At 42.5% G+C, this 144,179-nt stretch overlaps 2 protein-coding genes across 7 annotated transcripts in view; one reads left to right on the top strand and one right to left on the bottom strand.

Annotated features, from left to right (window-relative positions):
* FAM3C (FAM3 metabolism regulating signaling molecule C) overlaps window positions 1–7,812 on the top strand; it is a 66,461-nt gene extending 58,649 nt beyond the window's left edge. For all 3 annotated transcript variants that reach the window (XM_073573377.1, XM_073573378.1, XM_073573379.1), the window contains 2 exons: window positions 5,950–6,076; window positions 6,875–7,812. In XM_073573377.1, the coding sequence (XP_073429478.1) occupies window positions 5,950–6,076; window positions 6,875–6,967 (220 nt within the window). In that variant the 3' untranslated portion in view covers window positions 6,968–7,812. The remainder of the gene's footprint in view (window positions 1–5,949; window positions 6,077–6,874) is intronic.
* A 49,440-nt stretch (window positions 7,813–57,252) lies between these two features.
* WNT16 (Wnt family member 16) lies at window positions 57,253–132,836 on the bottom strand. 4 transcript variants are annotated; one of them, XM_073573374.1, is made up of 6 exons: window positions 132,708–132,836; window positions 132,496–132,554; window positions 132,161–132,239; window positions 100,753–101,039; window positions 86,867–87,153; window positions 57,253–58,338 (listed from the first exon to the last, which is right to left on the bottom strand). In XM_073573374.1, the coding sequence occupies exons 4-6, from the start codon at window positions 100,958–100,960 to the stop codon at window positions 57,874–57,876; spliced, it is 960 nt and encodes a 319-aa protein (XP_073429475.1). In that variant the 5' UTR covers window positions 100,961–101,039; window positions 132,161–132,239; window positions 132,496–132,554; window positions 132,708–132,836; the 3' UTR covers window positions 57,253–57,873. The 4 variants fall into 4 exon arrangements, with proteins under 4 accessions (XP_073429475.1, XP_073429473.1, XP_073429474.1 ...); XM_073573372.1 differs by having other exon boundaries at window positions 132,496–132,836; XM_073573373.1 differs by lacking the exons at window positions 132,161–132,239; window positions 132,496–132,554.
* Window positions 132,837–144,179: the final 11,343 nt, after the last annotated feature.

The raw sequence follows: 144,179 nt of genomic DNA, 5'->3' as shown, positions 1-144,179 counted from the left end.
GCAGTCCATGCTAGCATGTTTAGGCCACACCACTTCTCACAAACAGCTCCTGGGACACTTTGTAGAAATGGATGTACCACTGGTTCCTCCTTCAGATCAGTGTAATGCCGAGCTGTTAGTGTACCTAGAATGAAGAGTATAGGGTCCGGCTACTATAAAGTGTTACCCTGTACCATTGTCCCAGGAGGAGGACCGATGAAACACTCTCTCATGAAGCCTCTTCATGGCATTGTCCAGGTGGTCTCCTAAAACTCAAAGAATGATGCGTGGCAAACCATTCTGTAGTGCAAGTGACATTGGCATCACATAAACCAGCTTAAATTGTCTTGGGAGCCTAAAGCCTAACGGCAGTTTTAGTTCTTAAGTCAATAGTACGCATAAAAATAAGAAACCTTTGTAATATTTCTTATGGGAGGAATCTGCTTCTTTCTCCTGCTGGACTGATTGATTAATAATTTTCAGATTTCATCTCCTGTCTCCGTAATGGGAAAGTCGGTCTTCACTGAATACACATTTTATCCATGAATTAAGGATTTGCAAAATGACTGGTCAGTCCTGGCAGAGAAAGAAGCAGATTTCTCTGATAAGTTATATTACAAAGTTGCTTATTTTCATGTGTACAATGAATTTATGAAAAAAAATAAATAAATAAAATAGTTACACTTTAACATTGGGACAACTTAAAACAAAACCTATGCTGAGCTGCTTGTTCCTTCCCCATATCTTTGATATGATATTTTTAAACACTATTGTCAATAAAGATGATTATTTTTTAAAGAAAATGAGGGAGTATTTGTCTCTTCTCACTGTTTTGCTTGGATTGGTAATGAAATCATACCCCTTCATCGTTCATAGACTGGTACTAATCTGCAGCTTTTTGGTAGCACCGCTTCTCTATGTGGGCACATAGGGAAAGATAATAGCAAAGAAACTTGGGCCCTGATTTCCACATTTACAGGTTTTTTGTGTTTGCTTGTTTTCGCTTTGCTTTTTTGTCTTGTCATTAGCTAAAGTTTTTGCCCAAATTCTTCAAAATGGTTCATATAATTATTGAATTCGTAACCAAGTAAAAAAATATATATATATTTTTTCTGTCTTGAACTTTTTATTTTGACTTTTTAGTGCAAAAAGTCACACCTTGCAGAATGTAACAAAAATTGCTCAAAAATACTCCGTGGTAAACGGGTCTATAGTCGCACCAAATTTTGCAACTTACTGGATTTGATGGTGCTTTGGGGGATCATCGGATAGTATAACCCAACCCTGACTTGTACTTCTCAACAACTTTGTCTCTGACTTGTTTGGAGCTCACCTTGGTCTTCATGGTGTTTGGTTAGTGGTGCCTCTTGCTTAATGATGTTGCAGCCTCTGTGGCATTTCAGAAAAGGTGTGTATATACTGTCAGCCCATGTGACACTTGGATTGCACGCAGGTGGACTTCCTCTCACTAAGCATGTGACTTATGGAGGTAATTAACCAGAAATTTTTAGGGGCTTCATAGCAAAAGGGGTGAATACATATGCACAGGCCAAATTTTAGGTATTACATCCCATAAATTTAATTTGTCACTATATTTTTCTCACTTCACTTCACTAACTTAGACTACCTTATATACTCGTGTATAAGCCGGGGGCACCTAATTTTGCCACAAAAAACTGGGAAAACTTATTGACTCGAGTATAAGCCGGGTATGCATTGTCTCCTCATCCCCATCCTGGTATGCATTGTCCCCTCATCCCCATCCTGGTATGCATTGTCCCCTCATCCCCATCCTGGTATGCATTGTCCCCTCATCCCCATCCTGGTATGCATTGTCCCCTCATCCCTATCCTGGTATGCATTGTCCCCTCATCCCTATCCTGGTATGCATTGTCCCCTCATCCCTCTCCTGGTATGTATGGCTCCTTATCCCCATCCTTGTATGCATGGCTCCTTATCCCCATCCTTGTCTGCATGGCTCCCCATCCCCATCCTTGTCTGCATGGCTCCTTATTCCAATCCTTGTATGTATGGCTCACCATCCTCATCCTTGTATGCATGGCTCCTTATCCCCATCCTTTTCTGCATGGCTCCTTATTCCCATCCTTGTCTGTATGACTCCCCATCCTTGTATGCATGGCTCCTTATTCCCATGCTTGTATCCATGGCTCCCCATCCCATCCTTGTCTGCATGGCTCCTTATTCCCATCCTTGTATGCATGGCTCCTTATTCCCATCCTTGTCTGCATGGCTCCTTATTCCCATCCTGGTATGCATAGCTCCTCGTCCCTATCCTTGTCTGCATGGCTCCTTATTCCCATCTTTGTCCGCTTGGCTCCTTATTCCCATCCTTGCATGCATGGTTCCTCATCCCTATCCTTGTCTGTATAGCTCCTTATTCCTTTCCTTGTCTGCATGGCTCTTTATCCCTATCCCTGCATGCATGATTTCTCATCCCTATCGTTGCATGCATGGCACCCATGAGAAAAGCATAAAAAAGGCAAACATCCTACTTACCTTCCCTGCACGCCCTCGCAGTATCTTGTTCCGGTGCCAGCAGTTCCTGCAGCCGTCCGATCACATGTCCCTTCTCATTAACCCCTTTCTGCCATTGGGTGCAATAGTATGTCCAATGGCAGATCCCCCGCTTTGATGAGGACTCCGGCGTTGAATCCGCATCAAAGCCGGGACACGTTAGCTGTTTTCAACAGCTGACGTGCCCGCAGTAGGCGCTGGTGGAATCGCGATCCACCCGCGCCTTTTAACTAGTTAAATCCCACTGTCAAACGCTGACAGCAGGATTTAACTGGTGCTTTCGACCGCTGGACCGGAAATGAGCGCATCACTTACCCCTGTCATGTGATCGGGGGTCAGCGATGCGTTGCCATAACAATCTGAGGTCTCATAGAGACCTCTATGGTTGTTGATGAGTCATTGCTATGAGCGCCACCTGGTGGTCGGCGCTCATAGCAATGCTGTAATGCTGCTACATATAGGCGATCTGCTCATCGTCTATATGTAGCAGAGTCGATCGAGTTGTGGATGCTTCTAGCCTCCCATGGAGGCTATTGAATCATGCCAAAATTAAAAAAAAAAAAAAAATATATATATAAAAGTTTAATTCACTCCATTCAAAATAAAACAATAAAAAAAAAAAAAATCACGCATACACATATTAGGTATCGCCCGATCTATTAATAAAAAAAAGGATTAACCCGATCGCTAAACGGCGTAGCAGGAAATAAAATCGAAACACCAGAATTGGGGTTTTTTTTGGTCACTGCAACATTGCATTAAAATGCAATAACGGGAGATCAAAAGCTCGTATTTGCACATAAATGGTATCCTTAAAAACGTCAGCTCGGCGCTTAAAAAATAAGCCTTCACCCAACCCCAGATCATGAAAAATGGAGACGCTACGAGTATTGGAAAATGTTGCAAATTTTTATTTATTTTTTTTCACCACTTAGATAAAAAGCGAACCTAGACATGTTTGGTGTCTATGAACTCGTAATGACCTGGAGAATCACAATGGCAGGTCAGTTTTAGCATTTGGTGAACCTAGCAAAAAAGCTAAACAAAAAACAAGTGTGGGATTGCACTTTTTTTGCAATTTCGCCGCACTTGGAATTTTTTTCCTGTTTTTGAGTACACGACATGCTAAAACCAAATTATGTCATTCAAAAGTACAACTCGTTTCGTAAAAAATAAGCCCTCACATGGCCATATTGACAGAAAAATAAAAAAGTTATGGCTCTGGGAGGAAGGGGAGCGAAAAACGAAAATGCAAAACTGAAAAAAGCTCCGGGGGTTAAGGGAATGAATATTCACTCCTTACCTATGGGAGAGTTGAATATTCATTACCCTAATAAGTGGGGACATGTGATCAGATGGATGGCCACAGGAGCTGCTGGAAGCCGGTGGCTGTGCACGCTAGAAGAGAAATGAATATTCATTGCCAGTGCAGTGAATATTCATTTCTCTTTAGTAAAGGGCAGTTACAGCCGCCGGCTCCTGCCTCCTGTGACCCGTTGCTCGGCTAATCCCCCTCCGGCTTCTGTCACAATGACTCGTGTGTAAGCAGAGGGGGTGTTTTCAGCACAAAAAAAGTGCTGCAAAACTCGGCTTATACACGAATATATGGTATTTAGTGCTGATGCATCACACACAAATCGTATTACAAAAATATTACAACCTGTGTGTTTAAATATACCAAAATGGATAAAAAGCTACGGGGATGAATACTTTCACAAGCCACTGTATGTAACCGTATGGGGGAGAACTTAGTTACACATGGGCGGTAGATAGTTTTGTTCCGGAACTGAATGTCACGCAACTTTCTTTTGGGACTTGTGTACTCTCAGAATTTGTGTATAAATATGAATAATATATTCCATTACTGCTTCATATGGTACAGGATCACATCAAACTATCTTATAGCTACATCAGTAACATCGCTCCTAGCTGGAGAGTAAATCTTTTTTTTTTTTTTTTTTTTCCCGGCCGTCTGAAGAGGGTGACCTTGTGATCGTCTTACATGATAAACCTTCCTTAGATGCGCACTAATGGCCTGGAGATGTATCATAGGCCCGGAAGCCCTTGGCACCTCGGCTCTAAATTATTCTTTCATCTCTGTCCAAATCTGCTTGGTACTTGTAGACCGATTGAAGTTTTTCTCATCACCTCTCAGAACAGTCTAATTTCGAGACCTTTTTCTGGCACAGATGCACATTACTTGGGTACTTACGGCTTCTGAGCAGTTTCCATAATCATTTTTCATTACCCCTTCACCGGGGCATGTGACTGTTACTGTAGGTAATGTGGAGGCTCTGGAAAAGTGTCAGATTCCTTCCCTTCACCTCTACTCACCTTAATTTTATGTAGTAGTTTGTTTGTTTTTTTTGTTACAGGGACATTTTAAAAAATATACATTTAAAGGAAATCTGTTTTTTTTTTTTGTTTGTTTTTTTTTGTTTTTTTTTGTTTTTTTTTATAAAGTCATTGTATAAAAAGTGATATTGTGAACAGTGCCATAATCATAGCTCCCTAATATACTTTAGTTTCTTTGGAACAATCCCATTATAACAGAACAGAGAAGCTGCTGAAGGTTTGTTTTATTCTTGTATACTTCTCCCCCCCAGAATATAGTATAGTCAATGAAAGAACATTACCACATTTAATTTATAGATTAAAAAGAGGAAAAAAACTTTAATTAAATTTTATCACTGTTGACCTCCTGAAAAGTCCAATACTTAGCTCATTTTATAGTGGCTGGACCTGGCACCACTGCAGTTCTTTGTTTTATTTTATTTTTTTAATTTTTTTTCTTTCAGGGCTGAGGTGGTGGTTAGATCCCTGCACCTAACATTTATTTTATTTTACTCATTTATATAGGGCGATTAATTCCACAGCGCTTTACAGACATCGGCACTGTCCCAGATGGGGTTCACAATCTAAATTCCCTATCAGTATGTCTTTGGAATGTGGAAGGAAACCCACGCAAACACGGGGAGAACATACAAACTCCTTGCAGATGTTATCCTTGGTGGGATTTGAACCTACAACCCCTCCCCCATCGCTGCAAGGCTGCAGTGCTAACCACTGAGCCACCATGCCACCCATTATACTCTCATTCTGCCATCTACATCTCTTCCCTTTACCGCTCTGGTCCTACGCCACCATCTTGTGATCGCACCGTCTGGCTGACCGGTGTAACGGTCACAAGCTCTCAATGCCAGTCTGTGACAGTCTCCTTCTGGCTCTCATAGATTAACATTACTGGAGCGATCCAGAAGTCACTTTTCAAATAATGCAGCGAGACGGCAGCTGGTAAGTATAAAACTAGGAGCAGCGACCTTACATTAGTAGCATCACTCCAGTGCTGCAAGAAAAAAGAAAAGCGCTGGAGTGGTGCTTTAATATCATATACTTTAACTTTACTTATTCAGTCTTCTGTGTAACAAATTACAGATTGAATGACGAAGCACGGAAACTGATCTCGGAACTTGGCAGTACAGTTATCAACATTCTGAGCTTCAGGGACAACTGGGTCTTTGTTGGTGGAAAAGGCATAAAAACAAAAAGTCCATTTGAGCAGGTAAGAAGGCATTCAGACTGCCAAAAATCAGAAACCAAAACTTGCGTAAAGCATCATGATAAAGGGTAAAACAAAGCAAATTTGTAAGAAATCTTATTTTTTATTTTAATGATCATTTTACACAAAAAATGTACAAATTTGCGTTAAATATTTTTTGTTCAGTGCCCTTAGGGAACTTTTGATTATGAGGGATAATTCATTGCAATACTTCTGTATTGTCTGTGATCTTATTTTTACCACCTATTTGTACAATATGTTTTTGCAGTGGCAAACTCATCTCAACTCACAAGGATAACGCACATTCCACTTCCATGTTGATTACTTGGTTCAAAATCACGCGCGAACCCTTTGTATTCCTTAGGCTTAAGCTTAACAGAATTTTCCAGTTTTAAAAAACATAGTTCCAAAACTTTTCAGTACATGTAAAGTTAGAAACGCAGCAGGTAATCCTCTTCCCCAGTATCCTGCACCGGATGCTTCTCTGCACCATTGACGTCACCTCTGCAGCCAATCACTGAGCTCAGCAGCTCTGCCGAGGCAGACCGCATGAGCCACTGATCCTTAGTGATCGGCTGCAGCCATGATGGTCTCTGTAGATGTGATGTCACCGCTGTAGCCTGTACAGATAAAAGTGAACGCAGAAACAGTGCTGTACCTGCTGTTTATTTTACATGTATAAAAACATTTGGGGCCATTTTTCTTTTTTAGAAATGGTGCCCTCGTTTTAAATATTATAATTTAATTTATTTATTTATTTTGTCATTTTATATAAGTGATGTTTTTTATTCTTGTCTTCAGCACATAAAGAACAATAAGGATACAAACAAATATGAAGGTTGGCCCGAAGTGGTGGAAATGGAAGGATGCATTCCTCAGAAGCAGAATGACTGAATAGATTAGGCCACAACTTTACTATGGACTTGGATAGGAATGCCTTTTTTAACAGCCAACAAAGTAAAAAAAAAATACTGAACAGTTCCATTCATCATTGTTGACGTGAGCATGATCCTACATGAAATTTATTTATTGCTTATACAAATGGGTATTTTTTGTAAAAACAGCAGATTAACAGAAGATATAATGAATATTTTGGAACCCATGTTGGGACTGCGATGTGGTTGTGTCTCTGACGGCACCTACTGGAGTAAGATGCGAAGATCTGTCCTGTTTCTGGTCTTTTTCTTCAACGAAATAGCTTTTTTTTTCCATTGGACTTTCTTTATTCCACCAAAGATTTTTCAGAAAGATTATTTTGGCTGTACATCTATAGACTGCGTTTTATAAAATCTGGGATAATATTTTGCACCGTTGTTGTCGAATACAGTGTAGTCTACATTGTTATTTTTCTATTAGAATTTTAAGAAATGTTTGTATGTTTGTTTCCATTTTTTTGTTGTCTATAGAGGACCTATTTACTAATGACATTTCTATTAAAAAAAAACAAACAAAAGCTTTTTGGCTTTTCAGGACCATTTTCCAGCAAATAAGCAGCAATCTTTTCCTACTGTGCAATGTCAAAGCATTGATGTTGGCGCTTTATTTTTAGTCTCGTGTGAGAATGATTTTGTATGTGCAGTGTTTTACGGTCATTAATTTTCCATCGTATTGATTGTCATCAGCTATTCTGGAACTTTAGCAAATGTCATACGTGTTTGTCAGTGGTAAAGTTCAATGTTAATGTGCAAGTCTAAAGGTTTCATAATTTTAGAATAAAGACACATTCCAGGGTGTACCGATACATTTGTTATGTAGTAATAATCTGAGTAGTGGGAATCTACTCCAGCATGCAGTATGATACTCACTGTCGATGTGACCACACCTTATAAACCTTCATGACGAGGAGTAGCAAATTACCACGCGCCTTGTACACCACTGTGTTTACTGTTGTATATACTACACACATACCAGCCATAACATTAAACCCATCTTTCTAATATTGTGAAGGCCACCTTGTACCTGCTCTGACTTATCGAGGGCTGAACGTCAAAAGACCTTTGAAAGGGTTCCATGGTGTCTGGCACCAGGGTGTTTGCAGCACATCCTTTATGTCTTGTAAGTTGTGAGATTTGACCTCTATCAATAGTCATGCTTTTCCCGCACATCCAACGGATCAGTAATTCAGACTAGGTTCTGAGAAATTATAGATCAAAACAATACTTTGAATGACGTTATAGTCTTTACTCTGTCGCCTTATTGGGGGACACAGAACCGTGGGTGTTATGCTGCTGTCCACTAGGAGGCGACACTATGCATAATCTGAAAAAGATTAACTTTGGCTCCTCCTCTGCAGTATACACCCCTGGACGGCGTCAGCCTTCTCCATTTTTTGCTTAGTGTCGCAGGAGGCACACCTAAGTTGTTTTTTTTTTTTTTTTTACACTCCGTCTTTTTCCTGGATTTTTTTCCAAAGGACTACAGATGAAGAAAAGAGGGTCTCCAGCGAGACTCCCGGCATGGCTCCCTCCTCGGTCCCCTATTAGGGGTACCCGGTTGAGGTCGAGGTGGCTATTCCCCATGTCGCTCCCTCACCAGTCCCTCGGGTACTGGTTCGAGGTCGAGACCCCCCTCCTTCCTCAGTTCCGTCCGGCTCTGGGTCGAGGTCGAGGCGACGATGAAGCCCCCTGACGGTGACAGCAGCACCCTCCCTAATCCCCCTCTGGGGGTATTAGGTTGAGACACCGCAGGTAGGGCCTGTACCAGGCACCAGGGACCCCAGTCCACCTGTGGGCTCCTTTTGGGACCGGGGAAGGTGCAGAGAGGCACGGCACTTATCAGAGACCGGGCTCCCTGCGCCCCGGTCTCTGCAGCACTGGCGCCACAAGGGACCCTCCACAAGGCCCCAGTCACATATATGGCCCCACCGCCAGCCCTCCTTTCATTCTGGGGGGGTCTGGTTTAAATCCGACCCCCCCCCCCCCGCGGACGACCGCGCCGTCCTGGAGCCCTGCTGGGCAGGAGACCTCAAATTTAGGCCGCGGCTTCGGCCTAGCCGAAGTCGCCGCCCCATTCCCGCCCCCTGGATGACGAAAATGACACTGCAGTGTCATAGAAGGGGCGGATCGAGGCAGGAGGGGCGCGCTTTTACATGGCCCAGCGCGCCCTTTTCCAGCTCTCCGCCCCCTTCCCTCTCCACCTCAGAATCCGGTGGCCATCTTGCTGCACCTGGAAGAACGCAGCACAGCAGTCTCCGGGGGGCACAGGACGTGGGATTTATCAGCGCTGGACCTAAGGGGGAGCACCGGTGGGGTAAGATCACAGCTGGGTCCTTGGTACTCAGCTGTGAATTGCTATAGCATATAGCGCTCTCCTCCTTTCCTCTGTGTAGATACCCCTGTAGGGCCTCCACTAATCAGCCTAGGTACTATATCGGGCTCAAGGAAAAGAACCAGGCAAGACTGCTTTTATGCAGTGTGCACAGCCTGCAAGGCCACTCTCCCCAGCGGCAGCACGTACCCGCACTGCCGGGACTGTACCCAAAAAACAGGATCAGAACCCCAAGAAGTCCCTACCAACGCTTCTGCGACCGCTACTGCGCCGGAATGGGCGACTCAGATGTCGCAGTCTATGACCCAGTCTATAGATAACCTGACCTCCACATTACTGCAGGCTCTGCAGGGTCATGTCTCGGCTATGAACGTTACCCAGCAAAGGGACGTCTGGTCTCTTGATCAGGGCGCTTCCGACAGTTCGAGGCGTAAGCGGAGCCACAGGTCGCGTTCAGCTGCGTCCTCACATAGCAATAGGTCTTCCCCCTCCAGGGAAAGACACAGTGGCCTCAGGTCACCGAGGCCGTCCACTGATAGAGAAGGACAATGCGGATCTCCACAACGATCCCAGACTACGGGAAACCTCCGCTCTAGTTCGCCCGCTAGGGAGCTCCTTAGCGATGCGCAGGACTCAGAGGGCATATGTGACTCTAATTCAGATAACGAAACAGAGAACGCTTTGCTCCCTTGTCCCCCTAGCAATACTGCGATAGTTGAGGATATCGTCTCTTCCATCCTTCGGGTGCTGGACATTTCAGATCCAACCCCGGAAGCACCAGAACACAAGATTTCCTTTGAAAGTGTTCAGAAACCATCGAAGGTCTTCCCTAATCACCCGGAACTTCAAAAAATCCTTTCTAAGCATTTTTCGCAGCCTGAGAAAAAATTCGCCAATCGCAAGTATTTGGAAGCAAAATACCCCTTTCCACAGAAAGACACCAAGGATTGGACAGATCCGCCTGAAGTGGACCCTCCAGTCTCTAGGCTGGCAGCACAAACGCTTCTCTCGCTGCCGGACAGTTCAACCCTCAAGGACACGGCAGACAGACAAGTCGAACACATGGCTCGTTCAATCTTTGAAGCGGCAGGTGCCTCTTTGGCTCCCGCATTTGCTTCAGTTTGGGCAGCCAAGGTCATCATGGCTTGGGTTGCTCTATTGCAAAAGGGCCTTCAAGCTTCAAATACTCAGCTGGCGGACCAGGCGGTGCAAATTGCAGTGGTGGCAGATTACATGGTCCTTGCAGCGTTGGACTCTGCAAGAGGAATAGCGGGAACAGCATCAAACGCCATTACAATCCGGCGTATTCTCTGGCTAAGAGAATGGAAAGCGGATGCGGCCTCAAAGTCCCTAACAAATCTCCCGTACTTCAGTGGCCGTCTTTTCGGTGAAAAGCTGGATACAATGATATCCAATGCTACCGGGGGCAAAAGTACTTCCCTCCCTCAACTAAGACCAAAACGCACGTTTAAAAGGCGTAATCAATCTCGTTTCCGATCCTTTCGGAATTCTTCGGGCTGGTCCGTCTCACGCCCAGCACAAAACCGTAATCGTTCCCCCCGCAGGGACAACACACGTGCGGCACAGAGGCCGGACAGGAACTGGCAATCAAAGGTAAGCCAGGCAAAACCTAAAGGAGGAAAACCTCAGACTTTTCCCTCGTCCTGACTCATGCCCTCTGGAAGACACCCCACTTGTAGGCGGACGACTGCTACTCTTTCAGCAGGTCTGGCTGCCTATTACAGAAGACAAGTGGGTCAAGGAAATAGTGTCTTCAGGATACAAAATCGAGTTTACTACCAGCCCACCGCACAGGTTTTTTCCCTCTGTCCCTCCAAAATCCCCGCTCAAAGCTCAGGCCTTCCGTCAAGCGGTTTCTTCCCTCCTGCGAGCAGGAGTCATAGTGCCAGTCCCTGCAGAAGAGCGCTTCCGAGGGTTCTACTCCAACCTGTTTGTGGTGCCCAAGAAGGGAGGCAGCGTCCGACCCATACTAGACCTCAAGCAACTCAACAAATACGTTCGAGTTCGTCACTTCCGCATGGAATCCCTCCGGTCAATCGTTGCGTCTATGGAAAAAGGAGAATATCTTGCCTCCATAGACATACAGGACGCATACCTGCATATACCGATTGCTCCCGCCCATCAGAGGTTTCTCAGATTCGCAATCAACCAAGACCATTACCAGTTTGTGGCCCTCCCGTTCGGTCTGGCCACGGCCCCCAGAACATTTACAAAGGTCATGGCAGCTACCATGGATGTTCTGCACTCCAGAGGCATAGTAGTCGTTCCATACCTGGACGACCTTCTCATCAAGGCCCCCACCCTCAAGGACTGCGAGGTCAACGTCTCGATCACGATCGACACTCTGACGCGCCTGGGATGGTTAGTCAATTTACGGAAGTCCTCGACTACCCCGAGTCAGTCTCTGACCTTCCTGGGGATGCTATTCGACACCTCCAAGGGTCTGGTGATCCTCCCCAGGGACAAGGCACTGGCTCTCCGTCTGGGAGTTCACATACTCCTCCGCAAATCCCCCAGATCTCCGGTATGCCATGAGAGTACTTGGCAGGATGGCAGCAGCAATGGAGGAGGTACCATTTGCCCAGTTTCACCTCAGACCCCTTCAACTGGCCATCCTCAAGTCCTGGGACAGGAATCCGTTCTCCCTCGACAGGGAGTTCCGGTTATCAGCAAACACCAGGAGGTCCCTGCACTGGTGGCTCAAGCCAACTTCGCTTGCAAGGGGAAAATCCTTTCTCTCCGGTCAATGGAAGGTTTTGACCACCGACACAAGCCTTATGGGTTGGGGTGCGGTGCACCTACATCACAGAGCGCAAGGCAGGTGGTCACCAAGGGAATCGACCATGCCCATCAACATCCTAGAAATTCGGGCCATCTTCCTGGCATTGAAAGCCTTCCATCACTTGCTGGCAGACTCTCATATCAGAGTACTGTCGGACAATGCCACGGCAGTGGCATACGTGAACCATCAAGGCGGCACCCGCAGCATCCAGGCGATGACCGAAGTAACGCGTATCCTACAATGGGCGGAGGATGCAAGGTCGGTACTCTCCGCGGTCCACATTCCGGGTGTGGACAACTGGGAAGCCGACTATCTCAGCCGACAAGGATTGGCTTCGGGGGGGGGGTGGGGAATGGTCTCTCCATCCCGAAGTCTTCCGTCAGATCTGTCATCGTTGGGGGACCCCGGACGTGGATCTGATGGCATCCCATCTCAATGCCAAGGTTCCCAATTTCATGGCCAGGACGCGCGATTCGCGATCGCTCGGAGCAGATGCCCTGGTTCAGGACTGGACCCAGTTCCAGCTTCTGTACATTTTTCCACCCCTCCCCCTGATCTCCAGAGTCCTGAGGAAGATCAAACAAGAGGGTGTTCCCACCATTCTGATCGCTCCAGACTGGCCCAGGCGTACATGGTACGCCGACGTCGTGCAACTCACAGCAGACGCTCCCTGGCGTCTCCCCACACGTCCCAACCTCCTGTCACAAGGCCCATTCTTCCACCAGAACTCAGGGGCTCTCAATTTGACGGCGTGGCCATTGAGACCTGGGTTTTGACCCAAGCAGGTTTTTCACCGGACGTTGTTAAAACCATGATCAGGGCTCGAAAGCCAACTTCAGCCAGGATTTACTATCGTACCTGGAAGGTTTTCTTCACATGGTGCGACTCTCGTGGGCAGATTCCACTTCCCTATTCTCTTCCAAAGGTCCTCGGGTTCCTTCAGTCAGGCCTGGACGCCGGGCTATCCCTGGGCTCGCTGAAGAGCCAGGTGTCAGCGCTTTCAGTGCTCTTTCAGAGGCGTATTGCTAACAAGCCGCAAGTGAAGACTTTTCTCCAAGGGGTTTCCCGATTGGTTCCCCCCTACAAACGTCCGTTGGAGACGTGGGACCTCAACCTGGTCTTGACAGCACTACAGTCACCTCCTTTTGAACCCCTTAGGGTGGTCTCACTCCGCTTTCTATCACAGAAAGTGGTTTTCCTGGTGGCAATCACCTCGCTACGCAGGGTGTCTGAACTTTCAGCTCTTTCCTGCAGACAACCCTTCCTGGTTTTTCATCAGGACAAGGTGGTTCTCCATACAGTACCATCCTTCCTTCCGAAGGTTGTGTCCAGCTTCCACCTCAATGAGGAAATATCACTACCGTCTCTTTGCCCGGCTCCCGTTCATAGGGTAGAGAAGGCTCTGCATACGCTTGACCTTGTCAGGGCATTGCGTATTTACGTGTCTAGGACTGCTCCCTTCCGGAAGTCTGATTCACTTTTCCTTCTTCCAGAAGGCGTTCGCAAGGGCCTACCGGCTTCCAAAGCCACCCTTGCTAGGTGGATCAAGTCCACCATTCAAGAGGCTTACCGCCTCAACAATTCTCCCCTTCCGGCCGGTATCACGGCACACTCTACGCGGGCGGTAGGGGCCTCTTGGGCCATTCGGCATCAAGCCTCAGCACATCAAGTGTGTAAGGCAGCCACTTCGACTAGCCTGCACACATTTACAAAACACTACAGAGTGCATACCCAGTCCTCAGCGGATGCGAGCCTGGGTAGACGGGTCCTGCAGGCGACAGTACCCCAAGTCTAGGGGACTGTCAGCACAATATTCGTCCACTGCTTCCCACCCAGGGACTGCTATACGACGTCCCACGGTTCTGTGTCCCCCAATAAGGCGACAGAGTAAAGGAGATTTTTGTGTACGCACCGTAAAATCTATTTCTCTTAGCCTTTAATTGGGGGACACAGCTCCCACCCTGTAGCCCTTGCATTCCGTTGTTACAGTTGGGTTCTCATATTGTTGTTTGAGCCTGTTTATAGTAGCCTTTTTTTAACAGGCATGGTTATGTTTCTGGTATATTCCTCCTAATGCTTTTGCACAAAACTGGAGAAGGCTGACGCCGTCCAGGGGTGTATACTGCAGAGGAGGAGCCAAAGTTAATCTTTTTCAGATTATGCATAGTGTCGCCTCCTAGTGGACAGCAGCATAACACCCACGGTTCTGTGTCCCCCAATTAAAGGCTAAGAGAAAGAGATTTTACGGTGAGTAAACAAAAATCTCCTTTTTTTTATATTCCTGAACAATATGTGAAGTGTGGCAGGGGACATTATCCTAATATAAAGATGCCTCCGATGTTGGCTTATACCATTACCATGGAAGGATAACTTTGGTCTACAGCAATGTTATTCAAAGGAACATCTCCATGAATGCGAACACCCAAGGGCTCCCAAATTGTCCAGAGCCTTACAGGTTCTCCACTAACTTGCCTTCTTTCAACAGTCCAGCCTGACACCATCACTTCCCCAGGAAATTAAACCGCACCCAACTGCCCACATGATGTAAAAGAAAACCTAATCCATCCAAACGCAGTCTTCCAATATTCCATGGCCAATTCTGATGACCACATTGTAAGTACTTTCAGCAGTGAACAGACATTGGCAATGTAGCTCATCCCCGGCAAGCTGCATTACACTGTATGTTCTTACACCTTTATATCATGGCCGTTGTAAATGTTTTCAGCAATTTAGTCCGATCTCACAGAAAAGCTGATGTCGTACAAATAGCCTAGCCTTTGCGCTTAACACATACATCAGTCAGTCTTGGGCACACATAACTTTGTCACTGTTTGCCTTCCTTGGACCATTCTTGTAGGTACTAACCACTGCATACTAGGTACAAACCAAAAGATCTGTGTTTTGTTGTTGTTTTTAGAAGTTCTGACCCTCTTTCAGTTATAAGGGCAACAAGGTGGTCAATGTTCTTCATTGGTTTAATTGTTAAGGCTGATCTTTGTGTGTGTGTGTGCGCTACGTCTTTTATTTTATTTGATTTACAGCATTATTGGGATTTGTCCATAGAATAGGTGATAATTTATGATTAGCAAAAGGTCAAACTGCTGGGGCTCCCACTGATCGGTCACCTATAGCTCTGATAGAAGGGTGCGGCGGCGGCAGGGCATACTGGACTGCCACACCATTAATTTTCTGTTGACTGTCGAGCACTTTTTCTTGCAGTACCCAAATAGAATAAATGGTGCTGCAGTCAAGTATTAGCACTGTTGCTCTGTTTTAACAGGGATAAAAGTGCCCTATTTTGCCAATCAATGGGGGTCCAATTTTCAAATATTACTGATTTATGCGTTAAGTTATAACTTCTTTTCACTAGACAACCCCTTTAGTTACATATTTTGTCTCATGTATGAAGCCACTCACAACTATCTGAGGCTAGGATAGTATAGATACATGAGAAAAGAAACCGCCAGAGGTCAATATATTTTTTTATTTTTACGTAAATGATTAAATTTACATTTTCACATTCAAAAGGTCGATGAAAAGCAATACTGCTTGTCTTGTGCATAGTCACATATAATTCTGTTTTTTTTAACTGACTGCACTATTGGACAATATTTTAATAAACTAAAATAATGTATTTTGTTGTACCTTTTTTTGTTTTATTTGTCTAGCTCATAAGTATCCCATTCCTTGCACAGGAATCATCCTGTTGATAAGCCATCACCTTTTCTACATCACCGTTTCTACTAGTAAAAGTATTACAATGCAAAAGTAATCAAGAGAGCAGCTAAAAGTCAGTCGTTTTCTTTAACCCCATCAAGACATTTGATATAAGTTTACATCTTGGTCAAGAAGGAGTTCCCACAAAGTGACATACATTTACGTCATGGCGGACACAGGAGCGGTTCCCGCATGACTGCCGCCGGGAGCTCGGCTTAAGTTATAGCCAAGCCTTGTCGGTCACAGCCAGGATCAGTGCCCACACTGCCGGGCCGTTTAACCCCCTAAATTCGGCAGTCAATAGCAATCGCAGCAGTCAGAAGGATGGGAGAGAACCTGTGTGCCTGATACAGCGGTGACCGTCTTTTTAGGCATGCATGAAAGCACAATCGGCCCACAGTTTTGTGTACGTCTGAAAAGGACAAAGCTGAACCGAGGCCAGGCGGAATCCTGAGTAACTCTGCTGCCTCATTACAGTAAATGGATCCCTCGGGTGTTTGATCTGAATCATGTCACTCGGAGATTTAGATGGAAACCCTAATGTACTGTAAGTTTGCAGCGTAGTGCGCAGCTTACATGTGATTCACTCCACAAAAAAATAAAGCCCACTCAGGTCCGTCATCTGTCAATACAAAGTGGGACTTCCACGTTACTGGTTGTACAAAGGCTCTGAAACAGCGCCATTGCTCCTTGCCCCTAAAAGAAATCCAGCAAATTTATTGCTTCCAAAGCCCCCTCTCCTTTCTGAGCCCCACAGTGTGCACAAGTTTTGCATTTCAGTAGAGAGGAGAGCCCGCTTAATTTATGGGTGCATGTCTCCAGAAGCACGACCTGGCATAATGTACTGGGCACCACAATAATAGATTTTCACTTTTCAAAATCCAAAATGGCTTGTTTCTGTAAGACATCCATGTAGTCAAAATCGTCACTACACATGTTGAATGTCGGAAGAGCAGAATTCTCCTTCAAGTGACCATATTTTGGAAATTACATCTCTCTGTGAATTTAAATGCTTTGCATATAGACAAACTATTCTACAATAATTTGTTCTCAAAGAGTCAGCGCTCCTTCCCTCTTGAGTCTCGCCATGTGACTAAGCAGTATTATATGGCCAAATATTTCCACGTTTAGCAGGTTTTGTGTGACAAATTTTGTTGGAATTTTTACCAATTTTCCTGTGGGAAAATGTAACATATAGGTCTAAAACACAATTTTTGTGGAAATATGTAATTATTTTTTCTTAACTGCCCAATGGTATAAAATTCTGTGACACACCCGTTGTGTCAATATGGTCACTACACCTTTAGATTAATTCATTGAAATGTATAGTTTGTAAAATAGTGTTACTTATGTGAGAGATTCTGGCACCTCAAATGTTCTTCCAGTGGGTCATGCACCCGCAAACCATAATGGCGAAATCTGCACTACATAATATGGCGTTCCTTCCCTTCTGACCTTTCCTCTTTGTGTAAAAATGTAATTTTTTCTTTTTTTCACCGCCCAATGGTATAAAATTCTGTGAGGCACATGTGGTATCAACATGCTCACTGCACCCCTATATTTATTTAGGGGTGTAGATTGTAAAATAGGGTTCTGCTGTTCTGGGACCTCAGTGACATGGCACGTACAAAACCATTCCAGCAAATCTGAACTTCAAGATGGCGCTTCTTCCCGTCTGAGCTTTACACTGTGCCTCAAAAGTAGTTTCAGACCACATATGGGGTATTGGCGTACTCAGTAGAAATTGTATAACAAAATGTACCATTTGTTTTCTTCTGTTATACTTTTTGAAAATTAAAACCTTTGGGCCAAAGCAGCAATTTAGTGGAGAAAAAATTATAATTTTCCATTGACTCTGGATAATGTAATACAATTCTGTTAATCACCTGAAGGTCAAAAATGCTCACAACACACCGAGATGAATTCCTCAAGTGATGTAGTTTCCAAAAAGGGGTGTCTTGTGAGGCTTTCTACTGTTTTGACATGTCAGGGGATCTTCAAATGTGACATGGCATCCTCAATCTTCCAGCCAAAATTGTGCTCCAGAATTCAATTGGCGCTCCTTCCCTCCTGAGCCCTGCAGTGTGCCCAAACATTAGTTTTTCCACTACATCTAGGGTATCTGTGTACTCAGACGAAATTGCACAACAGATTGTATGGTCCTGTTATCCTTGTGAAAATGAAAAATTTGGGGCAATACGAACATTTTTGTGGTAAAAATGTATTTTTTTAATTTTCACAACTCAAGGTTTTAAAATTCTGTGAAACACTGAAGTGTTCAAGGTGCTCACTACACATCTAGATAAAGTACTTGAAGGGGGTAGTTTCCAAAATGGGTCACTTGTGGAGGGTTTCACATCAGAGCCTCTGCAAACACGACATGGCATCCGCTATCGAATCTAACAAATTTTGCTTTCCAAGAGTCAAATGGTGGTCCTTACCTTCCGAGCATAGTTGTGCACCCAAACAGCAGTTTTCCACTACGTATGGGGTATCGGAGTACTCAAAAGAAATTGCACAACAAATTTTATGCTCTATTTTCTCCTGTTACCCTTGTGAACATGCAAAATGTGAGGCTAAAGCAACATTTTTGAGGGAAAAAGTTAAAACTTTAATTTATTTTCCTCACATTGCACTAATTCCCATGAAGCTCCTAAAGGGGTGCAGTTTTTAAAATGGTGTCACTTTTGGGGTATTTTCTATCATACACACCCCTCAGAGTGACTTCAAATGTTGGAGTCCCTAAAAAAAATTAGTTTTGTTAATTTTGGTGGAAAAATGAGAAATTGCTGATAAAGTTTTAACCGGTCTTATTTCTGAAGAAAAAAAAATGTTTCAAAATTGATACTGATGTGAAGTAGACATATGGTAAATGTTAGTTACATCACAAAAAATAGTTAAAAATTATCTGGTTTAAGGGCATACAAATTAATATTTGAAAATTGAATCATTTTCTAAATTCTCAAATTCTGATATTTTCAGTAATAAACACAAAAAAACCTTCCTAAGTTTACCACTATCTTGCAGATCAATGTGTAATGGAAAAACTTTTTTAAAATCACTATGATATGTTGAAGAAGCGTTCCATAATTAATACCACATAAAGTGACACTAGTCAGAATTGTAAAATTTGGACTGGTCACAAAGGTATGACAGGCTTTGGCGTGAAGCATTTAACCAGCAGAGTGAACACTTTTGTCTTCTGAAGAGAAGAAGAAAAAAAAAAGATAACCACCAATATTGTTCAGGCTACACCGGAGAGTAGATGAATGGGTGCCTATTCCTGCTGGTCAAGCTCAGCTATTGTAGAACCGAAGAAGATAAAAGGTTTTTCTGGCACTTCCATCCATAAAACTCACAGAAATATTCCTATGACTAAGGACGTAGTGTATGCCAAAAATGTGTGATGTTTTATGCCTTTGTCCTCCTGTTTTTAAATTAATTTCTATTTAGAGATGGGCCAACCCGAACAGTAAAGTTCAGCATCCGTACCGAACAACAACTGTTTGGAAACAGACTTCTCCAGGAAGTCCGCGTTACTGTTTGGGTTTTGCTTCCCGAACACCAGGTGTTTGTCGCACTGTCATGTGCATGGCAGCACGGCAAACACTGCTTGTAATCAGCGGTAAAATCATCCCTGCCGGTCAGAGAGACGGTTTACCTCCGGTCACTGGTGTCATCTGATGGGACTACTGATCCCATCATCTGCCACTTCTGCTCTCCCTGTTATTAGCGGCAGCAGGTGTCAGATGATGGGTTCAGTAGTCTCATCAGCTGATGACATCTGTGACTGGAGGTAAACTTTATACCCCCAATCGCAGCTGAGCGCTCACGCTGTCTTTTGACAGCATGGGAACAGTGGCTCTCTGACCATCGGGGATGATTTCACTGCCAATCAGAAGCAGTGTTTGCCGCGCTGTGGTGAACATGACAGCGTAGCAAACACTGGATGTTTGAGCCCCCCATTCAAGTGAATTGGGTCCAGATACTGTTCTGTACCTGAACCCGAACGCTTTGTAGCTGTTCAACTGAAATCGCCGGACCCGAACATCCAGGGGTCCGCCCATCTCTATTCTATTAAAAAGATGAATTTATGAATAGAAATGCCGGAAAAACTTTTTTCTTCTCCTGTTCTACTTTTGTTTTTTCTTAGTCCTGTCTCCTAAACAAATGAATAAACCATGATAAGAATTGTACAAATGAAAATATCAGCCTGCCTCACAAAAATCAACCATCAAACTGAGATGTCAACAGAAAGGTTAAATAAAAATTATGGCATTATGAACATGGTAACATGAAAACCCAGTGAATGCTTAAACAATAAAAGGACTGCATGTTTTCTCCAATTGCCGGCCACGGTGGCAACACTGGAGGTTGTTTCCACACCTAATAAGGACCGGAAAAATGTACAGGATAAATAGCCTCTCCCCATCTCCGATCCTCAGTGTTTTTTATGTCCCTATGGGTTCATGAAGAGGTTATCTGGCAGTGCTCTCTGGCTGGTAGCAGATTCTGTAGTTTTAAACATTTTGACACCTTATTCATCTCTCCTCCACGATTGCTAAAAAAAAATTTAAAAAATGATGTATCTTCACCAGACTTGGTCCTCCTTGAGCTCCCTGCCTGTGTCTCCTCCAAGCAGCCATCATCCTCAGCTGTCTCCACCTGGATTTGGCTCGAAGCACTTCTCCCTGGCATAAGGGTTACATGGCTTCCGGTTGTGTGTCACATTGTGCGTGATGAAATGCATTTCTGGTATCCGGCTACTACTGTGACGTACTTCTGGAGGGTGAGGATTGGGAGACAATGGAAGATTATCTTCACATTTTTTTTACCCCAGACACAAGCTTCATTGGATGAAGCTGTCCTGAGTACTTGTTACTGCTTATAAATAACCCCAACAGAGGACACCTCAAAGGTAGGACTGAACATTTATCTACTGGTCACTATACCTAAAACTGGAGGTGTTTCTTCCTCAATCTCTGGTCCTGGTGCTAAGGATCATACCCCAAAAACTAAGTATAGAATCATAACTTGTAAAAGTGCTATCTGTAACAAGAAACTCTCAGCTTCACATAAAAAGCAATCAACATATGTCAGAATTGCACTGAAAAAATAATAAATGATAAACAACGTTCCTTACTGGAAAAGATTACAGGAATGGAGTGACCGTAAATCCAATCTGGCTTCACCCATACACAATTGTTTGCAACTCTTGCTTCAAAAAAAGAACAATATTATGCTGGAGGAGTTCTCTGATTCAGAATTAGAGGAATATCAAGCTTCAATGTCAGAAGATATGTTGGAATAAGAACTACCTGCTCCCCCACTAATATATGAAAAAAAAAATATTTTTCTTCTGAAAATATGGAGGAATTACTCTGTATGGGGAGAAGCACAGTGGAAATAAAGATGAAACATACAGTCCAGGATGAAATGTTTGGAGGTCCAGGAAGAAACTTGTATTCCCTCTACATGAAAATATTCAAACTCTGAAAAAGGATGAATGTGAGTATCGATAAAGACTTTTGACTGTCTTCAATTAATTGAAGGACCGCTTTCCTCTTGACTAAGAGATGAGTAAGTGTTGGTCTGAAATCCCAATATCAACACACGGGTTGCAAAGAAGACCACTCTGCCATGCAAAGATTCTTCCCAGCTCCGGGACCCTAAGGACTGGAAATCGGTTTCCTTGAAAGGTCTTGGGAAACCTATGTTGCATGTCACTTCCACTTGTGTTGCAAGATCTATGTTTCTCTGTCTAGGGCAACTGGAGGAACATCTCAGAACAGGTATACCTAGAGAAGAAATTCTATCTTTAATTCCCCTTCTACAAAAAGGCACTAAGGATTCTTAGCAGTTGCCTCAGCAAAATCTGTTAGAGTAGACCAATAGATCATATCAGTACTGCCCAACACTGCAAGATGAGCCTTATGGTTAAAAATGAGGCTGAGAGACATTGTATCCAAGTCTAATTATAATAATAATAATCTTTATTTATATAGCGCCAACATATTCCGCAGCACTTTGCAATTTAACAGTTTCAAACATAACATTCAAAAGTACCAACTTTAGCAATAATACAATGATTACAGCAAAATAAAACAGCCCTGCTCGTGAGAGCTAACAATCTACAATGAGGTGGGGGAGATACAAAGTACAGGTGTGTATTTACAGTGATGTATTTACAATGATGGTCCAGCCATCTTGAGGGAGTGGGGGATAGTGAATGGGCTACACATGCCACTTACACATAAAATGACTGATTAGGGAATGTGATAGGCTGCGCTGAACAAATGTGTTTTGAGGGACCGCCTAAAACTGCAATTTGTGGCTGGTCCTAATTTCTTGAGATAGAGCATTCCAGAGGATTGGCGAAGTGCGGGAGAAGTCTTGGAGTCGGGAGTGGGAGGTATGGATTAGTGCAGAGGTTAGTTGAAAGTCGTTTGTAGAGTGCAGTGGTCAGTGTTGTGAGTTCATTTTCCCCTTCGTCACTGAGGTCTGGTGAACTCCCTATTCTGGTAAAGGAAGGTAATGAGCCTGATTATCAGGCACCTGAGTCTAATGAGGATGACTGGCTGAGTGGAGTCACGGACTGGATATAAGGCTGCCGACGCCCTTCTGCCCTGCGGGTGATTTCTCTGTGGACTTCTAGGACACCAGTCTGATTCCTGCTCCCCTAAAGCTAAGTTTTTTGCTTTGCTTGTTGCATTTGTGTTTTGTTTTTGTTTTCCTTGCTTTTCTGGATTCTGCCATTCCCTGCTGGGGTGAGCTGAATCTCCTTTTGCCTGTTGCTCTGTCTTCAGAATATTCCTGAGTACTGACATAGCTTTTTGAAGCCTAGCGTCTTCAGGGCCTTTTTCACTGTCAGTCTGTTGGCTCTTATTTTCATAGGGTTTTTCACGGATTGCAGACAGCAGCCTTCCTGTCCTTTCCTATGTAGTTAGCTTGGGCCCTGTCTTTGCTCAGTCTATCTTTCTGTCTGTGTTAGTGTTTTCATCTTGCTTCACCGTCATATGTTGGGGGCTGCCTATTGCTTTGGGGTCTGCTCTGGGGCAGTTTAGATTTCCCCTTTCTTTCTTTAGGCCTATTTAATTCTCCGGCTGTGATCGAGGGGTCTAGGGCATCGTAGGAACCCCCCACGGCTACTGCTAGTTGTGTTGATAAGTTCAGGGGTCTGCAATCCGATAGCTGCCAACTTCTCTGGTTTTCTGGACTTAGCTAGCATTTCTGTTTTTGCCTCCTACGGTGACTCAATCATAAGAGAATCACCCGCCATACCGCAGATCCTAGGGTACTCAATAGCAGGAAAGAATTATGTTTTTAAAAAAAAAAAAAAGTGTTTGTATATTCTTTCCTCTATATCTCTGAGGCCGTAGGGGGAATTTTTTTTTTTTCTCTCTCAATGGAGATAAAGCAATTGTCTGATTGTGTGGAGCAGCTCGCTGCGGAAGTGCGGGGAATTTCCGCCTACCTTGCTCGTTCGCATGCTGTTGAACCAAAGATCCCTACACCTGATGTATTTTTTGGGGATCGATCTAAATTTTTGAGTTTCAAAAATAATTGTAAATTATTTTTTGCCTTGAAGCCTAACTCGTCAGGGAGCTCCGCGCAGCAGGTTAAAATTGTCATCTCTTTGCTGCGTGGCGATCCCCAGGATTGGGCGTTTTCTTTGAAACCAGATGATCCTATTCTGACTAATGTGAACGCATTCTTTCAAGCTTTGGGGTTGTTGTATGACGAACCTAATGCTATTGATCAGGCTGAAAAGACCCTGTTGGCATTGAACCAGGGTCGAGATTCTGCAGAGTTGTACTGTCAAAAGTTCCGAAAGTGGGCGGTCCTTACTACCTGGAATGATAATGCCTTGGCTGCTCTCTTTCGGAAGGGTTTGTCAGAAGCCGTAAAAGATACTATGGTGGGATTTCCTGTTCCCTCTAGTCTGGACGATTCTTTGTCATTAGCCATTCAGGTTGATCGGCGTTTACGTGAACGCAGGATTGCACGAGAGTTGTTGCCACCGGTTGAACAGACGTCTGAACCTATGCAATGTGATAGAGTTTTGTCTAAGGCGCAGCGTCAGGAGTTCAGAAGACGTAATAAGCTGTGTTTTTTCTGTGGAGATGCCTCGCATATTATTTCTGTTTGTCCTAAATGAGAGAAACGCTTTGCACACACGTTTTCTGTTGGTGGTGTTCAACCTAAGTTTCTTCTGGCAATTACTCTGATCTGCTCCCTGTCCACATTTTCCGCCAAGGCTTTTGTGGATTCGGGAGCAGCGCTAAACCTAATGGACTTGGATTTTGCTAAACGTTGTGGATTTCCGATGACACCTCTGCGGACGCCTATCCCTTTGAGGGGGATTGATGCTACTCCTTTGGCTAAAAATAAACCTCAGTTTTGGACCCAGGTGGTCATGCGGGTCGCCCCAGACCATCAAGAAAATTGCAGATTTTTGGTGTTGCATGGTCTGCATGATGCCGTTGTTCTGGGGTTTCCCTGGTTGCAAATTCATAATCCAGTGTTGGATTGGAAATCTGTGTCTGTGGTGAGTTGGGGTTGTCGGTGTGCCTTTAGTGAGGCTCTGGTTTTTTCCACCTCTCCTCAGTCGCATGATGTTCCTGACTATTTGGCGGACTTTTATGATGTATTTAGTGAGAATGAGTCTGCGTCCTTGCCTCCTCATAGGAGTTATGACTGTGCAATTGAACTAAGCCCGGGGTGTAAATTTCCCAAGGGTCGACTCTTCAATTTATCTGTACCCGAGCACGAGGCTATGCGGTCCTATATTAAGGAGGCGTTGGAGAAGGGTCATATTAGACCATCCTCTTCACCCTTAGGTGCCGTTTTTTTTTTTTTGTGGCCAAAAAGGATGGTTCTTTAAGGCCTTGTATTGACTATCGTGCCCTCAATAAAATTACTATTAAATATCAGTATCCGTTACCCCTGATTTCGGATCTATTCTCTAGAGTTAGAGGTGCTTGCTGGTTTACCAAGCTTGACCTCAGGGGGGCGTATAATCTTATCCGCATTAAGCAGGGGGATGAATGGAAGACGGAGTTTAATACTCCGGAGGGACATTTTGAGTACCTGGTGATACCTTTTGGGCTCACTAATGCCCCTTCTGTCTTCCAGTGCTTCATGAACGATATTTTCCGAGACTTTGTCGATAAATTTTTGATTATCTATCTGGATGATATTTTGATTTTCTCCAAGGATTGGGATTCTCATGTGGAACATATTCGGACTGTGTTCCGGATCTTGAGGGAGAATTCCCTGTATGTCAAAGGATCAAAATGCCTTTTTGGAGTACAGAGGATTTCATTTTTGGGATTCATTTTGTCTCCGTCAACTATTGAAATGGACCCGGCCAAGGTACAGGCCATTTATGATTGGGTTCAGCCCACTTCTTTGAAGGCCTTCCAGAAGTTTTTGGGTTTTGCTAATTTTTATCGGAAATTTATAGCAAAATTTTCTAGTATTGCCAAGCCATTGACTGATCTGACTAAAAAGGGTGCTGATGTGTTGAATTGGTCTCCGGAGGTTGTTGCTTCCTTTCAGGAGCTGAAGCGAAGATTTACCTCCGCCCCGGTTTTGCAGCAACCTGATGTCTCACTCCCGTTCCAGGTAGAGGTGGATGCTTCTGAGATTGGTGCAGGAGCTGTTTTGTCCCAAAAGGATCCTGTAACATCTAAAATGAATCCCTGTGCTTTCTTTTCCCGAAAGTTCTCTCCATCTGAACGTAACTATGATGTGGGGAATCGGGAACTGTTGGCCATGAAATGGGCATATGAGGAGTGGAGACATTGGTTGGAGGGAGCTAAACATCAAGTTGTGGTCCTCACTGACCACAAAAATTTGATTTACCTAGAGTCGGCTAAACGCTTGAACCCTAGACAGGCTAGGTGGGCCTTGTTTTTTACACGTTTTGATTTTGTGGTCTCTTTTCTTCCTGGAACTAAGAATATCAAGGCAGACGCCCTCTCTAGGAGTTTCTTTGCTGATTCTCCTGTGGTGACCAAACCTGCTACCATCTTAGGTGAAGGGGTAGTTCTTTCTGCCATCTCGCCCGATTTGAGACTTGCGCTGCAAGAGTTCCAGGAGGACAAACCTGAGCGTTGTCCCAGTGGAAAGTTGTATGTTCCTGACCAGTGGAAGAAGAGAGTGATGTCTGAAGTTCATTGCTCTGCATTTGCTGGTCATCCAGGTATTTTTGGTACTAGAGATCTGGTGAGTCGCTCTTTTTGGTGGCCCACCTTGTCTCATGATGTCAGGAATTTTGTGCAGTCCTGTGGTGGGACTTGCTCCCAGTCTAAATCTTGTTCTCGCTCTAGTGGGTTGTTGATGCCTTTGCCGGTCCCCAGGAGGCCATGGACCCATAGTTCAATGGATTTCATCTCTGATATGCCGTTCTCTCAAAGAATGACTGTTATTTGGGTGATTTGTGATAGGTTCTCTAAGATGGTTCATCTTGTACCACTCCCTAAGTTGCCATCTTCCTCTGAGTTGGTGCCCCTGTTTTTGCAACAGGTGGTTCGCTTACACGGGATTCCTGAGAACATTGTATCTGACAGAGGAGTTCAGTTTGTGTCTAGATTTTGGAGGACTTTCTGTTCCAAGCTGGGAATTCAGTTGTCCTTCTCCTCTGCTTTTCACCCCCAGATCAATGGGCAGACAGCGAGAACAAACCAGACCTTCGAGTCGTATTTGAGATGTTTTATTTCCGCTGATCAGGATGATTGGGTTTCATTTTTGCCCTTGGCAGAATTTACTTTAAATAATAGAGCTAGTTCTGCCACTTTGATGTCACCTTTTTTTTTGTAACTTTGGGTTTCATCCTCGATTTTCTTCAGGGCAGGTGGAGCCTTCTGCCTGCCCAGGTGTTGACACTGTGGTGGAGAGAATGCACCAGATCTGGGACCAAGTGGTGGATAAGTTATCTCTCTCCCAGGAAAAAGCCCAGCGGTTTTCCAATCGACATAGGACCATTGGTCCCCAGTTTAAGATTGGTGATATGGTGTGGTTATCATCAAAAAATTTTGCTATGAAGGTGGCTTCTCCTAAGTTTAAGCCTAGATTTATTGGACCTTACAAGATTTTGGAGATTATTAATCCGGTCTCTTTTCGTTTGGCTCTTCCTGTCACATTTAAAATCCATAATGTGTTCCATAAGTCCTTGTTGAAGAGGTTTGTTGAACCAGTTCTTCCTGGGGTGGCACCTCCAGACCCTGTATTGGTTGAAGGTAACATGGAATATGAGGTAGAGAAAATACTGGATTCCCGTTTGGCTAGACGGAGACTCCAGTATTTGGTTAAGTGGAAGGGTTATGGTCAGGAGGATAATTCCTGGGTCTCTGCCTCTGATATTCATGCCAAAAGATTGGTGCGTGCCTTTCATGGGGCTCACCTTGATCGCCCTGGTGGCGTGGTTGAGGGTTCGGTGACCCCTCCTCAAGGGGGAGGTACTGTTGTGAGTTCATTTTCCCCTTCGTCACTGAGGTCTGGTGAACTCCCTATTCTGGTAAAGGAAGGTAATGAGCCTGATTATCAGGCACCTGAGTCTAATGAGGATGACTGGCTGAGTGGAGTCACGGACTGGATATAAGGCTGCCGACGCCCTTCTGCCCTGCGGGTGATTTCTCTGTGGACTTCTAGGACACCAGTCTGATTCCTGCTCCCCTAAAGCTAAGTTTTTTGCTTTGCTTGTTGCATTTGTGTTTTGTTTTTGTTTTCCTTGCTTTTCTGGATTCTGCCATTCCCTGCTGGGGTGAGCTGAATCTCCTTTTGCCTGTTGCTCTGTCTTCAGAATATTCCTGAGTACTGACATAGCTTTTTGAAGCCTAGCGTCTTCAGGGCCTTTTTCACTGTCAGTCTGTTGGCTCTTATTTTCATAGGGTTTTTCACGGATTGCAGACAGCAGCCTTCCTGTCCTTTCCTATGTAGTTAGCTTGGGCCCTGTCTTTGCTCAGTCTATCTTTCTGTCTGTGTTAGTGTTTTCATCTTGCTTCACCGTCATTATATGTTGGGGGCTGCCTATTGCTTTGGGGTCTGCTCTGGGGCAGTTTAGATTTCCCCTTTCTTTCTTTAGGCCTATTTATTTCTCTGGCTGTGATCGAGGGGTCTAGGGCATCGCAGGAACCCCCCACGGCTACTGCTAGTTGTGTTGATAAGTTCAGGGGTCTGCAATCCGATAGCTGCCAACTTCTCTGGTTTTCTGGACTTAGCTAGCATTTCTGTTTTTGCCTCCTACGGTGACTCAATCATAACAGGTCAGGCTGATAGACAGAAATGAGGGATGAGATGTAATGGGGTGCCACACCATGGAGAGATTTGTGTGTGAGAACAAGTACTTTGAATTGGATCCTATAATGAATGGGCAGCCAATGTAACAACTGGCGAAGAGCGGATGCGTCCGAGTACCGATTAGCCAGATGGATGACCCTGGCTGCAGCATTAAGGATGGACTGGAGAGGGGAAAGTCGAGTGATGGGGAGGCCAATTAATAGAGCATTACAGTAGTCCAGGCAGGAGTGGATCAGGGCAACAGTGAGGGTTTTTGTTGTTTCCATGGTGAGAAAAGGGCGGATTCTAGAGATGTTCTTTAGGTGTAAGCGGCAAGAGCGGGCAAGAGATTGTATATGGGAGGGGAAGGAGAGATTGGTGTCAAATGTAACACCCAGACAGCGCGCCTGCTGCCGGAGAGATTGGTGTCAAACGTAACACCCAGACAGTGCTCCTGCTGCCGGGGTGTTGTTATAGTGCCACCCACGGAGAGGGAAATGTCAGATTTAGGGAGGTTGGTAGATGGTGGGAATAGAAGAAGTTCAGTTTTGGAAAGGTTGAGTTTCAGATAGAGAATAGATATGATGTTGGAGACTGCGGACAGACAGTCACTGGCGTTCTGTAGTACAGCGGGGGTAAGGTTAGGGGATGATGTGTGTAGTTGTGTCTCATCAGCATAAAGATGGTACTGAAAGCCAAATCTGCTGATGGTCTGTCCAATTGGGGCTGTGTAGAGAGAGAAGAGAAGGGGGCCAAGGACTGAGCCGTGAGGTACCCCAACAGTGAGAGGAAGAGGAGATGAAGTGGAGCCAGCGAACAAAACACTGAAGGAGTGGTCAGAAAGATAGGAAGAGAACCAGGAGAGAGCAGTGTCCTTAATGCCTAGTGACTGGAGCCTAGAGAGTAGAAGATGGTGGTCAACAATGTCGAAAGCTGCAGAAAGGTCGAGAAGAATGAGCAGAGAGTGGTCACCGTTACATCTTGCTGTCAATTAATGCCCAAACCCCTTTTCAGGGAGAATATGCATTTGAACCAGCCCTAGACGTTCTGCATGAGAAAGCTTCGGACATAAAGAACTCTTATAATCCTCAGTATAAAAAATGTATTTCACCCTAGCACAACCATACTCCCCACTTCAGTGTGTAATGGAAAATAGGATGATGGAGCTATTCTAAAGAAGGAGACAGCAGAAAAAATATTCTCCTTTATCTGAACTGTCCCAAACTGGACAAACAATTATGCCAAAATAGTAATAGGCATAATATCTCAAATAGCAAAATATGTCTTCAAATTAGAGGATTTTAAAATCCATAAAGTGGCATGTAAAATTTGGACACCCATGGTCAAAATTGCTGTTATTGTGAACAGTTAAGCAAGTTGAAGATTAAATGATCTCTAAAAGGGCTAAAGTTAAAGATGACACATTTCCTTTTTATTGTAGGCAAAAAAATGTATATTGTAATTTTTTACATTTTAAAAATTATGAAAAGGAAACTGGGCTGATGCAAAAGTTTGAGCACCTTTGGATATTTGTGTGCTCAGATAACTTTGACTAACTTTGGCTTCTTCACTAACATCATTAGGAAAAACCAGGTGATACAAATTTCCCAACTTTATAAAAACCCAGCCTTCTCTAACCTTGTGCCAAAAAAAATAGAAGTTTACATACACTTTATAAAAAGACACATATGCATGTTTTTCTCAATATCTGACATGAAATCAGAATAAACCTTTCCTATTTTAGGTCAATTATGATTACCATAATTATTAATATTTTCCAAATGCCAGAATGAGAGAGAACAAGAGAGAATGTTTTAAGGCATTTTTATTACTTACTGCAAAGTCAAAAGTTTACATACACTAAGATTATTATGCCTTTAAATAATTCTGGACTGCCCATATGAAAAAGTCATGTGTTTGGAAGCTAAGTAGATGTACACCTGTGGATGTATTTTAATGCACACTTGAAACACACTGTTTCTTTGTGCAGCCATCATACCGCTCAGGAAGGAGATGGGTTCTGTGTCCCAGAGATGATTTGGTCCTACATGTGCATATCAACCCAAGGACAAAAGCAAAAGACCTTGTGAAGATGATGGTGGAAGCTGGTAAGATTGTGTCAATATCCACAATGAAACAAGTACTGTACCAACATGGACTGAAAGGCCACTCTGCCAAGAAGAAGCCATTACTCCAAAAGAAACATAAAAAGCAAGATTAATGTTTGCAAATGCACACAAAAGCAAAGACCTTAATTTTTATTTTCCAAACATTTTTTATTATAATTTTACAGTAATAATGACACAAGGGTAAAGGGAAGGAAAGAAGGAGGGGAAAGGGTAAGAAAACAAAAGGGTGTTACATTAGAGAACTCAAAGAATAACATGATGTATAAGACCGATATATATGTAACATATGAAAATATCCGAGACATTTCACAGTTTGCCAGGTACATCTAAATGCTAAAAGTCCATTATGTAATATAATGAAATTTAGTCTGCAATCAAATTTCTGAGGCCTAAACCTAACAACTAAACTAAAAAAAAAAAAACAAAACAAAAAAAAACTAAGCCTTAATCTAATAACTAAAACTAAAACTCAGTCAAGGTTCAGAATAGGTCTCATCTGGATCTACTTAAGTAGAAATATGTTCTAAACACAAAGTAAATTACCTAATAAAAAGTCCATTCCATATTCCCCATTTTTTATCGTACTTCTCAATGAAATTGTTATTTATAGCAAAACGCCTTTCTAACGCACTATGTACTAAAAGACTACGAAGTATATCTTCAAATTTTGGAGGCTCAATCTTCCTCCAGTATGCTGCTAAAGAGTTCTTAACCACCGATAAAATATGGGCTATCATGAGTATGGTTGGGAGGTCTAAGTGTTCTAGGTCTAAAAAGAGCAGCGCCATGCTAGGGGAAATAGCTAAGGTCCTACCCAAAAACGTATTTATATGAACAGATACCTCACCCCAAAGACTCCTAATTTTTGGGCAACCCCAAAATATGTGGTATAGATTTCCCACTTCTCCACATTCTCTCCAACATAAACTGGAGTTGTCTTGATTTATAAAGAACAGTCTCGATGGGGTATAATACCACCTCACAAATATTTTGCAGTATGATTCCTGCAACATCATCAAGATCGATGAAGCTTGAGAGTATTTAAGAGCGTCTTGCCATTGCTCTAGTGAGGGGGAGATATTCAGTTCAGATTCCCACCTCTTCATGTATACGTTCTTCAGTATGGTTGAGTCCCCAATAAAAACTGTAAATATAATTTTTAAGTTCCATACGCTCTTTTTCCCTAAGTTTCCTAGAAATAGAGTCAATATATCCCAATTCAGTGGTTTCGTTCGGAAGAATTTTTCAATGTAGTCCCTTAAAATAATAAAAAAAAAGAATTCTGAAGAAGGGAGATTGAACTTCATCTTAATTTCGCTAAAAGTTAGAAAGCGCTCTCTATACAAATCACCTATTTTTTTAATGTTGCATGTAGCCCAAATTTCCGGAATTGAGAACTTGTAAAAGACTGAAATCAATGCTAGCGGTACCTTTTCCATTTGTCTCATTCTATTCAAGTTTCTTCTTGGCCTTACAAAATTTTTCCAGGCCAAAAGTATAGCTTGAAATATAGGATGAGAGGGTAATTTAGGCCTAGAACCAATAATGTTGTTGTAAAAGGTATTAAGAAGTAAGCTATTCTCGCTTTGACTTTCCTTTAAGACGATCCAAGCGGGTGATGTATTTTGTCTAAACCAATGGTAACTAGCTTTAATCAGTGTGGCTTGATAGTATGCTATGACAATTGGAATGCCCAAACCCCCATTTTTCCTGTTCTTATACAGAACATTCGATGCAACTCTTGGCTTTTTATTATCCCAAATAAAGGAATTTAGCAAATTTTGAATTTTAAGTAATTGGGTTGAAGGGATACAAATAGGGAGGGTTCTAAACAAATAAAGTATTTTAGGTAGGACAAAAGACTTAACTACCAATACCCTTCCAAATAAGGATAGATTTATACGTTTAAAGTTTGTCAAATCTCGAGTAACCTTTTGCATTAAGTTATTCACATTGACTGAAATAACTGATTCGAGTTTATTTGTCACCGTTATCCCCAAATAACCAACCTCCTCCTCTGTACAGGAAAATTTTGTAAGAGACTTTAACTGTTCCACTTCCTGAACCTTTAAATTAAAAAAAAGAATCTTTGATTTTGAATGGTTCACTTTAAAATAAGAAACATGTGAAAACAATTCCAAGTCCAGAATCAGAGCCCTAATAGAAATCTCCGGGTCCAAAAGTGTTAGTACAATATCGTCTGCAAATAGACCGATTTTGAATGACCGCTGAGAAACTTCAGGGCCATGGATGTTTGGATTGGATCTTATTTTTTGTGCGAAAGGTTCTATTGCCAAGACGAATAAGAGTGGTGAAAGCGGACATCCCTGTCTTGTGCCATTCGAAATTGGGAATGATCTGGACAGATGATTGTTTGTATAGATCTTTGTGCAGGGGTCTGAGTATAAGGCAAAGATTGACGACAGGAACTTATCATTAAATCCAGACTTCAGGAGCGCTTTTTTAAGATAACTCCAGTCTAGCCTATCAAAAGCCTTCTCAGCATCCAACCAGCACTAAAGGATCAGTAGAGAATTTTGTAGCGTTAGTTATATTCAAAATCCTTCTGGTCCCGTCAGATGCCTGATGACCTTCGACGAAACCAATCTGATCGTCCTTAACCAACGCAGGAATAATCCCCTTAAGTCTTTCGGCCCAGATTTTTGAATACAACTTGACGTCCCCATTTATGAGAGATATTGGTCTGTAGCTTTGAACCTTGTCAGGGTCTCCTTTCTCCTTTGATATCATTACGATAGTAGCTTCCAACATATCTTTTGGAAAGGAGCCCTGACAAGAAGCCACATTAAATAAATTCTCCAAATGGGGAGCCAGAATTTGCTGAAAGGTCTTGTAATATTCATTAGTGAATCCATCGGGCCCCGGTGATTTCTGGTCTTTAAGTTTCTTGATTGCTTCAGTTATTTCTTCTGTAGAAATTGGTCTATTGATGTGCTCCAATTCTAAAGGGTCAATCCTGGGGAGGTCTAATTTGTCTAAGAACGAGCTTATTAAATTATCATTGGGTTGCGGTGTATCTGGATCCGAGGCCAAATTGTACAGACCCTGAAAAAATTCCGCAAAGGCATTTGCAATATCTGAGGGATGCATCTTAACCTCTCCATTGTTGGTTTTAATTTTATTTATTCTCCTGTTAACCCTCTCTTGTTTAAGTCTTTTCATCATATAAGCTGTGGGTTTGTTAACAGAAGAATAAAAGTTGAACTTCGAGTTTTTGATAACCGCATCATATTCAGCTATGATCACAGTTTTCAGTTCCTGTCTCAGACCCAGAAGTTCTGACTGAATATCAGATGATGGGACCGACAGATTGTTTTGTATGTCTTCTTTTAGTTTTATTTGAGATTGTAAGGATATAATTTTTTGTCTTTTAAGTTTCTTAAATCTGAAAGAAAGTTGTATTAGGCGACCCCGTAAAACCGCTTTATGGGCACTCCAAACAACAAATGGGTTCATGTCGTCAAGGTCATTTTCCCTAAAATAATCAGAAATTGTATCTAAGATTTGTGCTCTGTATTCAGGAATCTTAAAAAAAGTAGAATTAGCTTTCCAGAGAAATGTATCTGCTGAGTGGATCCCTAACTCAAACTCCGCCATTACTGGAACATGATCAGAAATGGATTTCCCTAAAATGTCAATGTTTTTGAATTTTGAGATGGCAAAAACGTCTGTCAGTATTAAGTCTATTCTTGCTGACGTTTTGTGCATGTCCGAATAATGTGTATATTCACGTGAGGAAGTATTCAAACATCAATAGATGTCGAACAGTTCATTGGCAATCAACCATTTACTAAGGGATGGTGCTTTATGACGAACTGAAGATGAGGAGTCCATTTTACTATCCGGAACTATGTTAAAGTCTCCAGCAAATATAAGCGTCCCTCTTTTAACTGCATTAATTTTCTCCATTAACCTATTTAAATACGATATAGTCTTCCTGTTAGGGGCACAAACATTGACTATTGTACAGAGTTTGTGGTTTAATTGGCAAATGAGGACATGGTATCTTCCTTGCGAATCAGCAATTTCTTCGATCAGTTCAAATGGGATATTGTCTTTTACAAGTGTAATAACACCTGCCTTTTTCTTCTCCTTAAGAGACTGAAATACAAATGGAAATTTCTTGTTCTGGAAATATGGGTGACTATTTTTAGCAAATTTGACTTCTTGCAGACAAACAATGTCTGCTTTACTGTGATCAATTTCCCTCCAATGCGCATGCCTCTTATAGGGAATATTTAAACCTCTGACATTAAATGAAAAAACCTTTAGTTTCATGTTTGTGAAGCAAACTAAAATGTGAAAAAATTCCAAACGAGACCTCTCCTAGAATTGTATAACTATCTTAAAAAAAACTAACTAAAAAACAACAAACTAATATCTGTATATGCTTAAATGTATACCCTAAAAAGGAAAAAAATTGAACTCCAGTGAGTTCTCCTGGAGGAATCCAATCTAGAAGGATTCTCACCTAGTATGGGGTTAAAAGAAAAAGTGGTTAAACTCCTACCCAAACACCTAGTATTCCTAGTAATCCTTCTCATTTCAATAATACAAAATGCAAATAAGAACATAAAGCCTGTTACAAACAAATTCAACCAATGCCATCCTGAAACGATTGAACAAAAAGCATAGCTTCCTCTGGAGTATAAAAAGGAATGGTTTTCCCTCTGTACCAAACCAGCAACTTAGCAGGGAAGCCCCATCTATATGAGATCCCAAGGTCTTTTATTTTTGCATTAACGTCTCTAAATGTCTTCCTGAAATCCACTGTTGCCTTAGAGAAATCTCCGAAGACTCTTATACTGGTGTAAGGGTCCGGAAAGTTTCCTTTATCCCTAATATACAATAAGATTTTCTCTTTTGTCTCATAATAGTGCATATGGAGGATGGTGTCTCTAGGTTTGTCGACGGACAAACCCCTAGGACGGGGAATTCAATGGATTCTATCAATCCTAAATTCTGAGTTTGGGAGATCTGGTAGAGCCTTTTTGAATATGGCTTTTGCGTAATTTGAAAGCTCATCCTGCACTATATTCTCGGGGATGCCTCTTATTTTAAGATTGCTCCTCCTACTTCTATCCTCCAAATCCATCAATTTAGATTTAAGTGCCTGTACTTCAGTTTTCAGCTCAGAATTCTGCTTAATTAAAGTATCCATTTTGTTTTCCACAACCATGATTCTATTTTCACTCTTTTCTAATCTCTGGGTAAAATTTTTCTTATATCATTTAGTGTCTTGGTTTGAGTTTCAAATCCCAGGGTAATAGACTCATTCAACATTTTACAGAATCTGGCCATAAAACCCTCTGTTACTCCTTTCTCAGATGCTAGGAGCATGTCTGTGTCAATAGGAGCAAACCCCTGACCGGAAATATGTGGAGATGATGGCCTATCCTTTTTTGAGCGTTGTCTATTGGGACTGCTATCAGGCGAGGAATAATCTGAGTTATCCTCAAATTCAGCTGCACTTGTTCTTTTTTCATCGTCTCTGGAATTAGGGCCCTTTCTTTTTGTGGACTTGGAAGTGTCCATTGTATCAACATTAGTTCCTTGTACTATAGGATTTTGTATATGTGGGTCAGTAGGATCAAAAACTAAGCCTTTGCCTTCTATTTCTTTCTGAGGGGGTTTATGTAAAGATGTTGTGGGCAGCTGACTAGTCTGCGTATCCCTCTTCAGTGGTGACCTTGATTTTATAGGACTTAATAGATTAGGGTAGTCCTCAGAGGGCTTAAGGCCCCGTCTCACTAAGCAATCTCGGTAGCGAGATCGCTGCTGAGTCACAACTTTTGTGACGTAACAGCGATCTCACCAGCGAGATCGCTGTGTGTGACAGCGATCAGCGAGCGGCCCCCCTGCCGGTATCGCTGATCGCTGCAAGAAATCTCTGGACATTTCTTTGGTCGCTGGTCTCCCGCTGGCCAGCACGCATCGCTGTGTGTGACAGCGGGAGACCAGCGATCAGGTGTAAAAAATAATAAAAAAAATAAAAAATATAGTTATTCTCACCTTCCGACGTCGCGTTCAGCCATCCTGCCTCTCTCCACGCTCCGGTCCCAGTGATCCTTTGCACGAATGACTGCGAGACTTTGTTATCCCGCGAGACCGTGACATCTCACGGTCATTCGTGCAAAGGATCACTGGGACCGGAGCGTGGAGAGAGGTGGGATGGCTGAACGGGACGTCGGAAGGTGAGAATAACTATATTTTTTATTTTGATTCTATTTTTTACAGGATGGCCAGCGATGCCGGGCGCTCGGCATCGCTGTGCTGATCGCTGGTGAAGCTGTCTGTGTGACAGCTCACCAGCGATCACATAGCGACTTACTAGCGATCCTGACACCTTGATATCGGTGTCGGGATCGCTGGTAAGTCGCTTAGTGAGACGGGGCCTTTAGTGTGAAGCTTATTGGGAGGATTTTTCCCCTTTAAATTTTTATTTGCGGTGGGTTCATTAACCTTAAAAGTTGGTTTAAATTTAGTTCCCCCCCTTCCATCCTGTATTATAAGAATACGAGCAATAAGCAGTAGAGATTTATCCCTGTTGTTATCAGCACAGAATATATCTAGGGTTATAGTAGGTTTATATATCTGCTTCTACGAATATTGATTATATTAGTGAAATTTCCCAATCCTCCTTTGTCAAGGTTTATTGATAAAGATTGCTAACTTATATTAAATCAACCCTTTTCCCACAGCAAGTCAGTAGAGGCACAAGAAAAGTAAAATGTACAGGGTTGCACCTCTGCAGGGCCTTCTCTCGTATCTCAAATGGGCAAACGGCTATTATATGTGTATTGTAGGCCTATCTCCTGTCCACATATAGATATAAAATAGCTTATCTATGTCTTATGAAATAGTAACCCTTACAACTTAGACAACTCTACTAGATTTTCAAATGCAGTGACATAGGCAGACACATCTAAAATAACAAACTGTTGCAACAATTCTCTAATATGCACCCCCCAATCCAGAAATGCACCTCATAGACCTCCCTTCGACCAATCTGTATTAATATGACCACCAGTTTACTGTTACAACTGTTCAATAATGGTGCGTCTAGTCTATACAGCAACCACACTAAGCACCTTGTAAATTATCACCTTGAGCCGCTATTTTCAAGGCAGTTGCCTCTCTCACCCCTCCAAGATCCTCCACCATTCACCAGTGATCAGCATAAAATCCCCTGCCTTGCGCTTTCTTACCAATGGATACAATCTTCACTATAATTGCAACTCTTCACCACCTGGTCTCTTCTCCCGATCGCATGCAACCAACAGCTATGTCTCCGTTGATACGCTCCGCAGCCTCCTATCAGTTGGCCACGGACTTCAATTAACCCTCCGCTCCCCTTCTCCAGACGTCCAGAACAGATCTCCGGGGATAAAGCAGGCCAGCCAACGAAAGGACCACCCAAGAATTCTCCCGCTTCGATCAGCAGGAGGAAAGCCGCTTCACTTCAACAGCTGCAGCGTCGCCGCCACAGCTCAAGTCTTCTGATCCAACTCCTGTTGCTCACCGGCGCCTGTGTCCTGGTCTGTGCCGATCCTCGCCGTCAGCCGCGCTCCTCGCCGCCGCCGCAGCTCCTCTTCATTTAATCCTCACCCGAGTGTTCGGTGTTTTCACCGGGTAGCGTGTTCCCCTCCACAGGGCTTTACAGCCAGAAGATCTTCTAGATGGTCTCCTCTCCTCCACCTCACCGCCGATAAACCGGGACGAGGCAAGCCGCCGCCGATGACAAGACCACCCAGGAACTCCCCCGCTCCAGTCAGCAGGAGGAAAGCCGCTTCTCTTCAAAGCTACAGCGTCACCGCCACAGCTCAAGTCTACAGACCCGACACCTGTCACTTACAGACAGCTGATTTTAGAGCTCCTGTCCGAGCCCCAATGTGTACCAGTCCCCGCTGTTAGCCGCGCTCCTCACCGCCGCCGCAGCTCCTCTCACAAGCAATCTTCACCCGTTCCTCCTTTGTTTACCGTGGGCAGCGCGTTCTCCTCCGCAGGGATTGACAGCCAGCCTCCAGACGATCCTTTCACCTCCGCTTCACCGCCGATGGACCGGGCATAAATATTCGGGGATGAGGCAGGCCGCAGCCGAAGACAGGACCACCCAGGAGTTCCCCCGCTCCGATCAGCAGGAGAAAAGCCGCTTCTCTTCAGCAGCTGCAGTGCCGCCACCACAGCTCAGATCTTCAGTCCCGACCACCACTTCTTGTCTCCCCAAGCCTCCTCTTCTCTGTAGCTTGTAAATTAACACTAGCAAGCCAGATATGGAGCGTCAGGGGATGACATTAGCCACCGCAGGCTCTTCTTCTTCTGAGGCTTAGTCGGGGATTCCCCTTCTCCTCTCAGCGCGGGAAAACAGTGCCGCTTCTCTTCAACAGCTATATCTCTGCTTCTCCCGGCTCTAGCTTACAGTTCTTGGTCTCAAATTGGTCCAGACTACGTCTATAATCTGAATCCAAATAAAATTTCTTGATTGAAGAGTTTCTGTCGCTTTATTGTTGCTTTAAACAGGTGGTTAAGCAGGAGCCCCGAGCCAACACGTCCTCACTCCTTCATAGCTCAGGCCACGCCCCAAGACCTTAATTTTTATAGACATACTGTATCCTGTAGTCTGATGAAACTAAAATTGAACTTTTTGGCCATAATGACCATCGTTACTTTTAGAGGAAAAGGGAGAAGCTTGGAAGCCTAAGACCACCATCCCAACTGTGAAACACTGGGCTGGCAGCATAATTTTGTGGGGTTGTTTTGGTGCAGGTGGGAATGGTGCACTTCACAAAATAGATGGCATCATGAGAAAAGAAGATTATGTGGCAATACTGAAGCGGCATCTCAATACATCAGCTAGGAAGCTAAGGCCAGGGTGGAAATGGATCTTCCGAATAGACAATGACCCGTAGCATACTGCCAAAATAGTAACAAAGTGGCTTAAGGATAACAAACTCAATGTTTTGGAGTGGCCATCACAAAGTCCTGATCTAAATCCTATTGAAAATTTATGGCCAAAAGCTGAAAAGGCAGGTGCGAGCAAGGCGACCTACAAACCTGGATCAGTTACACCAGTTTTGTCATGAGGAATGGGCTCAAATTCTGACCAACTATTGTGAGACGCTTGTGGAAGGATATCCCAAACGTTTGACCCAAGTCATTCAGTTTAAGGGTAATGATACCAAATACTAATGAAATGTATGTAAACTTTTGACATTGCAGAAAGTAATAGAAAACGCCTTAAAGCATTTTCTCAAATTATTCTGGCATTTTCCAAAATTAATAATTATGGTAATCCTAATTGACCTAAAATGGGAAAGGTTTATTCTGAATTCATGTCAGAATTGAAAAAAATATGCATATGGCCGAAACAGTGAGACTCATGACGGTGGCGGAAGAAGATCTCCTGTCTCTGTCAGCAGATTATCTGAAATGGAAGACAACATCAAAGTGGACTATCTAATTTTGCCAGTTGTGTTGAGACGATTGGTCTCTAAACCAGTCAATATTTCAAAAGATAGTAGCACTATGGGGTCAGCCCCAGATAGACTTTAGACTTTTTTGCAAAATATTTTCAGCTAGATCAGAGGGAATTCCCCCATGATGTGAAATTTCCAGAACCCATGACAACACCCTCCTTTATTCCCTCCCTTTTATCAGTGGTTTGGGGTGGTGCTATTCTTACCTTGTACAATTATGGACTGAGTGAAACAAAAAAAAATTATATAGGAGGAGTTGGCAGGGAAATTGAAGAAGGAAGGATTTGCTACATGCGTGTGTGTATGTGTGTGTATATATATATATATATATATATATATATATATATATAATATATGTGTGTATGTTCTCTACCTAACTAATTAAACGGAGGTCTTCTCATGCTCTGTAGACCCCTGAAGCGGGAAGAGAGGCTGTCCCTTTTCAATCTAGGTGTCCTGTCCTTGAGGGTGCATCCTCTCTCTTGTGGGTTCTGTCGTGGGTTCTTGAAAATCAAATTACCGCTAAGTAATTATCATTTTTCTCCCAGGTGCAGCACTTTGGCATGCAGTTGGTACCTTTCTAATACTATTATCATCAGATTAACCCTATATCTGCAGGTTAACAGCTTCGTGCAACGTTCACCTCTTAAAGGGAATCTGTCAGTAGGATCAACCCTCCTAAACCCTCTATATGAGCATGTAAGTCATAGGAAGTTGAATAAAATGATACTTTTATATTTGCGATCTAATGTCTTATTCTGTAGAAAACCACATTTTGCTAAATATGTAAATAAGATTTTAAGATCTTGGGGTGGACACAAATCTCCTTGCAAATCTGCATCTAGAGCCTATTTTATATGAAAGGGATGTTACCACTGTAATGATGTCTAATGATTGACAGTGTTTTTCTTATCAATATGTCTCACACTGGTTATACTCCCTTTCATTTACAATACGCACTGGATACAGAGTCTCAGGGAGATCTGTGTCCGGCCCAAAGATCTTAACACCACATTTACAGTTTCATAAAATCATGGATTTCTCTGGAATAAGAGATGGGATTGCAAATACTGAGGTGTCATGTTATTCAGCTTCGTGTGACCTGTGTTCTCATACAGATGATTTAGGAGGGTTGATCCTACTGACAGATTCCCTTTAAGTGTCACTCTCAATCACAGACAGTGTCATTCAATGCCATAATCCAGCCCAGATGTTAGTCTGCGCACCAATTGCCCTTCCACGTGAGGTGATTGCAGTGAGCTGATGGGTTGTTGTGACTGCCCCCCTGTACCTGTCATGTGATCTCTCCTGTGATCGCCAGCTTGTACCAGAGGTTCATGCCCTCTATGGGGACTAACAAAGTAGAAAAAAGTTTTTAAAAATATAAACAAAATGAAAATAATGTAAACTTTGAATGACCCACTTCACAAATTAACGATAAATGTAAAAATTAAAAAATGTACATATTTGGTATCACTGTGTCCAGAAAAAGTCCAAGCTATCAAAACATATAATTAATAAATTCGTAAAAACCGTTACAAGAACAAAATCAAATCGCCAGAATTGCAGTTTTTTAATCACCGCAATAACATTAAACAATAGTGATGAGCGGACATGCTCAGATAAGGTGTTATCCAAGCACGCTCGTAAGCTAACCAAGTCTTCGGTGTGCGCAAATACTATGTTCGAGTTCCTGCGGCTGCATGTCTCGCAGCTGTTAGACAGCCGCAACACATGCAGGGATTAGTTAACAAACAAGACTTCTTGCATGTGTTGTGGCTGTGGAACAGCCGTGTGACATGCAGCCGCGGGGTCTCCAACATATTTTACGAGCACTCTGAAAACGCTCAATTAGCACAAGAGCATGCACCTTATCCGAGCACGTTTGCCCATCACTAAAAATTGCTGAAAAATGCAAAAAGCAGTACCACAAATTTCTGTATATGAAAACACCAGCTAACGACACACACAAAACAAGCCTTCCTTTCACACAGCTCCATTAATGGTAATATAATAAGTTTATAGCTCAAAAAATGACAACTCAAACCAATAGATGTTATATATATATACAGTATATATATATATATTTATATATATATAGGTTTGGGTTGTCATTTTTTGAGACCTATAAACTTATTATATATATATATTTTTTATTTTTTTTTGCAAAATTCAGAATTTTTTCTAAGTCAATCAAATGGTTAAATAGCAATACATGTTTGGCATTGCCATAATTGTGCTGTTGTGGAGAATAGTCTGTCAAGGTCATTTTTAGTGTACAATGAACGCCATTAAAATTAAGCCCAAAAAACAATGGAGGAAATGCCTTTTTATACACCATTTCACCACCCTTAACTTTTTTTTTTACATTTTCCCTTACTTTATATGGTAAAATTAATAACTGCATCTTGTCCCACAAAAATCAAGCCCTCATATGTCTGTCAGTGCAAAAAAAAAATGATAATGCAAGTGGAAACATTGGCTGCAAATGGAAAGTGTTAAACAATGTGCACAATTTATGAAACTTCAGGACTGTGGAGCTGTGATATCTCGCTAGTGTTCACCAGGGGGCAGTATAGGACTAAATAATTGGCTGTAGTAGCACAAATATGTAAATTCTGATTCTTGCTTTTGATGTCCACATTTATCACTGACCTATACTTGATTTTTTTTCTTGCATCAAATAACAAATTATCAGAATGATTTCTATGTAAGTTTTTCAAGTAATTTTTTTTTTTTTGTATGGCCCAGAGAATACAAAGGAAACTTCATGTGTGAAATATGGTATCTTATTTGTGAAAGAGCTCTCCAGGTAAAGGCCAGGTGTAGGGCTTAAGTTCAATTTTGTAGTTTAGAAAGTGCCTAAAATCATTAGTGTGTAAAAATATATTCACAAAGACCATTTTTCAGTGTATTCCTGTCAGAACACTCATAAATACTTTTAGAAATCTGCCTCAAAGTGTAAAGCTGTTCAGTTCATCAATAATGACCAAAAAAGATTCACGGATTTCGCGTTATTGGTGTTGGGAATAAATTGTTACCTTGGTTGTACATCAGGGATCTACAAATCTAAAGAAGCTTCACAATCTACCGTAATTGTTTATACATTTGGAAAAAAAAAGCATATCACTACCATATTCCTAGGCATTAATGAGGCTGTGTAATTCTGGACAACCCTTCTAAATAACACCAGGGTGCATCGTAAAGTATAAAAATGCTAGATTACCGCCTGGATTGGCGCCGGTCGTTTGATCTCAGCATCATGTTCCCCACCGGTCACCTGACAAATAATGTTAGGTGACTGATTTGGCCAATCAGCAGCAGCCTTTATGGTTTTGGCCAAGTGGAAGAAACACTGTCCTCAGACAGGACTGTGAAGGTTGCCGCCATCACGTGGCAATCTTTATGTCTGGCGATCATCTGGGGACACAACGCTGAGATCACAGGAGATGGTCCAGGAGGTATAGCATTTATTTATTCTATGCACCTTGGGGCAATGCAAAAAAGGGTGTCCTCTTTAATATTAGCTGAGCTCTGTTTGTAAAGGAGTGGAAGATGACTGATACGCCCTGAACATCTGCTGTTGTTGATCTGATACCATGTTCTTATGTGTTTTTATGACTGTGATACATTACCTGTGATGTGCAGCATCATATATTGTGATTACTTGATATTTCTGCGAAGTATTGTGATGCTTTGAAGAATTGTGATTCTTAGGTTGTTTTGCAGTAGGAACCATGTAATAGTAAGTAACATGGGCAAGGAAGAGTTAACACTTAGCCAGCCCGGCAGTGGGTAGGGGTTTAGGCAGGAAAAGGAAATGCTCCCTGTGAGTCAGCAGTTTGGAGTAGTAGTAGTAATGGAGGAGATAAAGAAGTGAGTTACTTACTGTGGTGTGTGCGCGTGTAAGGCCGTGATTACACTACCATGTGTGATGCAAGAAACTCAGGACCGGCGCTGCGGCTGCATAGAAATGCATGCAGCAGCAGCTCCGCTCCTGAGTGCTGGTGGCAGCACCGGGTGTTGATGCGAGACACTCGTGCGAGTCTCTCGCATCACATAGTGTAGTCCGATCCTGGCCTAATAGGAAGATTGCAGAGGTACCAAACAGAAAAATAACTGCAGAATTCGCAGATTTACCCAGTCAGGGCCAGAAGGTTCTTAACACTGAGAAGTGAGCCTGAGAGAAGGGAGTCCAGTTGTAGTAAGTACAACCTGAAGCCAGATGTAGAGCTGTGGATTGGGGTGGCCCAGGACAGCCAGAGAGATTAGTCTGATGAGGTTGCGACATGAGTACAACTGCAAAAGTAGACAGTAGTTCATGCAAAAAAAGGCATATTAATAATGTAAAAATCATACACTGTGATTTTCTGAATTTTTTTAAGATACGGTCTCTCACAGTTGAAGTGTTCCTACGATAAAAATATCAGACCTTTCCATTCTTTGCAAGTGGGAAAACTTGCAAAATCGGCAGTGTATCAAATACTTATCTTCCCCTCTGTATATACGGTAATTGTTTTGCCTAAAATACAAAGGAAATGTGTCATCTTTAACTTTAGTCCTTTTAGAGATCATTTCATCTTCAACTTGCTTAACTGTTCACAATAGCAGCAATTTTGACCAGGGGTGCCCAAACTTTTACAAGCCACTGTAGATTAGCCTATCCTCTAATAAGGTTTTCACCAGCATGCTGAGGTAAGCTCCAGAGCCACTGGGGCAGATTTACTATACAAACTTTAGCCACAGGACATGCGGATGTATACGGATGCGTTGTTTTGACAGGCCAGCCGACCGCACGGGAACGCAACAAGTAACATTTTGTGCTGACGGCGGGCACATCCGCATACATCCGCATGTCCTGCGTACCCAATGTTAAAGATAGATACGCAGGATGCATGCAAAAGTATGCGGAAGTAGGCGGAGCTTAACAGAGGAAGTATGCAGCCCTCCGCAAAGCCCCCGAACGCTAATGTGAACCCAGCCTTACTGACATAGCCATCATGGCAAGTGACTGGTTGAAATAGTCAAGTGCCAATTTTAGTGTGTAAAAATAATTACATATAAGATTGGTTGGGTCGGACACTGTTTTATGCAGCTGATCAATGGGGGCTTATCGGTGTCGGACCCTCACCAATCTGATAATGAAGGCCTATTCTAAGGTGTTAGTAATATTGTAAGGATGGACAACTCCTTTAATATATAAGTAGTTCTTAGTTTATTTTTATTTTATAGAAGGCCTGAAAAACCCAATTAAGGTGCCAGATACTCGGTTACCACAAGTTCCTGTGATGTAAATCCAGTACTGCTTGTGCATGAATTTATACGCATAAGTTTTCTTGTACATGTGCTAGCCATTATTTTTACAGATAAATCAAAAACCCATTACAATCACTGTGCCTTTTCTTGTGTTACATAGACATGTCCAACTTTGAGCTGTTTTGAGAATCAATTTCTCCAATACAAATCAATGACATTGTGAATTAAAAAAATGGACAGCACATGGATGTCATATGTATGCTGTTCATATTTTCCTGCTTATTGGGTAAGAGAAGCTAAGACATTTGTTACTTTAGTCGAGAAAAACGGATGACTCAGGGATTGTACAGTGACATGTAAAAGTTTGGCAAGTTCAAGATGCAATGATCTCTAAAAGACCTAATGTTAAAGATGACAAATTTCCTTTGTATTTTAGTAAAATAAATAAAAAAAATAAAAATATTTATTGTAAAAAATTATATACATATATATATGTCATTTTTTTTACATTTTATAAATTACAAAAAGGAAAATGGGCCAATGCAAAAGTTTGGGCACCCCGCATGACTAGTACCTAGTAGCCCCACCTTTTGAAAGTGTGACAGCTTGTAAACGCTTTTTGTAGCCAGACAAGAGTCTTTCAATGCTTGTTTCAGGGATTTTCATTCATTCTTCATTGGAAAAAAGAACATTAATTTTGACCTGGGGTGCGTAAACTTTTATGGAGCTAACACACCTAAAAAACTAATTATGAACCATTTTTCTTATACAATGAAAAAATTAGGGAGATTTGCACATGATTTTTTTTTAGTCGCCAGTGTACGCAGGGGTTTTTCGCTGTAGGAAAACATTTGCAGTGTTTTCCCTGAAGCGTCATTTCTGACGGCTTTTTACGTGTCTTTTGCTGCATGTGGCCAGGATAATGGGTAGGTAATTTCTTATAGCCTTTCAAGTCCTGCAGCGGTTAAAAGAAGTTTCAAAAGACTGAACATGTGTAATGGAAGTCATCTTCCCTTTGCTGCGCGTTTTGTTCAGTCTTTTTTCTCACTATTTTTCAGGCAGAAAATGGTGTTTGCACACACCCATTGTTGGAGCAATATGCCAAATGTCATTACCACATCTGTTTGCCAAATCTGTTGCAAATCAGCTGCAAAATCCATTAAAATATGAAATACAGATTTTGATTCTGATTTGCAGCTCAGAGTTTACCCCTTTACATTGAAGTTGGGGAAATTCAAAATACCTTCGGGTAATGGATGGCTACATGGGGAAACTTAAGAGTGTTCACATGGTGAAGTCATCCCCTAGGCCAGACCTCCAGAATAGAAGTCATGGACTGAGTTGACTGAACGCACGAGATGTAGACGTGCCTCAGGAGTCCTGACCAGGTGGTGCCTAAATTGATGAGACATTACTTGAGTTTGGTATATTTGCACAGCATTTTATACTCTTCTAGTTTGGGCCTTCTTACAAGGTAGGTTAATTTTTATTATACATACCAAACAATGCAGATCTTTATATTGAATGAATTTATTTTTATGTGACCTGTGTGTTCACTTTGTACATGTGTTCTAAGGATGCAGTGTTTTTTTTTTAGTTCGGTGAGGCCACTAAGTTCCCCCCCACTCCCTGAAATCCACAGTTCTTCTTCATGAGGAGGACAGACATAGATTGATGCTCTGCGGTGCCAGCCCAGGTAAAGGCTAGAAGCAAGTTTGGGGTCTTTCTTAGCTTTGGTGAGGGGCGACAACTACCAATAACCATGTCTGTGTCCTTCAGAGGGAGGGATAGGGGCAGCACGGTGGCTCAGTGGTTCGCACTGTTGCTTTGCTGTGCTGGTTTCCTGGGTTCAAGTCCCAAATTATGGGTACACTGGCGACTAAACAAAAACATCTGTAAGGAGTTTGTATGTTCTTCCTGTGTCTGTGTGGCTGGTTTACTATTGGTGAGTAGTTCAGGAGTGACTTACTTGGCCGCAGAGCAATACATGCAGCCGCATGCTCCGCTCCCGAGTGCCGGCGGCAGTGCCAAGTATTAACATGCGAGATTCGGCCAAGTTTCTTGCATGTGTTATCCCAGCCTTATATTTTTCCACTGACTGTTCCTCTTCTTGTTTTGGATTACAAATATTGGTGTACAGTTGTGGCCAAAATTATTGATACCCCTGCAATTTTGTCAGATAATACTCAGTTTCTTCCTGAAAATGATTGCAATCACAAATTCTTTGGTATTATTATCTTCATTTAATTTGTCTTAAATGAAAAAAACACAAAAGAGAATGAAGCAAAAAGCAAAACATTGATTATTTCACACAAAACTCCAAAAATGGGCCAGACAAAAGTATTGGCATCCTCAGCCTAATACTTGGTTGCACAACCTTTAGCCAAAATAACTGCGACCAACCGCTTCCGGTAACCATCAATGAGTTTCTTACAATGCTCTGCTGGAATTTTAGACCATTCTTCTTTGGCAAACTGCTGCAGGTCCCTGATATTTGAAGGGTGCCTTCTCCAAACTGCCATTTTTAGATCTCTCCACAGGTGTTCTATGGGATTCAGGTCTGGACACATTGCTGGCCACCTTAGACGTCTCCAGTGCTTTCTCTCAAACCATTTTCTAGTGCTTTTAAAAGTGTGTTTTGGGTCATTGTTCTGCTGGAAGACCCATGACCTCTGAGGGAGACCCAGCTTTCTCACACTGGGCCCTACATTATGCTGCAAAATTTGTTGGTAGTCTTCAGACTTCATATGCCATGCACACGGTCAAGCAGTCCAGTGCCAGAGGCAGCAAAGCAACCCCAAAACATCAGGGAACCTTGGGGATCCTCCGCCATGTTTGACTGTAGGGACCGTGTTTTTTTCTTTGAATGCCTCTTTTTTTCTCCTGTAAACTCTATATTGATGCCTTTGCCCAAAAAGCTCTACTTTTGTCTCATCTGACCAGAGAACATTCTTCCAAAACGTTTTAGGCATTTTCAGGTAAGTTTTGGCAAACTCCAGCCTGGCTTTTTTATGTCTCGGGGTAAGAAGTGGGGTCTTCCTGGGTCTCCTACCATACAGTCCCTTTTCATTCAGACGCCGACGGATAGTACGGGTTGACACTGTTGTACCCTCGGACTGCAGGGCAGCTTGAATTTGTTTGGATGTTAGTCGAGGTTCTTTATCCAACATCCACACATTCTTGCGTTGAAATCTCTTGTCAATTTTTCTTTTCCATCTACATCTAGGGAGGTTAGCCACAGTGCCATGGGCTTTAAACATCTTGATGACACTGCGCACGGTAGACACAGGAACATTCAGGTCTTTGGAGATGGACTTGAAGCCTTGAGATTGCTCATGCTTCCTCACAATTTGGTTTCTCAAGTCCTCAGACAGTTCTTTGGTCTTCTTTCTTTTCTCCATACTCAATGTGGTACACACAAGGACACAGGACAGAGGTTGAGTCAACTTTAATCCATGTCAACTGGCTGCAAGTGTGATTTAGTTATTGCCAACACCTGTTAGGTGCCACAGGTAAGTTACAGGTGCTGTTAATTACACAAATTAGAGAAGCATCACATAATTTTTCGAACAGTGTCAATACTTTTGTCCACCCTCTTTTTTATGTTTGGTGTGGAACTATATCCAATTTGGCTTTAGGACAATTCTTTTTGTGTTTTTTCATTTAAGACAAATTAAATGAAGATAATAATAACAAAGAATTTGTGTTTGCCATAATTTTCAGGAAGAAACTGAGTATTATCTGACAAAATAGCAGGGGTGTCAATACTTTTGGCCACAACTGTAAAATACTGACCAAATACTGAAAGTGTTAAAGTGGCTTAAAGCTGGAAACAGACTAGCATATGCAATCGGCGCAAAGGAGGAGAAAGTAATTTCTCCATCTCCTCCATGGCTTGACTTGCCGTAAATTGGACTGCAGTGGGATGACATTGGAGTGCAGTACGATGTGTCACACACACCCATAGACTTGTATGTGTGTGTGTGAGCCGAGTCTTGCTGCTAGTAAGCCAAATCGGCATGAGAAAATAATTGCAGATGTGAACTGCCTCATAGTATAACACTGGGCCGAGTGCTATATGATGTTTTATCGCATAGCACTTGGCTGTGTTATACGTTAGTGTGACTCCAGCCTTAAGGTCTTATTCACACATTCGTGTTTAAAGACGTACATGAAAAAATGATACCAGTGTCATCAGTTTTGTAAATCAATGTGTCATCAGTGTGTCCATTTTTACCATTAGTGTCATCAGTGTTTTTCACAGATTCGGCAGCCTGAACATCGTTTGTTTCCCACAATGTCATCTGCATGACAGTGCAAGAAAGATCGGCGGCTCTGATCAACAGTAAGATCATTACCGGCAGTCAAAAAGCTGCAGTTCCCATGCTGTCACATGACAACGTGAGCTAACATCTGTGACTGGTGGTAAAAAGGTTACCAATGGTCACACGCGTCGGCTGGTGAGGGAGTGCTATTCCCAATAACCTACGCCTACTGTTGCTGATAACAGCGAGAACAGGCGCCGCTGATGGAAGTATGAATCAGCCGGCACCTGTGCTATAAATAAATTAAAAAAAAAGATGTGGGGTCTCTTTTATTTTTGATAACTAGTGCAGGCAAAACTGACAGCTGTGGGCTGCAACCCTCAGCTGATAGCTTTATCATGGCTTGTTGTCAAGAATAGAGGGGTCTCATAACATTTTTTGTTAATTATTTAAATAAATAATTTAAAAAAATGGCATGGGGTCCCCTCCATTTTTGATAACCAACAAAGCTAAAGCAGACAGCTTTGAGCTGGTATTCTCAGATTGCTAAAGGGCCATGGATATGGCCCCCCCTGCCTAAAGATAGCAGCCTGCAGCCACCCCTGAAAAGGCACATCAATTAGATGCACCAATTCTGGACCTTTGCCCAGCTCTCCCCACTTGCCCTGGTGAGGTGGCAAGTAAGTTAATGGTTGTGTGGTTGATGTCAGCTTTTTTTATGGCCACTGACATCAACCTCACAGGTTAGTAATGGAGTGGCATCTATAAGACACCCCATTACTAACACCATGGTTAGATTGTAAAAAAGACACAGCCAGAATAAAATCATTTAATTGAAATAAGGACACAGATTGCTTTATTTGAAATAAAAATAAAAAAGCACAGTTATACTCACCTCATGCCTATTCCTTTGAAGCTCTGTAAAAAAAGCTGAAATTAATAAACAACCATGATACTCACCTTACACCTAATCCACTGATACTCATCTACCATGGAGAAAACTGAAAATAATAAACAACCATACCCTCACCTATACGAAGGGAAGATAATACATACTGTCCCATGGCCCATGACGATCCGGATGATTTGATGAGCAGTCAAGTAATCAGTCCTTTAGTGTCTAGCACTGAGCTGCAGTGTGAGAGTTGACCAGAGTTCAAACTCGATGAACCCCTGTGACCTCACTTACGGCACTCCTCGCTGCATGAGAATGTTCTCACGCAGCGAGCAGTGCCATAAGTGGGGTCCCTGGGGTTCATCAGGTTTGAACTCCAGTGAGCTTTCTTACGGCAGCTCAGCTCTAGACACTGGAGGAGCCATTACGCTCCTGTCAGTGTGTTCTGGCTGGCTGGGATAGCGGTTACATTACTGATATGACCACTACCCAAAGCATCCGGATCTTCATGGGACAGTATGGATTATCTTCACATCGGACAAGTGAGGAACATGGTTGTTTATTATTTTTCTTCTTATCCAGGGTAAATGGGCATCGGAGGATTATCTTCATGTCGAGGCCTGGTGAGGGATATGGTTGTTTATCTTTTTCTGTTTTTTTATACAGGTGACATGGGCATTGGTGGATTAGGCGAAAGGTGAATATAACTGAGCTTTTTTATTTCACATCAAGGTGTCTGTATCTTTCTTTCAAATAAAGGATTTTATTCTGGCTGTGTATATTTTACAATCTAAATATGGGGTTAATAATGGGGGTGTCTTAGTGACACCTCTCCATTAATAACTTCTGGGCTTGATGTTAGCTGACAACACAAAGCTGATATCAACCCCACAAATATTACCCCACTTGCCACCGCACCAGGGCAAGTGGGAAGAGTGAGACTAAGTGCCAGATTTGGTGCATTTTATTACTGTGCCATTTCTGGGGAGGCTGAGGGATGATAATCTTAACCTGGGAGGAGGACCAATTTCACTGGACCCTTCACTGGCTATTGATATCACATCAGATAAACAAATGTCTGTTTAGCCTTTGCTGGTTTGAAATTATGGAGGATGCTACACCATTTTTTTCTGGGGCTTCCCAGAATATTAATATGATCCCTCAGCCATCAGCTTTCCCTCAGCTGCTTATGAAAATTATGAGAGAAGCCACAGCGGTTTTTTCACTTTTTTAAATTATTAACAAGTGCAGTAAAATACACACCCAAGATAGCTGTAGTTAACAGCCTCCAAATGTTCCAGCAGCTGGAAACTCCAGTAACCTTTAAAGTTTCCTCAAAGTTTCCCAAACTGTTTCCGGGCCTAACAGCTGCTATGAGACTTGGTGAGTGTTAACTCTGGTAACCTGAAGGTTACCTGAGTTCAAGCTACTGAGTCTCTCAATAACTCCAGTACTGGACCGTTGCATGCCGGAGTGACGAGTGGCGGACTCACAGGCATTCCATTAGTCCGGCCTTGGCACTTGCAAAGCAAGGGAAACAGTTTCTGTAATGTGAACTTACTGTTCTTGTTAACAAAAGAAAAAAAATGAAAAAAAAAACCATGGGATGGTCCCCCATAATTTTCCTAAACAGCAGAGGGAAAGCCGACGACTAATGTTAATATTTTGGGATTGGGCCAATAGTCAAAAAGGTTCCTAGGCTATTAATATCAGCTCACAGCTGTTTGCTTAACATTTACTGATTATTATAGGGGAAAACCACTCAAAAATACAATATTGGGTCCTCGCTATATTCAATAACCAGCAAAGGCTAAACAGACAGCTGCAGGATGATATTAATAGCCTAGGAAAGGGACATGATTATTGGCCCCCTTTCAGACTAAAAACATCAGTTCTCATCCCCCCCAGAAATGATGCATCAACAAGATGCGACAAATCTGGCACTTAGCCTCACTCTTCCCACTTGCCTTCATCTGGTGGCAAGTGGGGTATTATTTGTGGTGTTGATTTCAGCTTTGCATTGTCAGCTGACATCAAACCTAGGGGTTAGTAATGGAGAGGTCTATAATACAACCCCATTATTAACCCCATGGTTAGATTGTAAAAAAGACACAGCAAAAATATAATCCTTTATTTGAAAGAAATACACAAGCACCTTTATTTGAAATAAACATGAAAAAGTTATACTCACTTTATGCCTAATCCACTGATGCCCATGACACCTGTTAAAATCAGTAAATAATAAATAACCATACCCCTCACCCATCCAATGTGAAGATAATCCATGCTGCCCCACGAAGATCTGGATGATTTGGATAGCGGTCACATCAGTGATGCGTCCGCTATCCCCGCCAGTCGGAACTCACTGACTGGAGTGTAATCACTCCTCCAGTGTCTAGCGCTAAACTGCTGTGAGAAAGTTCAATGCAGTTCAAACCTGATTAACCCCAGTGACCTCACATATCACCGCTCTCTGCATTAGAACTTTCTCATGGCAGCTCATAAATAGACATTACAGGAGCGATTACGCTTCTGTCAGTATGTTACAGCTGGCAGGAAGAGCAGTCATTGATGTGACTGCTCTCCAAATCATTCGGATCATCGTGGGACAGTATGGATTAACTTCACATCAGACTGATGAGGAATATGGTTGTTTAGTATTTTCTACTTTTTTTCCAGTGGACATGGGCATCGGTGGATTAGGCATAATGTGAATATCATGGTTGCTTATTATTTTCTTTTTTTACAGGTGACATAGGCTTCAGTGGAATAGACGTAAGGGGAGTATAACTGCTTTTTTTATTTTTATTTCAAATAAAAGGTTCTGTGTCATTATTTTAATTAAAGGATTTTATTCTGGATGTGTCATTTTTACATCTCCATTATTAATCTGTGGACTTGATGTCCATGGCCATAAAACTGCTGAAATCAACCTCACAAATATTACCCCACTTGCCACTGCACCAGGGCAATTGAGAAGAGTTGGGCAAAGCACCAGAATTGGAGCATCTAATAGATGCAGGCAGCTATTTTTAGGCTGGGGGGGCCAATATCCATGGCCTCTTACCAGTCTGAGAATTTCTGCCCCCAGATGTTTACTTTAGCTTGGCTGGTTGTCTAAAACAGGGGGGGACCCACACTGTTTATTTAATTATTTATTTAAATAAATTTACAAAAACAGCGTGGGACCCCTCTATTCTTGTTAACTAGCCATGATAAAGCTGACCACTCAGGGTGTGTGCACATGCTGCGGAATGCTCTGCGGATTTGTCCACGTGGATTTAGTAAAAGACCTGTGGCTTATCTGCGGATTACCCTGCGGTTTATCATCTCTACAATGGAGCAGATGGCAAACCGCAGCAGAATCAGCAGAAAGAATTGCCATGTAATTTCTTTCTGCGGATTGAAAACCGCAGCAAAACCGCGCAGAAAAATCCGCACCGACTGCACTGCAGTTTTCGTTTTCCATAGTTTATAATGCTACTGTACACCGCAGCAGAATCCGCAGTGTGTGCACACACCCTTAAAGTCGCAGCCTGCAGCTTTCAGTTTTGCCTGCACCAGTTATCAAAAATAAGAGACCACACGTAATTATTATTATTTTAAATTTATTTATATCACAGGCGTCGGGCTGATGAATATTCCCATCATCGGCGCCTGCTTTTGCTGATATCAGCGACAGAAGGCATACGCTGATGGGAGTATTACTCTCTCATTAGCCAATGTCTGTGACAGTCAGTATCCTTTTTACCTCCAGTCACAGCTGCTGGCCCACGCTGTCATCTGACAGAGTGGGAACCGCAGCTCTCTGACCGGCGGTAATGATCTTACCGCCAATCAGAGCTCGTGTTTTCTGCGCTGTCATGCAGATGACAGCATGGCAAACAACGGAGGGTCCATGTTCAGGTACCCAAACTGAACTTTTTTTTAGATGTTCGGCCGAGCCCGCTGGACCCGAATATCCACGGGTACGCCTATCACTAATGATCAGTCCAGGAGGAGGAAGGAGCAGATTTCACTGAAAATATAGTCTCTTACATGTACTATTGATTTTTTAATAAAAATTAAGGCAAGGGTTAGAGAGAATTCTAACCCAGCATAAACTCCGATATATTGCTGTGTTCTGTGGCTGAACTTAAATTCAAAATTAGTTTAACACAATCAAATTGGTGCAAAAATGCCCTGAATCTAGTTATCTACTATAAGCTGTGGATTTATAACTGTAGACACATTTTTCTTTAACTGCTGAAAAGACAAAAAATAAGACAGTGTAATTTTCACCCAAAAATTTAATGAGAATGTAAAAAAATACACATCAACAATAGAATTAGTTATAATAAATGTTATATGTATTTTACAATATATAAAACTTGTGTGATAAAATGTATCGATAATAATGATAATTCTCTGTTTTAGTGCTTTTTTATTGAAAGAATTTGACATTTTCAATTTTAAAACACATGTATATATACACCATACAAGCAGATTACTAGCCAGTGCGAGAACTGTATAATTTAAGTATTTACAAAATGTACACCTTTAAGTAGTATAAAACCCTAATATATACCCTTAAACAAAATAAAATTTAATTTATATATACAAAAATGGCTTTTACTGTTTAATAGACTTGTGATATGCCTCCAAGTTAAACAGTTATCTTTTCTTTATCCATTTTCACACACTTTTACCAATCATTGTGTAAGATCAATGCTGTTTCTATAGCAAGGCCATTGCCTAAGATGGCAGAAGCCAGCAGAATGCTGTTTAATATATCGATTTTGTCTTTCACATTTTTCAATAAAAAAAATTTATTGCATCTCTTGATCAGTAGTTTAGCGACAAAACTTTGTTGCATATATTCTTTTGGGTGTGGAAGTGCAGCAATCAACAGATTTACCTAAGCAGAGGTAGGAATCTTTAGGCACTGCTACACTTGCACACTAAACCAATGACAATAAGGCATAGTAAAGGTACCCATGTCTGCTTAAAGGGCTTCTCAAAAAATGCAATAAAATGGTTTCCATCATCTAATTCAAATAGCATCCCATCTTAGTCATGTGTCAGGACAGGCTGCAGCAGGAAGAAACACAGCTCCTGCGACCTTTGCACATACACTGGAGCTGCCATAGAAGGGCTCTGACAGGAGAAGAAATAAATCTCATGACTTACTGAGCATGGAGGACTGAGGCTGGACAAAGATTTTTGTAGTTCTCACTAAGCGAGATGTAATCTCCTGTCACACACTTCTCCAAAAGATCACTGATATGAGTTAACAATGCAGCTCCTCTGTCAGTTGAGACATGGGTCTCATAAGCTCTGTGTCTTCAGACTTCAGCCCGTTCTGACATGTGGCTAGGACAGGGCTGTCATTTGAATTACAAGCCATTTTATTACCTTCTTGGAAAGCCACTTTAAGTAAATCAAGTGATTGCTGCCCTTCCTCCCAAAGATTATGTGGGAAAGAGCTTAACTTCCTCCTGTTTCCAATGCTTGGTTTGCTGCTATTGGACGTTTCATTGTCTTTCCAGTCATTAATATGTAATGTTATTTTACTTGGTTTAAATATGCCTTTCTGTTTCTGAGTTATTCCCCATTTTTTCTTGCATGTAAATCTAGTCTTTTTACCCCGCTAGGGTAATTTTTCTTGACAGTTATCTTCTTGAGGACCATGCCCAGTTGGCTAGTAAGACTAGAACAGAAATAAACAATTCAAGATTCAGGAGAACAGCCGCATTTACACCAAATACAAAAAAATACATATTAAAGGCAAGTGAAAGGTCATTTTTTTTAAAATGTGTCCTTATATGATTCCCCGGTGCTGCCACTGCCTCCACCATCACATCAACATAATACTGTCTACAGTGAAAACACAGGAGAGAGTGTATGTATACTATTGTGTGTAAATATACAATACGTAGTAATCAGTATGTGTGAATGCATGTATTGAACATTTATGTGTGTGTGTGAATATTTGAGGTGTCCATGTGTAGTAAAATTCTGTATTTAATGATTATATTCATGTGTGACTGTATAGCATGTGCAAAAACACTTCCATATTGATTTATTTAGGCATTGAGTGACAATATGACGTGGGTATTTGATAAAAATGTTATTAATACATAAGACTATATTATTTGTATTGTATAGCGCTGTTTTCTAGGCACCAAATGGCAGCATTATTATTGCTTTGGGCAATGAGCACCATATTTTTGGGATACAATAGTTACACACAACGGTGCTAGTTTGGCTGACACTGTACATAAGCACTGCTAGGGGTTATGCTGCCATATCATGATACTATTATACACATACATCATCATGATAATATGGCAGCACAATGCCTAGAAGTGCTTATGTACAACACCAGCCAAATTGTAAATATATGCTTACTGTGTGTGTGTGTGTGTGCGTGTGATAATGTACTAGCATCATAAACAAAAAAAGCCAAACATTTACTGAATGGGACTTAATCTGTGTTGGTGCCTAGGGCAGCATGTCCTTTAAATTTGGCCCTGTGTAATACTAAAATTAATCTTACATCCTTTTCCAAATTTGACAACCAACTAAGGTTCTGTTCACATAACATTTCAGTCTTCCTTCAGGTATAGGTCGAGAGGATCTCCTGCCATAGATCTCAGACAGAAAGCTTGGACCTACTCCACTGTATTAACATGAAGTGGCATTTGTCTCTCATAGGCTGCTGTGTTAATAATGTACGCATATGTAGGATTTTTTAGCTCTCTGCAATGAAAAACATAGTCAATAATGCTTTCCTGCAAAGTTAAAAATTGCTATGTCAGCTTGTAGGGACTAGTGATGAGCAAATATACTCGTTGCTCGGGTTTCTCCGCGCATGCTCGGGTGGTCTCCGAGTATTTTGGCGTGCTCAGAGATTTAGTTTCTGTTGCCGTAGCTGCATGATTTGTGGCTGCTAGACAGCCTGAATACATGTGGGGGTTGCCTGTTTGTTAGGAAATCCCCACGCGTATTCAGGCTGTCTAGCAGCCCCAAATCATGCAGCTATGGTGACATAACCAAAATCTCCGAGCACATCCAAATACTCGGAGATCACCTGAGCATGCTCGGGAAATCTCGAGTAACGAGTGTACTCGCTCATTACTAGTAGGGACCATTGATTTGTTTATTGTACGGTCTGGGAGTTGCTTCAGAACTTGTGCCGAGCCATAGAGGCAATGTGCACATAGTGCTAGATTATGGAAAACATTCCTAATTTAAAATATCTAATTTATCAACACAATTCTTTTAAGGATCTGGATTATAACAGGCCCTTTTTTTGAAACAAATGCTTATGAAAGCTGAAGGAATTGCCATCATATCAGATTACTTTTCTGATGTTTTATCTTGATTTATTGCTATGTGTAACTTTTCCATTCCATGGCTGTTTTCCAAATCACTCCCACCTGGCTATAGCATACTAGTTTCCCCAATTTTGTACGCCTCAGATGTACTTTATGGTGATTCAGTTTTAATTGGACTTTTCTTCGCCATCTCCTTACATCACCAAGTGTTTCCCTCTGTTTAAATGATTGGGGTGTCTTGCCATATGGATAATGGTGTGGTCATGTCAAGCCAATTTACGACCAGCAGGACTAGTAACTTGCTTGACATAGAATAAATAGATTCTTATTTATCTGGTCATCTAACTAAATAGGTCATATATTTTAATGTTCACTTGCAAGTATGAACATCAGTCATACTTTCACATCGTCTGCAGCGCACATAGCAGCACCACACAAATTTACACTCGCATCTTTCCACGTGTCTTACTACATGCGTGTTGTACCCCCTCCCACAGCAGAGCAGGTTACAGCCATCTGGTCCCTCCGAGGTACGGTTGCATTCTCGTCCATGGGTCCCAGATATTCCAAGTTTTAGATCTTCTACACAATAATTAGGGGATCTGTTGGTGTAAACTAGGTCTTCTTTCCTAACTGGTATCTTCCGATGATTCTTCTCCTTCCTGCGGACTTTTTGTTTCATTCGATCTGATATCTGGACGCTATTTTCATATTTATCCTTTAGGTAATTTCCAATCTTTTCAAATGAAGACATAGATTTCCAACATGTTTTCACAGCACAGGAACCGGAGACTCCATGACAGCGACAGTCCACCGTCATCAGCTTTGTCACTGCCTAATGAAAGAGATCCACAATCATCCAAGGCAAATCTTTTCTAGGTCTACAGTATGAATTAAAAATGCCGGCATTCAACTTTCTAATCTGTGACATTTATGACGGGCATCAGCAGTATGCTGATGTAACATGTACTCTAGTCATATACTACGCTAGCAACAGTGTATATAACACATGCAACAGACCTAAAATACACCATAATACACACAAAATAGATATAATTATGGGATTGCACAACCCGCAATTGGTAATAATTATCTATTAATGGTGTGTCCCAGTCAAGTTACTTTTTTACCAATTAAAAAAGGTAACTTAAAAAAAACAAGTGTGTGTGTAAATGTATGTATATATAGACATATACACATATTTTATATATATTTTTTATAATCTATTTACAATAAAATTAAATTATAATACGGCATATATGTCCTGATGATCCAAATAAAGTGAGCTGCCTGCTAACTAAGCCATTAACACTATGTTGATGTGTCTGCTAATTCTATAGGTTAGTTTGTAATATTCATGCATGCAGAGTTGACTTAAAAAAAGGCCCTCAGACTTACGCCACTAGTGGTCTGCACTACGCTGCTTATGATACTAATTGTGCAAACTGCGAGCCTTGTTGTCAGAGCGGAAGCATAAGAGAGTTGAGGTTGTCTTTTTTAATTGCTATGTGAAAGGGACCACTGTAGAGGCACAATTATCAACATTACAAGGGCCACAGATTAATAATATCATAAATGGTGCCATTTTCAAAGGAGTTGTCCATGTTTAGAACAAAAGTCTGCAATCACTCCATGTGACTGCAGGCCGCCGAATAATGACAGAGTGAGGTGCACATGTCACGATTTCCCGGTATTTTTGGTGCGAACAGGTGGTCATGTTGTATGGATGCAGACTGCAATGTAATGGAATGGAATGTATTATGGTTTATTATGTACAGTATATAAGGTGTTAATGCATAATGTGAGTATAGCATAAGGATAATAGGTTCTGCATATAAGATAGGAAATGGTTAAGATTAGAAGTAGCCCAGTGGGTGGGCACCAGTGCTGATAAAAGGGGGGCACTTTCTGGATATGTGGGAGTTCAGTGTGAGCTAGTGAACTGTGGGGTGGGTTGCTAGGGGCAGCATGGGTCAAATGGAGATCCTTGATGGACATTCCAACAGCATCTGGAGCCTAGGGCTCGGGCCAGGTACCATGGAGCGGGCCTGATCTTCCGACATCACGAAGTCCGTGGACATGAAGTTACATGGGAGGCAGGTAGCCAGTCGTTGATGCACTGCCATAGTGAACAACAAATCCTTGAGGCTGATGGAGTCAGCTGGCTTCGGGGTAGTCCAGATTGAATGGGTGCCAGAACAGAAGAGGAGCTGTACTAAGGAGGAAGGAAGCCCAAATTGCTGTGCCCTATCCCACTTGTACCCACCTGATGAACTTTGACAGTTTAGTAAATGTTTGGCTGTTGCAAAGAACCTGATGTCCCATGCATTTTGTGTGGTGGCTCCTGAGGACAGAAGCTTGGAGGCAGCCGAGACCAGCGGCCTACAAATGAGTGTGATGCACCCCACACCCTGCATCACACTAGGACCAGGAAAACTCAGTGTCTGTAAAATGACAGAGCGAAACCGGACAGCAGCTTGTCGTGACTACCATTCTCAACCACTTTACATTTGGCGTAGTTAGCAGGATTGATTCATGCATCAAGAAAACTTAGATAGATGCAGGGAAAAATCTACCGAAAGCAGAGATGGCACTGAACACCGATGACAAGATGGTGGTGAGTGGCGAGAAATGGCTAGATGGACCAGTCAAACATGGGGATGCTTGAAGATAAACTGCGTGAACATCCATCCAGCCTAGAAAGAAGCTACTGTAGTCCACAGAGGCCGGCCCATTGTGAACAGTGCCCGATCCCAATGGGCGTGACACAAGAAAAAGATACCACACCCATCACAGCGAGTCAATAGAGAACGGGTGAGGAATGACCGAAAACAGGCAGGACAGCTGGAAATGACTCAGCCCAAAGAAGGGGGGAGTCGTGGAAAAGTATACCCTGACAGCCTGGCGCCATTGTTGGTTAGAGAGCAGAGACAAGCAAGTCAATATGGAGAGATTCTACAATGCTGGGCTTCTTGGTGGGCCCAGTCTTAATTGCAACAAAAGATGCAGGAACAGGAGCAGGAGATGTGGCCAGGAGGACTGCAGCCGCTGAAGGATCTGGCTGAGCCCGTTTTTCAATACGCAAAAACAGACCTCAAGGCCAAAGTTTCCTGGTCGGCTCCCGAACCTGAGCCTGAACTACAGAAGGAAATGGTCGTGTCAGTGTGTCTGAAGCCCTACGACAGAGCAGCATGACTGAAAGCTTTGGTGGCACCAGTATCCGTAAGTACACCTCGATCCCTACCAAGGCCCCGGTTCTAAAGGCAGCTTCCACTCCCCTGCCACAGATGTATGTGGAGGAAACTCCAGTTCCAGCCACCAGGAATGCCCCATGGGCATAATGGGTCATCCAAGGGAAGAGGGTGCAGTAAAAAATGGTTACCGGCCCAATTGCAGCTCCCCAGAGGTGGTGAAATTGGCCACTGATTAACACGAGGGGTCATGTGGCATTATGATTCCAGAAAGGACCAAGGAGTCAATCAGGAGACGGTCACTGGAAATAAAGTCTATAGGAATGCTGAGTCCTCGCCGCATGGGCCCTATATACAATGCCAGGAGACCACCTAAGTTTCATCAAGGAGGACGGACCATGAGGGTGGTATGCAGTCATGGTGACCCTAATCCCTCTGGGAGAGGGAGATTCCCTAGAAATATGGCCAGAGAGGGTGAGCCTCAAGGCGACCGCTCAACTGCCCATTAGCCCTGCACTTTCTTTCAACTTGTAAAGAACCTGAAGTCTCATGCATTAGGTGCGGCGACTCCTGAAGACAGAGGCCTGGAGACAGCGGAGACCTGCGGCCTACAAGTGAGTGTGATGCACCAACACCCTGCAACACTCTAGGACTGGGACACACATTGTCTGTAAAGTGCCAGAGCACAACCAAACAGCAGTTCGGTCGTGACTACCGCTCTAGGTCACTGTACAATTCGACCACATGAATGTGATTTGCATACTTCTTCGGTATTTTCAGTGCTAGCAGGTGGTTATGTGACCACATGAATATGATTTGCATTCTTGTGGTTAAATATCAACTAGACTTGCTCAGCTCAGTAGAAGTGAATTGTCTAGTTGGCATGTGGTTGCAAATCTGCAAATCGCATACATGTGGCCATGGGCCTGCTCACTCGCAGCAGAATTACCAGGGAGTTGTAACAGTGTGTGCACCACATGCTGTCACAATTCAGCAGTCTGCTGTCATATAGAGCAACTGCAGACTTTTGTCTCAAGCCTGGACATTTCCTTTCATATGTAAGCCCACACAGAGGGACATTAAGAAAATAAAAGCCCACTAAGGGGGGATATTATTAATTTGTGGGAACACAAAGAGAACATTATTGATGTATTGTGGCACAATGGGGAACATTGTTAAAGGGGTTGATTGATCACGTCATATTGATATATCCATAAGATAGGTCATCAGTATCAGATCAGTGGACGTTTGCAATATTCAGTGTATCTCAAGAGTAAAATATGCGCCTTGAGTGACATATGTCCACTATGTATGCAATGTGCATGTACATGTGTGAAGCGTGAATATTGTGTTAGTGATGCGCTCCTCAGAAATATGAGTGCTGTGTGCTGCATGTATTTAATGTGTGGGTCATGTGTGCATGGTGTGTATATAATGTGCGAGTGATGTCTATACCGTATGTGTATAATGTGTGATTGATTTTTGTGCAGCATGTATATAAACTGTGATTAATGTGTGTACTGCATTTATAATATGCGAGTTATATGTGCATGGTGTGTATATAAATTGTGAGAGATGCTTACGTGGTGTGTGTATATAATATGTAAGGGGTGTATGCGTGGTGTGAATATAATATGTGAGCGGTGGGTGTGGTACGTATATAATATGTGAGAAATGTTTGCCTGGTGTGCATATAATATGTGAGAGATGTGTGCATGGTGTGTGTATATAATTTGTAAGGGGTGCATGTGTAGTGTGTATATATTATGTGAGCAGTGTGTGGTGTGTATTGTATATAATATGTGAAAGATGTTTGCGTGGTGTTTATACAATATGCGAGATGTTTGCTTGTTGTTTTTATACAATATGTGAGAGATATCTGCGTGGTGTGTGTATACAATATGTAAGGGGTGTGTGCGTGGTGTGTATATAATATGTGCACGGTGTCTGGTGTGTATATAATACGTGAGTGGTGTGTATATAATAAGTGAGAGATTTGTGTTTTGTGCACAGTGGGCAAAATAAGTATTTGATCCCTTGCTGATTTTGAAAGTTTGCCACTGACAAAGACATGAACAGTCTATAATTTTTAGGATAGGTTAATTCTAACATTGAGAGATAGAATATCAAAAATAAAATCCAAAAAAATCACATTGTATAAATTATATAAATTTATTTGCATTTTGCAGTGAGAAATAAGTATTTGATCCACTACTAACCATTTAGAGTTCTGGCTCTTACAGACCAGTTAGACGCTACTAATCAACTCGTTACCTGCATTAACCCCTTCCTGACATCCGACGTACTATCCCGTCCATGGGACCCGGGCCCCTATGCCCATGGACGGGATAGTACGTCTACCGCGATCAGCGGCGCCCACGTGGTGAGCGCCGCTGATCGCGGCCGGGTGTCAGCTGATTATCACAGCTGACACCTGGCACAATGTGTCAGGGGCGGTCACGGACCGCCCCGACACGTTAACCCCTTGCACACCGCGATCAAACATGATCGCGGTGTACCGGGAGTTAAAGGGAAGCATCGGCAGGGAGGGGGCTCCCTCCGTGCTTCCCTGAGCCCCCCACGGCAGCGCAATGTGCAGCGCTGCTGCCGGGGGCTCCTCTCCTGCAGGCCCCCGAATCCAAGATGGTGACGGGGGGCCTGCAGGAAGCTGGCTTCCTCAGTGCCTGCAAAGCGCAGGCATGAGGAAGCCTTGTGCACTGCCTGTGACAGATCGCTGATCTGTCACAGTGATCTGTGATGGGACAGATCAGCGATCTGTCACAGAACAGTGATGTCCCACCTGGGACTATTTAATAAAGTAAAAAAAAAATTTAAAAAAGTGTTAAAATAAATTACAAAAAAATAAAAATATTCCCCCAAATAAATCCATTTTTTGAAAATAAAAAAAACAAAAAAAAAAAACAATAAAAGTACACATATTAGGTATCGCCGCGTCCGTAATGACCCGCCCGATAAAACTGTCCCATTAGTTAACCCCTTTAGCGAACCCCTTAAAAAATAAAAATAAAAAACGAAGCAAAAAATAATGATTTATTATCATACCGCCAAAAAGTGTAATAACGCGCGATCAAAAAGACGCATATAAATATCCATGGTACCGCTGAAAACGTCATCTTGTCCCGCAAAAAACGAGCTGCCACACAGCATCATCAGCGAAAAAATAAAAAAGTTATAGCTCGCAGAATAAAGCGATGCAAAAATAATTATTTTTTATAAAAAATAGTTTTGATTGCATAAAACCGACAAAACATAAAAAAACGACGTAAATGAGGTATCGCTGTAACCGTACTGACCCGAAGAATAAAACCGCTTTATCAGTTTTACCGCACGCGGAACGGTGTAAACGCACCCCCCCCAAAAGAAATTCATGAAACGCTGGTTTTTGTTCATTCTGCGTCCCAAAAATCGGAATAAAAAGCGATCAAAAAATGTCACGTGCCCGAAAATGGTACCAATAAAAACGTCAACTCGTCCCGCAAAAAATAAGACCTCACATGACTTGGTGGGTCAAAATATGAAAAAATTATAGCTCTCGATATGTGGTGATGCAAGAACTATTTTTACAATAAAAAGCGTCTTTTAGCGTGCGACAGCCGCCAAACATAAAAACCGCCATAAATAGTAAATCAAACCCCCCGCTATCACCCCCTTAGTTAGGGAAGAATAATAAAATAAAAAAATGTATTTATTTCCATTTTTCCATTACGGTTAGGGTTAGGGCTAGGGTTAGGGCTAGGGTTAGGGCTGAGGTTAGGGGTGTGTTGGGGTTCGGGTTGGAGTTAGAATTGGGGGTTTCCACTGTTTGGGCACATCAGGGGCTCTCCAAATGCAACATGGCGTCAGATTTCAATTCCAGCCAATTCTGAGTTGAAAAAGTCAAATGGTGCTCCTTCCCTTCCAGGCTCTGACATGCGCCCAAACAGTGTTTTACCCCCACATGTAGGGTATCAGCCTACTCAGGACAAATTGCAAAACAATTTTTGGGGTCCAATTTCTCCTGTTACCCTTAGGAAAATAAAAAATTGGGGGCAAAAATATCATTTTTGTGGAAAAAAATGATTTTTTTATTTTCACGTCTGAGCGTTATAAACTTCTGTGAAGCACATGGGGGGTTCAAAGTGCTCACCACACATCTAGATAAGTTCCGTGGGGGGTCTAGTGTCCAAAATGGGGTCACTTGTGGGAAGTTTCAATAGTTTAGGTAAATCAGGGGCTCTCCAAACGCACATGACACCCGCAGACCATTCCATCAAAGTCTGCATTCCAAAACGTCACTGCTTCCCTTCCGAGCCCCGACATGTGTCCATACAGTAGTTTTCTCCCACATATGGGGTGTCAGCGTACTCATGACAAATTGGACAACAACTTTTGGGGTCCAATTTCTCCTGTTACCCTTGGGAAAATGAAAAAATTGGGGACTAATTGATCATGTTTGTGGAAAAAATAAGATTTTTTTATTTTCATGCCCAGGCATTATAAACTTCTGTGAAGCCCTTGGGGGTTCAAAGTGCTCACCACACAACTAGATAAGTTCCTTAGGGGGTCTCGTTTCCAAAATGGGGTCATTTGTGGGGGGTTTCCACTGTTTATGTACATTAGGGGCTCTCCAAAAGCAACATGACACCCGCAGAACATTCCCTCAAAGTCTGCATTCCAAAACGTCACTACTTCCCTTCCGTGCCCCGACGTGTGTCCATACAGTAGTTTTCTCCCACATATGGGGTGTCAGTGTACTCAGGACAAATTGGACAACAACTTTTGGGGATCAATTTCTCCTGTTACCCTTGGGAAAATAAAAAAGTTGGGGACTAATTGATCATGTTTGTGGAAAAAATACGATTTTTTTATTTTCATGCCCGGGCATTATAAACTTCTGTGAAGCCCTTGGGGGTTCAAAGTGCTCACCTCACATCTAGATAAGTTCCTTAGGGGGTCTAGTTTTCAAAATGGGGTCATTTGTGGGGAGTTTCCACTGTTTAGGTACATTAGGGGCTCTCCAAAGGCAACATGACACCCGCAGACCATTCCATCAAAGTCTGCATTCCAAAACGTCACTACTTCCCTTCCGAGCCCTGACGTGTGTCCATACAGTAGTTTTCTCCCACATATGGGGCGTCAGCGTACTCAGGACAAATTGGACAACAACTTTTGGGGTTCAATTTCTCCTGTTACCCTTGGGAAAATAAAAAAAATTGGGGACTAATTGATCATGTTTGTGGAAAAAATACGATTTTTTTATTTTCATGCCCGGGCATTATAAACTTCTGTGAAGCCCTTGGGGGTTCAAAGTGCTCACCTCACATCTAGATAAGTTCCTTAGGGGGTCTAGTTTTCAAAATGGGGTCATTTGTGGGGGGTTTACACTGTTTAGGTACATTAGGGGCTCTCCAAAGGCAACATAACACCCGCAGACCATTCCATCAAAGTCTGCATTCCAAAACGTCACTACTTCCCTTCCGAGTCCCAACGTGTGCCCATACAGTAGTTTTCTCCCATATATGGGGTATCAGCATACTCAGGACAAATTGGACAACAACTTTTGGGGTCCAATTTCTCCTGGTACCCTTGGGAAAATAAAAAAATGGTGACTAAAAGATCATGTTTGTGGAAAAAATACGAATTTTTTTATTTTCACGCCCGGGCGTTATAAACTTCTGTGACGCACTGGGGGGTTCAAAGTGCTCACCACACATCTAGATAAGTTCCTTGGGGGGTCTAGTTTACAAAATGGTGTCATTTGTGGGGGGTTTCCACTGTTTTGGTACATCAGGGGTTTTCCAATCGCGACATGGTGTCCGATCTCAATTCCAGCCAAAAACGTCAAATGGCGCTGCTTCCCTTCCGAGCTCTGCCATGCGCCCAAATAGTGGTTTACCCCCACATGTGGGGTATCAGCGTACTCAGGACAAATTGCACAATAACTTTTAGGGTCCTGTTACCCTTGGGAAATTAAAAATTGGGGTGAAAAGATCATTTTTGTGGAAAAAATATGATTTTTTAATTGTACCGCTGTACGTTATAAACTTCTGTAAAGCCCTTGTGGGTTCAAAGTTCTCACCACATATCTAGATAAGTTCCTTGGGGGGTCTAGTTTCCAAAATGGGGTCACTTGTAGGGGGTTTCCACTGTTTAGGTACATCAGGGACTCTCCAAGCGTGACATGGCGTCCGATCTGAATTCCAGACAATTTTGCATTGAAAATGTCAAACGGCGCTCCTTCCATTCTGAGCTCTGCCATGCGCCGAAACAGTCGTTCCCCCCCACATATCAGGTATCAGCGTACTCAGGACAAATTGCACAATAACTTTTGCAGTCCAATTTCTCCTGTTACCCTTGGTAAAATAAAAAAAATTGAACCTGAAGTATTTTTTTTGTGAAAAAAAGTTAGATGTTCATTTTTTTTTAAATACTCAAAAAAATTCCTGTGACGCACCTAAAGGGTTAATAAACTTCTTGAATGTGGTTTTGAGCACCTTAAGGGGTGCAGTTTTTAGAATGGTGTCACTTTTGGGTATTTTCTATCATATAGACCCCTCAAAGTGGCTTCAAATGTGATGTGGTCCGTAAAAATAAAATGGTGTTGTAAAAATGAGAAATCGCTGGTCAAATTTTAATCCTTATAACTTCTTAACAAAAAAAAATTTTGGTTCCAAAATTGTGCTGATGTAAAGTAAACATGTGGGAAATGTTAGTTATCAAGTTTTTTGGGTGCCATATCTCTGTTATTTAAGGGCATAAAAATTCAAAGTTGGAAAATTGCAAAATTTTCAAAATTTTCGCCAAATTTCTGTTTTTCTCACAATTAAACGCAAGTTATTTGAATGAAATTTGACCACTAACATGAAGTACGATATGTCACGAGAAAACAATGTCAGAATCACCGGGATCCATGGAAGCGTTCCAGAGTTATGACCTCATAAAGGTACAGTGGTCAGAATTGTAAAAATTGGCCCGGTCATGAACGTGCAAACCACCCTTGGGGGTGAAGGGGTTAAAGACAGCTGTCTTTCATAGTCACCTTTATAAAAGACTCCTGTCCACAGACTCAATCAATCAGACTCTAACCGATACAACATGGACAAGACCAAAGGATGTTAGGGACAAGATCATAGACCTCCACAAAGCTGGAATGGACTACAAAACCATACGTAAGATGCTGGGAGAGAAGGAGACAACTGTTGGTGCAATAGTAAGAAAATGGAAGAAATGCAAAATGCCTGTCAATCGACATTGATCTGGGGCACCATACAAAATCTCACCTCGTGGAGTTTGCTTGATCATGAAGATGGTGGGAGACCAGTGTGGGGTACAGCACGCAAGCATCCCATAAGCAAAGCATCACAGAAGATAAGCATCCAGCAAAATGGCAGCTATACATGGCATGGAATTAACATTCATCTTCTCTCTTCACACAGGTAAACAACTGAGCCATCCTGCATGTATTTACTCCATTCACTGCCAGCAAGCAGCCGGAATGATACAACTTCCCACCTCTGCTGCCTCTATTTCTCTGCTGTAATATATCCAAATGGTACAACTCCATACTTCTGCTGCTTGACCATTTTGCTGCATATTTAAATGTGCTTGCTAAAGCTTTGGTATAATTCATTTGTTGCACTGTATGTAATACTTACTGCTTTAGATCTGTGACTGGGGCCTTTCTAGATCTTATCAGGTGGAAGGTGCTATAGCATTTTGCCACATCTTGGTCTAGTGCCTTTGATCATCTAACCATCCCCTGGTGTGCTGGCCCCAGCTGCCAAATTATACCCAACCATCTCCCACAATCCCTCTCTCCTGACCCTGTAGTGTGGCCTATATATGTAGTAGTTGCTAAGGGGAAGCACGCAGTGTGGGGTACAGCACGCAAGCATCCCATAAGCAAAGCATCACAGAAGATAAGCATCCAGCAAAACGGCAGTTATATATGGCATGGAATTAACATTCATCTTCTCTCTTCACACAGGTAATCAACTGAGCCACCCTGCATGTATTTACTCCATTCACTGCCAGCAAGCAGCCTGAATGATAAAACTTCCCACCTCTGCTGCCTCTATTTCTCTGCTGTAATATATCCAAATGGTACAACTCCATACTTCTGCTGCTTGACCATTTTGCTGCATATTTAAATGTGCTTGCTAAAGCTTTGGTATAATTCATTTGTTGCACTGTATGTAATACTTACTGCTTTAGATCTGTGACTGGGGCCTTTCTAGATCTTATCAGGTGGAAGGTGCTATAGCATTTTGCCACATCTTGGTCTAGTGCCTTTGATCATCTAACCATCCCCTGGTGTGCTGGCCCCAGCTGCCAAATTATACCCAACCATCTCCCACAATCCCTCTCTCCTGACCGTGTAGTGTGGCCTATATATGTAGTAGTTGCTAAGGGGAAGCACGCAGTGTGGGGTACAGCACGCAAGCATCCCATAAGCAAAGCATCACAGAAGATAAGCATCCAGCAAAACGGCAGTTATACATGGCATGGAATTAACATTCATCTTCTCTCTTCACACAGGTAATCAACTGAGCCACCCTGCATGTATTTACTCCATTCACTGCCAGCAAGCAGCCTGAATGATACAACTTCCCACCTCTGCTGCCTCTATTTCTCTGCTGTAATATATCCAAATGGTACAACTCCATACTTCTGCTGCTTGACCATTTTGCTGCATATTTAAATGTGCTTGCTAAAGCTTTGGTATAATTCATTTGTTGCACTGTATGTAATACTTACTGCTTTAGATCTGTGACTGGGGCCTTTCTAGATCTTATCAGGTGGAAGGTGCTATAGCATTTTGCCACATCTTGGTCTAGTGCCTTTGATCATCTAACCATCCCCTGGTGTGCTGGCCCCAGCTGCCAAATTATACCCAACCATCTCCCACAATCCCTCTCTCCTGACCCTGTAGTGTGGCCTATATATGTAGTAGTTGCTAAGGGGAAGCACGCAGTGTGGGGTACAGCACGCAAGCATCCCATAAGCAAAGCATCACAGAAGATAAGCATCCAGCAAAACGGCAGTTATACACGGCATGGAATTAACATTCATCTTCTCTCTTCACACAGGTAATCAACTGAGCCACCCTGCATGTATGTACTCCATTCACTGCCAGCAAGCAGCCTGAATGATACAACTTCCCACCTCTGCTGCCTCTATTTCTCTGCTGTAATATATCCAAATGGTACAACTCCATACTTCTGCTGCTTGACCATTTTGCTGCATATTTAAATGTGCTTGCTAAAGCTTTGGTATAATTCATTTGTTGCACTGTATGTAATACTTACTGCTTTAGATCTGTGACTGGGGCCTTTCTAGATCTTATCAGGTGGAAGGTGCTATAGCATTTTGCCACATCTTGGTCTAGTGCCTTTGATCATCTAACCATCCCCTGGTGTGCTGGCCCCAGCTGCCAAATTATACCCAACCATCTCCCACAATCCCTCTCTCCTGACCCTGTAGTGTGGCCTATATATGTAGTAGTTGCTAAGGGGAAGCACGCAGTGTGGGGTACAGCACGCAAGCATCCCATAAGCAAAGCATCACAGAAGATAAGCATCCAGCAAAACGGCAGTTATACATGGCATGGAATTAACATTCATCTTCTCTCTTCACACAGGTAATCAACTGAGCCACCCTGCATGTATTTACTCCATTCACTGCCAGCAAGCAGCCTGAATGATACAACTTCCCACCTCTGCTGCCTCTATTTCTCTGCTGTAATATATCCAAATGGTACAACTCCATACTTCTGCTGCTTGACCATTTTGCTGCATATTTAAATGTGCTTGCTAAAGCTTTGGTATAATTCATTTGTTGCACTGTATGTAATACTTACTGCTTTAGATCTGTGACTGGGGCCTTTCTAGATCTTATCAGGTGGAAGGTGCTATAGCATTTTGCCACATCTTGGTCTAGTGCCTTTGATCATCTAACCATCCCCTGGTGTGCTGGCCCCAGCTGCCAAATTATACCCAACCATCTCCCACAATCCCTCTCTCCTGACCCTGTAGTGTGGCCTATATATGTAGTAGTTGCTAAGGGGAAGCACGCAGTGTGGGGTACAGCACGCAAGCATCCCATAAGCAAAGCATCACAGAAGATGAGCATCCAGCAAAACGGCAGTTATACATGGCATGGAATTAACATTCATCTTCTCTCTTCACACAGGTAATCAACTGAGCCACCCTGCATGTATTTACTCCATTCACTGCCAGCAAGCAGCCTGAATGATACAACTTCCCACCTCTGCTGCCTCTATTTCTCTGCTGTAATATATCCAAATGGTACAACTCCATACTTCTGCTGCTTGACCATTTTGCTGCATATTTAAATGTGCTTGCTAAAGCTTTGGTATAATTCATTTGTTGCACTGTATGTAATACTTACTGCTTTAGATCTGTGACTGGGGCCTTTCTAGATCTTATCAGGTGGAAGGTGCTATAGCATTTTGCCACATCTTGGTCTAGTGCCTTTGATCATCTAACCATCCCCTGGTGTGCTGGCCCCAGCTGCCAAATTATACCCAACCATCTCCCACAATCCCTCTCTCCTGACCCTGTAGTGTGGCCTATATATGTAGTAGTTGCTAAGGGGAAGCACGCAGTGTGGGGTACAGCACGCAAGCATCCCATAAGCAAAGCATCACAGAAGATAAGCATCCAGCAAAACGGCAGTTATACACGGCATGGAATTAACATTCATCTTCTCTCTTCACACAGGTAATCAACTGAGCCACCCTGCATGTATTTACTCCATTCACTGCCAGCAAGCAGCCTGAATGATACAACTTCCCACCTCTGCTGCCTCTATTTCTCTGCTGTAATATATCCAAATGGTACAACTCCATACTTCTGCTGCTTGACCATTTTGCTGCATATTTAAATGTGCTTGCTAAAGCTTTGGTATAATTCATTTGTTGCACTGTATGTAATACTTACTGCTTTAGATCTGTGACTGGGGCCTTTCTAGATCTTATCAGGTGGAAGGTGCTATAGCATTTTGCCACATCTTGGTCTAGTGCCTTTGATCATCTAACCATCCCCTGGTGTGCTGGCCCCAGCTGCCAAATTATACCCAACCATCTCCCACAATCCCTCTCTCCTGACCCTGTAGTGTGGCCTATATATGTAGTAGTTGCTAAGGGGAAGCACGCAGTGTGGGGTACAGCACGCAAGCATCCCATAAGCAAAGCATCACAGAAGATAAGCATCCAGCAAAACGGCAGTTATACACGGCATGGAATTAACATTCATCTTCTCTCTTCACACAGGTAATCAACTGAGCCACCCTGCATGTATTTACTCCATTCACTGCCAGCAAGCAGCCTGAATGATACAACTTCCCACCTCTGCTGCCTCTATTTCTCTGCTGTAATATATCCAAATGGTACAACTCCATACTTCTGCTGCTTGACCATTTTGCTGCATATTTAAATGTGCTTGCTAAAGCTTTGGTATAATTCATTTGTTGCACTGTATGTAATACTTACTGCTTTAGATCTGTGACTGGGGCCTTTCTAGATCTTATCAGGTGGAAGGTGCTATAGCATTTTGCCACATCTTGGTCTAGTGCCTTTGATCATCTAACCATCCCCTGGTGTGCTGGCCCCAGCTGCCAAATTATACCCAACCATCTCCCACAATCCCTCTCTCCTGACCCTGTAGTGTGGCCTATATATGTAGTAGTTGCTAAGGGGAAGCACGCAGTGTGGGGTACAGCACGCAAGCATCCCATAAGCAAAGCATCACAGAAGATAAGCATCCAGCAAAACGGCAGTTATACACGGCATGGAATTAACATTCATCTTCTCTCTTCACACAGGTAATCAACTGAGCCACCCTGCATGTATGTACTCCATTCACTGCCAGCAAGCAGCCTGAATGATACAACTTCCCACCTCTGCTGCCTCTATTTCTCTGCTGTAATATATCCAAATGGTACAACTCCATACTTCTGCTGCTTGACCATTTTGCTGCATATTTAAATGTGCTTGCTAAAGCTTTGGTATAATTCATTTGTTGCACTGTATGTAATACTTACTGCTTTAGATCTGTGACTGGGGCCTTTCTAGATCTTATCAGGTGGAAGGTGCTATAGCATTTTGCCACATCTTGGTCTAGTGCCTTTGATCATCTAACCATCCCCTGGTGTGCTGGCCCCAGCTGCCAAATTATACCCAACCATCTCCCACAATCCCTCTCTCCTGACCCTGTAGTGTGGCCTATATATGTAGTAGTTGCTAAGGGGAAGCACGCAGTGTGGGGTACAGCACGCAAGCATCCCATAAGCAAAGCATCACTGAAGATAAGCATTCAGCAAAACGGCAGTTATACACGGCATGGAATTAACATTCATCTTCTCTCTTCACACAGGTAATCAACTGAGCCACCCTGCATGTATGTACTCCATTCACTGCCAGCAAGCAGCCTGAATGATACAACTTCCCACCTCTGCTGCCTCTATTTCTCTGCTGTAATATATCCAAATGGTACAACTCCATACTTCTGCTGCTTGACCATTTTGCTGCATATTTAAATGTGCTTGCTAAAGCTTTGGTATAATTCATTTGTTGCACTGTATGTAATACTTACTGCTTTAGATCTGTGACTGGGGCCTTTCTAGATCTTATCAGGTGGAAGGTGCTATAGCATTTTGCCACATCTTGGTCTAGTGCCTTTGATCATCTAACCATCCCCTGGTGTGCTGGCCCCAGCTGCCAAATTATACCCAACCATCTCCCACAATCCCTCTCTCCTGACCCTGTAGTGTGGCCTATATATGTAGTAGTTGCTAAGGGGAAGCACGCAGTGTGGGGTACAGCACGCAAGCATCCCATAAGCAAAGCATCACAGAAGATAAGCATCCAGCAAAACGGCAGTTATACATGGCAGTTAGTCAGGGCAGGAGTCAGGTAACCCACACCTTGCCTTCCCCTTTAACCATGTGCTTTATTTTTATCCTCCTGTGTTCCCTTGCCATCCACATTCATCACCCTATCCCCCCTCCATCACGACTCATACACATCAGCCCCTCTATACTTCCCTCTCCCATGTACAGCTCCCAAACACTCCTCACCTTCCTGAGAAACCTCAGCCCATCTTGCCCAAACACATCGCAGAAAAAAAAACTACTTTCAATTCCAACAACTATTGGCTCTTTATCTTCCTTCTCCTACTGATTTCAGGGGACATCTCCCCCAACCCTGGTCCACCATCCCCCAACCTCGACCCCTACCCTACCTCATATCGAAACCACAATAATCTGATTAACATTACTTGCACTCCCTCATCTCAATCTTTTAATTGTGCCCTCTGGAATCCACGGTCTGCTTGTAACAAGCTTCCTTTCCTACACAACTACTTTCTGAACAACTCTCTTAATCTGTTGGCCCTCACTGAAACCTGGATTCAGGATTCTGACACTGTCTCTCCTGCTGCCATTTCCTACGGTGGCTTACAATTCTCTCACTCCCCGAGACCCACAAACAGACCTGGTGATGGAGTTGGCATACTCCTGTCCCCACAATGCACTTTCCAGGTCATCCCCCCAGTCCCATCACTCTTATTCCCTTCTTTTGAGGTCCACACCATCAGGCTCTTCCGTCCCCTCTCCCTCAGGGTAGCGGTCATATACCGGCCCCCAGGCTCACCCACCCTCTTCCTTGACCACTTTTCAGCCTGGCTGCCACACTTCATGTCCTCAGAACTACCAACCCTCATCCTGGGAGACTTCAACATCCCCATTAACAGCCCTAATTCCACATCTGCATCCCAGCTTCTATCACTAACCACCTCTCTAGGCCTCTCACAGCTTTCAACCTCTGAGACACATAAGGACGGTAACACCCTTGATCTGGTCTTCTGCCGGCTCTGTTCAATCTCCCACCTAAACAACTCACCGCTTCCACTCTCTGACCACAACATTCTCTCCTTCACGCTCACAAATCCTCGCCCACCCCAGCTCATTCCTACCTACCACACAGTCAGAAATCTACAAGCTATTAACCCTCAGGCACTTTCAGATTCCCTACACTCATCTCTGTCCCCAATCTCCTCTCTTTCCTGTCCTAATCTGGCTGTTCATCACTACAATGACACTCTTAGAAGCACCCTTGACCAAGTAGCTCCCCTCACCCTCAGAACCTCCAAACACAGAGTAAAAGAGCCCTGGCTCACATCGCAAACTCAACTTCTCCAGCGATGCTCCAGGAGTGCTGAACGCCTATGGAGAAAAACCCGCACACCAGAAGACTTCATCCACTTCAAATTTATGTTAAGAACCTATAACGCTGCCCTTCACCTTGCCAAACAGACCTACTTCACCACCCTGATCTCCTCATTAGTCAACAACCCCAAGAAACTTTGACACTTTTCACTCCCTCCTCAGGCCAAAAGCACAAGCCCCTATCACAGACATTTGTGCTGATGACCTGGCCTCCCACTTTACAGAAAAAATAGATAATATCCGTCAAGAAATCTGCTCCCAACCACCAAGTGCTGTGACTCCCATCCCTTCCTACATCTCCCCTGGCTCACTCTCCACATTTGATCCCATAACAGAAGAAGAAGTCTCCAGACTCCTCTCTTCTTCTCGTCCGACTACATGCACTACCGACCCCATTCCCTCACATCTCCTCCAGTCTCTCTCTCCAGTCGTCACAACCCACCTAACTACAATCTTTAATCTCTCCCTCTCCTCGGGCATTTTCCCATCCTCCTTCAAACACGCCATCGTTACTCCACTACTAAAGAAACCTGCTCTCGACCCATCCTGCACAAACAACTACAGACCAGTCTCCAATCTCCCCTTCATCTCTAAACTTTTGGAACGCCTAGTTTACTCCCGCCTTACCCGTTACCTCTCCATTCACTCCCTTCTAGACCCTTCACAGTCCGGCTTCCGCCCCCTACATTCGACTGAAACTGCACTCATCAAAGTGACCAATGACCTTCTGACAGCAAAACGTACCGGTGACCACTCTCTGCTCATTCTTCTTGACCTATCTGCAGCTTTCGATACTGTTGACCACCATCTTCTACTCTCTAGGCTCCAGTCACTAGGCATTAAGAACACTGCACTCTCCTGGTTCTCTTCCTATCTCTCTGACCGCTCCTTCAGTGTTTTGTTCTCTGGCTCCACGTCATCTCCTCTTCCTCTTGCTGTCGGGGTACCTCAGGGCTCAGTCCTTGGCCCCCTTCTTTTCTCTCTCTACATGGCCCCAATTGGACAGACCATCAGCAGATTTGGCTTTCAGTACCATCTTTATGCTGATGACACACAACTATATACGTCTTCCCCCGACCTTACCCCCGCTGTACTACAGAACGCCAGTGACTGTCTGTCCGCAGTCTCCAATATCATGTCCGCTCTCTATCTGAAACTCAACCTCTCCAAAACTGAACTTCTTCTGCTCCCGCCGTCTACTAACCTCCCTAAATCTGACATTTCCTTCTCCGTGGGTGGTACCACAATAACACCCCGGCAGCAGGTGTGCTGTCTGGGTGTTATGTTTGACACCAATCTCTCCTTTACATCCCATATACAATCCCTTGCCCGCTCTTGCCGCTTACACCTAAAGAACATCTCTAGAATCCGCCCTTTTCTCACTATGGAAACAACAAAAACCCTCACTGTTGCATTGATCCACTCTCGCCTGGATTACTGCAACGCTCTATTAATTGGCCTCCCCGTCACTCGACTATCCCCTCTCCAGTCCATACTCAATGCAGCAGCCAGGATCGTCCATCTGGGTAATCGGTACTCGGACGCGTCCGCTCTTCGCCAGTCCTTACATTGGCTGCCCATTCATTATAGGATCCAATTCAAAGTACTTGTTCTCACCCACAAAGCTCTCCACAGTGCGGCACCCCCTTACATCTCTTCTCTCATTTCTGTCTATCGGCCTAGCCGATCGCTGCGCTCTGCAAACGACTTTCGACTAACCTCTGCACTAATCCGTACCTCCCACTCCCGACTCCAAGACTTCTCCCGTGCTGCTCCTATCCTCTGGAATGCTCTACCCCAAGAAATCAGGACTATCCACAATTTGCATAGTTTTAGGCACTCCCTCAAAACACACCTGTTCAGAGCGGCCTATCACATTCACTAATCAAAGTCATTCTCTGTGTAAGTGTGCGTGCGTAGCCCATTCACTATCTCCATCCATCCTTCACTCCTGCAAGATGGCTGGACCTTCATTGTAAATACACCATTGTAAATACACACCTGTACTCTGTATCTCCCTCACCTCATTGTAGATTGTACGCTCTCACGAGCAGGGTCGTCTTATTTCGTCTTATTTTGCTTTAATTATTGTATTGTTAGCGTTGTTACTTATGACTTGTGTTTTGAAACTGTTAAACTGTAAAGCGCTGCGGAATATGTTGGCGCTATATAAATAAAGATTATTATTATTATTATTATTAGATAAAAAACTACACAAGGGGAACATTTAATGATCTCAACGCAGCTGGGACCACAGTCACCAAGAAAACCATTGCTAACATATTATGCCGTAAAGGTTTAAAATCCTAAAGTGCCCACAAGGTACCCCTGCACATGTGCAGATCCATCTGAAGTTTGCCAACGAACACCTCAATGTTTCATTGAGTGATTGGGAGAAGGTGCCATGGTCAGATGAGACAGAAATTGAGGTCTTTGGCATTACCTCAACTTGCAGTGTTTGAAGAAGAGAAATGCTGCCTATGACTCATAGAACACTGTCCCCACTGTCAAGCATGGAGGTGGAAACATGTTTTGGGGATGTTTGTCTGCTTAAAGCACAGGACTATTTCACCACATCAATGGGAGAATACATGGAGAGGTAGCAAATTGGTATATCATGAACTATAAAACATAACCTTTAATGATTCCTTAAAAACCATACATCAAATCTAGACAAACATGTGCCAAAGTGCAATTGTGTAGTGCTCTATTTAAAAACAAACCGTTATGTACTTTATGAGGTACCATATGGCCCTAGACATTATCGTATTTCTTGTCCAAATATTTATAAACCTGGACTCTCCGACCATATGGGCCTTATACATATATATTCATATGCCAAAGGGCCTTTATGTCATCAGAATTATTACTTGTTAGACATATACTCAGCCCGTATACAAATAGCATAGCGTGTGTACAGCACCGGTCAAATGCATAAACATAAAATCACCTCATCAGCAATTTATATCTATTTATGATACCACTATAGAAACTGAAACCGCTGTACTTATCTTTGGACGCTTCTATAAATAACGGATGATCAGGTAAGGTCCATCTGAAAACCCCAGAATCATGACCCGATCTCCAGAATTGTCACCCAACGCGTTTCATCAATGTCTGACTCATCAGGGGTATTGTGACATCTTTTTCTGGCGCATAGCTCGCCCATTGTGAGATAGCTGCCTTTTATAAATCGCGGCATACCGCGGCTTATTGCCGTTTCCGGTTGCCCCGTTCAGTACTTCCGGTTTGCGCATGACGCCGGCATCTGCTCAGGCAACTTGCCCCACTTCCTGGGTTTTCCTAAACAGGCGCCGCGCGTCATGTTGGGACAGGAACCGACCCTACCCTGCCCCACTTCCTGGGCGTAACCGGGCCTGTCGGTCTGCATATCAAAATATTGCGTGATTGGTCTAAGCAGTCACCTGACCATCACGTACCATTAGGAGCCGCTCACTTTGTTTTACTACATCAATCTAATAGTGCGGCTTCATTTACTCAATCATAAAATGTTGATTGCGTCCCCCTATCATTATTTATACGGGATCTAAATTATTAGGTCATTTTATGATTGCATAGGCGTTATGAATCAGTACAAAACGCCAACACCCATATTATGGACATTGTCAAGGATTATCTTGTGAATAAAAACAAATTCTTTACACCCCATCGTAGGGAAAGAAACAGAAAAAAGAAAAAGAAAAATAATCAGGGTACCATCTGCAAATTATGTATAATGTGGAATTTGTTCAATTATTTTGTTGCATGCATAATAGGGGATACCACCAACCTCCATGTATCTGTAGGAATTATAGAAAGGGTGCCCACTAAATCTGGCCCTAAATGTCCCTAACTGACTGTTCCCTACCTCACGCGGAGGTTGGCACCCTAAATTCCTGCGCAATGGCGCCCCCACTCCTCGTCGGCTCTCCCTGAACTAAAAAGCCCTATTGAAACTCCCTACAAGAAGGAAGAAAAGGATAGTGTCTCATTCAGTCCTTTGGGATATACAGATTGTAATGAGAAAATCCAATATGCTGCCGGCGTCATGCGCAAACCGGAAGTACTGAACGGGGCAACCGGAAACGGCAATAAGCCGCGGTATGCCGCGATTTATAAAAGGCAGCTATCTCACAATGGGCGAGCTATGCGCCAGAAAAAGATGTCACAATACCCCTGATGAGTCAGACATTGATGAAACGCGTTGGGTGACAATTCTGGAGATCGGGTCATGATTCTGGGGTTTTCAGATGGACCTTACCTGATCATCCGTTATTTATAGAAGCGTCCAAAGATAAGTACAGCGGTTTCAGTTTCTATAGTGGTATCATAAATAGATATAAATTGCTGATGAGGTGATTTTATGTTTATGCATTTGACCGGTGCTGTACACACGCTATGCTATTTGTATACGGGCTGAGTATATGTCTAACAAGTAATAATTCTGATGACATAAAGGCCCTTTGGCATATGAATATATATGTATAAGGCCCATATGGTCGGAGAGTCCAGGTTTATAAATATTTGGACAAGAAATACGATAATGTCTAGGGCCATATGGTACCTCATAAAGTACATAACGGTTTGTTTTTAAATAGAGCACTACACAATTGCACTTTGGCACATGTTTGTCTAGATTTGATGTATGGTTTTTAAGGAATCATTAAAGGTTATGTTTTATAGTTCATGATATACCAATTTGCTACCTCTAAATATCTGACATTGGTTTGAGATACCCCTGCTATATATTTGTAATAGTTGGACATAGCAGGATTTCTTGTTACAGGAATAGACACCAATCAGTGGATCAATGAAGCGAAAGATGTATTTTCAGATGGTACCTTTACACAGAAAAAGTACATACCCTCTTTCAGTGCTGCTTTTAAAGAGTTGACCAAGGTTTATAAAGAACAGGTCACTTCGTGGTGGGAGGTACAGAGCTTGGAAAGTTATATAAAAGCAGGAATAGTTCCCCGCCATCTTAGAATATCAATTAACTTTGGTTATAGATATAAGAATACAACACTATTGGCCAAATTAGAGAAAGAAGCAACTGATAGCTCATTGAAACTTATGAAAATACTCCTTGAGGAGGAGAAGTGTATGTTAAATAACATTAATGAACGTTTGAGAGAGCAGATAGAGGTTACGAAGAAATTTTCTGCAGAGGCCGAGTTTACGGTGAAAGAATCTAGTCTACAAAACAATATAGAAAAATTTCAATATCATCTGAAAGAAAGGAAGCATAAATATTTTATCCGGGATTTACAAGAATTCAGGGATAATAAAGCATATTCAGTGTATTACGGAAAAACCAACAGATCGCAGGAGACAGATATATCATCTTCAGAGGCTGAGTTTTCTGATTCAGAAACGAGGTACAAACCTGGAAGAGGGAGAGTAAGGGGAAGGGGGAGTCTACGTGCGGGGAGAGGATCTGGTCGAGGTTCCCCACAGAGGGATCATTTTTTAGACACAAGCTACCCATTAAGAAACAGGTTCAACGGCAGGAACCCCGTATAGACAATCATATAATTAACCTTTCCTCGAAATCCCTAAGTAAAGAACAGATGGCGGTTCTCAGTAAGGGGATGTCTTTTGTCCCAACATCAGATCTTGAATGTTTTGAAACGATTAAGGATTTACAGCTCTTCATTCGTAAACTTAAGTGGAAAAAACATTTTATTAATATGGATAAAAAAAGCTGCACTGAATTGGGTATAGAGGGAGACCTACTTAATGATGTGAGATTTTTGTTCAATTTGGGGGATATGAATCCCAACGATTTGGGTGAGGGACCATTCACACAATTAAAAAATAAGAGCAAACAAATGCCACCTATTAGCAACGATATAGGGGCCCTTGACATATTTGCCAACTTGGTATCTAGAGATATCAAGGAATTGGATAATGGGAAAAAAAGACGATTCCATAACCTTACCAAGTCTGAGATGGATGGGCTTCTGGAGCTAGAGAGAGACGATACTATAATAGTGAAGCCCGCAGATAAAGGGGGAAATATAGTATTGATGGATGTAGCACAATATAAAACCATGTGCTACTCATTGTTAGATAGATCTATGGGATATGAAAGAATGGAACATAACCCCACTAACACTTTCTTGAATGATCTTAAGAAGTTGGTGAATGGGGCCCTCCAAGCAAAACTCATTGATAAAAATGAGAAAGAATTTTTGATTCCACAACACCCGACTGTGGCAACATTCTATGCTCTGCCTAAGATTCATAAAGGCCTTTCGCCCTTGAAAGGCCGACCGATTATATCGGGTATAGGAAGTCTAACCCAAAATCTGGGTATATATGTAGACAAAATTTTAAGACCATTTGTTACATCACTTAGTTCCTATACAAGGGATACCACCGACCTTTTATTGAAACTCGACCACATCGAATTGGACACCGATATGATATTGGGTTCAATAGATGTAGAAGCCTTGTACTCATCCATTCCCCATGATAAAGGTCTGATGGCTGCGGACTATTTCCTAAAGACAAGGGGCGTCCAATGTAAGAGACATAACTTGTTTGTTATGCAAGCCTTGGAATTCTGTCTCACAAAAAATTTTTTTCTTTTTGATGGCAGGTTCTTCCATCAGCTCAGGGGCACTGCGATGGGCAATCCTTGTGCGCCATCGTACGCTAATTTGCTCCTGGGCTGGTGGGAGGAAAATGTCGTTTTTGGTGAGCAGGTTGATGTGGCGGAGGACAAAATAGTGCTATGGCTCCGCTACATCGACGACGTATTTGTTATTTGGAGAGGTGATGAGAACAGTTTTAGAACCTTTGTGAAAGATCTTAATATAAATGATATTGGTCTTAGCTTCACATGTGAGGTTAGTGTGAATAGACTACCCTTCCTGGACATAGTCATTAAGAGGGGAGAAAATGGCCGTATAGTTACAGAAACATACAGGAAACCTACCTCTACGAACTCCCTTCTAAGATGGGAATCCAGCCATCCAGTCCCCTTGAAAAAAGGTATTCCTAAAGGCCAGTACCTACGCATGAAAAGGAACTGTACTGATCAGAGAGACTTTAAGAGACAAGCAGATGACCTTAGATCTCGTTTTCATGAACGAGGATACCCAGATGACATTCTTAAAGGGGCTTATAAATCTACGGTAGAGAAGGAAAGAAAAGAACTACTTATACCCAAACAGCAAACCAATGAAGACAATATCATAAGGTTCATCACCACTTTTTCCAATGGGGCAAATGAGCTGAGAGCCATTATGAACCGACATTGGCCAATTCTATGTATGGACAAAGATCTTGGAGGCTTGATCTCGGATAATCCACAAATTACATTTAGGAGGGGCCGCTCCTTGAGGGATAGGTTGGTCCGCAGCCATTATACCCAGAGAACCTCATACAGCCCAACATGGTTAGGTACACAGCCGAAAGGCTGTTACAGATGTGGTAGCTGTAAATATTGTACCTCTATTCACCAAAGTAAAGAATTTCAGAGCAATGTCACAGGAAAGATCTATCGTATTGGTCAATTCATTAATTGCAGATCAATAGGAGTGGTATATAAAATCACCTGTAGCTGTGGCCTTGAATACATCGGCAAGACCAAGAGGGAGTTGAGGGTGAGGGTAGGTGAACACCATAGAGATATAATTCTTAAACGTGATACACCGGTAGCCACTCATGTCAATCAAAGACATAAGGGTGATGTGAAGGCGGTCAGTTTCATGGGCATAGAAAAGGTCCCCCAAAATCCAAGAGGAGGTGATTGGGATAAACGCATACTCCAAAGAGAAGCATATTGGATTTTCTCATTACAATCTGTATATCCCAAAGGACTGAATGAGACACTATCCTTTTCTTCCTTCTTGTAGGGAGTTTCAATAGGGCTTTTTAGTTCAGGGAGAGCCGACGAGGAGTGGGGGCGCCATTGCGCAGGAATTTAGGGTGCCAACCTCCGCGTGAGGTAGGGAACAGTCAGTTAGGGACATTTAGGGCCAGATTTAGTGGGCACCCTTTCTATAATTCCTACAGATACATGGAGGTTGGTGGTATCCCCTATTATGCATGCAACAAAATAATTGAACAAATTCCACATTATACATAATTTGCAGATGGTACCCTGATTATTTTTCTTTTTCTTTTTTCTGTTTCTTTCCCTACGATGGGGTGTAAAGAATTTGTTTTTATTCACAAGATAATCCTTGACAATGTCCATAATATGGGTGTTGGCGTTTTGTACTGATTCATAACGCCTATGCAATCATAAAATGACCTAATAATTTAGATCCCGTATAAATAATGATAGGGGGACGCAATCAACATTTTATGATTGAGTAAATGAAGCCGCACTATTAGATTGATGTAGTAAAACAAAGTGAGCGGCTCCTAATGGTACGTGATGGTCAGGTGACTGCTTAGACCAATCACGCAATATTTTGATATGCAGACCGACAGGCCCGGTTACGCCCAGGAAGTGGGGCAGGGTAGGGTCGGTTCCTGTCCCAACATGACGCGCGGCGCCTGTTTAGGAAAACCCAGGAAGTGGGGCAAGTTGCCTGAGCAGATGCCGGCGTCATGCGCAAACCGGAAGTACTGAACGGGGCAACCGGAAACGGCAATAAGCCGCGGTATGCCGCGATTTATAAAAGGCAGCTATCTCACAATGGGCGAGCTATGCGCCAGAAAAAGATGTCACAATACCCCTGATGAGTCAGACATTGATGAAACGCGTTGGGTGACAATTCTGGAGATCGGGTCATGATTCTGGGGTTTTCAGATGGACCTTACCTGATCATCCGTTATTTATAGAAGCGTCCAAAGATAAGTACAGCGGTTTCAGTTTCTATAGTGGTATCATAAATAGATATAAATTGCTGATGAGGTGATTTTATGTTTATGCATTTGACCGGTGCTGTACACACGCTATGCTATTTGTATACGGGCTGAGTATATGTCTAACAAGTAATAATTCTGATGACATAAAGGCCCTTTGGCATATGAATATATATGTATAAGGCCCATATGGTCGGAGAGTCCAGGTTTATAAATATTTGGACAAGAAATACGATAATGTCTAGGGCCATATGGTACCTCATAAAGTACATAACGGTTTGTTTTTAAATAGAGCACTACACAATTGCACTTTGGCACATGTTTGTCTAGATTTGATGTATGGTTTTTAAGGAATCATTAAAGGTTATGTTTTATAGTTCATGATATACCAATTTGCTACCTCTAAATATCTGACATTGGTTTGAGATACCCCTGCTATATATTTGAGAATACATGGAGCCATGTACCGCAAAATCCTTCTGTCCGTCAGAACATTAAAAATGGGTCGTGGCTGGGTTTTCCAGCAAGACAATGACCCAAACCATACAGCCAAGGCAACAAATGAGTTGCTCAAAAAGAAGCACATTAAGGTTATGGAGTGGCCTAGCCAATCTCCAGACCTTAATCCCATAGAAAACTTATGGCGGAAGTTGAAGCTCCGAGTTGCATTGCCAAGCGACAGCCTCGACAGCCTCAAAATCTTAATGATTTAGAGATGATCTGCAAAGAGGAGTGGACCAAAATTCCTACTGACATGTGCGCAAACCTCATCATCAACTACAAAAATATGTCTGACTGCTGTGCTTGCAACAAGGGTTTTGCCACTAAGTAGGAGGTGGTGATGGCGAACTCAGTCGAAGGGTTCAAGAGAGGCCTGGTTGTCTTCCTGGAGCGTAACGATATTGTATCTTACAGTTATTGTTAGGTTCTTTAGAAGGATGTAGATCTGGGGATTTATTCTGACTGAATTTTATAGGCTGAACTGGATGGACTAATGTCTTTTTTCGGCCTTACTAACTATGTTACTGTGTTACTATGTATTAAGTCTTGTTTGCCAGAGGGATCAAATACTTATTTCCCATTGCAAGAAATTTATATAATTTATTCAATGTGATTTTCTGGATTTTATTTTTTATATTCTATAAAATTAACCTACTTTTAAAATTGTAGACTGTTCATATCTTTGTCAGTGGGCAAACTTACAAAATCAACAAGGGATCAAATACATATTCCCCCACTGCATGTAATATTTGAATTATGTGTGCATGGTGTGAATATAATATGTGAGTGGTGTGTGCGTGTTGTGTATATAATATGTGAGCTGTGAGTGTGGTGTATATAGTATATGAGATATGTTTGCGTGGTGTGTGTATATAATATGTAAGGGGTGTATGCGTGGTGTGTATATAATATGGGGGAGATGTTTGCATCATGTGAATATAATATGTGAATTATGCGCGCATGGTGTGTATATAATATGTGAGCCATGCGTGGTGTGTATATATGGTAATATGTGAGCTGTGTGTGGTTTATATAATATGCAAGAGATGTTTGCATGGTGTGTATATAATATGTAAGGGGTGTGTGCGTGGTGTGTATACAGGGTGAGCTATTTATATGGTTAAACCTGGGTGAGCCATTTATATGAATACACCAAAATGAAATAAAATGGGAATGGTTGATGATATCAACTTCCTGTTTGTGGCAAATTAGTATATGGGAGGGGGAAAACTTTTCAAGATGGGTGGTGACCATGGCGGACATTTTATAAATGGCCCACCCAGGTGTATCCATATAAATGGCCCACCCTGTATAATATGTGAGCCTTGTGTGTGTGGTGTGTAGATGTAATATGTGAGAGATGTTTGCATCTTGTGTATATAATATGTGATAGTTGTGTGCATGGTGTGTATATAAAGGTTGAGCGATGTGTGTGCAGCATGTATATAATGTGTGAGTGATGTGCGTATGAAATGTATCTAATGTGTACGTGACATGTTGATCTTTGAAGAGCATGCAGCTATTTGATTGATGTGCACCGCCACTCCCTGACAGGCAGCGTCTTCAATGTTCATCCGCTTACTGCTTCTTCATATTCACCTGTGAATAATTCTTCTAAGAGCATGTTTCCATGTAGCGGAAAAATTCAGTATTTGCTGTGGATTGATCTGGCCTTTAATCCGCAAGGGCCAGATGTTCCAGCATAGTGGAGGGGATTTTATGATATCTCGTCTCCATTATGCATCCGAATACGCGGGTGACACACTCCCTAAACCGGACATGCGGCACATCTTTTTAAACCGCTGCATGTCTGTTTTTCTTGTGGAGACACTTGGTCTCTGCAAGGTAAACAGACTACTCTATGGATACGCTGCGGCGATTCCGAATGTGTTCAATGAGCACATCCGGAATCACCGCAAACAGAAGAGGGCGGGGCTTTGGGCGGAGCGGGGTTTCCGCTCCGTCCAAAGCGCAACGATTACGGTACGTGGAAACGTACCCTTAAGGAGCCTCTCAGTCTATTTCAACATTGTTTTATTCACTTCAGTGTAGCAAAGCTGAAGTATATTGATCAGAGGGGTAAACTGATAGTTGGACCACCAAACTAATATTGATGGTTTAACCCTTTTAGTTTGGGTTAGACAGTAAATTGTGCCCAACTAAGTGTCGTCTGCTTCCTGACAACCGTCCGGAGGAATTCTTGAACAGATTGTTAGGTGCATGTACAACATAAACTGATTAATTATCAATGCGGCTGCCTATAACTGTTTGGTGATCATTCCATCTGGCCCTACACGCACATTAATTAATAATCATTATGATTGTGCAGAAACTAGTAAATCATAATTTGTTGGTAAAAGTGAGGCTTTAGAGCGGGCGGTTTCAGGGTTTAGTGACTAAGGCAGCATTATTTATACTTTCATTATACATTACATTCTTCTACATTCCCTTCCTTCCCAAAAAATTAAAGTATCAAACAGACAACAGCCTTCTCAAGTAATAATTTAGCCTGGCACTTAAATATACTGTATATAAAAGTCTACAATAGCTCATCATCACCATAGCTGTCAATATCAGCGTTGTTTTTATGCTACTCACCAGCCTCCCAGCCTCATTATTGTGCAGGTGCATGGCGCTAACAATATCGGCCTCCTGTCCAGTTGTGTTTTTATATGGGGCATCAAGGAATTTCCTGCTGAACCACATTCCATACTGAAGATTATCAGAGCAGCCTCCCCAATGCCATCCTTCGCTGGCTGAGCCTCCATTCTGAAGGCTTGTGTCACAGGAACACTCGGTCATATTACCAGCACTACATGACCTGGTAATGGAGTGCACCAGACCTGCTGCTGTCACTGCAGAGATGAATGCTGTTTCTTTAGTCCCTAGAATAAAGGTAGGCAATAAATGGCTTGAGCAATTATTGGTGGCAGAATATAAGTACCAGTGTTATAAAGATTAGACACATGGCGGATGACAGTGCAGGAGAACTGAACACTTATCCCAGGATGCCCGCAGATTGTAGCATGACATCTTGTGATCAGACTGTAAAACTATAGATACATACAATTTTGTAGTAGAAAGCCTTTAGCCAGTCATAGAATGATCAGGCAACCTGGTGGGCCAGTTCAACGCTTGCTACCTCTGTGGTACATGTCCTACATACATGTATGTAGTCATCCAAATTATTCAGTTTTGCCAGTCTGCTTATAGGCTATACACATGGTCAAAATTGTTGCTACCCCTCGCTTAATGACAGAAAAGCCCACAATGGTCACAGAAATAACTTGAATCTGACAAATTTAATGATAAATAAAAAATCTATGAAAATGAACAAATGAAAGTAAGGCATTGAAATAAAAATGAAAAAAGCATATACAGAATGGGAGGAATAGGGCTAAGCAACAGCACATGTGAAAAAGACTTGGGTATACTAATAGATCACAGACTGAATATGAGTCAACAATGTGATGCAGCAGCAAAAAAGGCAAATGCAATTCTAGGATGTTTTAACAGAAGCATACAGTCTAGATCACGTGAAGTCATTATTGCCCTCTACTCCTCTTTGGTCACACCTCATCTGGAATACTGTGTCCAGTTTTGGGTGCCACATTTTAAAAAAGACATCAACAAACTGGAGCAAGTTCAGAAAAGAGCGACCAGAATGGTGACCGGTCTGCAAACCCTGTCTTATGAGGCAAGGTTGCATGATTTTGGAATGTTTAGCTTGCAAAAGAGAAGACTGAGAAGAGACTTAATAGCTGTCTACAAATATCTCAAGGGCTGTCACATTGTAGAAGGATCATCTTTATTCTCATTTGCACAAGGAAAGACTAGAAGCAATGGGATGAAACTGAATGGGAGGAGACACATTAGATATTAGAAAAACTTTTTGACAGAGTGATCAATGAGTGGAACAGGCTGCCATGAGAAGCGGTCAGTTCTCCTTCAATGGAAATCTTCAAACAGAGACTGGACAGACACCTGTCTGGGATGATTTAGCGAATCCTGCTTTGAGCAGGGGGTTGGACCAGATGGCCCAGGAGGTCCCTTCCAACTCTACGATTCTATGATTCTATAATTACATTTCAACCATGCTTCAACAGAATTTAAAAAAAAAAATGAAATTCATGAAATAGGCCAGGACAGAAATAATGGTACCCCTGAAAATAATGTGACAAAAGGGATATGTTAAATCAAGGTGTGTCCACTAGTCAGCATCACAGGTGTCTACAATCTTGGAATCAGTGAGTGGGCCTGTATAGAGGGCTACAGATACTCACTGTGCTGTTTGGTGACATGGTGTGTATCACACTCAACATGGACCAGAGGAAGCAAAGGAAAGAGTTGTCTCAGGAGATTAGAAAGAAAATGATAGACAAACATGTTAAAGGTAAAAGTTATAAGACCATCTCCAAGCAGCTTGATGTTCCTGTGACTGTAGCCAACCTCCCTGGACATGGCTGCAGGAGGAAAATTGATGACAAATCAAAGAGACGGATAATAGGAATGGTAACAAAAGAGCCCAGAAAAACTTCTAAACTGATTAAAGGTGAACTTCAAGCTCAAGGAATATCAGTGTCAGATCGCACCATCCGGTGTTGTATGAGCCAAAGTGGACTTCATGGCAGACGACCAAGGAAAAAAATCATAAAAAAGCCAGACTGGAATTTGCCAAACTACATGCTGACAAGCCACAAAGCTTCTGGGAGAATGTCCTATGGACAGATGAGACAAAAATGGAACTTTTTGGCAAGGCTCATCAGCACTGTGTTCACAGATGGAAAAATGAAGCATATCAAGAAAAGAACACTGTCCCTACTGTGAAACATGGAGGAGGCTCTGTTATGTTCTGGGGCTACTTTGCTGCATCTGGCACAAGGTGTCTAGACTCTGTCCAGGGTGCAATGAAATCTCAAGACTATCAAGGCATTCTAGAGAGAAATGTGCTGCCCAGTGTCAGAAAGTTTGGTCTCAGTTGCAGGTCATGGGTCTTGCAACAGGATAATGACCCAAAACACGCAGCTAAAAACACCCAAGAATGTCTAAGAGGAAAACATTGGACTATTCTGAAGTGGCCTTCTATGAGCCCTAACCTAAATCCTATTGCGCATCTTTGGAAAGAGCTGAAACATGCCATCAGGAAAAGGCAACCTACAAACACGAGACAACTGGAGCAGTTTGCTCTTGAGGAGTGGGCCAAAATACCTGTCGAGAGGTGCAGAAATTTCACTGACAGTTACAGGAATTGTTTGATTGCAGTGATTGCCTCAAAAGGTTGTGCAACCAAATATTAAGTTAAGGGTAACATCATTTCTATCCAGGCCTATATCACATGTTTAATTTTTTAAAAAACTCTATGGAAGCATGGCTGAAAAGCAATGTTTGACTTTCATTTGTTCATTTTCATACATTTTTGATTTATTATTACTTTTGTCAGATTCAAGTTATTTCTGTGAGCATTGTGAGTTTTTCGGTCATAAAACGAGGGGTACAAACAATTTTGACCATGTGTGTATATGCAAAGTTTACACAAATCATAATAGACACCATCTTATTTTGTAACTTACACTTATTTTTATTAAAGTGCCTTTATTAGTTGCTGTACAGAAATCTTGGACTTATATACACATGCAATTGTGTGAAAAAGTGTTAGCCCCCTTCCTAATTTCCAATCATTTTGCATGTTTGTCACATGGAAATGTTTCAGATCACTAACCAAATTTAAATGTTAGACAAAGATAACATAAGTAGTTTTTAAATGAAGGTCTTTATTATTAAAGGAAAAAGAAATCCAAACCTACAGGGCCCTGTGTGAAAAAGTGATTGCCCCCCCTTATCTTAAAACATAACTGTGTTTGATCACATCTTTGGGAAGCTGAGTTCAAATTCCCTAGTCACACCTAGGCCTGATTACTGCAGCACCTGTTCTAAATCAAGTAATCACTTAAATAGGACCTGCTTGACAAAGTGAAGTAGACCAAAAGTTCCTCAAAGCTAGTAATCATTCCTCGATCCAAAGAAACTCTGGAACAAATGAAAAGCAAAGTAATTGAGATCTATGAGTTTGTAAAGGGTTATAATGTGATTTCTAAAGCTTTATGACTCCAGCAAACCACAGTGAGAGCAACTATCCACAAATGGTGAAAACATGGAACAGTGGTGAAACTTCCCAGGAGTGGCCGACCCACAAACTTACCTCAAGAGCACAGCGACAACTCATCCAAAAGGTCACAAAGGACCCCACAAAAACATCCAAATAACTGCAGGCCACATTTGCCTTTGTTAAGATCAGTTTTCATGACACCACCATAAGAAAGAGACTAGGCAAAAATGGTCTTCGTGACAGAGTTCCAAGATGAAAACTACTGCTGAGCAATAAGAACATAAAGGCTCATCTCAGTTTTGCTAGAAAACATCTTGTTAATCCCCAAGACTTTTTGGATAATACTCTGTGGACTGATGAGACAAAAGTCTAACTTTTTGGAAGCTGTATGTCTCATTACATCTGACGTAGACATAACATAGCATTTCAGAAAAGGAACATCATACCAACAGTAAAAGATGGTGGTGGTAGTGTGATGGTCTGGGGCTGTTTTGCTGCTTTTGGACCTGGAAGACTTGCTTTGGTAAATGGAACCATGAATTTGGTTGTCTACTAAAAAATCCTGAGGGAGAATGTCCGGCCATCTGTTTGTGACCTCATGCTGAAGCGCACTTGGGTTATGCAGCAGGACAATTATCCAAAACACACCAGCAAGTCTACCTCTGCCTCTAAATGGCTTAGGAAAAGCAAAAATTAAGAATTTGCAGTGGCCTAGTCAAAGTCCTGGCCTTAATCTGATTGAGATGTTGTGGTATGACCTTAAAAACGTGGTTCATGCTTGGAAACCCTCCAATGTGGCTGAACTAAAGCAATTCTACAAAGATAAGTGAGCCAAAATTCCTCCAGAGCATTGTAAAAGACTTATTGATAGTTATCGCAAATGCTTGAATGCAGTTCTTGCTGCTATGGTTGGCCCAACCAGTTATTAGTTTTAGGAGGCAAACACTTTTTCACACAGGGCCCTGTAGGTTTGGATTTATTTCTCCATTAATAATAAAGAGCTTCAATAAAAAACTGCCTTTTGTGTTCACTTGTGTTATCTTTGTCTAATATTTACATTTGCTTGGTGATCTGAAACATTTAAGTGTGACAAATATGCATAATGAATCATGCTCATGGTTTAATCATTGAAGAGAATCTGTCACCAAGTTTTTGCATCTGAGGGCAGCATGAAATAGGGACAAAGATTCCAGTTGGGCTTTGTGCTGTTGTTTTGGTCAAATAATGTTTTATCTGAATCAGAAGCCACTGGTGCTATGTAGTATTCAATATTCATGAGCTCTGTCTATTCCAGCTCCCACCAGTGACTGACAGCTTTCTGCCTATACACAGTAAACATGATTTGGGAGCAGAAATACTGGTTATTATGTAAAGATCGCATGTAAATATTTCTTCTCATCAGAAATATAAAATCCCATACAAAAAGCTAACAAATTAGTACAGAATTATCACAAAACATGTATGAAATGTCATACTTATGACCCTCAGGTACATTATTTTAGTGTCTGAGTAGATTTTTGATACAAAAATCCTAACAGAGCGGAGTAGACCGGATGTCATTGATCTCAGTCTGAATACATTTGGTTTCCAAGCTGCTGTCAGTTGCTTATTAGGCGCATATACAACTGTTGTTCTACAAGTTTAGTATTCATGTGGAGTATGTAAACCACCTTCCATAGCCCCTATGAAGGACTTTCACTAGTTCAAGACCAGTTTTTTTCCAGCAGGGCAGACTAGTAACAATGATTGGGATTTGCAGCAGCTTTTATTTGTTTGTTTTTGATGTTTTGCTAATTTTTCATTTATTTCACATATTGTGCCATTGATAAGTTCATAAAAGACAAATGAGGGGCATTTCAACATTCAAATATTTTTTATCTTATTTTCCTCAAGGGCTTGTATATTAGGTCTAATTACAATGCAAATTTAGTTTAATGACTGTATAGCAGAGCTGACCTGGTCTCCCAGGACCCAGCAGCTTGCTTCTGCTCTCTCTCTAGAACCAATGATCACATGACCACTGGGTCCAGAGAAGAAGCACTGTAAGTGCCTGTTTAGTGCTTTGTATACAGTGATTGGGAAGACAGAAATGCTTTTGCCTTCTCTATGGGAAGTCTGGCTGTGTCTGACAGCCGGCTCCCCACTTCCACAGCTGCACAACCTTATACTGCTGCTCTACTATGCAGTTATGTTTTAGAAGGTCAATGCAAAATAGAGCACGAACTGCTCAGACGCTTATTGTCTACAGATTGCCCAGAAGAAGTAAAAAAAAATTAATGGCCTTTTTTAAAAAAAGTCAGTAGTGTCCGACTCTTATCACCCCTCAGGTCAGCTGTTGGAAGGAACCATGGCATTGGCTGATCCCATTCACTTCCATGGCACAAAGATGTAATAAACTGCAATGTCAGTCACAGCCACTACTAAATGTTTGACACTCTGCCTGGTAAACAATGAAGGGCATTTAGAACCTACAAAGAAGGCCAAAGCCACAAAGCTTCCGCAAGAACACAAAATTCTATTTGATGTGGTTGTCAATAACAGTTATACATTCTACAAAAAACAGCCACATCCACTACCATGAGACATGGAAATATATTTTATTATGCATATTTAATTAAATCAATTAAAAAAGTGGAAAAGAAACACTCTATAAAATATCATCTTAAAGGGTAAGTGTTTCATTTATACAATTTTAAGTCTGGGTATGCTCAAACAATCTCATAATATAAGTAGTTTCACAGGTTCATTGAGTCAGTTAAAATCAGTTTTAAATAAGGTGCATAGTGCAAGGTAAGTAAAAATGTGAAATTTATACTGAAAATAGAAAGTGATTTTATGCAAAGAATAGTCAATACATAAATAAGGCATGATGTGCCCTTATTAACTATAAAGCGCCATTAGACCTTAAGTGCTTAATTCATTATAACCTGAGACAATGTGAGATTACTTCTTGTAAAGTATAATATTGTAGACCATATTAAGGATAAGGTGATATTTACCAGTCCACGGCCCTACGGCTGTCTATGACTGACGTATGTTTCACCTCTGCTTCCTCAAGGGGCAAATCAATGAATGAAATTAAGTACATTAAGTGATCGTTTTATGTATTATGAGATATAAAATTATATACATGGGCCACTTACAATGGATCTTGTTTGGAGAGTTCACTTTTTTAATTGTTTTTATTAAATATGCATAATAAAATTTATTTTGATGTAACATGTTAGTGGCTGTGGCTGTTTTTTGTAGGATGCATAATGAATGAAATTTGCAAGAGCATTACAACCTCTTTAGACAGCTAATTGGTGGATTGACCGAGGGTCAGACGCCCACCGATCCCACGTTGATGGTTATCCTATTCAGTATGCAAATGAACACTAAAGCCGCACGTTAACATGCTGTCACCATAAATCTCTCATTGCTTTAGTGCACAAGTTCAGTCCCTGAGGACCAATTGTAAGCACTGGTATAGTGTATGCTTCCCATTTATTCATTCCTTTTACTAATGATACATATGATACTTTAAGTAATAAAATCTATTACATTTAAATTGAAAAGGTCCAGAAAGTCTAATGAGAGATCTTGTGAATTCCGTATGTGAATTCTTTCATTTATAATTGTTCTCAAGTCTCCAGAGTTTTCAGTGTTTGCCTTACGCTGCAATTAGATCACACTGCGGTTTCCTCAAGCTAAGCTGTATTTTTATTGGAAAAATACCCTCTTTTTAACCACATGCAGGACTCCGCTAACAGTTCCCAGGGTAGCCACAGCAGATTAGTGTTGTTTTAACAAATCTAAAAGAAAGTGGCTGCGAAATGATATGTCAACCCTTTTTAAATCTTTCCCAGTTGACACAGGGAGTAATATCTGCATATAATTTTTACATTATGTATCCATACTAAATATGCATGGTTCTGTAGTAAAGTTTTTTAGTGACAGCTTTGTTAAACTGGAATCAGTGTTGTCTCTTTCTGGCACTGACAACATATCCTGTACCCCACCACCCTTTCTAGAAATGGAAATACATAAATCCCCAAAAAGGAAAATACAGCTTACCTCTCCAGGTTCTATGACCCCTCTGCACAAGAATAATCCCAAAAGCTTACAAATATTACAATGAGTTAGGAGATAAGTATATTAGAGGGGGCTGAACATTCAGTTCACACTTTTTGGCCATTTTATCTCATGCTATGATCTGAGTAAGAGCTCATTCACATGAGCATATAACACAGCCGGGTGCTATCTGATGTTTTATCTGTTAGCGCTCTAACCAATGTTATACTATGAGGCAGTTTAGATCTGCTATTTTTCCTCATGTTGATTCTGCATGAGAAGAAAAATCACAGCGTAATGATAGAATAGTGTTCTGCATCTTTGTATATATTGTATCATGGGAATTGTGTTGTAATGTATAATGTAAAACAAGTGATGTTAGTAATGTACAGTATAAGGTGCATATGATAGGCAGTATAAGAATAGATAACAGGAAGGGAAGGATTTGTTCTCAGCACTCTGTTCAGGTTAAATCGAATCCAAATTTTATTAAACATTTGTTAAAACAAAAACAAGCTGACGCATTTCTGTTGCAATGACCCTGTGATTAAGGGTGCTTATCGTGCCAGAAATGCGTAAGGTTGTTTTTATATTTTTGTTTTTACACTTGATTAATAAAATTTGGATTTGATTTTACCTGGACAGAGTGCTGAGAACAAATCCTTCCATTCCTGTTACCATTGCTGTGCTCACCAGCAGAATCGGTACCCTCCAGCGTCATCTGGCTACCTCATTTGAATTTGAGCTGTTTGCGTGGAGACTCTATGTTCCTCTCTACTCCCTGTAAGGAAAGATAGCTGATGGTAGTTAAGGGAATGACTTTAGGATAAAATAGAGTTAATGTTTGGGACTAGCCAATAATGGGAGGGCTTAGTGTTAGGGCAAGTGACAGCTTCCTGGATAAAGAGTTAGTGAGAGTTAGAGTTTAAACGTAACATAAGCAGTTCTGCTATTGGCATGATCAACAGTAAGATGAGACTAAGGACAAGGATAGCAAGATCCTAAAGAAGAGGTGACTGATTGGCCACAGTGGCCTTCCGGAGAAGGCATTCATGGATAGAAAAATGAGTCACAAACCCCTGAACTTGCCACGCCAAAGCGAATGGGCCTCAATGAGTTCATGGGACTGGTGGGGTCCAAAGCGGCAGATCCAGGGAGCTAGTAGTTGAAGAAATTGGACGTGGAACCATAGAGAGTAGAGACACATGCTTATTAGGTCTGTGATGTTGAGTCTGTGTAGTGGCAGCATAGGACAAAACAGTGTGTCTGCTAAGCCCTGGAGCAGAACTACAGAGGAAGAATATGGTGTGAGAGGAAAATACTTTATACCATGAGTGAAACGTCTGTAGCACTTTGCAACTGCTAAGGATCTAAGGTTGAACGATGGTCTCCTTTATTGAACTGTGGAACCTATGGTCCTGGACAGCTCACATCACCGGCTACATGCAGCCTGCACGGGCATGATTCCCACACAGCACAAGTCCTCACACCCAGCCAGGACTTACACTTTCATGTAGTGTGCTGAGACAAGTGCTTCTCCCACAGCTACCGTTCTGCGCCATGCTACACTTGGCATAGTTGGCAGGATCGTGTCTTGCATCTGAGAAAGCAACATAGTGCAAAGAAGATCCGAATGACAGGAAAGATGGAGATAATTGAGTGGTCTAAGATGGCGCTAAGCAAGGACTGTAAATTGCGATGAGTAGAACAAAACAATGAGACAGACCTGCCCATCATGGGAGTGACAGAGGTGAAAGGGCACGAAGGAATATACAACCCTTCATCAAGTACAGGGGAGTGCTGCAACCAAAAGCACCATCCCACATTGCAGAATAAGGTGGAAGGAGAAGATTCTATCAGTAATACGTGGCCCAAGGAAACGGGCAGGGACATTCGATAAACAAGATGGTGAGTCAGGGCGAACTCCACCCAATAAAAGGCAGCGCCATTATGGGCTATGAAGGTGGAAGAGACAATGCCATTTGAGGATTGTAAGTCAAAGACAAAACAGCTGTGTGAGATGATGGCAGAATGTTATGAGTAACTGATGACAGAAGGAGGTGCCGAGAACATGCAGCTGACTAGCTCCTTTGCAGGAGAGGCAGTAACTGATGGCAGGGACCTGGGGCAGATTCGCTACATCAGCCAGATAGAGCCCAAAAGCCGAATGAGTCATACACATCGAGGGTTTTCCAAGGACCAAGAGGAGAAGAGTGATAATCCAGCGACTTGCCAAGGATTGAAGGAGTCTGAGCTGGTCAATGAAGTAGGGAAGGCGGCATGGTGCCTGGACTAAAGATATGCTGACGGGTTCCCTGGCAGAACATTACCAAGACCTGGCATCACGAGGTATAGTCACAAACTATGACTCCCATTGGGGTCATGGGTTCATTGGGAGTTTGGAACTAATCACGATATATATGTTGAGACAAAAATTGTCAATATGGAATATCCGTCGCGAGGGAAGTATGACTTCATTGTGGGCATGAGGGTCCGGTCCCTGAAAATGGATGGTTGCTGCAGATGGTATGTGATCTGTGTGATTCATGAGAAACAGGGATCTGATTTACTGTGGTAGAGAATGGAGAGAGACTGTGAGGAGGTCTTCAAGGTCTGTCATCCTGAAGCCTGAACCAACGAAGTGCTGGAGAAATCCCTCGAGGGTTCATGGATTGGTTGTCATCCAGGTAATGGCCAGAGCATTCGTTATTGTCCACACATCAGGAACCCCGCTAGTTCCAGGAGATACACCACTCCCAAGACAGGTGTCTGGGGGGGATGGGATGACCTCCAGGTCTTTCAGTAGAAAAAATGGATGCCCAAAGTAAACAGAGTTTGATGCTGAGGTTTGTACGGTGCATTTTACATATTTATCTGGGACTCTTTGCTGTTGACAGTGTATGACTGAAGATTTAGTTTAACCTCATGTTTATTAACACCCCACCCCGGCTCAATTGCAGAGCCGCTGCAACCACTGGAGGGTCCTACACCCTCAGCCCTGGACTGGATTTCACACAGTGGTTGGGGGGGCTCAATGGATTCTTATCCAAGAAGACTGTGTCCTGATCACAAGCACCCATGTTTTGGGAGTGGAGGTAGGACAATCCAATGTCCCAACTGGGTTGAAGTAGCTGCGCCCATGGACTTGGGCCACAGTTGTGTTTGCCTCAGGGCCTAAAAGTGAAAAGAACTTAACTTTTTTTTTCAGGGTCCCAACCTAGTGAGGCTAGGGTCTGTGTCAACCAGAGCCTCTGGAAGAGAGACTGGTATGTGTTTTATATGCATTGGTGTCTTCCAGGTATTTGGATGGTCAAGGACAACCATCACTAAAGAGGGAATGTAACGTTGTTGGACTGTGCTGCAGCGTTTCTAGCCCTGAGGGCACCAATCGCATTGTTGTGAATAGTGTCCTGCGTCTTTGTATATATTGAGTCATAGGAATTGTGTATAATGTAAGATAAGTAATGTACAGTATAGGGTAGTGTAGTATATAGTGTATAGGATAGGTAGTACAGAGATACATAGTTGATGGTAGTGTAGGTATTGACATTAGTATAAGATAGAGTTAATGCTTGGGACTAGCCCATAGAGTGAGAGGCTTAATGTCAGGGAAAGTGACTGCTTCTTGGATATATTTAGTAGGAGTTAGAGTTTAGAGGTAACATGAGCAGTCCTGCCATTGGGGTGTTCCACAGTAAGAGGAGACAAAGAACGGGGATAGCAATATCCTAAAGAAGGTGTGATTGATTAGTCACAGTGGCTTCCCGGAGGAGGCATCTGTGGATATGACGCCGAGTCACGAACCCCCAAGTTTGCAACACTAAAGGTAACAGACCTAAACAGGTCTGAGTTTGTGAGACTGGTGGAGGCCCTGAGTGATGGATCCAGGGCACCAGTAGTAGAAGAAATAGGACGTGGAATCACTCAGCAAGTAGAGACTTACTGATCTGGACTGTGACGTTTTGGCTGCGTTATGGCAATGTAGGACAAAACAGTGTGAATGCAAAGCCCTGGAGTAAGACTACAGAAGAAGGATACAGTGTGACGGGAGAACGCTTTACAGCATGGAGGAACTGTCCAAAAGACTTTGTTCCTATCCCCTTTAAAATACCTTTTACCAAGTTATTGTTCAGTAAAGACTCTATGTTTGAATGATTTTATCGTTCAGTAAAGGCTCTATGTTTGAACGATGTTCTCCTTTATTTAAGTTACACACAGCCTGCACGGCTGTGATGCTCTCACAGCACAAGTCCATACACCCAGCTAAGACCCATACTTTCATGTAGTATGCTGGAGCAAAAAAAGGAGATGAATACCTTGCTCCCTGCTACCTCTCCGTGCTACATGAGCACCCATACAAGTCTCCATCTTCTCCACACCTGTGATATGGTTCTCGAATGCAAGAATATTGAATCACACTAAGATGATACTCTGCTCAAACAATGACAGAGTTTGAACTGAGTGTCATAAGCTTAATTGGACGATTGACTCGCATCAGAGAATCTATGCCAGTGTAATCCCGGCCTAAAAAATTCACTTATTATAATGTACATGCCTCTTTAAAAGGAACCTGTCATTTTAGAATGCGCTATTTACCTATTAAATGTTATTCTGCATGTAAATCGTGTTCCAATGCTGTCTGGCCACCTCACAGAAAGTGCAGATATTGGGATAATTCACTTATTTCTTCATCGGAGCCGCCGGCTTTGAGCTATGGGGGCACAGATGAATATCAGAGCTGGCTGTCAATGTGTTGGGGAATGCTTACAGCTGCAGGTCACTATATTGTGAACACTGTAATTGCTCTGTGCACACCAATGTGGCTGAAAGCCGGCAGTTCCTTGGTTGAAATAAGTTTGTATTCTGCCGGTAGCCATACTTTTAGTAACGTGGCCAGACAGTATTGTAACACTGTCTAGGTATAATATCATGTATTATGATGTATATTTTTTGTCATATGTCGTGTCCCTGACGTTGATGCGAGCGCCGACGCTGAGCCTGCAACTTTCCCCACCAATGACAGTGATTTAATCAACTGTCATGTGCCTTTAACAGCTGTGGGTAGATCTGAGCTCCACCCGTGGATGTTAACCAGTTAAATCTTGCTGTCAATCTATGACAGTGGGATTGGACATGTGCCAGCAGGAAGCGCGTCACAAATCCCGCCCATCGGCGCCCCCCAATCATGTGACATGATGTGATTATCATGACATCCAGGGGACTGCAGAAGACCTCCGTGCCTGTCATTACAATTCTCCTGTGAACGCCAGTCAGTGGCCTGTGTTTAAAGGAGATTGTTATTTCTACTATACATAGCAGTGCTGAATCATTGCTATGTATAGCACAGGCGATCGGACAATTATAGCTTCCAGTCATCTATGGGGACTGTTACATACAGTAAAAAGTGAGAAAAAAAAGCTTTAAAAATATGAATAAAATAAAAAAAACATAAAAGTTCAAATTACCCCCTTTTGCCCCATTGAAAATAAAACAATAGTAAAAAAATACACATATTTGGTATCAATACCTTCAGAAATATCCGCTTTATCAAAATATAAAATAACTTAATCAGATGGAGTAAGGAGGAAACAAAAATCGAAACTCTAGAATTACGTTTTTTCTGTCGGACGTAACATTGCAATAAAATGCAATAATAAGTGATCAAAACATTGTATCTACCCCAGAATTGTATAAATAAAAACATTAGGTCAAGGTGCAAAAAATAAGCTCTCATCCAGTCCGAGACCCAGAAAAACCGTTATGGGGCTCATAAAATGATGACAAATGCAAAAACCTTTTTTCATTCAAATTTCGAAATTTTTTTCACCACTTAAATCAGAAATAAACTACGGTATATATGTTTTTTTATCTGTGTACTCATACTGACCTGTAAAATCATATTGTCAGGTTAGTTTTACCTTATAGTGAATATGGTAAACAAAAAACCCATAGAACAATTGTATAATTGCATGTTTTATGCAAAATCACTGCATTTTCCAGTACACTATATAGTGAAATCAATGGAGCCATTGAAAAGTACATCTCGTCAAAAACAAGCCCTCATACAGCTATGTTGAAAATAATGTAAAAAAGATTTGGCTCTTGAAAGAAATTGAGGGAAAAACGGAAAATGTCCATGGCGTGAAGAGGTTAAGAGAAGTGAGAAACGTGTCCTTTACTCACATATTAATAATAAAAGTATTGTAGGCAGTAGCATCACTTACAGAATTTTAGGTTCATGTGAATAAGATGAAGCAAATTCTGAGCTCTGGAGATGACATTTTTATACAATGTATAATGATAACTATTAACAATAAAAACTTACCACTGCTCAGTTCATAGCCAAAGACTGAATGAGCTGATGCTAATGAGGATGACAGGAATGACAGTGAGAATGATGAACTAGATGAGTACATAGTTGGGGAAATAGAGCAGTTCCACCTTTCATGTTTGAATTGATTCCTGCACTCCTGGATTCCTAGCCTGGCTCCCTCACGTATGCTGGACAACAAATATGGCTTCTTTTTACACATATCTTTTTGTCGTAAATTTAAGGGAAGGTTGGAGCAACCCAACTTTTCTGGGACCCCAAAAGATGTGACACCAAGCCACCTGTAATGAGAAATAATACAAGGTTATAAAGTTTCAAACTTTTATTTTACCTTGTTCATAAAATACATAGGCACCAAAGTCTGACTATTCAAAGACCGCAAGAAAGACAGAAAGATTTGGATATCCTTGTGGCTCATTGTTTGCTATTTTGCAGTACTGGGTCAATGAGTTTGAATACACCCTGGTCAGCATCTAGATGTATTTTACAAGTTCCTACCTTGTTCCCATTGATTTATTCTTGTAGCTTTTTTTGCCTATTTTGCTAAAGTGTTGTTCTCAGGATCCATACATTAAAGGGATTGTCTGGTCTTAAACTACAAGTTTGCAATCACTCTGTGACTGCAGACTTGTGAATCCTCAAATTGCGCACACTGTATGCTGTGAGGATTCTCCGGCGCTGGTGCTGGTAGCAGGCGGTCTTGTGACTGCAGATTTGTGATTCTTCACATCACACACACTGCATGTGTGCATGTGAGGATTTTCCGGCACGGACAGTCATGTGACCGCAGGTATGTGATTTGCATACTTCTGGCTACATTCTTACAGAGCTGTATCTGGCCTTGCTCAATACACTTGCATTAAGCAAGTCCACGCACGTTTAGTCAGCACACAACCATTTGCATGCAAATCCTTTACTTGTATTCATGCATGTGATGTGAGGATTCACAAGTTGTGCCAAAAAAACAGCAGGTGAAGGCCCACAAAGCAGGAGGAGGCTGTAAGAAGATAGCAAAGCATTTTCAAGCAGCCCTTTCCTCAGTTTGAAATGTAGTTAAGAAACAGAAATTAGCAAGAACAGTGGAGGTTAAGATATGGTCTGGAAAACCAAGCAAAATTTTAATGAGAACTGCTCGTAGGATTGCTAGAGAAGCAAATCAGAACCTCCAGTTGATTGCAAAAGACTTTCAAAAAGATTTAGCAGGCTCTGGAGTTGTGTTACATTGTTCTATTGTTTAGAGACACCTGCACAAATATGGCCTTCATGGAAGAGTCATCAGAATCACTCCCGAGTCTTCCCCATAAAATTCAACATCAAAAGTATGTAAACAAACATCTAAACAAGTATGCAAACATCTAAAAAAAATGCAAACAAACATCTAAACAAGCCTGATGCATTTTGTAAATAAGCCCTGTGGACTGATGACATTAAAGTAGAACTCTTTGGCCACAATAATCAAAGGCATGTGTAGAAAAAAAAGGGAACAGAATCTCAGGAAAAAAAACATCTCGCCAACCATTAAGCATGGGGGTGGATTAATCAAGCTTTGGGGTTGTGTTGCAGCCAATGGCATGGGGAAGATTTCACAGATAGAAGGAACAATGGATTCAATGAAATTTCAATACATTTTTTATGTAAACATAACACCATCTGTAAAAAAGCTGATGTTGAAAAGAGGATGGCTTCTATAAATAGATAATGATGATCTTAAACACACATCAAAATCCACTATAGACTACCTCAAAAGGGGCAAGCTGAAGGTTTTACAATGGCCCTCACAGTCCCCTGATCATTGAAAATCTGTGGCTAGACCTCAAAATAGCAGTGCATGCAAGACGACCCAGGAATCTCACAGAACTGGAAGATTTTTCCAAGGAAGAATGGATGAAAATCCCTCAAACAAGAATTGAAATTCTTTTGGCTGGCTGCAAAAAGCATTTATAAGCTGTGATACTTGCAAAAGGGGGTGCCACTAGGTACTAACCATATGATCCTATCAAAAAACAGAGACCTCTACTTTACAGAATCCAACAAATTTTATTAATACATAAACAACATTAATAAAATTTGTTGGATTCTATAAAGTAGAGGTCTCAGTTTTTTGATAGGATAATATGGTATTCTTTTAGGAGATACTTTAAAATAACTAGTTGACACATTTGTCAGTTATTTAGGTACTAACCATGTAGAGTGCCCAAACTTAGCATCCGTTCCATTTTAAAATGTAAAAGATGAATATTTATATTTTTTCCTAAAATACAAAGGAAATGTGTCATCTTTAACTTTAGGCCTTTTAGAGATCATTTCATCTTCAACTTGCTTATCTGTTCACAATAACTAATTTTATCCCAGGGGTGCCCAAACCTTTACATTACACTCTATGTGCTACCTCTCCATTGCTAACTTTTATATCGGAGCTCAAAAAAATATATTGGACATTTATGGGCTATATTCTCGATAAGCCATAAATGTCCCACATACTATATGACAACATATTTAAAAACATTTGACTTTACATGATTTTGGTCCGGAAATAGCAACTTAGTCCATCGTCAACATTGACTTATACTGGAAAATTTGGTGCAGGGCCGGACTGGCCATCTGGCAATTCTGTCAAATGCCAAAAGGGCCTGTCTGGTTGTGGGCTGCCTTGTCTGCTACGCTGTTAGCAGAATCGGTGTTCTCAAGACACCCATACTGTTAAGAGTTGTGATGGAGCACCAAGTCGCCGACTCCATCACTTACCCCAGCAGGTCACGGGTATCGCTAGAAATATTGGTCTTGTAGTAAATCTTGCTTTCCTCCATCCAGGGAAATATTCGTAGTAATATATCCCATCTGGTGCTTGGGACGGGGACAGCATGGGTCTGTGTGATTTCAAATGCCAGGGCTCAATTTCAGCCCCAGTCCGTACCTAATTGAGTGTATACAGTGTTGTGCAATATGTTGGCCCATATAGTAACTGAGAAAATTTTACCACTCGGACAACCCCTTCTCAACCTCTATATTTCCCCTCATTGAAAAGACAACACCTATACTCACCTCCGGTGCCAACGTCATTTCAAATGTGTCATCACTGGTTCTCCAGGAGCTCTGGATCGCTGTAGTCACTCAGCGCTGGCTTCACTCTCCCATCCTTTGGATGTAATGACATCCAGAGGAAGTGAGAGCCAAGTAGTGGACAACCCCTTTAGTTTACACTTAGGCTACATTGACACAACTTTTCTAATCGAGAGCTGTCTCTGAAAAAAGTTTTTGAACAGAGCTGTACAGTCAACACTTTTTTCATGGACTGAATTTCCACGTGAAAAAATAATAGCATGCACTAGTCGTCTCCATATTTCAGATAAAAATTGCCTATTCGAGTCGATGGGTGGGCAAAGGAACTGAATCCCATATGGATCAAATGTAAAACATCCAACTTTTGTTTATGCATTGCCATTATTATCATAGGAAACTGTACTTGGTCTTGTAAATTTTAACACCTGCTGATGTATAAAAATGGATGCCACACGGATGACAGTGCAAATGGATGATTTTTTTTTTTTTTTTTTTTAATGAAAATAAGTATTTTTGTTCACCCATTTTATTTAGCTGTATATGAAGGATTTTATTATATTTGCCACAAAAAGCTAATGTTGTCTAATAATTGTGCAGTGACCTAGGATTTTGTAAATGAGACATTTTGCAGTATACAATGTTTTACTCATGAATAGAGGACTTTCTAGGCATCATGGTTGAAGTAGCAGACAATACAACTGTGTGCTGGCTGCATTATGTGTACGGCTAATGTAAAATCACCACTGCAGCCAGCAATGTAATAAGTGTCAGCTGTCAGAGGGTAGAAGATTGAAATGTTATGTCTGTACAAGGGGATATTCTTATCCGAGGAGGAAATGAAGCTTCTATCTGACTATATATTATTGGTGGAATGAATGCTCTATAAAGTTAGGAGCGTCGCGCCCTGTACATATGTGCACTGGAGTGCAGAGCCTGTAGCTTGGGGTGCGTATTGTTCTGCGCTGCCCAGATATGATGTCGCAATTGACCTACATATTAAGTATTTAGGGAATGCTGCCCCCATAGCCCTCTATAGAGAGAAATGTCTAATGTATGGTGAGGGCTATGTGCCGTATATCCAGTGCCTCCTCTCCCGCTGCTGAGTCAGCAAAATGCTCAAATGTGACATGGGTCGTATCGTTGTCGGGATCGCTGGTGCATCGCTAAATGTAACGGGACCTTTAGTCTCTATCCTAGCCCTTATTCATGAAGAACTAACACCACAAAGAAAACATTTATTCATTGATTAACGAGTTTCCAATAACATGTGGTGCCATGGCTTTATAAAAGTCCTTTTCAGCTTTACTCATTGGCATGCTCATGTTCCCGACTGCCATGCTTATAGCTGAGGCCTATTCAGACGTCTGCTTTTCACACGTGTTTTATCCCCAGAAAACGTGCCCATTGTAATCTATGGGGCTGTTCACGTCTGCAATTTTTGGCTGACCCCAAAATTTCATGGAAATTTTTGAACCAAGAAATGGCTAATTTACCCTTCCAAGTCTATGGGTTCATGAAAATCATGGACAGCACTTGGATGGCATCAGTGTGCAGCGAGTCTGCTCACTGTGATTAACACTGTAATGGATAGGGGAAGCTTTGCAATTTTTTTTTTCCATCAGTGAAAATCGCTGATAATACACTAAGGCCAGGGTCACACTGGCGAGGAATACGGCCGAGTGACAGGCGCTAAAAGCATGCATTAGACACGGACCAATGATTCTCTATGGGGTCCCTCGCACCAGCCGTATATTTCTCATCCGTATTCTACGCTCCGTGCCAATCGCAGCATGCTGCCATTGTCAGCGTACTACTGCCGTAGTACGCCAATGCAAGTCTATGGGTGCGCAAAAAATACGGATTACACACGGACCACACATGTGACTTGCGAGAAATACGCACCCGGTGTCTTTTAGCAAAGCCGGCAATTCAGTGCGCTATACAGTAAACTCACACTGACAGGTTTAATAAAGAAACGAAAGAATAGATATATACACATAGAATACACACATATATATATATATATATATATATATATATATATATATATATATATGCATTCTATGTGTCTATATCTATTCTTTGGTTTCTGTTTAGAAACCCTGTCATAGGGCTCCATTATATGTCCATTTTGCAAGCCTGCAAGAAAATCTCGCCATACGGATGCCATACGGATTACATACGGATGCTGACATGCGCAAAATACGCGACCACACCTTGCTTACGGATGACATGCGGAGCACTGCTTAGGGGCCATTCATCCGTATTACGCATGTAAAATACTGACCGTATTTTGCGTCGGTTAGTGTGACCCCGGCCTAAGGCTAGTTTCATACTAGCGTATGGCCGAGGTGCGGTGGGCTGCGGGCTTCCTCCGTGAAGCTCCGCCCCCTGCTGCGCCTCCTCCAATCAGCTCCGCCTCTGTCATCCTGCGTACCCTATCTCTTTAGCATTGGGTACGCAGGCCGTGCCGATGTATGCGGATGCCTCCACATGCATCTTTTTGACAGTGCGGTGAGTGCACCAAAATGCAACATACTGCGCTTGGCGCAGGCCACCATATCGTCAAACCGACGCATGCGAAGGCATCTGCATTCATCAGCATGGCCTGCATACCTACTGCTAAAGATAGGGTACGCAGGCCGCATGCTGACAGTGGCGGGGCAGAATGGAGGAGGAGTGGCTGGGGGCGGAGCTTCATGGAGGAAACCCACAGCCCTCATCACCTCGGCCATACGCTAGTATGAAACTAGCCTAATAGTGAAATGCGAATCATGGAGCAATCACTGATGAAAATTGGATCAAAAAAACTGATGAAACTCAGACTTTTTTGCTCATGTGAAAAATCATGGACGTCTGAATGGGGCAGAAGGCAGAGGCAGAATGCCTCATTCCGAAGTCTATTTTCCATGTAAATGTTCTGTATTTGATTTTCTCAAATAGAACACGTAGTCATCAAAGTCTATGGGGATGTTCACGTGTCCGTGATTTTGTTTGCAAACTGTGTGTACATTTTTGATCAGAGTCACATATCAAAATAACACATACAAGTCTATGGGTCTGTGAAGACCTTGTTCCACACACAGATGGCGTCAAATTACAATCCGTGTGCTGTCCGTGAATAACTTAATGGATAGGAGAAGCTTTGTCATTAATTTATTTTTTCATAGGAAAAAAAAGTCGCTGATGAAACACTGATGACACCTGGATCATTTTTTAATGTATGTGGTAAAATCATGGATATCTGAATTAGGCCAATGGGAAGGGGCTGGTGAGACATAGGCAGGGCCCGGACTGGCCATCTGACAATTCTGGCAAATGCCAGAAGGGCCTGTCTGGTTGTGGACTGCCTTGTCTGCTACGCTGTTAACAGTAGAATCAGTGTTCTCAAGACACCCATACTGTTAAGAGTTGTGACGGAGCACAAAGTCGCCGACTCCATCGCTTATCCCAGCAGGCCACGGGTATCATTAGAAATATTGGTCTTGTAGTAAATCTCACTTTCCTCCATCCAGGGGAATATTAATAATACATCCCACCTGGTGCTTGGGGATGGGGACAGCATGGGCCTGTGTGATTTGAAATGCCGGGGCTGAATTTCAGCCCCAGTCCGTACCTGGACATAAGTCCCTAGAGCTAGATATCATGGAGGAGGTGCCATCAAGACACTTTAAAATGACCAATGTATTAAGATGCAGAACTAGTTCAGGGAGAGCTGTATTTTTTCTGTGGGAAAGGAAATTCATTATCCAAACTACAATTAAGATATTAAAATTCAGTTTTACTGAGCAGATGGGCAACGGTGTATTGCATTATCTACTGGTACATGATATATATATATATGTACCTGTACTTTATGCATGTCATATATTAATAAAGGTGTTACAATTTATAAATATCTACCTGACAAGATGTTTAGTTTTGTTTCATAGTTTGACGTTGCAAACCTCCTTCCTGTGGTCCTCATTCCATAGAGGTCTCTGTCCTCTTCATGGCACTGACCTAATGACACTGCATTCTTAGCACAGTCTCTCTGGATTTTAACCTCTTTTCTTTTCCGCTTTTCGGGCAAAGTTACTACATTTTACAACTCTGTCTGGGTTAAAAGTCTTTCTATCTGTAATCCCAGCTGAGAACACTGGACAGTAAGTTGTGTGCAGCTTATGCCTCTCGTGTGCTGGTGGATAATTGGGGTAGAAGTCTCTTTTCATATCCTCTGGATGTCTATGTACATTAGATTACTGTGTCCTACTATATTCCATTTTTTACGCACTATCATTGCCATACCATATTTTTCTCCGAATACCTGGCCTATGAGCTCAGATGGTCCTGTACAAATGACGCACCCCCCGAAAACCATAATCACAAGGCATAAAAATTCTTAGCGCCATCTCGGATTTTGGCCTGGATAGTCTAGATCTATAATCCATTTAGCATTAAATGTTATGATGAATGGAAAGAGGCCCAGCGAGCAAAGCGTCTGGAAATGTAGTACGCCGCATGGGATTGAGAGACAAATGAAGACTTTCCAGCCGCCGCAGAACTACAAATCATCAAGAACCATAAGAGTCACACCTCGATGATTGAAGTATGCTAGTGGAAGGCAGATAGGACTTATACGCCAATCGCCGCACATCATTTTAGATTATTGTGTCTTAGGAAATGTCAAGTAAAAAATGATTTCCGTGATTACTAGTGAACTAGAGACCAAAACTTGCTATCGGTATGTTTAAAAATACGCTGAATATGGGAAATTATTACTAGTACCCAGTGTTCATTGCTATGAAATACTAGCTGTATTTTCAAGTTATATATTATTAAACTTACGAAAATGTGTCGCCAATGAAACATCTACAAAATATCGCATTACTAGACAGCAGGAAAGTGGTCACTGCTCTCGCAGCAGTTGTTCATCTATAACACATCTTGACTGAAGAGCAGATAGACTTTTTTCACTCTCATATATAATATATGATCACATTTTACAATTGTTCAATTCACTGAATTCCACAAAACTCATTAAAATCAATTCATTTCTCCAAGTCTAGAAATAATGGTTTAGCTCTACTCAACAAATGGAGCCCTGAATTCTTCAGACCTTGGTGATAACATGCGGACAATTTACTAACGAGCAGTGGGAATGTGCCATGATATTTCTGACAATCTCTACCACTGACTACAACCCATGGCGGAAGATAAGCCACGGCTAAGAACAAAGCTGCGGAAATATGTATAGCCCTGCTTGGCACATCTTTCAAAATTCTGCATCAAAAGGGAGAACAAAGAAACAAATGGAAAACAGCGCACACGAGCTAACAAATGCTGAAAGAATCTAGAGGCTTAGAAAATACATAAAAGACACGGTCCAGATAAGGTATCACAACATCACATAGTAATCTAGATAATCCAGAATCAAAAGACATGTGACAAATGACTAGGAGACAGCTGGATGGTGAAACTTATACTCCATGGTACTAGTATATGAGGGCAGTCTCCTTATAGCAGGTCTGATGCTAGTGTAGTGCTGTGTTATGCATCATGTTATGTGTAGAGAGAGAGAGATAGATAAATATGAGATGATAGACACATAGATGGATAAATGGATCGCCAGAGATAGATATGGGATAGGTAGATAGATAGATAGATATGGGATAGATAGGTAGATAGATAGATAGATATGGGATAGATAGGTAGATAGATAGATAGATATGGGATAGATAGATAGAAAGATAGATAGATATGAGATGGATAGATAGATAAATATGGGATAGATAGATAGATAGATAGATAGAGATAGAAAGATAGATAGATATGAGATGGGTAGATAGATATGAGATGGATAGATAGATAAATATGGGATAGATAGATAGATAGATATGGGATAGATAGATAGATAGATAGATAGATAGATATGGGATAGATAGATAGATAGATAGATATGGGATAGATAGATAGAAAGATGGATAGATATGAGATGGATAGATAGATAGATAGATAGATATGGGATAGATAGATAGAAAGATAGATAGATATGAGATGGATAGATAGATAAATATGGGATAGATAGATAGATATGGGATAGATAGATAGATAGATAGATATGGGATAGATATGGGATAGATAGATAGATATGGGATAGATAGATAGATACATAGATAGATAGACAGATAGATAGATAGATATGGGATAGATAGATATGAGATAGATAGATTAGATGATAAGTTAGACATATATGAGATAGAAAGATATGAAATGATAGACAATTAGATGGTAGATAGATAGATAAATATGAGATGATAGGTAGATAGATTTATATATGTATTAGATGATAGAAAGATTAGTTGATAAATACACAGATATGAGATAGATAGATATGAAATGATAGATATTATATGATAAATATGTATGAGGTGTTAGATAGTTATGATAGCTAGAGTATATATTCATATGGTAATATAGACATAAAATACATTTAAATACCAAATCTATCTATCTATCTATCTATCTATAAATATATATTACTATCCACACATGTATAATCCATATATTAATGTGAAGTTTTCTGTTTTCATTTTTCCAAACTACTGATATATAGCAAAATATAGATAGCTAAATTAATTTTGCATACATGTAAAAATGTATGCAGAGAAATAGTATAACATACAATATTTCCTCATTTAGATAAAATCAGTGAATTGATTCACCAGGTCTAAGATTTGCCCCAAATTACAAATCCCCTCTGCAGATGAGTGCAGCTCTCTACAGATTTGTGAATGGACCCCGGGGGATCTGAATCTTGGTTTCAGTGTGTTTATCATATTTCAGAGCCGCCTGTAAACACATCTGAGAAGTGTCATTTTGTGTTTGTAGGCTCCAGATGTGCACAGAAGAGAAGGATGGGAATTGTGCAGGGAAATGCTGTGTATTATTCCGCCTAATAGCTGGAAAGCTGATGCGTCAACAGTGAGACTGGATCTCCAGAATGAAGGAGACCTCAGCACAAGGGACCTGGCAGGAATAATAGCCAGGGCTATACAGATGTGCAGGCACCACTCAAACACTGTGTAATAGAAAGAAAAGCCTCAATGTGCAATAAAAGTGCATTATTTGTACATTAAAGCAACAAAGGAAAAAGAAAAGGTACCTACATCCAGTTCCCTTGTGAGCATGGAAACATAGCCATGAATATAGTCAGGAGGACACATATATGACATAGTCCAACCGATGTCGCCTTCTCCATCTCCTGCACATTTATTCCTCCAGCTTCAGTAGACTTGGCAATTGGTATATTTATTAGAGATAAGACTTCAGTATGTCTGCCTCCTCTCCGCAATCATTGCAGGATGTAATAATTACTGGACATCAGATGTTTGGATGCTGCCTTAGATGAATGGGGACAAGGAGGACCAGTCCTTCTGCTTTAGGTGAGATCCCTCGCTTTGATTACTTGTACTTTTGCCAATCCCCCAGCACAGTGAGTTTCGTTACAATGGAATTCTCCATGTGATTGGCCAGAAGTGTAAGGAATAACAATGCATCCATAGGGATCACTCCTATTGGCCCGCGAGTCCACAACTTATAATGGGAGGGTGCATAGGTCCCACTGCAGAATGACAGCTTGTCTAACCCAAGCTTTGTGCTGCTGGTCTGCAAACACAGACTAGAAACTGAATGAACAATACACAAGGACTCTACATGTCACATTATCAGGATGCTGTAACCTCACTGTGGGATTTATCGATGCCAGAGGGAATCAGCTCCTACAAGAGGTTTCTGATGATCAGGATATTACAAAGAACAAAATGTTTCTGATTATAATAAACTCATTTATAAAAGATCACAAAACAATGCAACAGTGCTTTTCTTACTTAAAAGTGTCACCTATAGGTGTGAGGACATAAGCATAGTGCTGATAGAAATAACCACTTCCCGCCTCCAATCTGTGGATCTACATTCAAAAAGCCAATGCCCATATACATTAGATGAGAGATGGTTGAACCCATCGATATTGGAGGACTGGCAAATCATCTTTTGTATATGGGGGCGTCTGTCCCTACTCAATTTCAATGATCAATCCTTTTTTTTTTTTTAAGAGGAGATAAGTCACTGCCAGTAGTGTCTTGCAGCAGCTTAATCCTCTGTTCCTGTTAAAAATACATGAATGCTTGTCCTAGCCAAGAACTCGTGTCTCCAGAGATACATCTGACTGACAATTGACTGATATTTTGTGTTTATGGACAGCTTAAGTTAGTCTTACTTTAGCAACTTGTAAATTCAGTAGTGATTTCAGTCATCTGTCACAAAAAGTGCTAACCCTACTGTGGAGATATAAGGTTCAGTGGGTGCTCTCGTCCGCTGGCCTGGCTGTCTTTAGAAAGACTGCACGAACCAGGGCTCATCCCAGCATTCCCCTTGGGCAAAACACTATTCAGACAGCATAGGGTGAGGGTAACAGATTGTGGTAATACTTTATTGGATCATCAACAATCAACAACATATAGTACATTCCCAGCAAGTACATAAAATGGCGCAAATGACAGTCTCAACCTTTTGTTGCTTTGCCGGAGATTAGAGACTCCGCAACTTTGGCGCATCATGGGCCAAATATCCCAACCAGTAGCATCCTGCTCTTGGCACAACAAGGGAGAAGTGGTAAGCTTAGGAAGTTGCCTGAGCACAGCAAGGTATGTGGCCAGGTGAACTGATTCTCCCAACCTGGGTTCTCCAAATGTCTTTGTGGGTTCAGTGATAGTCAGTGGAGCAGATCTGTATTCCACCAGCGGTAGCCATGGTTCCTGGGCTAACATCCAGTAGAAGTACACCAGCAAGAGGGCAGACCGCTTTTATATGCCACAGAATTGGGAGAAAGAAGGGTGGGGTAATCCCTCATTGTTTGAGTGTTCAGTTAGACTGCAATTTTGTCCTCCAAATATGTCCTCCTAGTATACTGCATGGGGCTAATGCAATATGTACAGTAATCAGGAGGCATTCCACAAATTAACATACAAGTGTCCATGGACAGTCTTACATGAAACAATGGTTCATGTCCCTTGACCTACTGAACAAAGCAACAGTAAGTCTGGCATAATTAAGAATACTTCACCCCTGGTGGCCAGAGTGTCACCTTTGTATTGTCTGGTGACATCAAGCACACGCCTTAGTAATGGAGAGGCGTCTATAAGACACCAATCCATTACTAATCCTATATTTATATAGTAAATAAACATACAGGCAGAATGAAGTAATTTAATTGAAAGAATAACAGACTCCTTTAATGAATCTAAATTAAACCATACTCATGTCATCACCCATTCCTCTGAAGCAATCGTCTCCTGTAATAAAACAAAAAAAACAACCGTATCCTTTACATGGCCATTGTTCTGTTCTATGGCATAATCTATGTCTGGCCATAGCCAGTTTTCAACCTGGATTGTGCAAAGATGCAACGGTCCAGGCTGAGAACCACTGAGGAAAGAGCTGCTGTGAGCATAGCATCAGTGACTTGCGATGACGTGATTGAGTTTTCCGGCAGTCACTGAGGATGCGTTCTCAGCTGGGCCTCTGAACTGCGGTGACCTCAGTGAGACCACCACTAGCACAGTGGGCTTGATGTCACCGAACAATACAAAGGTGGCATCAACCCCACAAATATGAACTCCACTTGCTGTCACCACAGGGCAAGTGGGAAGAGCCAGACAAAGCACCAGAATTGGCGCATCTGATTGCAGCGTGAGCAGGGGACAGTGATGTGAGCTGTCTTCTTCAGCACCCGTGGCCGAGGAACAGCGCAAACAGTACTGCTGATTTCCAGCTTTTGGTGCATGTGACACTGACGACACAGGAATTTGCAGGAGAGAGAGAGAGAGAGAGAGAGAGAGAGAGAGAGAGAGAGAGAGAGAGAGAGAGAGAGAGAGAGAGAGAGAGAGAGAGAGAGAGAGAATTTGTCCGGCAGCCAGACAGATTTTGGGGTTAATTCAGTGTCTGGAGGATCCGCCTGCAAAAAAAAAACGTTGCAAGCTCCGTTTGGAAATCTTTGAGGATGTTGACGGACACTAACATTGTGGTCGGATCCTCAAAAAAACAGATGCAACGGACAGCAATCAGTCAGGATCCGCCAATAATGAAAGTCAATGGGGAAAAAAACGGATCCGCAAAGAAAAATGGCGGATCCGTTTTTTTTCAAAATTGGCAGATCTTGACTGATTGTCAAAAACGGAAGTGTGAAAGAGGCTTTAGAAAAGCCCTCAGTCATTTATCGAACTTTGGATGACATGCTGATTTTTAGTAAGCTCAGGAATTCGAACACAAATCCGAATGTGCAATGTTTGTGCCGAATTTGAATTTGATATTGGCGAATGTTTTCCGAACAAGATTGCTGAGCAGTGTCATTGCAGCAGCAGGAAGGAGGGACACTGAGTAGCTGTCAATCAGAATAGGTGATGGAGATTAAGTTTACACTTTCAAAATGGATTACACAGCCATTCTGACATAGATTTTCAAAGTAAATACATCAGTCTTATGAACTGTAAGAAAGCTATGTAATGTATGCCGCTTGAATTGTTAAATATATTCTTTCCATTTTGTTCCATTTTTATTTATATAAAATAAAAAAAATGTTTTGGCTGTACGATGGTTGCTTTGTTCTCGAAGTCAAGAAAAATGAAAGCAAACTCTTACAAATCACATTTATAAATATACTTTCCTATACCTTCATTTAAGTAAAAATGTGACAGGTTCTTTTTAAGGAATGCTATACTTAAATAAGCCCTTTACATGGTGTAATGCATTACTTTTGTCTGCTAAAAGTCATTAGGCAAACAGGTCTGCACATTTTAGGGGTAATAGGTTTTAAAAGGTTATTCCCATCTTCATTGATGGGTTGTTTTAAAAGGTGCTTGGTAAAAACAAGCAATTGTATAATTTACTATCTTTTTAAAATTCACCTTCAGCAAGAATAATTTTTTTAAAGTGAATCTGTCACCACCAGGTTTTTGCCATCTAATCTGACACAATCGTTGTGTCACTTAAGGCCCCGTCGCACACAGCGAGATCGCCAGCGAGATTGCTGATTTTGTGACGCCACAGCGATCTCGCCAGCAAAATCGCTGCGAGTGACATGTATCAGCGACCGGCCCCCCCGCCGGGTATCGCTGATCGCACTCGAACGTCCTGGGCCATTTTTTGATCGTTGGTCTCCTGCTGGCCAGCGCGCATCACTGCATGTGACAGCGAGAGACCAACGATCAGCGACGCTGGGAGCTGGTTTCCAAGGTAAACAACGGGTATCTAAGAGCCGCGCGTGTTGTGAATTTGCTTTCTGGCCTACCCCAGGTTACTAGTGAAGGTAGTGGAGCTGGTTATATTGACAGAGGGGTCGCAAGTTCTCTTTCTGGGCTCCCTCTCGTGGCTACTGGAGGTAATGGAGCTGATATGATTAACAGAGGCTTGCCATCTGATAATGAGGAGAATGATTGGAGATCTAGAGTTTCTGACTGGATTTAAGACAGCCGACTCCCTCTATCCCTGCAGGTGATTTTTTCCTGCCTCCTGAGGTCTTAGTTTCCAGCTCAGTCCCTGCATGCTCAGCTAAGTGTTCTTTTGCTATTGTTCACATTTGATCTGGTTTTGTCTATTTCAGTTTTGTCTGGTCAACCAGCTCCTGCTGGGGCTGTGCTGAATCTCCATCCATATGTTACTGCTTGTGCCAGTTTGTTTTGGTCCCTTATTAGATTGGCCTCTTTTTGCTCTGCTTTCAGAATATACCAGAGTGCTGATATAGTGGGCGAAGTTGTGCGATTTCAGTATTTTTCTATCAGACGTGTTGGACATTTTTTGCAGGGTTTTTTGCGTGATTGCAGACAGTGTCTTTCTTTTCCTGTCTAGTCTAGTTAGTGTGGGCCCCATCGTTTGCTCAGTCTATTTTCCTACCTGCGTTTGTGTTTTCATCTTGTCTCACTGAAAATATATGTTTGGGGGCTATCTATTCCTTTGGGGTCTGCTCTGGGGCAGTTTAGATTTTCCCTTTCTTGCTTTAGGCTTATTTAGCTCTCCGGCTGTGTCGAGGAGTCTAGGATCATCGTAGGTACGCTCCACGGCTATTGCTAGATGTGTGGATAGGATCAGGGGTCTGCAATCCACTTAGTTACCAACCTCTCTGGTTTTCTGTGGCTTATCTTGGTCTTGCTCTCCTTCTCGGTGACCCATTCATAGCACGCGCGGCTCTAAGTTGCCCACTGTTTACCTTGGAAACTAGCGTGCATGCTGATTTCCAGGGTAAACAGCGGGTATCTAACAGCCACGCGGCTCTTAGATACCTGCTGTTTACCTTGGATACCAGCTTACTTGCTGGTCCTGATCACTGGTGAGTTTGTCTATGTGACAGCTCAGCAGCGATCAGCTAACTATGTCCCAGCGATCCCATTCACGTTGGATCTTTGGTGGGATCGCTGGGATATTGAAGCGTGTAACATGGCCTTCACTAGTCTGTTTGTTTGTGCTTTTGTAAAATCACTATCTTATCAGCAGGACATTATCACTAGAGAGCCCGTAAAACCTCCTTCCAGGCAGTCCTCTATAATCACTGCTATATTATCTTACCTCTTCACTGATTATTTCTCTATAACCCTTTAAAGACTGAGCCATTATGTACTTTAATTACTGAACCTTAGTTTTACATAGTTAGGTTGAAAAAAGACCTACATCCATCAAGTTCAACCTTTGTTCACCAAGTATACATTTGGTCACTAAATTAATAACTTTCATATTTAACTGCCAAAATCGCTTTTCTTCCACCATTAATGAGTGCCCCCTGGTCCTTAGTATGGTCTTTGGAAAGAATTAGTCATGTGCCAGTCCTTTGTATTGAGCACACAAATATTTATACATATAGTGGATTGTAAAAGTATTCACAACCCTTGGCAATTTTTTTTTGCTACCTCACAACCTGGAATTTCACTGCTTTTTTTGAAGGTTTGCATCAGTTCATGTAAAGAACATATATACAACTTTGAACATTTGGCTTTGCTTTTATTGTGAAGCAAACAAGTAAGACAAAAAAACTGAAAACTTCAGTGTGCATAACTGTACACCTCCCTAAAAAGTTAGTACTTTCTGAAGACTCCTTTTTCAGCTATTACAGCTGCAAGTTGCTTTGGATACGTTTTTATGAGCTCTCCACATCTTGGCACTGTGATTTTTTTGCCATTCAAATAGGCAAAACTACTCCAGCTCCTTCAAGTTTGTTCCTCTGTGCTGCATCTCTGATTAATGCCCTCCTTGCTTGGGCTGAGAGTTTTGGTGGGCGGCCCTCTCTTAGCAGGTTTCTTGTGGTATCATGCTCTTTCTATTTGATGATAAAGGATTTGTTGGTGCTCCTGGGATCATCAGAGAATGTGATATATTTTATAACCCAACCCTGACATTTACTTCTTGACAATTTTGTCCCTGGCTGGTTTGATGATCTCCTTGGTCTTCATGGTGTTTGGTTAGTGGTGCCTCTTGCTTTATGGTGTTGCAGCCTCTGTGGCCTTTCAGTAAAGTTGTGTATATACTGACAGACCATGCGACATTTAGATTGCACCCAGGTGGACTTCCTTTCAATAAGTATGTGACTTATAATGGTAGTTGGTTGCAACTGAAAATTTTAGGGTCTGCATAGCAAAAGGGGAGAATACATATGAGCACTCCAATTTTTAGTTATTCGATTTCATAAATTTAATTTATGCCTCAATTTTTCTCACTTCATCAACTTACACTATTTAGTAGTGATGAGTAGTGTTGAGCATTCCGATACCGCAAGTATCGGGTATCGGCCGATACTTGCTGTATCGGAATTCCGATACCGACTTCCGATATTTTTTCAATATCGGAAGTCGGCATCGGAATCGGAAGTTCAAAGTTGATTGACAGCCGAAATGACGTCATCATGATGCGCGGTGTGTGCGCATCATGATGCGCCGTCATTTCGGGCCTTCCGGGGGTCTCTGCCGGCCTGCCGGGGGGCTGTGTGGACTGCCCGGGGTCTGTACCGGGCTGCCGGGGGGCCGTGCTGGCCTGCCGGTGGTCTGTGCACCCTGTGGGGGTCTGTACCGGCCTGCCGGGGGGCTGTGCTGATGTCCGGGGGTCTGTGCAAGCATCGTCCGATGGGACTACAAGTCCCATCTGGCGATGCCTGCTACCATGACAGTGATTGACACATTAGCCAATGATGGGACAGTAGTAGTCCCATCATCCGGCTAATGTGTTCAATGTAAAAAAAAAAAAAAAAATTACATGCTACATACATACAACATGCATACTACATACATACTACATGCATACTACATGCATGCAACATACATACTACATACATACTACATGCATGCAACATACATACTACATGCATGCAACATACATACTACATGCAACATACATGCTACATATATACTGCATATATACTACATACATACTACATATATACTACATGCATACTACATACATGCCACATACTACATGCATGCTGCATACATACTACATGCATGCTACATACATACTGCATGCTACATGCATACTACATGCTACATACAATACATACATAGACATACAGTACATATAACATAGAGTAACATACTTACCAATACTTGTCACATTGTTCCCCGAAGCCATTGTCTTTTACGGAATAAATATTAACATAACAAACCACAAAAATACTCACCCATGATCCGAAGCAGTCCACGAGTGTGTCCCACGACGATCTTGGGTAGAGAACTGCAGCATCAGCTGATGCTGCCGCTCTCTACGGGCTGCAGGAATCCAATGACGGAAGGTAGGTATCCTTCCGCACTGTATTCCTCCGCCACTTAAAAAAAAAAGTCCCTAGTCTCACTTTATGCCATTGCTGCGTGGGAAATTCCCACGCAGCAATGGCATAAAGTGAGACTAGGGACTTTTTTTTTTTAAGTGGCGGAGGAATACAGTGCGGAAGGATACCTACCTTCCGTCATTGGATTCCTGCAGCCCGTAGAGAGCGGCAGCATCAGCTGATGCTGCAGTTCTCTACCCAGGATCGTCGTGGGACACACTCGTGGACTGCTTCGGATCATGGGTGAGTATTTTTGTGGTTTGTTATGTTAATATTTATTCCGTAAAAGACAATGGCTTCGGGGAACAATGTGACAAGTATTGGTAAGTATGTTACTCTATGTTATATGTACTCTATGTCTATGTATGTATTGTATGTAGCATGTAGTATGCATGTAGCATGCAGTATGTATGTAGCATGCATGTAGTATGTATGTAGCATGCATGTAGTATGTAGTATGCATGTAGTATATATGTAGCATGCATGTTACATGTAGTATATATGTAGCATGCATGTAGTATATATGCAGTATATATGTAGTATGTATGTTGCATGCATGTAGTATATATGTAGTATGTATGTTGCATACATGTAGTATATGTAGTATGTATGTAGTATATATGTAGTATGAATGTAGCATGTATGTAGCATGTATGTAGCATGCATGTTGCATGTAGTATATATGTAGTATGTATGTTACATGTAGTATATATGTAGTATGCATGTTGTATGTATGTAGCATGTAATTTTTTTTTTTTTACATTCAACACATTAGCCGGATGATGGGACTACTACTGTCCCATCATTGGCTAATGTGTCAATCACTGTCATGGTAGCAGGCATCGCCCGATGGGACTTGTAGTCCCATCGGACGATGCCTGCACAGACCCCCGAAGCCTGCACAGACCACCGGCAGGCCGGCACAGCCCCCCGGCAGGCCGGCACAGCCCACCGGCAGGCCGGCACAGCCCACCGGCAGGCCGGCACAGCCCACCGGAGCCTGCACAGACCACCGGAGCCTGCACAGACCCCCTGGCAGGCCGGCACAGACCCCCGAAAGGCCCGTACAGACCCCAGAGAGGCTGTACAAGGCAAAAATAGGGTTTTTCTTATTCCGATACCGGAAGTCCCATAGACTTGAATGGGACTATCGGAATCGGCGATACCGATACCTTTTTTTTTTTTTTTTTTTTTTTAAGATCGGCCGATCCATTCCGATCCGATACTTTGAAGTATCGGACGGTATTGCTCAACTCTAGTGATGAGCTAAGGTGCTCATCACTACTCATAACTCGCTCGAAAATCAGTGTGCTTGAGATGCGCGTTACTCAGCAAGTATTTTTTGAAAGCTCGAGTGGAAGCTTTAGTCCCCACACCGAATGTTTGGTGCTTTTTGAACAGCTAATAAACATGTTGGGATTACTTGCCAGTAACTGTAAGGTCATAGTCATAGACACGTGACACCATGCTCATCACACTGTACTTTGGAAACAGGCAGACCAGGCATAGGTGCTGCTGAAAGATGAACAGAATTATGGCCGCATATTAGCCAGGGATTCAACCACATTTATATTTCTTTCAACTACAACAACAGCCCCATTTAGGGATAATTATAATCAATAGTAATACTGCTGTTAGCAACACTTAGGGAGAGATTGTGCTGAAGGGATCATGTAGGACAGAATAGGGTGAGTTGCATGTCTTTTATGCTGCAGCCTGAAACTCATACCAAAACCCCATCTTAGGGCTAATAATATTCTTATTGCTCTAAAGCCTGCAAATTGTTCTTAGCTGGGAAATATTATGCACCATTTTTATTGTGACAGTTGTGCATCAAAAGCATACAGGCAGACTTGGCTGCATCTCAATAACATCGCTATATTGTTCCTGCACTGTAACCAGTCCATGTGAAGTGGGCAACTTTTGCTGCAATAGTAATGCTGCAATTTTTTTTGAGCAGTCAAATATTATACAGTATTTATAGTGCTCCAGTTGTGCATCAAAACAAAAACAATAAAGCTTGGTTGGTTAGAATTAGCATCGCAATATTGATACTGCAGTGTAAGAAGTCTATCTGAAGTGCCATGTCACATTGGTAGAGCCCCTGAGGTGCCAGAACAGCAGGACCTCCCATACATGACTTCATTTTACAAACTACATCTCTTAATTAAACCATCTAGTGGTGCAGTTAGAATATTGACACCACATGTGTTTCACAAAATTTTATAGCATTGGGAGGCGCAGAAAAAATATTTACATTTATACCACTATAAAATTATTTTAGCCCCATATTTTTTATTTTTCACAAGGACAAATAGGTAAAAATTAACTCTTAATGTGTTATACAATTTCTTGTGAACATGGCAATACCTCATAAGTGGCTGTACAGTGGCCACATGGCAAGACTCGGGAGTGAGACAAATTTTTGCAGAATAGTTTGTGGACTCCATAATGTCACGTGGACCCGTTCTGTGTGACACGACCCGCAGGCCGGTAACTAAGACAACAAAACACGGGGGAAGGGAAAACAGTTACAATGGTGGGCCCTGCGATAGGGAACGGGGAGGTGGAGACCTCTTGCACTCCCCTGAGTCAGTGTCCATCATACTCCTAATGTTCCCTACACAGGCTCCTCACCTGTCACCGAGCCGGAACCTGTCACCCTAGCACACCCTACACCTATCCCTTGCTAGGGAGCTGGGTGGTGCAGGCACTGGCCCCTCCACTGTACTAATACACACCAAGGAAAAATACAAACAGGGAAACACCACCAGAATGCAGCTTTCCTCCTGAATAGCTGCCACCAAGCTCTGTCAGAGCTGCAAAGAAATCCTCTGACTCCTTCCACACCAGGACTCTGACTGAGCTGCCAGGAACTCTCTCTCTTGCCTTCCTTCACCAGTCTTGGTTGGAAATGAGTAATATCACCAACAGTGATTGCAAAACCTGACACTCTTTTATAGCAGAGCCAGAGCAATCACACCTGCTTTATAATCACATGCACTAATCTAAAGAAACCAGAGTGCAATGATCCTAACGGCCACCCGGGGCAAAACTAGAACTGAGACCACCACAGTGCAATGACCCTAATGGCCACCGGGGGCAAAACTAGACCTGAAACCACCACAGTGCAATGACCCTAATAGCCACCGGTAGAGTTGAGCGAAACGGGTCGAAAAAATTCAAAAGTCGCCGACTTTTGGCAAAGTCGGGTTTCATGAAACGAAACCCGATCCTAGGATGAGGTCGGCCACGAGGTCGGCGACTTAAGCGTTAAAGTCGCGTTTCAAAAGTTTGTTTTGCGCTCTTTTTCAGCCAATCAGGATCCACGGACACTGTGGGCAACGTGATGACATAGGCACGGGTCACCACCATCTTTCAGAAGGGCATGCAAGTGATTGGCTTGCTTTGGTGGGCGTCACAGGGGGTATAAAAGGGCGTGCACGCCGACCGCCATCTTACTTCTGCCGATCTTAGTATAGGGAGAGGTTGCTGCTGATTCTGTAGGGAGAGCGTTAGGCAGGGAAGAAGACAAAAAAACTGCTTCTGCTGCTAGCGATTTGGCCTGCACAACACACCAGTCACTGTGTGTGCAGTGCAAGGGGAGGCTATATAGTGGTGTATCAGTGGTGTTGGTTGTTGGGCTGCCTTTTAAGGCTTCCTGACAGGCTGGCATTGCTGTTTACCCACTGCTCCGCAAACTGCTTTTTTAAAAGCAAACCCAATTTTTTTTTTTTGTCCTGCTGAGAAGAAAAAAAAAACTGCTTCTGCTGCTAGCAATTTGGCCTGCACAACACACCAGTCACTGTGTGTGCAGTGCAAGGGGAGGCTATATAGTGGTGTATCAGTGGTGTTGGTTGTTGGGCTGCCTTCTAAGGCTTCCTGACAGGCTGGCATTGCTGTTTACCCACTGCTCCGCAAACTGCTTTTTTAAAAGCAATCCAATCTCCCTTATCCTCTACTCACTTTTGTCACAGCTGTGCCATCGAGCCTGTCACATAGCGCTCAGATATTCATTGGGCCTCACACAATCCAAAAGTGTCCAGTGTCCAAAAGTGTGTGCAGAGATTCAAAATCTCCCTTATCCTCTAAGTACAAATTGAGTACAAATTTATGACGAACTTTGACACTCTCAGTGCTGGAATGAATGTGTCGCATGGATTTATGTCTTTTTACATCAATTAAGGAATTTCCTTTTAAAACCGTGTGGGGGCATCACAACACAGAACTAGACCCCAATCAGAGGACCATAAAACATCCGGACTCCTTATCTATGAACTGGTCCAATGTTTATATTTAGGTTTCTCCCTCTCCCATATTGATAGTTCTGCTTCACGTCACTTGTCTTATCTATTGCATTTTTTCTAGGCTGTATTGTGCATAAATATGTGACTCTTCAGATTTTGTATTAGTCTAGTCTGATGAAGAGACCTGAGTAGTCTCGAAAGCTTGCAATGTGTTACCATCTTTTCAGTTAGCCATTAAAAGGTATCAACTACTGAGGACTCTCAATCCTGAATATATTTCCCTTATCCTCTAGTCACTTTTGTCACAGCTGTGCCATCGAGCCTGTCACATAGCGCTCAGATATCAGTGGGCCTCACACAATCCAAAAGTGTCCACTGTCCAAAAGTGTGTGCAGAAATTCAAAATCTCCCTTATCCTCTAGTCACTTTTGTCACAGCAGTGCCATCGAGCCTGTCACATAGCGCTCAGATATCAGTGGGCCTCACACAATCCAAAAGTGTCCACTGTCCAAAAGTGTGTGCAGATATTCAAAATCTCCCCTGTCCTATAGACACCTTGTACCTTGTTTTACATTACTATATAGTTTGTTGGATTTTGTCTACATTTCTACCAAAAATGAGGAAGGCTGGTGGAAGAGGCCGTGGAATTGGGCGGGGGTTGGCAGCTGGTAATGATGGTGTTGGATCTGATGGTAGTGGCAAGAGCAAAATAGGACCGAATGCAGGAGGTGCTGACCCTGCGTCATAGTCTGGCTACATAAGGCCTCGAACGCTTAGTTTTCTAGGAGTTGGCAAACCGCTTTTAAAGCCAGAGCATCAGGAAAAAGTTTTGTCTTACATTGCTGACTCAGCCTCCAGCTCTATCGCCTCCTCTTCTTCAGTTGTAAAAAGTAAAAGCACTGAGTCGTCATTGGAGGCTCATGTTCATGAACCACACCTTTCCTTGTGTCCTTCACCCCAACCAAGATTGAAGGATGACGCAGGCCATACTACTGATTACTCCATGGAGCTGTTTTCACATACCATGCCTGGATTATCAAGTCAAATGGTGAATTACCCAGGCCAAGATGAATCTGACATGGAGTGCACTGATGCACAGCCGCTGATGGATGATTCTGCTGGTACATTCACTCAGAGCACTACATTGTCCTCGCAGTGTACAGAGCCAGATTCTGACCCTGATGAGACTCAGGTGCCCCTTCCCGCACACTATACCACCATACACGGTGACACAGAGGAAGGTGCACATGACATAGAAGAGGAGGTGATGGATGACCCAGTTGTTGACCCAGATTGGCATCCATTGGGGGAAGAGGGTGCTGCTTCCAATAGCTCAGATGAGGAGCATCCACAGCAGACATCGACATCGCAACAGCTGTTATCTGGCAGGCCCGGAGCACTCCAAAGACAGGTTCCAAACATCAAAAGAGTTGCTGGACAGCTTGTCCAGAGGGTCAAAAGATCACAGCGTGCTAGGCCGCAAAATGTCTGCCAAAGTAGGAAGAGTGCAGTGTGGCACTTTTTTGAACAAAATCCTCATGATCAGGCCAAGGTTATCTGTAAGAAGTGCGCAAAGACCTTTAGCCGAGGGAAAAATCTGAAAAATTTGAATACCAGTTGCATGCTTAGACATTTAACCAGCATGCACTTGCAAGCGTGGACACAACACCAAACCTCAAGTGCCACATGTGCAACTGATCACAACGAAGGTAGTCAGCAACGCTACATTGTTTCCCCCACTGTAAGCCCACCGGTTAGCACAGCAGCAAATGTTGAGGTGTCGTTGCAAGACCACAGCAGTCAGGGAATCCCACTGTTATATCAACGAAAGACTGATTCTAGGCCATCAGAAAGAACACCAACTCCATCACCATCATCAACCCTCTCTCAGTCAGCCCTGTCCACCGCTACTTCCACCATATGCAGCTCTCAAGTCCAGCTCACCCTCCCAGACACTATGAGTAGGTCAAGAAAGTACTCAGTCTCTCATCCGCGTACACTGGGTTTGAACGCCCACATTGCCAAACTAATCTCGTTTGAGATGATGCCCTTTCGGTTGGTGGAAAGCACAGCTTTCCGTGAACTCATGGCCTATGCAGTACCACGCTATGACCTACCCAGTCGCCACTTCTCTCGCAAAGCCATCCCAGCCCTCCACCATCATGTGAAAGACCGCATTGTCCATGCACTCAAGCAGTCAGTGAGCGGAAAGGTGCACCTCACAACTGATGCATGGTCCAGTCGGCATGGCCAGGGCCGTTACGTGTCCATCACTGCGCACTGGGTTAATGTGGTGGATGCAGGGTCTACAGGGGACAGCGGTGGTGGGACAGTGCTGCCTAGCCCACGGTATAGGAAACAGTTGGCTGTAGGCGTTCGACCCTCCTCCTCCACCTCCTCCAGAAGCGAAAGCTCGTCCACAGAGCGCAGTCGTACGAGCACTCCATCTGCAGCTGCCACTGTTGCACACGATGTGTCCCCCTATCGAGCAGCTAGTGGAAAGCGTCAGCAGGCTGTGTTGCAGATGATGTGTTTGGGCGACAGACACACCGCCGAGGTGCTGGCCGAGTACTTGAAGCGACAAACTGAGTCATGGCTGGGCAGTGTACATCTTGAGGCAGGCAAGGTAGTTAGTGATAACGGCCGTAATTTTGTGGCAGCCATAGCCCTTTCAAAACTCAGCCACATACCTTGCTTGGCTCACACCTTGAACCTGGTGGTGCAGTGCTTCCTCAAAAATTATCCGGAGTTAACAGCCCTGCTCCAGAAAGTGCAAAGACTGTGCGCGCACATCCGCCGATCGCCTGTACACTCCGTTCGTATGCAGAAGCTGCAGCGATTGCTCCACCTTCCCAACCACCGCCTCATTATCGACATTGCAACAAGGTGGAACTCCACCCTGCACATGGTGGAGCGGCTGTGCGAGCAGAGGCAGGCCATAATGCATTTGTGGGAGGATACACGGCCAGGCACTTTGAGAGCAGACATGGAGTTGACAGGTGTGCAGTGGTCGAAGCTGAAAGACCTTTGTAAAGTCCTTCAGTGTTTTGAGGAATGCACACGGCTGGTAAGCGCAGACGACGCCATCCTAAGCATGAGCATCCCACTTATGCGTCTGCTCATGCAAACTTTGACGCACCTTAAGGAACAGGCGTCTGCAGCCAATGTTGATGAGGAGGGAATCCTTGATGACATTCAGCCATTGTCTGCTCAGGGACCTCTCCTGGACGAGGTGGAGGAAGAAGAGGAGGAGGAGGATGATGGGGATGATTACTTAGGGGAGGAGGATGCATCTCGTGGGGCAAGTGAAAATGTTGGCGTGGCAAGGTCTGGTACAGGGTTTATGCGTGACTGGAGGGATGTGGATTTGCCAGAAAGTGCTCCTCCACCCAGCACTCGCAGTGCATCATTGACACCGGGAACATTGGCCCACATGTCAGATTATGCCTTGCGGATCCTAAAAAGGGACCCCCGCATTGCCAAAATGATGAATGATGACGACTACTGGTTGGCCAGCATCCTGGATCCACGCTATAAAGGCAAATTACAAAACATCATGCCACAGGAGAACCTTGACCTAATATTGGCTAATAAACAAGCAACTCTGGTAAATCGGTTGCTTGAGGCATTCCCAGCACACAGCAGCGGTGATGGTTCTCACACGAGCCGTACGGGCCGGGGGCAGCTTGGCAGAGGTGTTCGTGGTGCACACAGCAGAAGTGGCATTGGAGACAGGGGTTTCATGACAATGTTGTGGACTGATTTTTCAAATACCACTCACACAACTGGTAATACTGCATCGATGGAAAGTGACAGGAGACAGCAGTTGTCAACTATGGTAACAAACTACTTTTCCTCCCACACAGGTCATTCCCCTTTGACTATTGGGCCGCTAAACTGGACACCTGGCCTGAATTGGCCCAATATGCCTTACAGGAGCTCGCTTGCCCAGCTGCAAGTGTGCTATCGGAAAGAGTCTTCAGTGCAGCTGGATCAATCCTGACAGAAAAAAGGACCCGTCTGTCAACCCAAAATGTGAATGATCTAACCTTCATTAAAATGAACCACGCATGGGTTTCCAAGGATTTTGTCCCACCTTCCCCTGATGACACATAGGGTGACAGAAAAATGGCTTGCTTTGGTCCACCTCTTCCTGGTACTTCACCCATTTCGCCTTTTGCATCAGTTGAATGTCCAACATCAACATATGCCACTTTATAAAACTCCCTAACTGTGCTGCCTCCCCCCCCCCCCCATGGCCGGGGTCACCACCTACCGCACGACACCGTGCGTGTGCCGTTGCCCTGGACAGGTGGGTAGGCCGACTCTTGGGCGCGGGCACTGGCACAGGGTCCCTCATAGTGCAATCAAGTGTCTCTGACGGTGGTGGTGCACACCCTCCGTCAGACACACCGCTGTACTATGAGGGGCCCAGTGCCAGTACCGACGCCCACGAGTGGGCCCCCCTTGCTTGGGCAGGGCCACAGCATTTGCAATCTTTACCTCTCCCTGCTCCTCCGCTGTGTAATCTGGGCCGTCAAATCCATACTGTGCCTGACACCGTCTGAGCCTGCCTCCTGAGACATATTTTGAATGTGTACGCTATCCATACATGTTATCCAGGGATACGGTACCCTTTCTAACCTTTGTGCAATCACGTGCAATCCATACTGGGCCTAACACCGTCTGAGCCTGCCTCCTGAGACATATATTTTGAATGTGTACGCTATCCATACATGTTATCCAGGGATACGGTACCCTTTCTAACCTTTGTGCAATCACATGCAATCCATACTGGGCCTAACACCGTCTGAGCCTGCCTCATGCTGTATAGACATATATTTTGAATGTGTACGCTATCCATACATGTTATCCAGGGATACGGTACCCTTTCTAACCTTTGTGCAATCACGTGCAATCCATACTGGGCCTAACACCGTCTGAGCCTGCCTCATGCTGTATAGACATATATTTTGAATGTGTACGCTATCCATACATGTTATCCGGGGATACGGTACCCTTTCTAACCTTTGTGCAATCACGTGTAATCCATACTGGGCGTGAGAACGGCTGGCGAGCTGTTAAGCAAGCTACAGCACCTGTCCAGACAAGTACAGGGATTCCCTAGCGAGGAGACTTATTTGATTGTTTTCAATGTTGGGACAGCAATTTTTGGGGAGCACTATACTCTGGAGAATGATAGATGGGGCCCACCATACACTGGAACATTCCAAAGGTGGACATCAGACACAGGAGCAGCATTTACAGGGACCATTATACACTAGAGCATTAGAAATGGGGCCCATTATGTTTGGAGCATTATTTGGGCCCATAAGACAGTGGAGCTTCATCCATGGGGACCAACATATACTGTAGCATTATGTGGAGCTCATGATATACTGTTTCAAACATTATATGGGACCAATGATTCTGTATGGAGAAATAGATGGGCCTCGTCATGAGATGTAAAAAGTGAGGTATTTTTCATTGTACTATACCGCTATTTCTCTGCCGTATCGGAGCATGATGAGTTGTGGTATGTGTTAAAGGGGCGCTCTTTCGCCCAGGGCACATGAAAACCTGGAGCCAGCCCTCCCCCCCCACAGTTTGTAGCCAAATAACCCCCATTTTTCAGTGCGTAACTTGTATTATGAAGTTAATTAAGGTTGACAAGCTTAAGAAAGAAGAATTGATGCTTTTGGCATTCAAATGGGCACTGTAGGTGTGTTTCCTGTCTTCCTCTCACTGCCGACTTTTATTCCCCATTGACTTACATTGGGTTTCGTGTTTCGGGACGACCCCGACTTTTCCCTATAATCGGACGATCTTGCTCGACCCGACTTTTGGAAAAGTCGGGTTTCACGAAACGAAACGCGACCCTAAAAAACCAAAAGTCGCTCAACTCTAGCCACCGGGGCAAAACTATCTTTAAGCACCACAGCTTAAGGAAAAAAAAAAAGGTTACTAGTGCATTTTATCTGTCATGATCCAGCATGGATCAAGACAGTACCCTCCCCTTAATGAGGGGCCTCTGGACCCTCAAGACCGCTCCTCATCAGGGAACCACCTACAGTTTTAACTGCTTTGAACAGGTTTGAGTGTACAACCTTGAGTAACAAAAGGTGGTTGGACTGGTTTTAGTCAGAAAATGACAGCTAGCTGCTCCCTCAGCTTCAGTTGAGAGTTTGTTTCTGTGAGGAGTGGTTTAGTGTACTTTTTCTCTCAGTGTGATTCGTGCCTGTAAAAATTGATGTTACTCCACAGAAGAGGTCTAGAATTATTACTCTTAATGAACATAATGGTCTGACTGTAAGAGAAATCGCTTCCACTGTTGGTATTGGAAAATCTACCGTTTTAAGAATAATTCGCAGACACAATGAAACTGGATCGTTTTCTCCAAAACAAAAAGGGAAATGTGGAAGAAAAAGTAAAACGACACCAAGAACTGATAAAACACATCAGAAATGGTAAAATTAATGCAAGAAAGACCAGAAAAGACCTCCAAAGAGACTTGCTCGCTGCAGGTATTGATATTAGTGATTCAACTGTACAGCGCAGGCTTCTGGAAGATGGTTGGAGGGCAACAAAGCCAGTAAAGAAACAACTTCTGACATCTCCAATGAAGGCAAAACTACTCACATGGGCAAAAAAAATATAAATCTTGGACAACTAGCCAGTGGAAAAAGGTAATTTTCAGTGATGAAACCCATCTTTTTGTTCAAGGGTACAGAGGAAGTGTTAGAAGAAGCAAAAATGATCCATTGCGAGCTGGTTATATTCAACAAACTGTAAAACACACTCAAAAACAGAATGTTTGGGGCTTTTTTACAGCTGATGGTACAGGGAGCTTATTTCCTGTCGATGGTATCATGAATTCATCCAAATACATAGTCGTTCTAAAACGTTCTATTGTGCCATTCATGCATAAATTTGAAGGGACATTCCAACAAGATTTAGCTCCATGCCACAATTCCAAGTGTGTGAAGAAATTCCTGGAAGAAAATAAAGTAAAAGTGCTGAACTGGCCAGACTTATATCCTATAGAAAATTTGTGGAGCATTGTGAAGAGACATCTTGGCAAAATGGACTGTACAACCAATTCCGAAAAGAGGGAAGAATAGGAAGCATTTAAGGAAACCAGGATGGATGAACACAGAACTTAAGCACATGCTAAAAAGGAAGAAAAAAATGTTTATGAAATGGAAAGAGGGAGGCATATCTAAAGAAGAATATAATGCTGTCTGCAGAACCTGCAGGGCACAAATCAGATTTTCTAAAGCTGAAAATGAATTGAGGCTTGCAAGAGATGTCAAAAGCAATAATAAAGGATTTTGGGGATATGTCAAAAGTAAAAGAAAAGTCAAAAATGCTATAGGATTTTTACAGGATGAAAATGATGAAATGGTAAGACAGGATGTTGAGAAGGCTGAACTTTTAAATTCCTATTTTGCATCTGTTTTCTCTCAGAAAGGAAATGTAACATCAACTGTTATTCACTGTCCTATTAAGGGAATAGAAGAATCCAGGATATCTATAAACAGAAAGATAGTGAGGAAACACTTAGCTAACCTAAATGAATTCAAGTCCCCAGGTCCAGATGAATTACACCCCAGAGTACAGAAGGAGATAGCAGAAGAAATTTTTGAACCCCTCTCCTTAATCTTTGAAAATTCTTGGAGAACAGGAGAAGTGCCAGAAGACTGGAGAAGAGCAAATGTTGTTCCTATCTTCAAAAAGGGGAAGAAGGTGGACCCAGGCAACTATAGGCCGGTGAGTCTGACTTCTATACCAGGAAAGATCTTTGAACAAATTATTAAACAACATGTATGTCAATACCTGGATAAGAATGAAGTGATTAAACAGAGTCAGCATGGGTTTGTAACTAATAAGTCATGTCAGACTAACTTAATTTCCTTCTATGACGGTATCACTGATTGGGTGGATCAAGGAAATGCTGTAGATATAGTATATCTTGACTTCAGCAAAGCATTTGACAAAGTCTCTCATACAATCCTTATTGAAAAAATGACTAAGTATGGAATGGACAAGGCAACTGTTAGGTGGATTCATAACTGGCTTAGTGATCGGACCCAAAGAGTGGTCGTAAATGGCTGCACATCCAGTTGGAAGAATGTCTCAAGTGGGGTACCACAGGGCTCTGTCCTGGGCCCTGTATTGTTCAACATCTTTATCAACGATTTAGATGAAGGAATTGAGGGTAAACTGATTAAATTTGCTGATGACACAAAGCTAGGAGGGATAGCTAATACTAGAGAAGAGAGAGAGAGGATTCAAAAAGATTTAAATAAACTGGAGAAGTGGGCAGCAACTAACAGAATGGTTTTTAACAGGGAGAAATGCAAAGTACTACATCTGGGCAATAAAAATGAAAAAAAGCATATATAGAATGGGAGGAATAGGGCTAAGTGACAGCACATGTCAAAAAGACTTGGGTATACCAATAGATCACAGACTGAATATGAGTCAACAGTGTGATGCAGCAGCAAAAAAGGCGAATGCAATTCTAGGATGTATTAACAGAAGCATACAGTCTAGATCACGTGAAGTCATTATTTCCCTCTACTCCTCTTTGGTCAGACCTCATCTGGAATATTGTGTCCAGTTTTGGGCACCACATTTTAAAAAAGACATCAACAAACTGGAGCAAGTTCAGAAAAGAGCGACCAGAATGGTGACAGGTCTGCAAACCCTGTCTTATGAGGAAAGGTTGCAGGATTTGGGAATGTTTAGTTTGCAAAAGAGAAGACTGAGAGGAGACTTAATAGCTGTCTACAAATATCTAAAGGGCTGTCACATTGTAGAAGGATCAACTTTATTCTCATTTGCACAAGGAAAGACTAGAAGCAATGGGATGAAACTGAATGGGAGGAGACACAGATTAGATATTAGAAAAAACTTTTTGACAGTTAGAGTGATCAATGAGTGGAACATAAACAATGTATAGTCACTGCACACGCTGATTGTACTTAATGTGAAGTAAATTTATTGCTTGACAGTGAGGAAGCGACATCAAACGACGTTTCGGCCACATTGGCCTTTATCACAAAGTCGCTGTAATAAAATACATACATAAAAATATCAAAAAATTGTAAACTTTATACAAAATATATACACATAGTATCCAGAGAGCATGGAATATAAGCACTAGAATTATTTAGAAAGATGTGGAGACATCAAACACGTGAAACTGAGAGATAACGCGGTAGATAAGAAACATGAAGGAGCGTGGTCATACCCTTTTCAATTGAATGTAGGGTCTGTTTTCACCAAATCGATAGTGTCACTGCTAGGCATAAATGAGTTGATAGCATATTCTGTAAGTAGGGATAGATGAACATATCGTTAGGGTGACATAGAAAAAAAAGAAAAATAAAAATAAAAAATAAAGAGTAAAAAAATCAAGTACTGAACTGGGTGTCTGGAGGACAGATGGATAAAACAGATTAACCAGCATAAGTGGCGTAGCTAGTTGTATACAAAAAAGACAGTGAGGGACTGTAAAAATATGCCCAGGTATCTAGCTGTCCAGACAAAAGCTGTATTCTATTTAGGGAAAACAAAGAAATATACCAAAGTTGCCGCTAAATCCTGTTCCTTGAAGAGGTGGTGGACTGGTAAATATGCCACTGCTAAACAAAGAAAAAGGGGGTACATTAGAGATGTGGCAGGATTGGTGGTCCTGGATTGGGACCATACAAAAGTTGGTGATGCAGCGGTGGTCCTGGGTAGGGACCATGGTAAGGTTGGTGGTACAGCAGTGGTCCCAATGGGACAGTACTTACTATTATTGGTGGCTCAGTGGAGTGTGAAGTCTGCACAATGGTGCCAGAGCAGTGAGTGAGCGCTGGATCACAGGCTGTGCTTTTTATCCTGTCTGGTCCGGTCATGTGACCGGAAGTGACATCAGACGCCGGGGCATGTGCATTGGAGCACGGCCGTAGTGTCTCACAGTGATCCCCACCAAAAAGATGGCGCTGGCTGTTCACACATGCGCTGTAGAGCGCAATCAAAGAAAACCTAATGAGGCCATGCAGAGACTGCTGTAGCTCTGAGTGGGACACACGCATCAGGGGGGGAGGTGCAGTGTGCTATATATAAAGAGACTGGGCAATTAACATATGGAAACAAATATAAACAAACAGTATTATTGCAAATCATACATGTAAATATACAGCATTTGAATTGCGTAGGAGTCCAAACTTAAACAAACATAAAAAATAAAAAATGAAAAGAGTGATGTCAGACCTAGAAAGAAAAAAAGGAAAAAAAAGGTGGGGAAAAAAAAGCCTGCAAGGAACAAAATATAAGGGGAAAAAATTTTTTTTTGAAAAGTAAATAAAAAGACCAAATTTGTAAAGAAAAGGTGAAAATAAATTGTACGGCAAAATGCCTTCAAACAGAGGAAGGGAAAAAAAAGGGGGGGGGGGGTTGTGGAAAACTTTTTTGCAAACTTGAAAAAGAAAAAGAACAAACAAACAAAAACAAAAAAGAAAAAGAAAAAACAAAAAACAAAAGCAAAAAACAAAAACACATTATGTTTCATTATCTTACCGCTTGGGTTAGATGTAAAAAGGGGAGACTCAAGAAGGCAACCAATCAATGGGTCTAGGGAAAGAGGAAGAGAAAAAAAGGAATTTTTATAAAAATTATTAGATTAGCCAATCGATTTCTCGATTGAGACCCCTCGGATGTAAGGTGTCTAGTGTGTAGATCCAGAATGTCTCCCGTTGCTTTAAAAGGCGAACATGGTTCCCACCTCTTTTGGGTCTAGGGACTTTTTCAATAATTTGGAACCGTAGTTGTGATACGTTGTGTCGGGCTTCCTTGAAATGGGCAGGAAGTGGGAGCCATGTTTTCCCGCATCTAATCGTAGACATGTGACTGGATATTCTGTCCCTGATTGCCTGGGTGGTTTCACCCACGTACAATAAACCACATGGACATTTGATGATGTAAACGACGAAGTTAGTTTCACAAGTGAAGTAATCCCTAATTGGATAGGATTTGCCAGAACGTGGGTGGACTATCTCACTGCCTTTGATGATATTGGAACAGCTCATGCAGTTTAGGCAAGGGAATGTACCAGTTCTCTTTTGTCCTGTTAGAGTATGTGTATTGATGTGACTGGAGGTACCCAGGTCAGCCCGGACAAGCTTGTCCTTAAGATTTTGAGGTCTCCTCAGGCACATCAATGGTGGGGATTTAAAGAGGTTAATCCTAGGATAGGATCTGGTCAATAGAGGCCAATGTTTGTGGATGAGATTATGTATTCTTTGCATGGACGGGTGGTGAAAAATGGATAAAGGATTGAGGATGGAGTCCGTGGAAGCTACTATTGGACGTCCAGGAGGGTTGTGTAGGTTTTTGTGGATTTTGGGGAGGGTGTAGAGTACCGGGGTTATGGGATGTTGGTTTGTCAGAAATGTTCTAGTCTTTGCATCTATGGTTTTAAGCTGCATATGTTTGTCAAGAATTTGGTCTATTTTCCTACGTATTTGGAATGTCGGGTCAGTATGAACTTTCCTGTATGTGTTGGTATCCGAGAGTTGTCTCTGAATTTCGGTCACGTATTGATTCTTGTTCATGACAACGATTGCTCCTCCTTTGTCTGCCGGTTTTATAATGATGTTTGGATTGTCCCTCAAGGATGAGATAGCTTGTTTTTCAACAGGTGATAAATTATTGCGGACGGGAAGTAGGCCCAATCGTTGGTCATGGATGGTCTGTTTAATATCCCTGTCAAGAAGGTCTATAAAAGTCTCAACTGCATGATTGGTTTTGGGAGGCATAAAGCTACTTGGGTTGTGTAGTCCTAAGGTGTCAATTGTAATCGAGGGGCTAATGACCCGATTGGAATCTGGAGCTATGCTGTTGGCTACCCTTGTTGAAGAATCGTCAAAATGTACCTTTAATCTAATGTTGTGGTAAAATTGTTGTAATTCATTTGATTTGAGTTCATAACCTTCTCCATTCTCTCCCCTAGGTCTGACATCACTCTTTTCATTTTTTATTTTTTATGTTTGTTTAAGTTTGGACTCCTACGCAATTCAAATGCTGTATATTTACATGTATGATTTGCAATAATACTGTTCGTTTATATTTGTTTCCATATGTTAATTGCCCAGTCTCTTTATATATAGCACACTGCACCTCCCCCCCTGATGCGTGTGTCCCACTCAGAGCTACAGCAGTCTCTGCATGGCCTCATTAGGTTTTCTTTGATTGCGCTCTACAGCGCATGTGTGAACAGCCAGCGCCATCTTTTTGGTGGGGATCACTGTGAGACACTACGGCCGTGCTCCAATGCACACGCCCCGGCGTCTGATGTCACTTCCGGTCACATGACCGGACCAGACAGGATAAAAAGCACAGCCTGTGATTCAGCGTCCACTCACTGCTCTGGCACCATTGTGTAGACTTCACACTCCACTGAGCCACCAATAATAGTAAGTACTGTCCCATTGGGACCACTGCTGTACCACCAACCTTACCATGGTCCCTACCCAGGACCACCGCTGCATCACCAACTTTTGTATGGTCCCAATCCAGGACCACCAGTCCTGCCACATCTCTAATGTACCCCCTTTTTCTTTGTTTAGCAGTGGCATATTTACCAGTCCACCACCTCTTCAAGGAACAGGATTTAGCGGCAACTTTGGTATATTTCTTTGTTTTCCCTAAATAGAATACAGCTTTTGTCTGGACAGCTAGATACCTGGGCATATTTTTACAGTCCCTCACTGTCTTTTTTGTATACAACTAGCTACGCCACTTATGCTGGTTAATCTGTTTTATCCATCTGTCCTCCAGACACCCAGTTCAGTACTTGATTTTTTACTCTTTATTTTTTATTTTTTTTCTTTATGTCACCCTAACGATATGTTCATCTATCCCTACTTACAGAATATGCTATCAACTCATTTATGCCTAGCAGTGACACTATCGATTTGGTGAAAACAGACCCTACATTCAATTGAAAAGGGTATGACCACGCTCCTTCATGTTTCTTATCTACCGCGCTATCTCTCAGTTTCACGTGTTTGATGTCTCCACATCTTTCTAAATAATTCTAGTGCTTATATTCCATGCTCTCTGGATACTATGTGTATATATTTTGTATAAAGTTTACAATTTTTTGATATTTTTATGTATGTATTTTATTACAGCGACTTTGTGATAAAGGCCGATGTGGCCGAAACGTTGTTTGATGTCGCTTCCTCACTGTCAAGCAATAAATTTACTTCACATTAAGTACAATCAGCGTGTGCAGTGACTATACATTGTTTATGCGATTCTGGGACTATCCGTTCCTTCTCACTGGCACCGCGAACTCGAACCCTCTGGCCGAGTGCTAACCATCTGTATTACCTACAATGAGTGGAACAGGCTGCCACGAGAGGTGGTGAGTTCTCCTTCAATGGAAGTCTTCAAACAGAGGCTGGACAGACATCTGACTGGGATGATTTAGCGAATCCTGCTTTGAGCAGGGGGTTGGACCAGATGGCCCAGGAGGTCCCTTCCAACTCTACGATTCTATGATTCTATGAAAGAACGCATGATAAACAGTGCCATACAAGTGTGGTTCCATGATGAATAATTGAGGAATTTATGCAAAAACTTGGTAAAATCAATACCAAAACTCATTGAAAATCTCATATCTGCTAAAGGAGGACATATTTCTTACTAAAATTAGTATGTAACAGTACATTATAACATTCTAATATTAAATATTCAAAAATATGTGTTTTTTTGCTTTGTCCCAATTAATTTGCAAAAACTGTAACTGCAGTTTAGGTACACTGTGGAACTCAGGAGGGGGGCATTTGGATTTGAGTGCGCAGATTTTCTGGATTTATTTTGATAGGAGCCATGTAACTTTTCCAGAGCCTTTGTGCTACCAGTAATGTAGATACCCCCTATTTTCTGTAAACAGGTGTTGTTTTTTGTGGGTTAAGTAGAAGCTTTTATTGGTGGCATTTTGGGGTACAGAACATTTTGGATCAGTTCGCAATGATTCTGCGCTCTACACTCTGCACTCACATCAGAGTTTCCAACTAAATCTACAAAATACGTGATTTGATTGAAACCTTTAAGGGATCTATTCACTAATGTGGGGGCAGAGAAACTGTTCGCAGTATCTGGCTTTTAAGATGTGCACAAAACTATGGCCGACCGCACTGTTATGCACGTCTAAAAGCACGGGCACAGCCAAATCACAGGTCAGACGGAGTCCAAAGTACCTCTATCTGCCTCATTATAGGGAATTTTCTGCCGAGGTTCCGTCTAAATCACATATTTCAGAGATTTACACGAAAACCCTGCTGTGTAATCGCTGAGCACAGATCGCAGGATAAATGTTCGCAAAGCCTTACTGCAATCTTGGTGAGGCGGAATAAACAAATCAACAGCAGGTGAGGAATTGGTTTCATTTATTTTTTTTATGCCGTCCCACATGATTAGGTGGCTTTATTTTTCAAATTGGGGCAATTTTTTTTAAGGTTTTGCTACTATAACACTCTAAATCCACCCCCCCTTTTTTTTTTTTTTTTTTTTTTTTACAAAAACATGTTTTTGGATCGCCATATTTTGAGAGCTATAACCTTTTTATATTTCTGCTGACAGTCATGTGACAGCTTAGTTTTTGCATGATGAGTTGTAGCTTTTATTGGTACCATTTTTGACCACATAATAATTTCTTATTGTTTTCTATTTCTATTTTTGGGAGTCAAAATAAACAAAAACCAGCAGTTTAAAAATTGTTTTTTTGTTTTTTTTTAATGCCGTTTACTGTTTGCTAAAATTGATAAGGCAGCAATATTCTTCAGGTCACTATGATTACAGCGATACAACATTTATAGAATTTTAAGTTTTTTCCGTTTCTACACAATAAAAACAATTTTATGGAAAAAAATATTGTTTTGCATCACTGTTCTGAGAGTTATAGCTTTTTTATTTTTCTACCGATAGAGATGTATGGTGTCTTGCTTTTTGTGGGACAAGAGTACATTTTCAGTGATACCACTTTTAGCTATATTTGTCTTTTGATAGCGCTTTATTCCACTTTTTTCCAGCGGTATGATGATTTTTTTTTCTTTTTACAATGTCCTCTGTAGGGGTTAACTAGTTTGACAGTTTTATAGATTGGGTCGTTCCAAACTTGGCGATAACAAAAGCGTGCCTATTTTTGTTTTTACATAAATATGTGCATGTGTTGGTGTAATAGTTTTTGTTCTTTTTTTATGGGGTGTTTTTTTTTTTTTACATTTTTTCAATCTTCTTCTCAAACATTTACTTTACTTTTTTACTTACTCCTTCTGTGGGACTTTACTTTTTATTAGTCTGATCACTGGTGTCATGCATTGCAATGCACCAGCAATGCAATGCAATGCACAAGACCTGTGATATTACACTGTCAGAACGCCTGTTACATCCTGCCTATGGCTTGGTCTCACAGGCCACCTTACCTGGCACACCAGGAGGACATTGACTTCCGAATTCCATGACAACCACCCGTTCCCCATGATTTAGTCACAGAGTTGCCGATAGGGGCGAGAGAGGGCACCCACATGATCATTACTGATGATGTCATCTGGAGGGTTAATTGGCACCAACTCTGGCAGCTGAGCCGAGCTCCTAGCTGTGATCGGCTAGTCAGATTGACTGACCAATCATAGCAATCAGAGAACGAGACCGGTGAAATGGGTCCCCGCATCTCTAGCCATGCCGGTTAGTTATTTAGTGACAACTATCAGCACAGAGATGTCACTTTGTGTTTACAGTGACAGTTTAAATCCATGACCATATACCACCTCATGATGGGGGAACTGACACCTCCTCATGACGTGCTATATACGCCATTGATCATTAAGGAGTTAAGCAGAAAAATGTTTGCTTTGGGTTTTTTTTTTTTTTTTAGAACCAATTGCACCAAACTTCTGCACAGATATAAACACCACTAAAGTGCAAATGCATTCTAGGCAATAGCCCTCAATATATCTCTACAATTAGTAAATTATTACACTAGCATGCATTGCCCATAATGATGCCCCCCTTGTTCTCACAATATTACTCATATCTTACGTCTACTTATTTAAAGAAGGTTTTGCTATGTAATCTGAGGACAGCATGAGGTAGGGACAGAGACTGTTGTTTAAATGTAATGAGTGTTTTATCAGCAGGTAATTATCACTGCTAGACTAAACTCTTGCATGCCAAGTGATCCAACCACCCCACCAGCATTGATTAGCAGCTTATTGTCAAAAGGCAATGTACATAGAAAGCTGTGTTGTGGGTGGGTTAGCTTTCTCAACTCTAATTTATGTTACATTTAAAAGCTCTGATTGCATCACAGCTGCTGCACCCAGTGAAGTAAGTGATACATCATTGGATTCAGGGTCTCTTTTCCTACATTATGATGCTCTCAGATGAGGTAGCAAAAACCTGCTGACAGATTCTCTTTAATGGGATATTCCTAAAATGATGGCTAAATTTACAGTTTGGAACCTTTTTGGTTTTCAAAACAACAGTCTCTGAATTTCAGCAGGTTGTTTATAATAATTATTAATGGTGTGCAAGACCTTTATTTGCTGTCATTCATAGGAATTTTCATTGCTTACTCCCAGGAGGGGCGTAACAATTGTGGTTGCAGAGGTTGCGACCGTGACCGGGCCCGTAGGTGGAGGAAGCCTGCTGACACCAGCACATATTTCAGCTGGATGTGTGTCCGAGGACTTACATTCAGCTGAAATGCAGTGTGGTGCAGAGACCTGCCAGGTCTCCGTGTAACAAGGTGGCAAGGGGTGGTAGTCATGACCAAGTCTCTTAAAGCAACAGTCCATGAACAACCTGGCCCTTTGCACATGAAAGTGACAGGTGTGGTCTCAGTCCCACAGCAAAGTCAGTTACGTTCTCTTCCATGCTCACTGCAGCCAGTGAGGGTGAAGGTTCAGCAACAAAACACGTCAGGCACATCTCTGATCCAACAGGGAAAACTTTACTGTACATGAAATAGGGGTTCCTGTTCTATCCCTGTATCTGCTTTAGGCTGGTCAGCATCAATGGCTCCCCTTCAAACTGGAGTGCCACACAGTCTTTCTGAAGATGGACAGTTCCAGGATCCAGCCACTCTGCGTGGCATACAATAGCAGCAGTCTGCGGCAGCCTTTATTCCCCAGCCAGGGTCCTTCCAGTCCCAGACAGGGACACATGTTCTGCCTTGGGCAATCTTGCCTGGCTCTCACCAGAAGCAGGAACTTCCTGCTCCTTACATACTGGCTGGACCGGCCCATTTTATTAACTCTTTCTATCCCTACCCTAACAAGACAACAGAAGGAATATACAATACAGGTTATACATTAAGAGAACATGTTATGACAATACAAACACAGCACAAGATTTCAATGCAGAGAGATGACATAAAACATTACAGGCAAAGCACCTGGGTACCACACAAGGTAAAGGAGAGAGGGGAGGCAAATGAAGGTCTACGCCACCTCCTTATACCTGCATGGCAATACACCCCACTAGCCAATCAGAAGCCTGCAGCTGATGTCTGCTTGCAAGTCACTGGCTGAGCATTGCAGTAATGTCATGCACTGCCCTTCGCTTACACATTGAAGTCAGCTGCAGGCTTCTGCACTGGCTACAGAAGAGGATGCCACACTTTGTGAGAATGGAGGAAGGTGAGCAGAACTGTTTGTTAATGAGGTAAAGAACAGAATGAGGGACATATATACCAGGATGGGCACAGGATAGGAAACATATATACAGGGCTGCCACTAGGAATTTCGGGGCCCCTTATTGGCAAAATTTTTGGGGCCCCCTTGAGTCTCCACCCAGGCTCCACCCCTGCCTCGCCTCCACCCCTCAAACTGTCCACAGTCCCACCGCTCTCTCTTGGAAAAGCTTCACTTGTCACCAATCACACATTAACAGTTTCCATCACCAGATCACACACATAGCCAGCAGCATTTGTTTTGGCCAAAAGATTTTTTTAATCTGCTACGATGATAAGGTAAAAGGAGAGATACAGGGCGCATCCACTGTGTGAAATCCGTATAAAACAATTAAAATTGTGGAACAGTAAGGAAGGTGCTCACCTATTGGGGTTGTGAGGAAGTCACAACACCCATGAACGCTTAAGAAGCAGCAGCAAGTCTGCACAGAGTCCTAGGACAGAATTGCAGAAATGACGTGGAAGTGCAATAAGGACTGCGCTTGCTTCTGGTAGAGTAAAGGGTTCTTTATTCAGCCAACGCGTTTCCTGAGCCTGCTGGCTTCATCTGCCCTGATGAAGTGAGCCAGCAGGCTCAGGAAACGCGTTGGCTGAATAAAGAACCCTTTACTCTACCAGAAGCAAGCGCAGTCCTTATTGCACTTCCACGTCATTTCTACGATGATAAGGTAGACTCTTTTGGCTGAGCCCTACTCTACTCTATCCTATTAATCATTTGTTAAAATATGCAATACAATTTAGGTATATTTTTATTTATTTTTCAATTTTTAAAATGACCAATAATACCACATGCAATGGACAAATACCACCGCACCATGACCAGACCCCATATTATCACCACAGTGACCTATAATACCATCCACAAGGAATAAATACCGCCACACCATGTCCAGACCACATATTACCACCACAGTGTCCGAACAATATCATATACAAGGGACAAATACCACCGCACCATGTCCAGACCACATATTACCACCACATGGTAACCAACTACATACAAGGAACAAATGCCAACACAACATGACCAGACCACATATTACCACCACACAGTGACTGAATAATAGCACATACAAGGAACAAATACCGCCACACCATGGCCGGACAACATATCACCACCACATAGTGACTGATTACTACAATACTGATCATAATAAAAAAAAAATACTATCACCATAAGTGGAATTATACACAGGAGATCTGTACTTCGTATACAGTGTCTGTGTACAGGTAATACAGTGATCACATAGTGCCATTATAGACATGAGCTCTGTATAAAGTGTAAGGGTACAGGTAATACAGTGATCCCCAGTGACATTATACACAGGAGCTCTGTATATAGAGTCAGTCTTCAGGTAATAAAGGGATCACCAGTGACATTATACGCAAGACCTCTGTATACAGTATACAGCGTCTTGTGTCAGTGTACAGGTAACACACTGACTCACCAGTGACGTCTCTAGCTGAAATACTTCATCTTAGCGTTTCTTTTTAATCCAGCGCAGACAGCCATCACTTCTTTCAGCCAGGACTTGTCTCTGCATAAAATAACACAGATATCTAGTGCACCACTTCTAGAGCACATTCCCCACTTTTTCCCTTTCTTCTACACTACACATCTTAATACAGACATTCACCCATCATTAATATATAATTGGTTATTATGCAACCCACCATTTCAAATATAAATTATAATCCGCCACTGTGCTCCCACTATCTATACATAGCCACTTTCCCCATTTAATATATAAATTAATTAGCACCTGTACTCTTTCCCCAATTACCAGTCACTTTATCCTCAGCGCCCCCCACTATGTACCTCTCGCTCTAACCCTTACCCCAATTCATTATAGTTACATGCCCCTTCTGTCTCAATTCATTGTCATGTCTTCTCTCTCCCACCCTCTATTCATTGTCAACTGCACTCCCCCACATTCAATACATCATTTACTCCCCCATCCTCAAAATTCATCATTATTTGCTCTCCCCACTCCCCACCTTCAACTCACCATTTGCTCTCCCCACCACCACCCTCAATTCAATTTCTGCCCCGTCACTCACATTCACTTCATTTGCAGTCCCCATCACCCCAATTCATCATTTGCAGTCCACCTTACTTCATCATTTACAGTCCCCTATCCCCCTTCACTACATCTGCAGTCCCTCTTACTTCATCATTTGCAGCCCCCTATCATTTCATCAACTGCAGTACCCCCTCAAACAGTCTGCATCACCCCCACATCATCATTTGCAGTCCCCATCACCCCCACTTCATCATTTGCAGTCCCCATCACCCCCACATCATCATTTGCAGTCCCCATCACCCCCCACTTCATCATTTGCAGTCCCCATCACCCCCACACCATTTGCAGTCCCCACCACCCCCACTTCATCTGCAGTCCACCTTACTTCATCATTTGCAGCCCCCTATCCCCCTATCTTTTCATTATGTGCAGTACCCCCTCAAACACACTTCATCATCTGCAGTCTCACTACCCCCCCACATCACCCATTTAAAAAAAAACATTTTTTAAACTTACCTCAGTCGTTCCCGGGGCGTTTGTTGTGTTTTCAGCAGAGAAGAGAAGCAGCTAGAATGTATGGGCTGTAGTCAGGACCTGCATTTAGCCCATATATTCTAGCTACAGCCGAGCAGGAGCTGTACAGCTGACTAGGTAAGACAGCCATGGACAGCTCCAAAAAGGCTCCAGGCCCCAGCGCCGACGTGTGCGCTGCAGTGCACAGAATTTTAGTGCACGATAGGGCTCGATCAGCCGAAGCACGAGAGCTGGGTCCCGGACCTGTGGCAAAGAGGTCTACCTCCGGCTGACCCCACTTGCGGACAATCAGGTTGTAAATGTCCGTGTTTAAAGCCCATTCTCCTTGCCTTAGGGCCCTGCGGCTTAGAAAATCTGCCTTCATGTTGTCTTTCCCCCTGATGTGGAGCGCAGTTAAAGATCGAAAATTTTCCTCGGCTATCTGAAGGAGACGTTCCGTTATCCGCATCAAGGCCTCGGAACGTGTTCCACCTTGGTGGTTGACATAGGCTACTGCTAACTGGTTGTCCGAGAGGATCCTCACATGCTGACCCTGTAGGTACATAATGAGTTTTTTAACTGCTAACTCAATCGCCAACAGCTCCCTCTAGTTAGATGAGGTCTCAGCATCGGAGTCTCAATGTCCCTGTACCACTATGTCCCCCATATGGGCCCCCCAACCCAAAGGGCTAGCATCTGTGGTTATTATGTGGGTTATCTGCGTCACCCAGGGCACCCCTGAGGATAAGTTTTTGTCATCGAGCCACCATCTAAGAGATGTAAGAGTCAAAGGGGTTAGTGATACTTGACCCTGTAGAGACCCCTCTAAGGCCCTGCTATTAACTAGGACGTCTCTCTGAAGGGATCTAGTGTGAAACTGTGCCCACCTGACTGCTGGGATACATGAGTTTAGAGAGCCTAACAGAGACATAGCTTGCCTGAGGGTCATGGAGGGTCTATTAATTGCCCGAAGTACCTGCTGT

This window comes from Dendrobates tinctorius, unplaced genomic scaffold (genome assembly GCF_039654945.1).
Source record: "Dendrobates tinctorius isolate UK_male_01 unplaced genomic scaffold, ASM3965494v1 ptg000035l, whole genome shotgun sequence".
Taxonomy (NCBI): Eukaryota; Metazoa; Chordata; class Amphibia; order Anura; family Dendrobatidae; genus Dendrobates; species Dendrobates tinctorius.
Note: the sequence above shows the minus strand (reverse complement) of the source record. Positions and strands in the feature narration are given on the sequence as shown.

What these genes read in the sequence shown, in the direction of transcription:
- WNT16 (XM_073573375.1), bottom strand. Translation starts at nt 111,058, where the DNA reads ATGGAGAAGGCGACATCGGTTGGACTATGTCATATATGTGTCCTCCTG. An exon ending in TGGCTATGAACTGAGCAGTG is followed by an intron (nt 87,154 to 100,752) that starts GTAAGTTTTTAT and finishes CCTTTATTCTAG; the next exon opens with GGACTAAAGAAACAGCATTC. An exon ending in ATAATGAGGCTGGGAGGCTG is followed by an intron (nt 58,339 to 86,866) that starts GTGAGTAGCATA and finishes CTCTTTCATTAG; the next exon opens with GCAGTGACAAAGCTGATGAC.